Here is a 144,179-nt window from a genome sequence, read left to right on the forward strand (position 1 = left end):
TATGATACTCGTAGGTACTTTCAAAACCTTCAGTGATTTAGGTTTTTCAGATAAAAGACATGGTTTTTACCTTAACTCTACAAGTTGATATGACAATACGATTACAATTACGACTATACAAATATCAAATAGCGTCTATTTGTAAAATCGTGGTGAGATACATACAGGCCAAGAGCTTCCTCGTTGTGGATAAAAAAAAATCTCATTCAACAACAAAAATCATAATCATCAATCATCAACAATCTCATAATCATAAGTGATTAAAATAAGTAGGTACACTGGTACAATAGCCAGCAAAGGAATGTATCACACTTTGAAATTACAATAACTTTTTAAGTAAACTAGATATTATACCTACCTACTTTTGAAAAAAGACTTGAAAGAGGTTTAATTGTTTACTTCAGTTTCAAAGAAAGCTAATAAAAGTTTCTGTAACACGATTTCTATTTTAAATCTCCTACTTCTTTAGTTTTCAACTTCTGAAAATAAAATTTAAAAGTTTAGTACTTAATTTTGCAGGGCAGTATAGTTCTCAATATAAAGTTTTATAAATAACTGTTACTCAGAAGCGTGATGTGAAACATTATACCTATTTAGGCTGAGTTGCACCATCTTGTGATCTTACTTTAACTTTGACAAACGTCCAATATCTGTCAAACTCCATACAAAAAGCACCGGTGAGTTAAAATAAGGTGGTGTAATTCAGCCTTAGACATTCGAGAACTCGATACTAAAATGATTGTGCTAAAACATAATTATTATAAAGTAACTCATCTGATGAGTGCTCGGACAACCAAATAATTGTTTCATAAACGAACACAGCAAACTTTATTTCTCGCCCAATGTCGTCCGATTTCCTCATAAAATGAACCGTAATTTCTTTTGCCACTACTTGGGATCAGGCATGTAATAAGGGGCGTTAGAAAAAGAAAGAAATATTTTTATGGTTTCTGAGTTTCTTACCTACTTACTTACTTCTTTCTTACTTAGGTGGACCGACGTAGCAAGAAGGCGCTGGATGCAGGCCGCTACCAACCGTGCGATGTGGAAGTCATTGGGGGAGGTCTATGTTCAGCAGTGGACGTCCTATGGCTGAAATGATGATGATGATGATGAGTTTCTTACGCCCATATTCACAAACTATGATTGCATAAGTGAAGTAGAAAATCGAACTCACAGCGTTGAATAGAGCTCTGTGATTGGTTCGTTTGTCACCCTGTGTGTCCACGCGCACTGTGAGACTTCATAGTTTGTGAATACGGGCGTTATTTTATTAATTTACGTTAGGTAGGTATTCATAAAAAACAAAGATAACATTATTAGATTACGAGAAAATTAAGTTATAAATAAGTCTAACCTAATTAATTTGTATAACAGTTGAACAATTTAATTAGATACTTTTGTGATTAATCTATACTAATATTATAAATGCGAAAGTAACTCTGTCTGTCGGTCTGTCCGTCTGTCTCGCTTTCACGCCTAAACCACTGAACCGATTTTGATGAAATTTGGCATAGATGTAGTTTGAGCCCCGGGAAAGGACAAAGGACAGTTTTTATCTCGGTTTTTGAAACAGGGACGCCGAACAGTTTTTCTGTGACAGACAAAATTCCACGCAGGCGAAGCCGCGGGCGGAAAGCTAGTATATTATAGGTACTTCTATTATGTTTTTCTTTGTTTGGATTGCTATCCTTTGCTACTTTTCATTTGAGTGTTGTCAATAGCTATTTACAATTTTATTGCGACTCTTTATTTTTCTTTTTATTTTCTCAGCCATTTTTTCGTAGTTGATTGGACCCAATACTAATGTACCAAATACGGCCCTGTCCAAAATGGAAGTGAAGACTTCCCATAGGGCTTTTGGGACCCAACAATGAAATTAATTTCTTTACAGCAACAAAAGTTTCTGATGGACCGAATGAAAAGTGCTCTTACAGAAACTGGGTCACCAGTTTTTTCTCATCGAGGACGTGGGAATAGGTGTAACGATGGTACTCGTAGTTTTTGTGCTTCTCCAAAAAGTTTCGAGTAGGTACCGGGACAATCTATCGTTCTTTCGTTTCAGCCGAATGACGTCCACTGCTGGACAAAGGCCTCCCCCAAAGGTGTTTTCTACAACGACCGGTCCTGTGATGCTTGCGTCTAGTTGCTTCCCGCGACTTTCGCTAGATCGTCGGTCCACCTACTTCTTCCGGTTCCGTGCAACATTTAGGCTGAGTTGCACCATCTTACTTTAACTTTGACAAACGTCAAAAATCTGTCAAACTCCATACAAAAAGCACCGGTTATTGTTATTGTTACGGTTAAAATAAGGTGGTGCAACTCGACCTTATTGTAGTGAATTCGCGCAAATTACCTACATGCTTCTTAAAATATTGGGTGTTATTTACGTAACACTTTGTACTTAAACATTAAATTATTATCCAATTTAATTGGCCTCATTTTATTAAGAGCATTTGCTTTTGCTAAGAATTCATTTGCACGAACATTTAGCAATATTTAAGCATTTTCAAACTAAACGCGCGGTAGGAGGATTAAAATATTTTGGTTTCACGGAATTGTACACCGAAGCACGTATCCGAAGTCTTGTAGCTTTTGCTAGTAATATTAAATTCTTACAAGCAAGAATCTTCTAGGAAATATTTTTAATAACTTCCAATTTCGAAAACCGCTCGTTTACGTGTTAGACTCTCTATATCTATAAAAGTGAAAGGTCACTGATTGATTGACTCACTCATCACGAAATCTCAAAAACTACAAGTCTCAAATTTTGCATGGGGGTTCCTTTTAGAACGTAGGTGCTCCTAAGACGTGATTTTGCAAAATTCAACCCCTAAGGGGGTAAAACAGGATTCACGCGTACTAAGTCGCGGGTAATATACCTACCACTCACTGATTAATCACGAAATCTCGGATTTTTTTAAACAAAAACTTTAAATTTGGTAGCTAGGTTTCTTAAAGGGTGTAAACATCCACTAAGAACGGAATTTACGAAACTCCACCCTTAAGGGGGTAAAACGGGATGAACTCGTACGAAGTCGCGGGCGTTTGCTAGTATATACTATTACAATTACTAACAATGCCACAGTATTTAGTTTGATGTGTTGCTAATTACCCCACTGACAGGCCTCGATCTGACCCTGAAAGTTAAATTTGCTCGGACAATACATTAGGGACCTTCAATCTAAAGATAGTTCTAGGCCCCTAAACTATTTAATGTTAAACTAGCGACCGGCCCCGGCTTCGCACGGGTGCTAAGTATACATATAAACCTTCCTCTTGAATCGCTCCATCTATTTAAAAAAACCGCATTTAAATCCGTTGCGTAGCTTTAAAGATGTAAAGCATAGATAGGGACAGACAGACAGGAAAGCGACTTTGTTTTATACTATGTAGTGATAGTGATAGTGATGGGGCAAAACCGTTCCGTACCATTCACTTTTTAAGAATAATCCAACCCTTCTCACTAAAAATAGTTCTGGAACCCCTAAACTATTCTACGTTAAAAGTAGGTGGGTAAGACCGTTATACCCATTCACAAATCAGTCACTCGTTTAAAAATAGCCGAGCCTCAAAAAGCCTAACCCCGCAGGGAATTTGCCCACTTAAATGGGGCATTTCCAAATACATTAAGCGGTATAAGTACGTTAAGTACCCACCACATCCACGCTTCGGAATGAGACGTCTCACAAATTAGCTAAAGGGTTTCATTCTCTGATTAAAAGTTCGCGTTTATTTCAATTAGGTTGAAAGGAGAAACCTGAAATTAGGCTCATTCCGTTTAATTAATGCGGAAGGTCGGGCTTTGGGGTTCCGTCGCAAAAACAAAATCCTCAAAACATCTTGTGTGTTGATCTGTTTGTTTGTACATTACAGACGTAATTGTTAGCATAGCATAGCATAGCATAATTTTAATTAAATACTACAATTATTATTATCATAATATCTTTTTCTTGTCGTGTCGACAACAAACCTATACAATGTCAGCAAAACTCCGCTACAAGAGTGGCGTTGTCAGTAGCATTCGTTAAATCTTTCTGCGTGCAGATGTCATAATATTACCTACAATTTACAATAACAAAATTTACAATTACATATTTTTTATTTGTAAATATATTGTAGTCTATGTAGGTTCATCCTATTTAATAACAAATGCCTCGTTAAAAGATACAGAACAAGGTAATTCGATAGAACTAAAAGGACATAGGGTAAACCGACAGTCATTGGACGCTGCCAGTCATTGGACAAAACAACCCTTGAATTTTCTTAAAATGAATATTCCTTCAAATACAATGAATATTCCTTAAAAAAACGCCCTTTTTCTCCATCAGTCGGAATCTCTCAGTTGTTGAAATAGAAATACTATTTTTAATTTAGTAAATAACTGTCCAATAACTTTCTTAAGTGTCCAATGACTGGCAGTTTACCCTAGTCCAAAAATATAGCAAACTGAAGTGGTACTGGGCAGTAACGCGACCTCAAGTAGAGACAACGGCCCGACAAATGAAGTGCACGCCCGTGCTAGCTCTGTGATATAATGATAGTTCATCAGACTACACACTTCTGTCGCAAGATTGGTCATATTACAAGGATATTAGTTACCACATTGTTTATCCTGACGTATCATCACATCATATTGTGTACACGACGATTTCCAGAATGTATTCAGCTAGTGGCTGAATTAAATAAGTACTCCTTTGAGTGATATATTTAATTTTAGAATCCACATCCACAAAATATAATGTTTATTACTTATGTAAGTTTTACCCGTGACTATGGCATCAAATCCAAAGCTTTACTTCGTTTGGGACTAAAAAGAAATGTTTGACAAAAAATCCAAAGACATTTGTTATAATTTATTCACTCATAACTAAATAGACTGTATCGTGGAAGAAAGTCTTCATAATTACATCACATTTAACATCTACGGAACTCCCAAATTACTGCATTAAATTCGCACTTGGTAGGTTTTTTAAAAAGCCCCCGGCGCCTCGACTGCGGAAGATTTAATGTATAATTCGTCGGAGGATCTCAGGTGTGAATTTTGTTTATGAATTCGCGAGTGGCGAATTTTTTCGTGTGAATTATGACTGGCTTGTTTTAAGGAAAAGCGGCTTTTTTGATAAACAAAGACGCTGTGTATCTGCCTCCTTTTTTGCTACTCAAGGTGGCAAAGGAATTTTAAGATGTAGTGAGAATCACGGAACAAATGAGGTGTTCTCTCATTTCTCATTTAAATAAGAATATTCATATTTCCGGGACAAAAAGCAACTGTATTTTTTGGAATGGTGGGTCTTATTTGATGAATTTATTAGAACAAGCTTTTGTAAGGCCAAAATAAAATGTTGTATGAGTGAGAGTTCATCATCATCTCAGCCATAGGACGTCCACTGCAGAACATAGGCCTCCCCCAATGCTTTCCATGTTGCCCGGTTGGTAGCGGCCTGCGTCCAGCGACTTCTTGATACCTTTATGATGACGTCGGTCCACCTTGTGGGTTGTGGGTTGTGAGTGAGAGTTGTTTACACAATTTTATTAAAATCAAACGATTAGATAGCTAGTAGAAATTACGACCAAAGTTCGTTCAATCTTCGGCCTGATCATCACATTCCATCGGTGAGATACAGGCAACTTTCCTCGTATTATAAAAAAATAACATCCACATACTACTCTCATACCTAAGTATCAGTGTTGTAACCGGCCTAGTTAGCTTATCACACCATTTCACAGACCAACAAACGTGTGGTTTCTGTGTCCAAATGTCACCCTAACGTGTGTGTCATCCGACTTAACATGACTCATCCGACTCGTAGTAGTCGTAGCCCGTAGCACGATTGCCGTAGCTCGTAGCTACGAACAGCTACGAACTACGTCGTAACACACTTAACAGAGCAATTTGAAATATCACGTGAAAAACCAGTGTTGGGTCGTGGTCCCTACTTAGTTCACCTGGGTGGACCACGGGCACTTTTTTTTGTCGGTGGTCCAACTACAGTATGTGTACTAGGTAAATCAAAAATAGTTCACCTGTATTTTTTTTTACAATTACCATTTCTTTTACAAAAAAATCCACACAGGTGCAGACTAAGCAGGTGGACCACACACTGATACTTAAATCTTCGAAAATGTTATTACTTTTTTAGTCATTTGTCTCCAGTTTTACAATGGAATCAATTCAATACTACCCTTCCTTTTATACACTTCAGATTAAATTCGCTGGGGGTTCCAAGACAGTCTAATATCCCCTGGGATAATTCAACCTTCACAGGATGGGTTTCATTGGCAGTCAAGCTGTAAATTCGAGCTATACAGGAAACGTGGCGGTGGAAACGAGAGGGAATTGTCCCATTTGGCTATTTTAGCAGGAGCTCTGTACACCTGAAGTGTAGTTGGAAATAATAAAATATAAAGACATTTACAAATTTTAAAACTTACGAAACCTTGATATTCACAGTCAGTTAATCTGATCAGGTAAGTTGACGTATCTACGAGTATATCCAAAAACTTGACAGTCGTCAAATTTTAGATGTACGTCAGTTGAACTCATCAGTTTAACTGACCGTGAGTGTCCAGATTAATACGGATTACCCGCAGCAGTATTCAATAATTTACAACCTCAGTTAATGACGTATCTTCATAAAATATATCACAGACTGAAATATTGACACAGACAGACTGAGTTGTGTTCTTTTGCGACAACTGGGACTACCTATGTGAGCCTTAATGAGTCTTCCTCGGCTTCAGATGCCTAAATGTACTCTCTAAATCACATAATCTATTATAATTTTTGGACAAATGCAGAAACTGACTTTGCATCTACTTGTGAACCGAACCCAGAAACTCCGAGTCAACATTGTCTCTCTCTAACTACTGGACCACGTTGGCGGATACGCTATTCTTAGGCTGGGTTGCACCATCTTACTTTAACTTTGACAAACGTCAAAAATATGTCAAAATCCATACAAAAACACCGGTTATCGTCAAACTTACGGTCAAAGTTAGGTAGTGCAACTCAGCCTTATACTTTATTTGTATGTAAGATAATAAACTCATCAAAACTCGTGGTTAACACGGGTTCGCCATCCAACAAAAACTTAGAACAACCATCATCGGAATTCAAAACTATCCCAAACTGGAAACTACCCCCAAAATCTAACGTAACAAGACAAACATACCCTCGGATATTTTCTGGGGATTTTTCCTTATACCTTCGATTTACCATCCCTCACCTGTCCTTTTAGGCGAAAACCGCTAATTTTATCAGCGTATTGATCCTTCCTCTGGGATTCACCGGTTCCCATTTACGCCCAGGGACGTGCTTGAATATCGATAGATATGCAAAACTATCTGTCCTTCTATCTTAAATATATTTTATATTACTCAAAGGTGACTGACTGACTGACTGACTGTCATAGTGATCTATCAACGCACAGCCCAAACCACTTGACGAATCGGGCTGAAATTTGGCATGCAGGTAGATGTTATGACGTAGGCATCCGCTAAGAAAGGATTTTACGAAACTCCACCCCTAAGGGGGTAAAACGGGATCCACGCGTACGAAGTCGCGGGCGGCCGCTAGTTCTCATATAAGGTTCAAATTCACCAATTTATTCCAAGACATAATGGTTATGAAATATATTACATTGCACTGGCCCATTTATTGTCCCGAAGCAGAGGTAAGATTAATATTGGGACGTGTAAAAGTGCTTTTTAAAATCCTATTTGCAAAAATAAATGAGTTTTATGAGTTTTTATTACTTCGTTAGTATCAATATCATAACCCGATCAACCTTATTAAGTTTGATTGGATTGTAAAATTATATTTAAGTGGCCTTGACATCAATCGATTTACTTGTTTACGTAAGATCGAGTTTTCGTATGACCTTAATCACACTTGATGACAATAACTATGAGGTCTAGTGAAAAATGTTATATCTAAAAAGAGTAAAAAATGATAATTTTTATTATTTTATACTTGCCAATGTATTATTATTAATCCTTCAAGCTCCGCGAATCTAGACACAAATAGATAATCAATTGTTATGACATTAATTAATGCCGTCTGGGACTTAATCGGTTAAAGGCCGGTAGATCTATTCTCATAAATAAAACACTGAATACTCAACTTTCACATTATATTGCCATAATTTCTAATACAATTCAACACTTAGCACAAAAGCGCGGGGAGTCGTCCCCGCGTGTCCCTTTTCTAACGTTTGATCCTAGTGTGACATTGACGTATTGTCATTACACTATGACAACAGCAGCTCATTGGCCACAACGATACCGTTATTTTAACGTTTTAGATTATTCACAATTAACAGTATAAATCGGCTGAACCATTTAAGAACCTAGTAAGAGCAGCGGAGTAAATTTTACAGGAGCGCGAAAAAACACATTTTCGTTTACCATACTGGTATACTCAAACTTTTGAAAACTTTTTGATGTTTATTTTGAAGCTTAATAATTTAACTATATATTTTACAATAAATTAATTAATTAACTTTTAAATAGCAAGTTTTATGGCCCTTACTAACACTCAAATGGTTTTCTTTTTTTTTTTACTTCGAAAAAACCAGAATCCAAACCTAGTATGAGCGTACTTACTAGGTTTTAAAATGGTTATTGGGGTCAGGGTCCATTTCAATCTTACCATAGGTCGGTCAAAACAGGAAGTGATCACCGAATGGTAAGAGGCACATTGAATATCAGACCCAAGCTGGAGAGGCGTCGACTGATGAAGTCTACGCTCCACCCAGCGCCCATCCAACTCCAAAACCCCGAAACCTTTCAGCTCGAGTTGCAAAATTGTTTCGAATGCCTAGGAGACTGTGAAAATGTGGACGGATACAATGACGGGTTTGTGGAAATTGTCCAAACGACTGGGTTTAAGTTCTTTAAAACCCGTCGTTCAAAAGGAACCAAAAAGATCTCTGACCTCACCAATAAAGTTATGGAAGAGAGACGGAACTTGGTTCTGCAGTCCTCTGAAGATGCTGCTCAGTATCGGCATCTTAACAGACAGATCTCCAAGTCTTTGACTCACGACCTACGCCAATTTAATACAGATCGTATTAAAGAGGCGATTGAGCGTACCAAATTACCAGGCTCTAAAGTGTTCGCAAGGGATCTGTCTGTTGGCCAAAGCCAACTGACCAAGCTGAAGACCGAGGATGGCAGAGACATCTCGTTGTGGCCTGAGTTATTGGAAGAGGTTGAGAAGTTCTACGGACAACTACGAGTGTATGTACACCTGTCATAAATCTAGCCGGAGAGCCAAGAGCTAGATTGACCCGACACTACATCGAAGATATCCCGGACGTCAGTCTGTACGAGATTAGAATGGCTCTCAAATAGCTGAAAAACAACAAGGCACCGGGTGATGATGGAATCACGGCTGAGCTTCTGAAAGCAGACAGAACGCCGGTAAAAGGATAGAGCTCGAGGGAAAAACGCCTATGGCATGGCACAGAAGTGTGGATCACCACACAAGAGTATCAACTCTTCTTCAAAAAAGACGACAAAATCTTGTTAAAAACTATCTCACTTCTGAGCCATGTCTACGTCCGAAACTATTCACCACCGCCCTGGAAGATGTTTTCAAGCTTCTGGACTGGAGCGGATTCAGCATAAATATCACCCACCTTCGTTTCGAAGTCATGGCTGAGACCGTAGAGGATCTAAGCACAATGCTCGATGGCCTCAGTAGAGCCTCTCAACAAGTGGGTCTTAAAATGAACATGGACTAGATAAAAATCATGTCAAATGCCCGTGTTGTACCCACTCCTCTGAAGGTTGGAGACACTATACTCGAAGTTGTTGACAATTATGTATAGCTGGCACAAACAGTCCGGTTAGGTAGGTCCAACTTCAAGAAAGAGGTCAATCGTCGAATCCAACTCGGCTGGGCAGCGTTCGGGAAGCTTCGCGATATTCTCACGTCCGAAATACCGCAGTGTCTCAAGACAAAAGTCTTTGATCAGTGTGTGTTGCCAGTGATGCTAGGTTTGTGATGGTCGGTAGGGGGGTGGACACGTATTTTCATTTCCCAGTAAGGCACATTGACCATTATAAAACCTAGTATGTTCATGCACTTACTAGGTTTCGAAATGGTTTATGTTACTTACTGGTTTTTTAAAATGGTCAAATTGGGTTTGTGGTGTAGTTACTAGGTTTGGAGTCCCTTGCCTTTTAGGCTTCTAGTTGTTTGATCGCAATTTCTGTCTTTGTATTCGGTAGGTACCTTAATATTATGTAGCTTTATGATAAAAAACGAAAATCTAAAAACATGTCCCTTACTAGGTTCTTAAATGGTTCAGCCGAAATGATCCCAAGTGCAAGAAAGGATTTTTTCCTGGCGGCTTGGTGACTGGAATTGAACCGCCACCGGTGCAGACTGAGAAGATGGTAAATTGTCTGCACGTGAAAAAGAGGTTGTCCGGCTTGCAGGAATTTATAAAAGAGTTACCGTTCCTTGTATGAAATTAAAGAATGTAAATAAAACAGCTCCCTCTCAATTGACACAATTTATTTTGTCTCGTAAGCTCGTATACAGTTGACAATTACGATATTATAACTACTGTAATAGATAGTGCCAATCTCAAGGGTTTCAGGGTCGTTAATTAGGTTCGGTTTGGTGAATATTATTGCCACTACAAATTTCTTAAAACTCAGCCTAAATATTAAAAGACTCTACTAGTTAAGATAACTGCGCGATGTCAGGTCGGAAAGACTCCTACTTGAAGGATGGAAAAGTGGGTACCTTGGAAGCCATGCGGTTATAAGCCGTTACCCTGAACGTTCCTCTCTTCTTCCGGGGTCCAACGGGTCTCGCACACTTTTAGGCTACAAGCAGCGTCCTCCACGGCCTCAAGCGCGCAGTGCCAGATGAAGCTCTTGATGAAGCATCTCCTCGACAGGAAAGCGTTCAAACTCTTGCAGAGACAGAGGTGTGATGACAAGGAGGAAATGCGAAGAGATCAGCAGTTTAGAAAGGAGAAATAATTTATACGAAATGATAAGAAATCAATATGAAATATTGAAATATCTAAAATATGAAATGTCTATAAAATGTAAAATATTTGAACTATAAAATTGTAAAATGTAAAAATCGTAAAATGTAAAATATTAAATTGTAAAATCCCGCATCTGAAACGAAAAATACGAGTGTCAGCATCACATGTGGAACGTGGCATTAGGTTATGAAAAAACCCGCAATGGGAAACAAATACTTACGAAGACTGCTCGCTAATTTGAACTTCACTCGCAGTCTTCAGCATCCCAACCCTCATCTGAATAGGATTCAGGGAATTCCTGAAAGAAAAGATCACATGAAATACCACGTACTGGAATACGAAAAATATCAATCACGAAAAAATAAATAAATTCTCCGACGGGAACTTACCTCATGTGTGTTATTTTCTTTTATTTATCAAGAAATTATCGTCGATGCATTTTGCATCACCCGATTTGAAATACAGGGAATTACATTCCCGAAAATAATAAAATTGCGGTTGCGCACGATCGACCAAAATTCCTAAGTCATTTGACAGCTCAACTGACAGCCGCGATTCCATTGACATCGCGAAACGTTTCGTTTCGCCGCTTGAAAAAGTAAATACTAATAAAAACCATGATGAAAACAATTTCCAGAACACTGAAAATATTCCATTAAAAAAATAGAATAATCAAAATAAAAACATTAGGAAATGTTTCAATAAAATATATTTGAATTGACTGAGCAAAAAGCACCATCTATTGCAAACCACTTCTAAAGCACGCCAATAGATGTCGCTAGTGGTATCCTAAATCCAAATATCGAGAAGAAAATCAATTTGTGAAAAACAACTGAAAAACGCAACGTTACACAAGCCCCAAGCTATCAATTAGATAGTTTATCCATATTCCATTCAAATGAAGAATTTTGAAAATTATGTAGTCTCTAAAAAGGTACAAAACCAGCTGTGAAAAATTTAAAGGTATCCAAGAGTTTATTTATTTATTTTGAGCTGTACCAATTTGTTAGCGCCATATTATAAGCAGCCTTTGTTCACTGCACTAAATGATCACATAAAATTTTACCGTCAAAGACGTTTACGATAAAATCTTGTTCAGATTATTATTATTACCTAGTTTTAGATTATACGAGTATTCACGGTGTACAGACGTAGATTTCAAACTTTAATCGAATTGAGCCCAGACGGCGTTATTGTGTTTCACAACTACACTCAACTTTTAACCTTATTTGTTTATCTATACTTATAATAAATCTGTAGAGAGGTCAATTCTGTACATGAAATATATTTTCAAAATAACTATCAGGGGGTGATTAGTGATCGATACTGATGCCAAAAATGCAATCAGTAAAATTTTTGTCTGTCTGTCTGTCTGTCTGTCTGTCTGTCTGTCTGTCTGTCTGTATGTTCCTTATAGAAACAAAAACTACTCTACGGATTTTAACGAAACTTGGTACAATTATTCTTCATACTCCTGGGCAGGTTCTAGGATACTTAGGAATTCCCACGGGAACGGGCATTAGCGGGAAAATCCTTTTGTTTGAAAAATCTAAACCGCTTAAGTTAGACGCTTGAAATTTGGCAAGCAGGTACCTTAGTAAACTTAAAGCTTAGTTATAACAGGATATTGCAAAATTCTTACGGGAACGGGAATTAGCGAGAAAAAACATTTGTATGAAAAAATCTAAGCCACGTAAGATAGACGCTTGAAATTTGGCATGCAGGTACCTTAGTAAATTTAAAGCTTAGTTACAACAGGATATTGCAAAATTCTCACGGGAACGGGAGTTAGCGGGAAAAAACATTTGTATGAAAAAATCTAAGCCACGTAAGATAGACGCTTGAAATTTGGCATGCAGGTACCTTAGTAAATTTAAAGCTTAGTTACAACAGGATATTGCAAAATTCTCACGGGAACGGGAGTTAGCGGGAAAAAACATTTGTATGAAAAAATCTAAACCGCGTAAGTTAGACGCTTAAAATTTGGCATGCAGGTACCTTAGTAAACTTGAAGCTTAGTTACAACAGGATATTGCAAAATTCCCACGGGAACTGGAATTAGCGGGAAATTCCTTTTGTATGACTGACTCACTGACATACCCACTAGGGTGGAGCGAAAAATTTTTTTTTACATTTGCGTTTGTGAATACCTCTTAAAAGTTGCATCTTGTTGCAACGGTTACGAGAAAAATAAATAAAAAAATATTGCGACCAATTTTTAGCCCTCTACTGGCTTTTGAATATTTCATAAAAATGAAAAAAAAAAAAACTTTATTGCAAAAATCATAAATTACCTTAGAATAGGTTTTATTTGATAAATAATATATTTTTGTAACTTTAAATATAATATACATCGTAAAAAATATTTATAAATCATTATAACCTTGGCATAAACTTAAAACAATACATTATTAAAAGCGCCGATTATTATAAGCAAAACTCACAGTCAGCGCGTAACTTTGCAACTTGAACTGTTGACATCAGAATTAGTCCAGTTACCTATTTTCTTCTTTCTATCTTTGTCTTATGTCTTTATCTTTAGTTGACTGATATGAATCAAGTAGATAGTTCGTAATTGCGTTGTGTAATTTTATTCATCCAAAGTCAAAATAAAATCGAAATTAATCACTCGTAGGGACCTATTTTAGGATTTCCTTATTTGTTTTGTACCTCAATCAGTGTTACCACTCACACCTGTTTTTTTTTAAATTAGATAGAGTGATTCAAGAGGAAGATTTTTAAGTATAATACATTACGTTGTACCTACCTATGCGAAGCAGGGGCGGGTCGCTAATCGGAAATAATAAAAAAAGGTAAACAGCCCGTTGTATTTCTCAAATTTTAGTCGAAACTAATAGGAAAACTTCTTAGCCTGTTGTTATGTTACGATACAACGAATAAAACAATTGTTAAAGTGTTGTTCTAATAAGTATTCACATTTCATTCGCTTTCCATAACCAAAACAATCAGATAACTTCAACGCTAAACTACAGCAATGTAAAAATGCATACAAGAACTATTAGATAGTTTTCTTATAAATCTAGTAATTTGAGCACTTGTAATTGTCCAAAAGATGAGAAATAACATTATTAGAAAGAGCATTTTCACTAGATCAGAAAAATTTAGAAAAATAGCAAAGTTTAAATCAGATCAAGCAAAGCAAGACTGAAATTGATTACATTATTAAAGTCTTTGTAATCAAATGTTAAGAAAATTACTTTAATTAATTAAACGAGTTATTCAAAGAGTCACGTTTTTTGCACACCCTAAGCATCTTTTGTTAGCTTTGATGTACTATGAAAAACAATTATGTATATCAGAGAGCTTGAGACAAATAATGGCAACAAGAAAAGACAACAAAGTACCAGGAGTATTAGAGCATTCAAAAATCGGAAGTTAACCTTTCATTGATATGAATTAATTTTAAAATAGTGAATGTTTCTAAAGCAAAAGATGGATTTGGAAACAACTGAACTAGCAATATAATGGCATCTTTCAATACCAATTGAATTGCAATGTTCTAAATAAAAATTAAGAAAAATCTAAATTTTGCGATTTTTCCATATATTTTTTAATTATTTCTAATAGTGTTTTTTCGAATAAAACATTTTAATTCACAAAATTTATTTTTTATTTACAAAACACATTTAAATTAATTCTATTTTCATTGTTTTGTTTAATAATAGGCAGATTTTAGAAAAATGCCATACAATAAAAAATAATTAAATTAAAACGACGGTAGAGGGCTAAAAAATACATTTTAAAAATAAAATAAAAATATCCTTGTTATTATCTTGCTCTCATGCAACTTTTAGCAGGTATTCAAGTTCGTTTACGTAACTTTTTTTTTTAACCATACAATGACGCTCCACCCTAATACCCACGCACAGCCTAAACGGCTAAACGTAGGCACTTGAAATTTATAACGGACGTAGCTTAGGTACCGTAAAGGTGTACTAAGAAAGGAATTCCCGAAATTCCCACAGGAACAGGAATTACCGGGAAAATCCTTTTGTATGAAAAATCTAAACCGCTTAAGTTAGACGCTTTAAATTTGGCATGCAGGTCCCTTAGTAAACTTGAAGCTTAGTTACAACAGGATATTGCGAAATTCCAACGGGAACGGGAGTTAGCGGGAAAAAACATTTGTATGAAAAAATCTAAACCGCGTAAGATAGATTGATAGGGGTAAAACGGGATCCACGCGTACGAAGTCGCGGGCGGCCGCTAGTACAAAGTAAAGTAATACTTCGATTTAAGTAAAGTTACCATAAAACTCGATCAATCATAGAACGAAAGTTTGTGTAAAATCTTGCTTAAAATTCAATTACTTCATACTCAATGTCATCATTAGTTAGAGTTTGTTTGGACTCAGTAATCTTATTTGAATATTTTAATTGATTAAATGTAAAAATATAGATGTGACTTACCTTACCTTACCTTATGTACCTTCACTTAGTGAGCAAATAAATGAATATGAATGAATATCGACATTATTTATCGATACTTTTTCGGCTCTATTTACACCCGCGTCATAAATTCTCGCCCATTCCGTTCGGCTTTCAACCACCGAGACATACCTTTCGATCACAATGACTTAAGCATAATGCGTGAATTTACGATAGGCATAAAGTTTATTAATTGGAAAATCGCTGATTTGCGAATTTTTTTTCGTGGCGTTGTCGTAGATGAAAATAATTTATTTGACTCTTTATTGTATGAACCCAAAAAGTTTAGTAAAATGTGGCTGGCATTTCAAAAAGCGGCACGGCTTAATCACTTTGGATTAGAAGATTACATTGATATATCGCACAATTTTGATCGGAATCAATAAATATCAGTGACCTGAAAGAAGAAGCTTTATTCTTGGACGAATCTCTATTATATTCCTGTATGACAAATGATAGAGCGACATAATAGGCTATAAAACTGAAACTGTTCATTTTCTAAAACTTCACAGCTATAATTTGTATTTATCTCATTTATAAATTGTACGAATTGTAAAATTGATAAACGAAAACGTACCCTGCCAGTTACAGGTAATATGAAAACATTATCGAAAGCATGGCACAGTTTCGGCCATCTGCCACACGCATTAATTCGGCGCATTACTAAACGTGGTGCACGTCACTAATTCGCTAACTCGCCCGGGGCGGTGTGACATCGGCCTAATGTATCGGCGTGATTACTGCAATCATGTTAAAAGCCTTTGCAATGCTTGTTTACCTTTCTATTAAATAGTACTATAATGTACTATAAATATGTAATTTACAGTTTACAGCGCATCATACGGATTATCATCATCCTTCGGACGCAGACTGGCCGTAGTAACGACAATCTGGTCAGGTGGAGATTCTTGGATGGCTCAAACATGGAGTGCAGGTGCGGTTTTGTTCCCCAGTCGATGAAGCACATGATGTCGTGCCCTGCGTGCCCGAACAACTGCACTTAGGAGGATTTAAGGAATGCTGCTGACAAGGCTACTCTTGTAGCGGAGTTTTGGGCTGACACTGTGTAGGTTTGTTGTAGACACGATAAGAAGAAGAAGCGCATCTGGCTCCAAAACGTATAAGTTTAGTTTGACATAATGTTATCTGTAGTATCCCATATCTATACTTATAATAAATCTGTAGAGAGGTCAATTCTGTACATTAAATATATTTTCAAAATAACTATCAGGGGGTGATTAGTGATCGATACTGATGCCAAAAATGCAATCAGTAAAATTTTTGTCTGTCTGTCTGTCTGTCTGTCTGTCTGTCTGTCTGTCTGTCTGTCTGTCTGTATGTTCCTTATAGAAACAAAAACTACTAGACGGATTTTAACGAAACTTGGTACAATTATTCTTCATACTCCTGGGCAGGTTATAGGATACCTAGGAATTCCCACGGGAATGGGAATTAGCGAGAAAATCGTTTTGTATGAAAAATCTGAACCGCTTAAGTTAGACGCTTGAAATTCGGCATGCAGGTACTTTAGTAAACTTAAAGCTTAGTTACAACAGGATATTGCAAAATTCCCACGGGAACGGGAGTTAGCGGGAAAAAACATTTGTATGAAAAATCTAAACCGCTTAAGTTAGACGCTTGAAATTTGGCATGCAGGTACCTTAGTAAACTTGAAGCTTAGTTACAACAGGATATTGCAAAATTCCCACGGGAACGGGAGTTAGCGGAAAAAAACATTTGTATGAAAAAATCTAAACCGCGTAAGATAGATGAAGGGGGTAAAACGGGATCCACGCGTACGAAGTCGCGGGCGGCCGCTAGTTACTTATAATTAAAATGGTCAGTAGTAGGTAATTGTCTTTCGTACATGGTCAAATGAAAAAGCTTGAATAAGCTTTGCAGAAAAAAACATGGGTATGAATTTGATCCAAATATAAATAATACATATTGGCCAAGCGTGTAGTTCGCTGCGTTTTGTGAAGACGATGAGATTCAAATTCGTAAACGATGGATCTTAGTACTTCACACATTTATATTTTTCAATTTAATAAAGTGAATATGGAGGTCACTTGTTTCAACTAAAATATCATCTTCGTTAAAATTGTGAATGCAAAAACTAACATTTAAGTGTAAAGAAGCTTTTGATCACAGAAATAAAAAGCCGATTTTTATTTTAACCCACGTTCTTGTCTACAAAGGCACAACGACCCAAGTTTCAGTTTCGATTTCATTATTTTGATTGTTTGCCCTTACAATACAAATGGGATAATGTATTTCGTGGAATGGAACGTTTGCTCCTTAACAAATGCACTGTACTAAAGGCAGAGTTTATCTCGATTTTCTATAGCTCCTCTATTGTTATTTTACTTTATTCTGGAAGAGAGGACCGAATTGTAATAGGATGAAGGTCTCAGACAAGTTTTGTTTTAGTTCTGCTAAATTTATTTTAAAATTGCAAGTCTTGTCTTCATTCCAAATGCTTGGCAAGGGCACGCTTCAGTTTTTTTTTCTGTTTAGTAAATAGTACGTCCGCCATATGAGACTGAACATACTGACTGTTACAGACCACTATCCATGCAAAATAAGAGTTTCATTTATAACTGCTTTACTACAAGTAGTACCTATAGTAAGTAATGTACAGACGATAGATATCACATCACCTAAACATGGTAGCATCTTATAGGACTTCCTTTACCTTTCTAAGCACATCACAAGATCTTAAAGATCTTTTAATGAGTAACTAAAGGATCTTCCAAAAAGTAACGTTACGCAATAGGCAATGACAATGGGCCAACATCCACTGTAACTGTTCTCGAATGAAGACCACGTACAGACATAACGTAAGTCAGTCCTGCCCACCCAATTAAGGAACAACCCGGCCATAGTTAACCACAGGATAGCATAGAGAGGTGTCAAGTGGGGCATCGATTTCACAATGAATTTTTCAGATTAAAACACTAATGTAAGATTCAAAGAACGTGAAGCTAGTCAAAGTAACAATAATATTATTTTTGTAGCTGACCCAAAGCCTTATTCAGAAGCCAAACCAATTGTTTTTCGGGTTGTGTTAACCGCCGTTATTTGTAGTGCGGTTTGGCACTTCGGCATCGATACAAAGCCGATCGATGCCGCAGTCGGACTTGAACAAACCCGTGTGTAATCCCACCGCTTCGTTCATCCACGTAAATCAAAGGCTCGGAATTTCGAGCGCTTTCGAGCACTTTGATATGGGTTGTAAACATTTCAAGATTAAAAACTAGTAACTTCCACCTAACACTTGATTGTTGGTAGCAAACTCGGTCATCTGCAAACAGTACCTTTGAACAGCAGGACAGAGTCCTTCAGAAGTTAAACTTGAATGCAAAGTTATTATAGGTAAAAACGAAAGACATTCTAACACAGAATGCACATAGTTTTCTCACCTAGCAAAGTCATTGTCAAGATCCAAATTACACGATCTTTTTTTAAAAGAGTTCCATTTCCCCTGCGATCAGGCCATAAGCGCCACCATATTTATTTATGCGCCTGATATTATAAAGGTAATCCCTACATGGTAAAATATGATTTTTTTAAAGTAGATTAAATCGGTTCCCGATCTTTCATCGGTTCATCTTTTCACTGCAGCAAAATCTGTAAGCATATTCCGAAGATCATTAATATTTAATTATCCAGCCAAACCACCATGGACCTTCTAGGCCGTTGTCCTAACAGGCGGCACAAAGTCTGTCGGGCCACGGACAGAGCGGCGGTTGGATTACGCAAACATCGCCCGACCCTGTTAATGGGCCGAATCGGACTCCTGTTGGATAGTGACGTCACCGATAATCTGGCATTATCGATACCTGGAAAGCCCCAAATTAGTGCTTCGATTGACAGTCATATTAAAACTTCGATAGTTGAAAATAACGCTCAAAATTCGAAAGTTTTGAAGGCTTTTTCAGAGCACTCATAACCGTCCCAAAATAACTGCCCTATTGTAAACTCGATTCAGTCGCAGTAATTCTGTCCTTCATCATCATCATCATCATTTCAGCCATAGGACGTCCACTGCTGAACATAGGCCTCCCCCAATGCTTTCCATGTTGATCGATTGGTAGCAACCTGCGTCCAGCACTTCCCTGCTACCTTTACGATGTCGTCGGTCCACCTTGTAGGTGGACGTCCCACGCTGCGTTTTCCGGTACGCGGCCTCCATTCCAGAACCTTGACTGCTGATATAGCCCGACGGATTAGCAAGCTGTAGTGGTAATGGGCAGGGCACATAGTACGCAGAACTGACGGCCGATGGGGCAGCAAGGTTCTGGGATCTGTCCTTGGCTTGGTCCAAATATTCAAAAACCAATCAAAAGCTTTAATTTTTGTAAGCTTCGTTCAATTTTTACGTACCTGACTCTCATTTATGGTTAAATACCTATTCCGAAAAATAAGAGTAATTAAGTCAAAGGCTTTTTAGATTCCTATATTCTCTAATACACTGTGAAATGTAAGGACAGTAAACCTGAAAAACAATCCAAAGAATTCCATACTGAGAATCCAATCGTCAACCAATAAAGCATAAAAGTATAAAAAAATACTTTGAATTGCACTTTCAAAAGGCTATATTCTCAGAAAATAGGTAAACACAGTGAACATCACTAGAGGCACGCATTGATCGCTCTTTGATTTTCCACCGGCTAGAGGTGTTGGGTGCCCGCATAATATGTGAGCCTACAAAGTTATTACATTCACCTTGCTAACAATGGAGTAATACCAGTAATACTAAGCTTATAGTAAACTACTTTTAGTCTAGAATTAGTATACTTTGAAGCAAGTAAACGAATGTCTAAGACAAGATAATTCGCGGCTTCGTTTCATTGGGCTCCGGTGGAAATGTCGGGTTTTAGTGGAAAGAACACAATTAGGCAGGGAGTCTCATATTCACAAACATTACTATGAGGTCTCACAGTGCGCGTGGTTGCACAGGGTCCCAAAAACCTATTCATAGACAATATTTGAGTGGCGCAGTGACACACACGACTCAATCACGGAGCTCTATTCAATGCTGTGCGTTCGACTTCACATAGCGTTGCTGCTTCACTTTAAGAAAGCATCGTTTGTGAATACGAGTGTCATTTTAACTCGCAGCGAAGTATTTCCCGGCGTCAAAAAATGGTATGCTTTAGGCACTTATTGATTTATTAATTTAAAATACTGCACCGAATAAACAGATTTTTTCTTTTTAATGGTACTCGTACGAATATCATATCACAGATTTGCATCAAAAGATTCACATGTATTCCTGGAAAATTTCTGATTTTTTTTTTCACACTTTGTCGAGGTAATTTAATTAGAATAATGCAATGAAGCGTGTATTTTTGATCAAAACGAAAATCATGCTGCCCTGTTGCGTTAAAATAATTACATAGTGGCAAAAGGCATTATTTTTAATAAAAATGAATTCTTTACGTTGTATGTAATTACTACATATTGCAATGTACTACTCGTAAAATGCTTTTCGAGGCTCAGAGTTGCTCGCAGTAGCTTTCTAATAAGGGCGATCGTTTTAGCACTTACGGTTGGTACCACAGTGATGCCAACTAGTGAGGACTGAAATAGTAGGGGGGACTATCACATTTACATTTTAAACTAACTAGGAAGGCGCCACTGTAGTGTAAGGTGCTAAAAAATTATAGCCCCCATTGCAACACTTTCTCAACCCATTTCTTAACACACCCATTAAAATACACAAATTCTACAGGCTGTTTGGAAAATATCGCTTTATAGTGATCGCGTTTGTGTATGTCTTTCTTTTTGTTTTCTTTTTTTTTTCTTTTCCTTTCTTTGCTTTTTTTTCTTTTCTTTGTCTTGTGTGGTGCAGTACCTTCATACAATAAAGCGTGTCCTATCTATCTATCTACTACACCTTAGCACGTACCCCAGCGATTCTGTTCAAAGTGGATCAATACTCCGTTAGGTGTTTCCAACAGTAGATAATAACTTTTGCTCCATCAATTACTGCCGCGTATCAATGAACTTCAGTCCCCTCAGAATCTAATCACCATCAAGCAAGATATAATCGATTTATCGTATCTCTTGCAAACTATGATAACGATTGTAGAGCCGAGTGTCTTTCGAGTGGGCTAGCCCTGCCTCTATAGGCAAAGTAACATAGGTAATTAAAAGTGACTTTTAATTCCGAAATCGCTTCGTTCTGGCGATTATTTTTATATGGTTATTTCACCCCTTCTAGCGATTATGATCTGTGTTGAGGCTGGTGTCAGACTCCATGACAGTTGTTTGACATGCCTTTATTCATCAGATGTATTGCTAACATACATCAAGGACAATTAATTAGGGCAAGGAAAAGTAATGCCCTAAATAATTTTCAAATCTCCTGTGTTTATGAATTTTCCACAAAAATACTCCGAAATTGTATCCATCATCATCAGGTCTTGATGAACCTAAGCATGTCTTATATCTTGTAAAGATAAAAAGTTAGGAAAAATCACAAGATGAAAAGCAAACCACCTCTGTGGTTCAGTGGTAAGACTACCAGACGCAGATGTCCCGGGTTCGATTCCCAGTGGGAGCAGATTTTTCTGTTCGGTTTGGTTGGTGGTAGGGCTTGTTCTAAGTTCTAGTAGCTATCACCATCTTACCTAAGTCTGTCGCCATAACAACAATGTTAACAGCATTGTTGTGTTCCGGCAGTTAGAGGTAAGATAGCCAGTTCCTCCGTGGTTGAGGATTCCGGGTGAAGCTCGCTTCCACCTTCGGCCTGATCATCACTTACTATCAGGTGAGATACAGGCCAAGAGCTTCCTCGTTGTGGATAAAAAAACTTTGTTACGGTTTATTGCACATCAAACTATACATTATTGTTGCAAAATAGCCTGTAATACAACGAGATGTTACTAATTAACGAGATATTACGGACTGCTTACGTCCTTGCTTCTTGTATCTGATATTGATACCAGAACTTGAGAACAAACATATTGACAGGGACGTATCGTGGTTAATTACGTGTTTGGATAGCAGTACGCGTAACATGAAGAATCCAGTTTATTTCGGTCATTTTTGTTTTACTTACTCGTACATGAAGAGTCAAGTTATTTTCGGTCATTTTGTTTAGCGGTTGGTAATTGATATTGTTAGGCTTTGATACTGTTATGTAATTTTATAGGATTGGTTCCGAGAAAATTTAATGTGCGTATAATTACAAGTTTATTTACTGTAACATTTAATTTTAACATTGACATTTAAATTACAGCTAAAACCCAATAACTCAGAATACGGAACAAACCAGAAACCGTCAACGGGCGTAAATATGTATTCATATAAATTACTCCGAATCGCAGTAATTTGACTTTAGAGCAATTAGTCAATGGCCGGCGCGCGCATTGTTTACATATCCGTCAGATTGACACTTTATAATTAAATTATGCCGTCTTGTGCCGTTCCAACATATAAGAATGCTACTGGAATTACGAAGAAAGTGCATGGGATCATGTTTTATCCGTAACACATACACACACAGCACATTTCCAATTCATTTTAATTAAATAATCATTTTCAAAAAAAATCACGGTTGTATTTTGTAAGTGTTGCCACAGGTCAACGGAATATTTTACCCTACTTTTTTATATTGAATTACATTTGTCTATAAAAAATTCACGCGTTAATTTTGTTAGCGTTACCACAGAATAATGGAATATTTTCCCCATCCTTTTTGTTTTAATTAGTTTTTAGTGTAATTTCATCCATGACATGACAACCTGATTAATTAAATTATAAGTGCCACTTGTGGTCTAAACTGAATAAATATTTTTGATTTTGATTTGATTTTAATATATTGAATTAATTTATAATATTACTCCCTAAATAATGAGGAGATAATAAATTACTATCGTGAATTTCATACTTCCCCATTTATTCAAAAGTAAGGCATTGGTATCAACAGATCAGCAGCAGCAATATTTGTATATTTAATAATAATTTTAAGTAATTAATTATTGCTTACATACTTACTCTGATTTTCTTTCAGGATACACAGCCAGTGTTGCCTCGCAAGCAAATTCAAGTATTGGTGATGTTTTTGATTTGGATTCTGTTTTTGACTCCAAGAAAAGTTAAACTAAAAGCACTACTGCGCCGTAAACAAATGTTTTGTTGTCGATATTTTTACATAATAAAGAACCTTAAGTTTCTTTTTTGTTTTACTTGGCATTCTAAAATTTATATTCGACTTTTGTAATTGACTTTTAAATAACATATTATACCTACATGTAGTATATTACACTATTTAATAGAAATAAATAATCATCTACACTTAGTTACTTCGGAGTAAAAATTAAATTCATAGGTAGGTAGGTACTATCTATGCCTATGGCCAGTCATGTCGTCTCGTTCTATCGCAAAGAATCACCATTTGATGAGAGCGAGAGCAAAAACGGAAATGGATAGTTAACACTGTGGCCGTGTGTACTTATTTCACTTACTTATTTTTTACTTGTTTAACATCTCTTTAAAAAATTACATAATTTTACCCCAAAAATGGGGGTGTCACACGGCGCCAGTAACACTAAAGGGGGTAGAGGGGCGCGGGAGGGGAAGTATTTTGGACACAAGTTGCCGCGTAGAAATGTTATCGAACACTCCTTCTGGTTTGTTCTGTATTCTGAGCCCAATAAGTATCAGTGTTTGTTTTCCTTCGATCAAAGTAAGCTCAATGACTTTAACCTTCAAGCGGGCGCGCGGTCTTTTGTAACGGCAGCGGTCGCGCGTAAACGAAAAGACCTACAGGGTCTAGTAAAAAAACAAAGCACTTATTTTCCAATAATCATTTATTATTTTGTACGCAGATATATTATGATTGTATTTAAGTCTTAAGTAATTTGAATTAAGTTAAAGAAACAATTATTAAATCAGTTAACATAACAAAAATATTATTTGGATCAAAAACTAATTTTTGTACACAAAATCTTTTAAATTACCTCAGAATAGTTCATATACCTGGTAAAAACGATGAAAATGGCAAAATAATGATAAAACATAATTTTATAATTTTGGCTTTGTTTAGCTTGGTCTCTGAGCTCCGATTCACTCTCTTTTTCATCTTTTCGTAATAATGTCTCTGTTATTTCACTTTGTACTAGCAGTGTTCGACTTATTTAATAAGAAAAAACAGAATTGCAAACTTAATTCAATAATATTGGGTGATAGCCGAAGAAATGTTATACCGCATAGAGAGTCGCGCGTAACCTTTTCGACGACAGGCGCGCAGCGTGCTTTCGACGCCGGCGCCGCGTCTAAAACAATGGCAAGCCATGGGGTGGGAAAAGCGCGGAGAGCTGAAGTAAGCTCTTTATTTCACTCACAATGAGCAAGCGACAGGCTACTAAAAATGAGAAATATGTGTAACAAGTAAAAAAAAAGTTATGAACGAAAATGTGTTAGGCGCGGTCGATTCGACGCCGCGCGCCCGCTTGAAGGTTAAAGGCATTTTTTATTCAAATCGCCGATTTAAACTTAGACCTCCCGGGACGATCCAAACTGGCAACACATAAAGCGAATCCTTATAAATGCGCCTTGTTCGCATCCGCTAAGCAGCCAATTCACAACTGACAAACTTCCTGACGCAACTAAAATAAAATTTTACTGCGAATAAAATTTCCTTTGTTATCCGAACACCTAATAAAACATTTATAGGCCGAATAAAAAGAAGTTAAATAAAAGAGTTGACTAAAGTGCCAGCGAGTTGTATCAACTCTTTAAGAGAATGTTCCGCTTGTCTCCCAAGATTAAACCCTCGACAAAAGCTGTCAGCGCCCAACATCATTTGTCAATTCTTCTCAAGCCATTGTCGCCTTTATTCTGAGAATGTAATACCGACTATTATTGCATAAAAACGAGGGAAGAACCAAGAGATAGAAACAATTGAAGGAAGCAATAAACACACATTGTTTTTCATCTTAAAATGTAAATTGTGACGGTTTTTCTCATTTAATGTTTTATTGCGTATTATAAGTTTTGACCCAGTTCTAGTGACGGGAAATTTTCATCGCGACATTGTCTTTTACTGTTTGTTAGAAGAGAGCATTGTTTCAATTGAAAATGTTAAGCTACATAGTTCACCCCGCAATAAAATACAAGCAGGTTTTTCTTATCAACTAAAAGTAAGATTTTTCTATTATTTGTAATATTGAGACCAAAGTTGAATAACTAAGTATTCTAGACATCAAAAAATATCAAATTTACTTAACAATACCAGTTACACAATGTATTCATGGACCATACTAAGTAATGTCGCTTCTTAAAACAAGAAAAATAGTAAGAGAGTATTTCGCACGTTGAAATATTTATATTCACCGCCGTTTCAGGAGAAAATTTCAATAAAAGACTAAGAAAAACATAATGTGCGACGGCTCGTAGAAAAACCACAAGTCACAGGTAACCAGCCAGCTATCGTTTATTTTTAGAATACACAAATATTTATTTATCAGTGCAAAAAAAATTACACGTTCACTAAATAGTGTGTAAACTTAAGGTATTAAGTGTGGAAAAGAACACAAAATAAGCTCAATTGCATTTCCCATTCGTCACGTGGTTGCCGTAGAAGTTACTAAGGCAGAAATATGCGAATATCCCCAATCTGTCTGGCTAGCGTGAAGAGTGTAAGCCAAATCCCCCATTGCCTCTGGTAAATTACTTAGTCGTCGCCAGTAGTGGACCCCCTTAAAGCTAAAATGTTTGTGTTACGAGTGGGTGACAATAATACTCGAGCGGAGGCGGGGATCGAACCTAAGTTCCCCCGATCACGAGTCGGCCAGTCCGACACATTCACCTTCACGGCTATCGTCGCTTCAAATTCAATCTAAAAAAATATTTAGTTCAAAACCTTTGTAGCAGTTCGCTATCTAGTGTGACGTAAGCTATTTCAAATCCTGGCTTTTCTCGTCAGGCTACAAACGGGTCGAGTCCCGTAGAAATTACTGTGATTATGCAAAGCTGGCGCTGCACGGCTCGCTCATGCGTGCTTTCACAAATACCTTCAGATTTTTCACATTTCATCTCCTATTCGTATTGATGTCGCAAAGGAAAAAGTGCTTTAGAAATGCGAGAAGCGTATTCGTGCCGTTTTTGTGACACGATGTACAAAGTTTGCAGTGTCACAATGCAGATGTAAAATTAAATGTGTTTAAGTAGTGCTGCAATTAATTTTAAGCAAGTTTCTTTCTCGTTTTATACCAAATTTATTATTCTGTCTGTCTTTAAATGTCAGACACTCTCTTGATAAAGTTTACATTTAACTGTTGCACCCCATTAAATATTATTATAGCTGTGACTCAAACATTGTATGGAAAACAGCACTTGAAACTAAAAATTATAGCATCTTTTATAGTTGCAATTAGTTTTATTTTGCAACTTGTACAGTCTGATAGTCTACTGTAACCAGCGTCAAATATAAAAACACCAATACAACCCTATTCCAGTAACAAAGACGTGTTGCGAACTTTTTGGCTACTTTGGGTTCGTTCATTCGTTCGTTTCAGCCGAAAGACGTCCACTGCTGGATAAAGACCTCCCTCAAGGATTTCCACAAAGATCGGTCCTGCGCCGCTCGCATCCAGGTACCTCCTGCGACCTTCACCAGATCGTCGGTCCATCTAGTGGGAGGCCTGCCCACTTTGTATATCACTATCTAATTTACGCTGAGGAAATCAATGCCAGCAATTTCATTTTGAATGATGGAATATTTTTTTAATATTTCTTCCTAACGTTGAATAAAAACAAAAAGCAACGTATAATATAAGCCTAAAGAGCTGACTCTGCAAATTGATATCATTTTATTCAGCTGTCCACCTCTATTATTCACCATGACCGAGGATTTTGGGTGAGCCGATACATTTTGTGGAACACCCCTGAATGCCTAATCAGATTATCGGATAGAATCGCTGTCATTGATTTGATTTTCAACGTGGGATCACTGTATGTGGGTACACACCCAGATTAATAATATAAATGAGGAAATTACGCTACATTTCACGCCCGAACTGTTGATCTAATTTGAATGAATTTTAGAATGCGACCTAGGAAAAGGGAATTAAATTTTATTTGACGGAACCAGTGAAGATTTCAGAATAGTTTCATATTTGAGAAGACGTTTTGACTGAGCAAATAAACTTACGCTACGGGCAGAAATAATTTAAGAATTTAGTAAAGCGTATGCCTTCTGTTTTTATAAACAAATAAGCATTCAAAGTCAATTAAAATCCGATTTATACCCTATAAAGCTGCAAACTCTTCAAAATTTTATATCGTTTACACTCAAAGAACTAGGTAAAATGAGAATTAGCAAAAAAATTGCGATTCGCAATTTTACTTCACATTACCTTTCCGTTAACTCGATAAGTCATTATTCAAATCAGACAGTAACATTCACACCCAATAAATATTCCGAATATCCCGAAATTACCAACATTGGAGCAAATCCGAGCACCAAGTGGCGCGGACCGTTCTAGATGTCTTAAGAAGGGATTTAACGAACCGATGGCTCGGATTGAAACACAAGTTTGTTTCCGGGATTAAGGGATGGCATAACACTTGTTTTGTTGTGTTAAAACGACTTAGATTCCGCGAGAATCTTTGGACGAGTTTACTGGAAATAATATGAAGTTTACTTCAACTGAAGAAGAAAATAGAAATTGTAACAATTTCTTTGTAAATGACTGAGTATTGTGATGAAAATCTTGTCATTTACTAACAATTTGTCATCTTATTTAACATTTTTAAAACTACTTTTTAGTCGTATTATTAAAAAATATAAAGAAAACGATCATTCTCAAGGATCAAGTTTTGCTCGAGGATATCTAGGACTCCAATAACTTAGAAATATTAGAAAATATGTATTATCATTGTGCATCAAACTGAATTAATTAAAAAAATCAGTTTCAGCCTAGCAGGACTTACAAATTTAACAAAAGAACATCAAGAAAAGTAAGAAAAAAGTCAAACAGAATGCAAGATAAATGGCAAAGAAAACAAATAAGAACATTCCAGACTCTCACTCCTTCGGTGCCTCACGTGTTACTCCACCCTGTATACTAAACCATGGCGGTTAGTACCTGATAAATGTATTGGGCTGCGGTCCAACTGAATTGTTAGAGTTAATCAACTGGCCATAATTCTGGCCGCATCCACTGGGCCATTGCGGCTACATTCCACCTTGCTAGAGACGTTGTGCGAAATACCACCAATATCCAGTTACTTCGCACTATTGGATTAATACAATATTCTAAGAATCGATAGGTCAAATATCTGTGCAATATCAAGATAGGTTTTCCAAGAAAGGTCTTGAAATGGTAAAGTAACTTAAATTGTTTGAAAAAATATACCTAAAACCACGATAATATTTAACTGTTTCAGCATAATTAGACATGAAAATACCCCATCATTGTTTTAATTATGCAAAAAAACTTTGCCTTCATTTAAAAGAGTATTATTATTTCATTTGAAAAGGAAGCACCATCGGACCGTAGCAGAAAATTACACAAACACTTCGTCAGTGTTACGATACGGAACCAGTCGGCCATTTTGTTATCCGCCGCCATTCCGTGGAGTCCGTTACAAGTTTATTCAGCCCTTGTCAAATCCGTTCGAACAAATTCAAATTATCAGTGGCATTACTCGAAAATAAACCGGGCGTATATTTCCACATAAAAGGAAACCTCGACTTACATTACAAAACTTGTCTTAAATGCTAATAAAAGAGATCGGGGGTGCCACGAGCCTTCCTATGAATATTTCATGATGGTCTATTGACCAGATTGAGAGAACCTCGCGACCCGTGCTCTCATTCACATTCCCCACCTAAAATGCGGGTTGCATGTATAAATGGGGGTCCCGATAAATTGGTCGGCTGTCTATACCATCGTCAGATGCTGTGCGTTTATTTTCTCATTAATTTTTCATCACCCAGCTCGGTCTGATTCTTTAACTGTACTTTGATAGCGCGGTTGTGTTTTTAGCGACTATGTTCAAAATGGATCAGCGACTTTATGGTCTTTAATAGTCCTGATTGCATCCTTCAAATTACTTTAAAACACGATTTTCTTATTCTCATCTTGAAAAGTATACAATGTATAACCTCATTTTTTACCGCTATGTTACACACGCTGAAAATTCTTTTGTCTTATTATTCAGATGTGGTTCAGTAACATTCCTGTACTTATTAATAATAAAATTATGAAAGCCTCAATAAACAGAATTAATCTCGCTTTGATTATCTTACCACTTACACATAAATAATTTATTTATGGAGTATACCTATTTTTCTGACAATTTTTATTGCAAAGTAAATAAATAAATAAATAAATATCCTTGGATATCCAAGGATTATACACATTTCGTTTCGTTTTGATTTACACTGCGCTTCTAGTCCCAAACTAAGCAAAGCTTGTACTATGGGTACTAGACAACGGATATAAACATACTAAAAATACTTTTTTTTTGTAAATACATACTTATTATACATAGAAAACATCCAGTCCAATACAAACAAATATGTTCATGCACACAAATGTTTGTACTGTGCGGGAATCGAACCCGCTACCTCCCTACACCAAACGGCCGAGTAACATCTATTACAACCCCTTCAGAGACCACAATGTTTATCTAAATATGATTCATCTATACTAAAAAGGCCTTTGTCCAGCAGTGGACGTCTTTCGGCTGAAACGAAACGAATACTAAAATGCCTCACTTTGTTATTAAGTTACTATCGCTGTAATAAAGTTGAATATTGCTCGGTGCGTGTCCTCAATATTGAGGTTAACATTTCTTACACGCGAATATTGACTTTTATTACGCAATACCTATCTAGACTCTAGCCTAGCACTACGTGGCAAATAAAGCTAAATTGTCTATTAAAACGATGAAGTCTTGTAGGGTGACAATAAGTTATGAACAGAATGAGACTATGAGGAGATAATAAGGGTCATAACTTACACAAAAATGGTAATCAGAATCATTACGAAAAGGTTAAAGGCTTAGTCCAGCTGTGGACTAACAGGAATCAGGACTAAATTAAAATTTTAATTATCGATCTTAAAAGGGTAGGGACAAGTTTTTGGTTTCATGAACTTTGCTGCGGTTTTTCAAAAAATGTACCTACAGATCACGTATGTAAAACCAGAATAATGACTGGATTCTATTTAAAATTATGATAGAGGAAAAAGTTCTAAAATTTGTAACGAATAAAATGTAAGTATATGAATAAACGTAAAAATGGGAAAGCCTTTGTCCAGCAGTTGACGTCATTTGGCTGAAACGAACAAACGAAATAAATAATTAAAGGTCCTAGTTGTATTATCATTTATGGTGACCCTTATTTATACACTGTTTCGTTATTGCCTCCACTGGCACCGAAATAAATGATTTATTTAGTCGCAGAGGTGATAGCCTGAAGGTGTATATTGACAAACTATAATTACGTGTCTGAAGCACAAATTAGAGTCATTGCCTTCAACTGCTTAAGGACAATTGGGCCTTTAGGATTATCACATCTCTGTAATAAGACTGATAAAATAAATATACAATACATTCGTATGAAACGAATGTGGCTTGATTATTATACGATCTATTACGCCTTTGGTTCGTGCTGCAATTTTGCCTCGATAATATAAAAACAATCTTAGTACTCGCATTACAATGTCTACCCTAATTAATTATGGTACTATACTATGTAACACAGGTTTATGAACAGTGGTATTCCATTTAAATATTCAAATCAAAAGATATCTTAAAGCGCTTTTCTGCCGTACAAAAACAAATGACGCGCGCGCACCAATTCAGTACCTACCTTACACGGGAAACTTCTTGCTCGGTGCTCAACTCTTGATATCGCTGGTGAAGCACCAATAGGCACACAGAATTGTTATTTAATAACCAACTTTAATGAACACAAACAAAACACAAATCCGTTGTACGAAGTACGAACAGCATAGCACATTTAAAACATACGCAGCGGTTGCGTATTACGCGCGCGAGTAGAACGACAAGACGCGCGATCGCTTTTGCGTCGTGGCGAGTACTGGGTTGAAGAGGGGACTGGGGAGCGAGGGGAGGCGGCGCGGGCGCACGCGGCGCGAGCGCGGCATCGGTAGCATCGGTGTCGGTTCATTGTGACGGCGTCGTTCATTTGTCAGTTGCCATGGTTACAGCGATATTTGGATGTTTGATGACTATGTTACGGACGTTTTATATGCATTGGTTTACGTGCACGTTACTTACCTACATTTTTCGGATGAGATATTTTTGTTGAAAAATGTTACCTGTAAGAATATTTTTTCATCGGTTTTGGACATTGTTTAAGATAATAAATTACTTGAAAGATAAATAAATAGTACTTTAAGAACACTCATTCACCTGGTAGGTACTAGTGAACTTGGAACACATTTTTTTCAAATTATTTCCACCTGAAATTGAATTTGAGACCTAACATATTCAAAGCGATTTTCTTTATCATGCCTCTGCAAAATCGGCTTATCCTATGTAATCCAATGAAATCAAATCGACACTCATATAAAAAACAAAATACATAAATAAGGATCTCCTTTTCACAACATGATTAGGCACAATAAAAGCTGTATTGTCGGTGTCCTCAGCTCACGCTAATGAATCGAATAAATAAAGGGAATGTTAATGGAAAACAGGCTGATTAAATTATATCTAAATTAACCTTTTTTCGGCTTTCGCCCGTTCGTTGTTCAGGTGTCCCGACAACGAACGAACGTTTCGTTCAATAACGAAATTACTTGCAGACAATTAGCTTGCTATTCAGACTTTTTCTAGTGGTTCTGAGAAATACTAAATGTATTTAGTTAGTTAAAAGAAAAAGAATCTTGTAAGAAATATTTGCACTTTTTTTTCAGTCAATAATAAAATTGACGATATTTTTGGCAAGCACACACTATTTAATAGGTACTAGCGGCCGCCCGCAACTTCGTTCGCGTGGATCCCGTTTTACCTTCTTAGGGGTGGAGTTTCGTAAATTCCGTTCTTAGTGAGCACCTACGTTCTAAAAGGAACATGGCAAAATTTGAGACATGTAGTTTCCAAGATTTTGTGATTGAGTCAGTCAGTCAATGAAATCAGTGACCTAAATAAGTAGGTAAGACCTTACATAACTTTAAAATGGTTCATACATTTAGCTATTTTCAATGGCATTAACCTCAGTGATACAGAATGCAGGCTACATGAAATAGATCGATTTGTAATTTCCATACACCTGCTTACGATTTACCTAACTTTAGTGAATGGAATAGGAGCTTTGAACGTAGATTACTGTCTGTATGCATGCGTATTTCACTGCGATGTTAGTATGAGAGCTTACATGAGCTTACGGCGAACATCAGCTTTGCCTACCCTACAACGGGCCGGCTCAGTGTCACCACTGCTGAACCATTTAGACGATGATTTGTTACCAATTCAAAACAGAATGGATTGGTGAAGCAGTTAAACATCTTTATCATCATCATCGTCATCAGCACGAGTCTTTAACAGTCTACTGCTGGACATAGGACTCCGTCTATATGCGCTGTTTACCCTATTTTTGAATTGTCGCATCCAAATCTGCCTTGAATATTCGAAAGATGCCATTCCACCTCCAGCTAGCTGGAGGGCCTCCACTCAAGAATTTTTTTACCCTAGTGGCTGTCAGTTCTTCAACCCTTAAGGTCAGTCCACTGCCACTTCAGCTTGCTAATCCAGTTGCTATGTTGATTTCTGTTCTTGTGGAATTTTGTATTTTCAAAAATCTCCGAGTACAGCACGTTCTATGGCCTTTAGGAGCATAACGCCCGTATTCACAAACGATGCTTGCTTAAGTAAATCAGCAAATTGAACGCACAGCGTTGAATAGAGCTCTGTGATTGGTTTGTGTGTGATCCTGTGCGTCCACGCGCACTGTGAGACCTTATAGGCTTATAGTAATGTTTGTGAATACGGGCGTAAGATCAAAAGCGCAAAATTTCAGTCGTTGCGCTAGTTTAAAATGGTGTACCAATCGTATTGTGTCTTCAACTCAGTAGCATAGCCTAATACCTAGTAAAATGTAAGTGATACAAAAAAGTAGCAAGGTAATCTTCCCATGTCAATCTTGATTAACTAAACTGGATCACAATCCGAGTCTTTAGTGCGACGGTCCCTTATTGATCTGTTCCCGGCAGCGTCATTATTGGGTATTATTTATTAGCGAGCCCGCTCAGGGCCTAGTCTAAATGGAATATCCGATAGCTTTGCCAAGGCAAACATCGTTCAGGTAAGATTTAGGCTTGCGACTGCTAAATCGCTGTAATTAGTAACGATTCAGTATTCCTGTTTAGTGTAATAGATAAAAGTTGATAACTTAATACCTACAGGCTTATCCAAATGCATATCTTTTATATTCGACTTGTCATATCTAGCTATTCAATTGCTGACATAAGTTTATCGTACACAGCATTCAATAAAGCCGTTTAAGCTGAACTGTACTTGAAATAAAACTCGTAACTTGCTTCTAAATTATATTATTTTACAATATGGCGGACGCAGGCTGATTGGAGAGAATGAATTTTTAAAATAAATGGAGAAAGTATAGTTTCCCTAATAAATAAATTATGAATCTGTCGTTAACAATACCTATGTGATACTTACAATATTAATTTATTAACACAGCTTCTTCTTCTATTTACATTTCAAGTAAATACCACACTTTTTCTTCAAGTCCTTTTCTGTTATCTAAATATTTATAAGAGAAATTGTATTTTTGGGAATCCCCATCGACCATCATGACATATAACAGATTAATAAAATAAATAGATGATAGAATGATGGAAGACGGAAAAATAGGCTTATCAAATCAATCACTATTTACACAAACATTACAGGGGAATAGTCTTGTCGTATTTCCCTGAGGGTGCCATCAGAACACCTGCGGACTGTTTGACATCCGATTTATTTGCTGCGGCAATTCGTATTAGGATTGTGGCAGACTTGCTCAAGTTTAGACTCAACTCGGCGAATTCAAATTAAAGGTCATACTTATCAACCCGGTATCGGGACTATTCCCACCTCTTGTTCCCACCACTGCAACTCCTGTGTAGCCAGGATCTACAGCTTGACCACCACAAAAACCCAACCAATGAAGGTCAAGTTTGTCCCGGGGGAAAGTTAAACTGTCATTGGACCCGCAACGAAATTGATCAGAAGAACATAGGAGGAGTTCGAAATTAAGGTTATCAACCCGGTAAGGGATCAAAATCGTATTGCCTTTCGCCGCGCTGTCAACCGCGAGGCGAGGCGTTTACGTTAAGGTTAGACCAGACCAACGCGTGCAGCCGGCGTGCACGATGACGATGGCGATGGCGACCAGACAGCGTGTATGAATTTGTAGCGATGTGTTCACATCAACGCGTCCTGTCATTGGTCGCGGCGATCTATGCAGCGTCTGCACGCAGCGATCAGCGATCATCGCGACATTTGTCACAGTGACGTTTCTGTTTTTTTAAATCGATGTAATAAATAGTAAGTAGGATCTGTTAAAAAGTTTTTACACAATTAAAAATGAATTAATCATAACATACCAATAGTCTGACCTACTTGAATAATAAAAAAGGTTTTAGAATAAAGTATCAATATCAGAATTTATTTTTACGTAATAAACAAATTATTGGGGCTGGAAGAAGTAGCGTGGGCAGGCCTCCTACTAGGTGGACCGACGATCTGGTAAAGGTCGCGGGAAGAGCCTGGATGCGGGCAGCGCAGGACCGTTCATTGTGGAAAACCTTGGGGGAGGCCTTTGTCCAGCAGTGGACGTCATTTGGCTGAAACGATCGAACGAACGAAACAAATTATTCTAGTTTTCTCGAGAACCTGCTTCTTCAACTTCATAAATAAAATTGGCATATCGATACCTCTGGGCTCAAAGGTCGTAAAGGACAAAATACCGAAAATGAGTTATTTATACAGTTTTACTCAGAATTTCATTCTCTATCGATCTGTATATTTAGTTTGTCGAAAATCCCAAAAAAAGTGCCTTTACGACCCATCATTTTTGATAAGCTAAACAGAATTCATCGTGAAAATTGGGATGTAAATAACATTTGATTTTTTAGTACAGTTACTATGGTAGTAAAGAACAAGTAAACACACATTTTTGGGCGTATAACCTAACATTTTCATACCAAAGTCTAAATAATTTGTCCTTTACGCCCTTAGATTATCTAAACAAATATTTTAAAAATCTACAAAGAGAGGATATTAAAATAACTGAAAAGGTAAATTTATTAGATGTTTCTTATTGTATTTAAGTATGTGCGTTTGGAACAAACGAAAGAAATAAAAAATCATCAAAAATATGTAATAAAACTATTTTAGAGTGTAACATTTATGTGATTTGTACATATAAAATGATGACATCTACCCACATCGGGTAAAGTAATGTTGCTTTTTATTATTTCTCATATTTGAAGAAACTAGGTATTTGTCAGGGAAAAAGATAATTTTAAAAGATGATTTAAGAAAATGAAAACATGCTTTAAATAACGTATTACCTAATTAAGGTAGGATAGTCATCATAAAAATTGAAAAAATGAAAAAGTTACATTTGTTAAGAATATTATGAAAAAAAAAGTCACCTTACTGTAGTACCTCAACGGCTCACGCATGTCTCCGTTTTACTGTTTCGTTTTTTTTTCGTCAAGTACAATAACATAAAACGGAACAGTAAAACGGAGACATGTGTGAACCGGCCGTAAGGTGTCATTATTTTGTATGCACAAATCACAAAAATGCTACATTTTACAATTGTATTTAATGATTTCCTAGTAATTTTGACTAACGTCGTCGGTCAAAACAACTTTTGAGTTTTGACTGTGATAATTATAATAAATAAGTATAGTTTATTTGGATCAGCTACTTGTAATCTTACTTACCAAACCTTTCTACTTTTGTACCAAGTACAATAACATAATTTCTAGCTACTATGAATAATAATGTTTAATCTATTTAGAATTTAGAATAACTAGTTTGGTTTTCCTTTGTCCTTAATAATTCTAATTTTGGCTTACGGTCCAGTATGTAATTAACACTTTTTCTTTACGATCAAGCCCAGACTGTAAACTGTTTGTATACCTATTACAAATAAACAAATAAATAAATAAAATTCTATCCTATCTGCATTATCATAAGGTCAACTGGTTAACAGACTGCCCTATGGAATTAAGTCCGCCATTTGTAGTTTTTCGAAAAATTAATAATGATGAAATAAATAAATAAAATCAAATTGGTTTCGGCTTTTCGTAAAAAGTAGACATTTAAGAAATTTTATTTAAAAGCGTCGTAATATTTATTTTCTAAATTCGCTCTTATATGGGAAATGGTATCTTCTAGTTCGAAGATATCAAAACTTCTGCTTAAATAGTTTCTAAAATTGTGTGTATTAAATTATGAAGCTACGAAAAATCATTTTATTTCATTAAAAACAAACATAATTCATTTAAATATGTGAAGAAATGGTATATTCCATATCAAATACCATAAAACATTAACCCCCTTACTAATAAAACTTACACGCTCGTTGAACAGAGTTTTAAAGTGACGTTTAGTATGGAAATGTCACTTTAAAACAGTGTTCAACAACTGTGTAACTTTTTATTAGTAAGGGGGTTAATATTTAAGCTAAATTATAAATTTTTCCTTGCATAATACCTTACCTGGATGTTCCGTTTACGACCTATGAAAACCTATAAAACTATGTAAATTGTCATTTATTACCTTGGTTTTGTAGTTTTGTAAAATAAAAATAGACTTACGTCCTGAGCAACTTGCCTAGGACGAATATTTGAGGGGCGTAAAGGTCTTTTTAATGTAATTTTGAGGGCGTAAAGGAAATCTATCTCAGTAAATACAGCTCTAGTCCAATTTTTCAATACCTCTTCGGAAAATGCTGTGAATTCTAAGCACTTTCTTCTTAGGTCATATTTTAATAGCTCGAAAAACAAAAAAGTTACTGTCGAATAAAAAAATAAAAAATCGTTTTTTGCTTCTCCTGAAAAGTCGTACTTTGTCCTTTACGACCTTTGAGCCCAGAGGTATCGATATTATCTGCAGAACATAATAATTGAGAATGTACATGTCTGCAGCTTTCTCAAAGGCCCTAGAGCAATTCTAAGTATGCCATAAATAAAAACCTAATTAGAGTCATCAAACGTCTCAGTCATTAATTTAGAGCCACTAGAAATACCTAGTTGACCAAAACTGATGTCTTTTTGTATTTTTGATTTATTATTAAAGACAAAAAAGATATTTGGACTATTATGTACTCTGTGGTTTGGATGCATAATGTAATTCCTTTGCCTTAAAAAAAGTAAATGTCAAGATGACTGTTGCACCAAAAATGAAAATGAAAATTGATTTTGATATAGTTCCAAAATACTGGACTGTCCTGTCGATGACATTGACAGTGGGGCGCCACCGTCAATACCGGATCGCTGGTTCAGATTTTTGCCATGTTGGAAACCATACAGTTGAACGATGGTAGCGCCCCCCTGTCATTGAGTTTGGTGGGACAGTTCAGCGTGGGTCATCTATAGATGTTTTGTTGAGTTCTGTGTAGTTTTGTGCAATTTAACGATCAGAACGACAATGGTAAAAGGTAATGGGGGCAAATTTTTCCCTCAAGGAAAAAGATGAATTGGTTATAATCTTACTTGCCCACAAGGATACTGTACGAGCACGTCAGCATCGACCGCGACTAGCCGACTGGCCCATGAACACTGAACGAACGTGCACCGTAGGCACTCTACACCGACGGCACATTGGACTGGACACATTGAATTGTGTACAATTATGTAAATCTTGTATATAGCAATAGCATAACAGTAATAAACCAGATATCAACCGTCCGCGTTGTGTTTCATTTCCCCCACTGAGGCCAAGAAAGCCTTAGTGCAGTCCTCCTTCCTATCAAACCTTTCTTTAAATCTAACTAGCTGACCCGGCGAACTTTTTTCCGCCTTAATGGCAATAAATAAGCAGACTTTTTTTTTAATTTCGAACGGGATAAAAAGTATCCTATGTCCTTCTCCTGGCTCTAAACTACCTCCCTGACAATTTTCAGCTAAATCAGTTCAGCCGTTCTTGTGTTATAAGTGGTGTAACTAACACGACTTTCTTTTATATAGATAGACTAGCGGCCGCCCGCGACTTCGTACGCGTGGACCTCGTTTTACTCCATTAGGGGTGGAGTTTCGTAAAATCCGCTCTTAGCACCTATAGCGCATACATTTTAAATTTCAACTCTCTTACTTTAAACACATAGGACTTTCATAATATAAACTTCCAACCCTCCTTTTATCTCCTTAGGCCCAGTAGTTGATTTCTAATGATACATTTTCAGTATACATATGTACCACCACCACCACCATCATTTCAGCCATAGGACGTCCACTGCTGAAAATAGGCCTCCCCCAATGCTTTCTATGTTGATCGATTGGAAGCGGCCTGCGTCCAGCGCTTCCCTGCTACCTTTACGATGTCGTCGGTCCACCTTGTAGGTGGAAGTTCCACGCTACGTTTTCCGGTACGCGGCCTCCATTCCAGAACCATTCTGCCCCATCGGCCATCAGTTCTGCGTACTATGTGCCCTGCCCATTGCCACTTCAGCTTGCTAATCCGTCGCTATGTCAGCGACTTTGGTTCGTTTACGGATCTCCTCATTTCTGATTCGATCTCGCAAAGAAACACCAAGCATAGCCCTTTCCATAGCACGCTGTGGAACTGAGCTTCTGTATAAGGCCTATAGTGAGAGGCCACGTTTCCGAGCCATAAGTTATCACTGGTAACACACATTGGTTATACACTCTAGTCTTCAGGCATTGAGGTATTTTGGACGATAAGATGTTGCGTAGTTTCCCGAACGCTGCCCAGTCGAGTTGGATTCGACGATTGACCTCCTTCTCGAAATTGGACCTACCTAGCTGGATCGTTTGTCCGAGGTAGACATACCTACTTGTCGACAATCTCGAGAATTGAGCTTCCAACTGAAACTGGTTAGGGCGCAACATGGACATTCGACATAAGCTTCGTTTTGTCCATGTTCATCCTCAGGCCTACCTGTTGGGAAAATCGATTAAAGTCTTCGAGCATTGTGCCAAGATCTTCCAACGATTCTGCCATGACCACAATATCGTCGGCAAACCGATATGTACACAGCACCACGATGTACCGAACATTTAAACTTTCAAGTCTCTTACTTTAAAAACCGAGGACTGCAATACAAACTTCTAACCCCCTTTTTAACTCCCATAAGGTTTGAATTTTGCAAAATTTCGTTTTAGTGACTACCTACGTTCTACAGCGACAATTTAGTGTCCTTTGAATTCATTCTGTGCCTTTGATCACCCACGGATACGATGTCCTAGGTGAGCCAAGTGGACTCTAGTTAAATTATTATTTTAGTGTCCTTTGATCATCTACAAACAAATCACACCTCCTCTGAATAGTCACATGTCCAATTGTTGTACTACATATTATTTTGTTTTGTAACATTTTTGATATTTTCTAAAAACCGCAATAAACAAATTGGACATGTATGTGACAATTCAGAGGTATAATTAAGAATCAAACGAACTTACCTGTGATGTTTGATATCTAATTATACGAGTGTCTTGACCGAAGATGATTATGTTTTACATGCAGCAGTACCTGGGATGATGCCGTCCTTATCACACTTTTAGAGAATATTTATTTAAAAATATAAGTTTTAAATATAATAAAGTACGTGTTTTGACTCCTCAGCACCATAGTACATTCCGCGGTCCGCCATATTTCTTGTCATTATTTTAGAGCAAATTTTTTCGATCGGTTAAGGGTAATTATTCTCGGGTGAGGTGGGACTGTAATCATCTTCGGTCAAGACACTCGTATAATTAGATATCAAACATCACAGGTAAGTTCGTTTGATTCTTAATTATACTTCGTATCTCTCCCGAAGATGATTATGTTTTACATGCAGATGTTTAGAGCATCGAAAAAATTACAACCGTAGAAACTATTAACTTGTTCAAGGTATTTTAGTAAATAAACAAAACATTGTTTACTTTCGTAATTATTAATGATGGTTTTGAAACGAACAGTTAACAAAATCACAATCGCACAAAAAGTTAAATTAAGTAAGTTTCTAGTCTAATATTTAAGAAATGCCTACTTGACAAGATTCGGTCCACCAGCTTGCAAGCCTTACGAATGACTTACAAATTTTAAATTATTATTAATAAATTAACGCCAGCCCGGTGGACGCAGACGTAGCCCGTATGGCGGGTATTATGAGCGCTATAAAAATCGATATTATCAAATTTGAAGTTCCACTGAGTTACCACTTTTTAAGTGGTTTTTGGTAACTGACAAAAAGATTATCATCTGTGCGTATACCAATAGTCCTGTCAATGTAAGATTTAAGTGTTGAGGCTGGGCATAGTACGAGGTTGTCCATAATGTACGGTAATATATAGGTACAATAATAAATGGTTGATAAAATTAATCGAGTCCGGTTTTCATGTTTTCATCAATTTCATCTACCTACTTTAATTTATATTTAGTCTGGACACAATAAAATATTATTAGTAATATTATTAGATAAACTCGGAGTATTCATTATCTGTGCAGAAACCAGAACTAGAAGAGGTATACACTTAACTGTAAATTTTTTCAGGGAAATGATAATTTAATACCAAGTAGTGTCATATTTAGGCGGTCTGAGGCGAAACACGCTTTTGAGAAAACGTTTAATACAGTCATTAGTAGTAATATCCTGATATAACAGTATAGATAAAGTCAAACGGTAACCATTGAGAGTACTGTACTGTAACTAACACGAATAATTTAATTTGTCCGTTGAGTATTCCAATAAATGAGCTGAATTGGATTTACAACCATGATTTTAGACCTGAAGTATATTGTATAATATTAGTATGTACTATGTGAGAAAGATGTCATTAACATATCCAGAGAATTAGTAGGTGCGCCTCGCCTCAACTGCGATTGCCTGATAAGATGCCGACCATCAGGGTTAAATCCGCATGGAGAGGATGATCAACTCTGAAGGGCGAACACAACAGATTTTTGTTAGGTTCGAAACGTATGACTTTTGAAACGAGGAGCTTTGACCACAATAGGTACCACGGTAGTAGGTCAGAATGGTACTACTACTATGCCCTTAGCGCCATTCTTTTTTTTTTTTTTTTTTTTTTTTTTTTTTTTTTTTTTTTTTTTTTTTTTTTTGTAAGGTACTTGATACAAATAAGGCCTACGTTCTAATAAGGCCTATACATCAGAAAACACAGATAAACAAATCCAACCGGGATAATACTTCAAGGACACGTACTCATATGCCCTACAACCCGGTAGAGTGCAAGAGCGTCCCGATCCACGATCCCAGCACCAATTGGCACGCGTTCTTCTAAGGTGGTGGGTGATTTCGTGCTCTCTTATAAAAATCTGGCGATTTCATCTTAAATTTTCGGTAAAATAACGCTGTTTTAGATTAAGCTTTTCTTAGTAATCGTTTCTAAATATTTCTTACTAGCTAATAATTACCTTAATTTGTACTACTGGCTATAGATGCATTATTTGTAAATTTTTAAAGACAACAAGAGCGAAATATCTAATAAGGCCTAGGCCTAATTTCAGCATGGTAGGCCATATTGGATACTTATGTCAACACCTGATTACGAACAAATTCATTAAACTAAATGAGTCAAAGAGTAACTAAATATTTGTTTAATAAGAATGTTACTAACAGCACAGAAAATAAAAAGAAAACAGAGTAAAAAAAAATTACTAAACCTGTAAAAAAAGAAACAAAATACAAAACCAATAAAAAATAAGAAAAAAAAGCCGTATGTATAATTCTAAAGGATTAAAGCTGATATTATCATGCCTGTCTCGAAGACAATGTAGCAGATATGCTACCATAAAGGACTGCTTTTGGTGGTATCATAAAGATTGTGTAGGAGTTCGTAAAGATGATTCAGAAGCCTTTTTATGCCCTGGTTCTAACAAAAATTGAGATCTCATTTTGTTTACAAAAAATCAATACTAAATGATGTTCCTAAATTGATTTATTTAAAAGGTTTTATGTGTAGGCCTTATTCGAACACGGTGTTTTAATAAGCCCTATACAAAAAAATTATATTGTTTCTTTTTGATATTTCTTTTGATAATTTAAGTAAGGAATCATCACTTTGTTACTATGAATATTTAATTTTATCTATAATTTATGTATTATTCTTAATAAGTGGAATTTAAGTTTATCTAGAGATATACAGTATATTTCTGTTTACTTGGTATGTAAAATTTTGATAACGCAAACAAATCGACGTGTTTAATGTTATAAGACCGCATTTTGTTTAATACAACCTCAATTTTAAGGTCTCCAGGCATTTGAATCATATAGGCCTTATTCCGTGTAGGTGATTTAATAAAGCCAAAATCAGTGGTTTCGTAATTTGCTTATTTTGAATAGATTTAGTTAAAAATTGTGTTATTTTTTGTAATATTGCTTAAATTAAAGGATGGAAGAAGTTAATTAACCTTGTTTTTGTTGACTGGCGTTAATATTTATTGAAATATAAGCATTTAAAGTTAGGTAGGCCTTATTTGTATCAAGTACCTTATAAAACTTTAGAAAGTTACGTTAAATGTGAAAGTATCAATAACTTCGGAAATGGGTCTAACTCCCAAGATGCATTCGTAGAACATTGGTGATTTTAAATAGTAAATGTACTTGCAAATAAGACGAATTCTGGAATACCAAAAGGTAATGTAATTTCTGTAAATGCGTAGTCTGCTAAATTCATAGTACGTGTCTGTCTATATTTGATTGACGGGATTCGAAATCTGTGACCGCGTTTTCACACCCAACCACACCAATTCCATAACTCTCGAACAGTATTATTTAAAGTGTGCTGTATACTACCCCGTTTTTTTATTAGGCAATAACCGTTGTATTGTCTATTCTTAATAAGTAGGTGAGATGCAAATGTTTCAAGATCATAGAGTGCAGCGAGCAATTCCAGGGTATTTAAATGTAAAAGTAACTGTAACTGGGACCAATTTCCGATGGCTGTTACACGATGCGCGATTGCGGTTGAGGTTGACCAGTGGTTGAGGCATCGAAACAAATAATTTGATTTCAGGGTAGGTACATGATGTGCTGTGTCAATGTAATCTCTCCAGTCTCCACTATGCTAAATTATGTTTTAAATACTTGGCAGATGCATTATAATGTTTATTGTAGTTATTTGAGTAATTGAGTGCCAAGATGTTTTTCCCGGTAACTTCGTGTACATCCAGCCGTAATTTTAACGGCGGGGCACGCTGAGGTCAATAACCCCAAGAATGAAGCAAATTACTGGAATGATATTTTTCGTAGTTTTTAGCATTACTAGTGTCTTGCACTTTTGTTAAGTTAAATTAATTTCTATCGTATTAAATGTAAATTTTAGAAATGTAAGTAACATTATTATTTTGATTAGATAAAAAATCTTTTGTCCTCCTACCCTAGTTGCTCTTATAAATCTCCCGTTGTTTGAATATTATTCCAGCATTCTGACCGTTCCAATACATAAAAATTGGTACAGGTATTGGTACAGATAGATGGCCGAGTGATTGCAAAAAGTGTAAAACTGCTTTTAATAATTTTGTAAAGACAAAAGGCACCGTGCGGATGTAAGACAAAAACGATCGATCACGAAGAAATTCAAACAACTGAATATTAAAGTGCTTGGAGTTCCATGACAAACGAAGCCAAATTCATCCATTTTCAGCAATTGGTAATAAAAGATAGGAGTCTTTCAAATCTAAGGTTTTCACATAATAAAATGTATTGTTATATGTATAATTAATTATGTAAAGTCAGTGGTAGTATTGCATTTTAAAATAGTTCATATTAATGAATTTATTTAATTCCTTTAAATTTAGAATAAATCTATGTCTACAATTTGGCTTTTGTACAGTTGTCGAATATACCTACTACTCCCCTCAGGTGTAGTATGTGACCTACATTGGGGTACTCCAACTTGGCATGGTTAAGTTTAAAATGGAATTTCATAACCCTGATCCAGGACATAATAGTAGTATCATTTAATTTTGTTATGTTATGTAAGCCATGTATTTTAGTAGTATTTAAGTCTACCAGTTACTAGCACCTTGGTGCCTATCTGCTGAATAAAATTATCATCTCCGATTCGGTTGATGATAGTTGGGTCTCGGGTTAACCGGAGACGGCCCCGCGGCGCAGGCGGCGGCGGCGGAGCCGGCGGCTGCTGGGCTGGCCGGGGTTTACTCACTGCTCAGCGGCTGCCGCTCACAATGCCCCCCTTGCGTTTAAAGTCTGATGAGTTGTAGACGTGCTGGGCTGGTATTACTGAATTATATTAGTCATAGATGATTTCGAGTGGTCTGATAAATCTGAACCAAACAAGAGATTCGTTTTGATAAATCTTTTATGATATCTCTTTTTTTTTGCTTGCTAATGGAATTTGTGATAGCGTATCTTCTTGACAGTGATTCTCTAATGAGTGTCACAAAGTAACCGCCAGCATCGCTCAAGGTTTTCATAATTCCTTACGGAATATTATTCCATTTGTGACATAACTAGGTCATCAAATCATATTGAAGGCTCGATGAAATCAGTTGCAATAAGGATGCGTACAGCAAACAGAAGCAGAATCAGATGTTCAGTTGTATTGCTGCCTTTGTTGAAGTAATTATTATGCGCAATTTTTAGCAAGTAAATAATGTTTCATCAAGTCTTTTTTTATTTGTAGGTAGGTAATCCATTAATCAATATTTTCCAACCTGTTGCTAGATCCTTGTGAAAGTCTTTGAAAGGCTTTGTCTTGAAAAATACCCGGTATTTTCGTCTGATGTAGGTAATTATTGTATGCTATTTTAGTAATACTTCACAATAAAGATTTTTGTATTTGATAGGGTAACAAATTATAAATACCCCATGTATATTGTATATTATTATATTTATAATTATGTTATACTATTTTACGACGTGTTGATACGTCTACCCACGTTATATGATAATACGTTAGGAAAATAATCAAAGCAAAATGCAATCAGTTTAAAAATGTCTTATCCACACACGATATATGCCGGGATAATTAATACGCTCAAAGGCAATAAAGCATCCACACACGATATACGTCGGAATGTTTATGTATTTTGTAAAACACGATTTTTGTACGTGTAGTTTAGTATCCACACACGATATACCTACGCCGGGATAAGCAATAAATCATCCACACACGATTTACGTCGGGATGTTTATGTATTTTGTATAACACGATTTTTGTACGTGTAGTTTAGTATCCACACACGATATACGCCGGGATAAGCAATAAAGCATCCACACACGATTTACGTCGGGATGTTTATGTATTTTGTATAACACGATTTTTGTACGTGTAGTTTAGTATCCACACACGATATACGCCGGGATAAGCAATAAATCATCCACACACGATTTACGTCGGGATGTTTATGTATTTTGTATAACACGATTTTTGTACGTGTAGTTTAGTATCCACACACGATTAAGTCGGGACACAAAGTATTACCACGGAGGGTAGTTGAAAATATTCATTTTTAATACAAAAAATAGAAATTATTCACATTATTTCATAACAATTTCAAAATACACGATTCACAACTTACCAGAATGTTTTAAATATGTATGTATGTATGTCTGCAAATCTGCAGTGACTGCACGATGGAGACAACGATGTTTTTTCTGGTTCATCATCATCAGATAAAACTATAATTTGTCGTTGTCTATGTACATACGAGGTTTCTTAACAAACTTTTCACCATATCACTATTATCACCATTACCTACTTGATCGTTTCCTTTTACCCATTTTTACGCTAAGTTATTTTTATTGAAAAAGTACGTGTGAGTCGGACGAACACCAACACAAGTAATGACAAGAAATATGGCGGACCGCGGAATGTACTATGGTGCTGAGGAGTCAAAACACGTACTTTATTATATTTAAAACTTATATTTTTAAATAAATATTCTCTAAAAGTGTGATAAGGACGGCATCATCCCAGGTACTGCTGCATGTAAAACATAATCATCTTCGGGAGAGATACGAAGTATAATTTATTTATAGGTGATCAAAGAACACTAAAAAAATAATTTAACTGGAGTCCATTTTGATCATCTTGGTGATCAAAGCCAGGTGATCAAAGTGGTATAGACCATTAACCCCTATGAGAACTCTTTTGAGACTTGTAGTTTCTGAGACTTCGTAATGAGTGAGTCACTTAGTCATTCAATGACCTTTCTTTCTACTAAAATTATACGTACCTATAGTAATTATCATGAAAATCAAATAAGTTAGTACCTACCAACCTAAGTAATTAAAATAAAGACCCTACCAAAAAATTAACAAATTACATCCCAACTAATATTATAAATGCGAAAGTAACTCTGTCTGTCTGTCTGTCTGTCTGTTACGCTTTCCCGCTTAAACCTCGAAACCGATTTTGATGAAAGGATGATGGGCACAAATGTATGGAAAGTGGTACCCGCTCCAATAGCCATAACCAATATATATTTTAAAAGGCCTTTAGATGTAGGAAAATGTCTGCTATGGGGCCAGTTCTAATTCACGTTTTGAAAGCAGTAATTCCACTAAGTATTATAATGAAAGTATAACACAATCATCCATGTATACGAGTATGTATTATGACTACATTCTATACTACTACATTCTATACTAAAAGAAGCATTGAAAAGGAAAGGATTATACCTACGATGAACTACCCAAGCTATTAGCCCTTTATTCGCTTTCATCATCATCATCATGATCATTTTAGCCATAGGACGTCCAGTTGAACATAGGCCTCCCCCAATGATTTCCACAATGGCCGGTTGGTGGCGGCCTGCATCCAGCGCCTTCCCGCTACCATTATGAGGTCGTCGGTCCATCTTGTGGGTGGACTTATTGGGTCTTGTGGGTTTATTCGCTTTAGCAACCCATAATAAAACCCTTAAGAAGTAATAAAACTTTAACCCCTTTATTAATAACAGTTACACTCTAGTTGAACTCTGGCTTAAATAGTCATTTGGTATGGAAATGTCATTTTAATCCAAGGCTCTTCCTAGGTGTAACTTTTTATTAATAAGGGGGTAGTACTTCTTTAAATAAAAATATTTATTTCACAATTATCCCCATCAATAATTATAGAGTTAAGGAAGGAAGCTGGAGCAGTAAACCCTTCCTGCCTCGCATAACCTAAGTACCATACGATGGACACGTATGATACTTCTTCTTCTTCTTCCTCGGTCCCTCACTGATAAGGATCGCGACCATAGATAGTGTTCCTCCACAGACTGCGGTCATAAGCTGTGTGGACCACACGATGCAAACTCCCGCCCACCGTCTTCCTCACCGCGTCCGACCATCTCGTCGGTGCCCTGCCCCGAGCGCGTCCCCCTTCATACTGTATGATACTTAGGTTACACAAAAAGTATCTTTATCTTCGAATGCAATCAGATCTGAGGCTGGTGGCCATAGTAAATGTTGTTCGTCTTGGTAAGACCTTTCAAATGACACTACAAACATAACTATTGGAGCCGGGTACCATTCTGCAAAAAAGTATGTATATCTTCGTACACAACCAGATCTGAGGCTGGTGGTCATAGTAAAAGTTGTTCATCTTGGTAAGACCTTTCAAACGATACTAGACACATATCTATTGGAGCCGGGTACCATTTTGCCCATTGTCCTTTGGCATAGAGATAGTTTGAGTCCCGGGAAAGAACATAGGATAGTTTTTATCCCGGTTTTTGAAACAGGGACGCGCGCGATAAAGTTTTTCTGTGACAGACAAAATTCCACGCGGGCGAAGCCGCGGGCGGAAAGCTAGTACAGAAAATAAAAACGAAGTAATTCTTATCCTATTCAACTACAATCGCCCACGCGCCCATCCCGTTTGTCCGCCGCTGAACCGTACCCTAATATTCATCTCGGTAGATGGCGGCACATAGTAAGAATTTGCAAGGAAGTTTGTAAAAGTCACTAATTAACACTTTGATTTGCTCGTTTAAACACAGTGAATGATTCAAATAGGTGGTACATACAGTGAATGGTTTAATTACATAAAATATCTTTATTTCTTAAATTTTCAAAATTAGGTATTTACGAACAGCGCTATTCATAGCATGTAATATTTAGTTACTAATTTACTAATGATGTCGATAGATGGCGTTTGACAGCTTTGCCTTCATGAATATTTACGTACCTCAGAAATGTTTGTCAGGCGCAAGAAGATTTTAACCAATGACGATAGATGGCGCTTTTCCACGTCTTATGAAAATCCCAAATATTTTACGGGACCCTATTTTTTTCCAAAATAAAATTAGGCCTATGTTACTCGTGAGTTATGTAGCTTTCGAATGGTGAAAGAATTTTTAAAATCGGTCCAGTAGTTTTTGAGCCTATCCATTACAACTAAACAAACAAACAAACAAACAAACAAACAAACAAAGTTTTCCTCTTTATAATATTAGTGTAGATTATGCCGTCTTGTGCCGTTCCAACATGTAAGAATGCTACTGGAATTACGAAGAAAGTGCATGGGATCATGTTTTATCCGTAAGTAGCACATTTCCAATTCATTTTAATTAAATAATAATTTTCAAAAAAAATCACGGTTGTATTTTGTAAGTGTTGCCACAGGTCAACGGAATATTTTACCCTACTTTTTTATATTGAATTACATTTGTCTACTTATAAAAAATTCACGCGTTAATTTTGTTAGCGTTACCACAGAATAATGGAATATTTTCCCCATCCTTTTTGTTTTAATTAGTTTTTAGTGTAATTTCATCCATGACATGACAACCTGATTAATTAAATTATAAGTGCCACTTGTGGTCTAAACTGAATAAATATTTTTGATTTTGATTTGATTTCAATATATTGAATTAATTTATAATATTACTCCCTAATAATGAGGAGATAATAAATTACTATCGTGAATTTCATACTTTCCCATTTATTCAAAAGTAAGGCATTGGTATCAACAGATCAGCAGCAGCAATATTTGTATATTTAATAATAATTTTAAGTAATTAATTATTGCTTACATACTTACTCTGATTTTTTTTCAGGATACACAGCCAGAGTTGCCTCGCAATCAAATTTAAGTATTGGTGATGTTTTTGATTTGGATTCTGTTTTTGACTCCAAGAAAAGTTAAACTAAAAGCACTACTGCGGCTGCGCCGTAAACAAATGTTTTGTTGTCGATATGTTTACATAATAAAGAACCTTAAGTTTCTTTTTTGTTTTACTTGGCATTCTAAAATTTATATTCGACTTTTGTAATTGACTTTTAAATAACATATTATACCTACATAAAATATAGTACATATATTACACTATTTAATAGAAATAAATAATCATCTTACACTTAGTTACTTCGGAGTAAAAATTAAATTCATAGGTAGGTAGGTACTATCTATGCCTATGGCCAGTCATGTCGTCTCGTTCTATCGCAAAGAATCACCATTTGATAAGAGCGAGAGCAAAAACGGAAATGGATAGTTAACACTGGCCGTGTGTACTTATTTCACTTACTTATTTTTTACTTGTTTAACATCTCTTTAAAAAATTACATAATTTTACCCCAAAAATGGGGGTGTCACACGGCGCTAGTAACACTAAAGGGGGTAGAGGGGCGCGGGAGGGGAAGTATTTTGGACACAAGTTGCCGCGTAGAAATGTTATCGAACACTCCTTCTGGTTTGTTCTGTATTCTGAGATTATAACCAATTCATCTTTTTCCTTGAGGGAAAAAAATTGCCCCCATTACCTTTTACCATTGTCGTTCTTATCGTTAAATCGCGCAAAACCACACAGAACTCAACAAAACATTTATCAAAATCAATTTTCATTTTCATTTTTGGTGCAACAGTCATCTTGACATTTACTTTTTTTAAGGCAAAGGAATTACATTATGCACCCAAACCACAGAGTACATAATAGTCCAAATATCTTTTTTGTCTTAAATAATATCTCAAAAATACAAAAAGACATCAGTTTTGGTCAACTAGGTATTTCTAGTGGCACTAAATTCGCACCCTTCCTGGAATAAGTACGCAAGTGAAAAATGCCAACTTTTCAGGAGCGTAAAAAAACTGTCCTAAAAATTTATTATCATTATTAAAAATATGTGTTATACATCAAAAGATAGCTAAAAATGTCTGTGAGGGGCCTATGTATTTATATTTAAAATACGCTTAATAGGTTTTGAGAAAAACTTAAAAAAGAGCGTTGCGTACTTATTCCGCGAAACATATTTAACACCTTGTTGTTGTAATTATGAATATTGCATTGTTGACATGTAAAGGAATACATGCTGTTTGGTATTATTGCAGATAACCACTTATTGGCGTTCAGATTTAGTCGTGCATTCAACGTGTAAGTGTAGTTTACGTAGTTTTTCCTCGAACTATTCGTATTGAAATAAATTCGTAAAAAGGATAACGTACTTTTACCTTGTGAAAAATTACATTACTTATGGTAGTATTTAAAATTATAGCTTTATTCAAAATCAAAAAGTTACAATAATTTTGCATAACTATTTATAATTTTCGGAAATTGCATTTTTAGGGAGAGACGAGCTATCAAAAGGACTAATGCCCGTTTTCACCATCAATCCCTAATTTTTAAGTGACCTCTATGGTGATACATAACAGGAATTTTGTTTTTATAGGGGTCACTTAAAAATTTGGGATTAATGGTGAAAACTCATTTATTTTTGCAAGAAGGCTTTTATAAAGCACTTTTATAGTTTTACACTCCCCAGTATTAACCCAACCACTGCTTCAGGACATTTTTTTTTACGGAAGCGGTAGATAGATATTTTGTAAAGTTACCATTTAAAACAGAAAATCCACAATCACCATTTGCAGACACCTTTTGCAGTATTTGCGGACCAATACGACCTAAAACCTTTAAGAGCAGACTCTAATACTTTAAAGACAATCAACGCACCTGTAACTCACCGAGGAGCGGGTGTCTATGGGCGGCGGGTAAACACTTACCATCAGGTGATTCGTCTGCTCGTTTGCCTCCTTTCCCTTAAAAAACCCAGAAACATAACCACTCACAGGTCCGTTCAATTAGAAAGGAAGCTACAGAAATCACTAGACCTGAAAAAATATTAACGAACACACAGATTTTTTTTATTAAAAGAGATACCTACCTGAAAAACCAAAAGAAACAAGACTGACAGTATACTTACCTCATCATGCGGTCGTCTGGAATAATACGGAGACAACTCGCGCACGATTATATTTGATGCTTTGTGTTAAGGTTCGATTTATATTTCACTGAATAATGAACTGCTTGTAGGTTCCCAGCTGCAAGAAAACCCGAGAAATATTATAATGAGATGAAACGTGTTTGCTTCATAGATGACATTATGAAGATGATCTTCAGATTTATGTGACAAAAAATGATTCGGATTACCGGAGTACCGATTTTTATAAAATAATAAAACAATACTTTTATATCAACGACCTTTTATCAGGAGTGGACTGGTCAATTGAAGCTATAATGCTATAATTTAATGAGAACTTACAGAGCAGATAATAATACATCTGATGTGACCATCCACCAGGTTACACTTCAGAGAATGTGCGAAGGAATTACACGACCTAATTCCACCAGCCCCCTTCCATCATCAGACGCTGGTTAACGTATCATTCCTACATTGTCGACATTCCACCAGCTTGCACTAAGCGTTTCGATAAACTCTTTTATAATGCGAACAGGTCGCTGCCTGCTGCTGTCTCTCCTGAGCACTATACCGGACCTTATAGGCACTTACAGGTAGATATCTATCATCTTATACTGCATCTCACTTAACATCACATGCAATTGCGGTCAAATACCTTTTGCTACCTAGTTCTGCGTTGAGTTTATGAAGTCAATAGAAGACAACAAAATATAAGCTAGTGCTAAAGTAGTTTTATGAACCTTGATGGAACAGTCCAAGCATTGGGTATTGAATGGAATTTGAGCACAGATTTCAATACAATGTGAATATACCACAAATTGCAAAACCAACCATGAAACGTAACATTTTATCTGATACATCTGATCAAACTTTTTGATCCCCTTGGCTGTTAGCTGTTAGCGTTAAGTACAGTCATGGCTAAGGTTCTAATGGAAATAGAATAGAAAGTGTTTATTTGTTTCAAAAAAAAAAACTTTGGCTGATAAAAAACTAGTAATAGATGGAAAGATAAGTAACTCATTAGAAAAAGATTGGATTAAGATACGGCAGGATTTGATTCACATTGACAAAATACAGATATAGGTTGGTATACTATCTATAGATAGAGAGAAAAAATACATCATCATCATTTCAGCCACAGGACGTCCACTGCTGAACATAGGCCTCCCCCAATGACTTCCACATCGCGCGGTTGGAAGCACATAGTACTTACGCAGAACTGACGGCCGATGGGGCAGGCAAGGTTATGGAGCGGACACCACGTACCGGAAAACGCAGCGTTAGGACATCCATCCACAAGGTGGTCCGACGACCTGATAAAGGTAGCGGGAAGGCGTTGAATGCAGGCCGAGTAAAAATACAATACAATGAATTTAGCGATGCCTCTGTGAGTGCAATAAACTGCAGCCGTTCACTATCAACTAGATGACTATTTAAAACGATATTAATTGCTAAAAAACTCAAGTGCTCTCAAAAAACTATTTATTTTATCACGTCTTGAGCTATGTGGTGCTTTGAGTAAACTGGATGAAGCAAATGAGAAGAAGTAATGTGAAGAATACCAACCTCACAGATGTTCGAACACTGTGAACAGGTTTTTCTATTGTGATCGCCTAGCTGTCTGGAGAGACGATTAGGTGGAAATCTATTGTTGCAAACCGCGTCGTGGAGAAATTCAAAAACGTTTATAATAATTAATACTATAATTCATAAGAAAGCTGATACAGCTCCACATTTTGGATTATCAAGGCGAAACCATTGGCGAGAAAATACGTGCACAGATGTTTCAATTGTGCTAAATTGAATGCTACTACCAAAGTACAAATAATGGTAGATTTACCAGAACAGCAAGTATCTCAATCTCAATCTAGACAATTCATGAACAAGGGAGACGATTTTGAAGGACCCTTTTAAATTTTGATGTCCAAGGGAACAAAACTATAGAAGCCTATAATATAGTGATATTTATTGTCTGCATGACTACAAAAGCTACCCACATTGAACTCGTTGGTGACATCACTTCCAAATCCTATAAGGTTCACACTCGATCAACCGGCGCGCAGCAATGGCGACCAGACCTAAATGCATTGTTCGCCATCGCTGCACGCCGGTTGATCGCGTTGGTTTGGCCGAATCTTAAGTCTAATCGCTATCACTGCACGCCGGCTGATCGCTTGAGATTGCGTTGGTTTGGCTGAACCTATAAAGAAAAAAGAACAGTTTTTATTTGGTCCAAAACTTATAGGTGCTTTTATACGCTTTGTTGAAGAGTGGCCGGACCTGTGAAGCAACCAGGATAGGAACTTTGTCTGAGCCAGGAGTTTCATAAGGCCTGGAAATAACTGCAATTTACTGGACAAATAGCGTCAACACTAGGATAGGCACTACATTCCAGTGGCAAGTACAATCCGTGGAGGTCTGCGGAAGGTCGATCAAGTACCACCTGAAAAGAATACAGTCAGTATTCGCTCATCGTACCTACATACGAAAAGATGGCAACAGTTTTGTATCAGGTTGTTGCATTTTTAAACGTCTGACCATTACGAGTATGTCATTTTGATAACAATAATCCTTAAAATACATATAAACTTGTGTCATTCTATAATTGGGGACACACCGATTGTTGCTTACTGCTCCAAAAGACGTATAGATACATACCTTGTCACGCTGACAATACACGCATAAGCTGATAAATGAACACATGCGGCTCTGGAAAGATGAAAATTTATCACGATAACTACGATAACGATTCACTGAAGAGAGAGACAGAATTTAAAATGGATCTTGTACTCATAAAGACCGATAATTTTACCACGTGGTAAGTAATCATTGGGACGAATTTTTGATAAACACACAGTCTTAGGTACAGGGGTATTTAGTGCAAAAAGGAGTGGATTGGATACTTAAATGACTGAAACTAAGTTAATTTGTGCTTTGTTAATAACTTAATTACATCTAAATAAATGTATCAATATCGGTTTAAAATACAACATCGCCAAAAGCTTCGCAAAATATTAGCAACTAGACTTGCACAAAGATATCTACGTAGAAAATAACGTATCAATTGTTATATATTATAACGCGAATAAAAGCTTCGTGGAAGAATTAGGCATCTAGACATGCACAAAATTACCAGCATAATGTGCACAAAAGTTTCGTGGAAAAACTACGCAACTGAACTTGCACTACGATACCCACCAAATAATATCCTAAAATAAGTATGCAACAATAGATACGCGAAAATGTTTTTTAAAGTCTTCGTGGAAGATGTACGTAACTATTAATATGCTATTATTCATACGGAACTTTATTAAACAATTAAGTGCAAATGTATTTACTTCGTTTTTGCTATGGAAATTTAGATATTTTAATGTTGCAATATTTTACATATTTGTACATAATTTCTTCATTTTTAAGAGAAAAATTATGAAAAAAATTGACAATATGTATTACCTCCTCCTCGATTTTTTAGTGCAATAAAAAAAATATCGCACAAGTGGACTTGCATACTTCTTCCAGGGGGGGTGCGAATTAATGACTGAGACGTTTGATGGCTCTAATTAGGTTTTTATTTATGGCATAGGTACTTAAAATTGCTCTAGGGCCTTTGAAAAAGCTGCAGACATGTACATTCTCAATTATTTTGTTCTGCAGATAATATCCCAATTTTATTTATGAAGTTGAAGAAGCAGGTTCTCGAGAAAACTAGAATAATTTGTTTATTACATAAAAATAAATTCTGATATTGATACTTTATTCTAAAACTTTTTTTATTATTCAAGTAGGTCAGACTAGTAGAGATGGGTAGTGGGTAAAAACCCATTTCACCCGATTGGGTTAAAACTGGATGATTTGGGTAAAAACCCGGTTTTTACCCATTATCACCCATTCTGGTAGGTGAAAACAAAAATAGCGTTTTTTTTAAAGAGAGAAGTGGTATTTGTTGCTAAGGGGGCGTTCTAGTGCTACGTAATGCAATCTGGGGGGAGAGGAGGTCTTGAAAAACGTTACAATGCATTACAGTGGCGGAAGGGCGGTTCGATTTCAAGTTTTTAAGCAGAAGTACTTTGTAGTTGGTGTTGTTATTTGTAACTTTATACCGTAATGTCATCAAAGAGAGAGTTTGGCATCTTTGGAATTCCCCCCCCCCCCTCTCCATGTCCTTGCCATGATCACAAATTATTGTGTTCCTACTAAATTTCTTCTAAATCGGTTCAACGATTCTTGAAATAACACCATTTTATAAAATAATTGGTCACATCATCATAACGTGATCAATTTTACGATTTGGCCACGATATAAATGCATGTTAGTGTTAAATTTGACTTATTACTTATTAATCAATAAACTTAAATGAGAAAAATTCAATAAAAATAAAGAAAAGATACCAATTGAAATAATTATAAAATTATTTGTTTTCACCCGGTGTAAACACCCACGGGTGGAATGAAACGGGTTTTTATTGGGTTTTTACCCTCATGTGGGTTTTTACCCGGGTGGAAACCCATCTCTACAGACTAGTGGTATCATTTTTAATGGTGTTGAAACTTTTTAACAGATCCTACTTACTATTTATTACATCGATTTTAAAAAACAGAAACGCCACAGTGACAAATGTCGCGATGATCGCTGATCGCTGCGTGCAGACGCTGCATAGATCGCCGCGACCAATGACAGGACGCGTTGATGTGAACTCATCGCTACAAATTCATACACGCTGTCTGGTCGCCATCGCCATCGTCATCGTGCACGCCGGCTGCACGCGTTGGTCTGGTCTAACCTTTACGGTGCGGATGGTGTACGTTGCAGTACGAAGATTTATATTTAATGAATACTGACCACCTCGAGTTGATACGGTTACGATCCGTTTCCGGGTTGATTAGCGTGCTTCGTCCTTAAGATTCAGCTAATCACAGGCCTAAATATAAACTTGTTTTCTGTGAACCAAGGATTACTAAGTTCGTTGCCACGTCTTCTCATTACCATCTCTTGGTTGGTAGATGGTTTATTAAGATCATTTATTCGCTGTACCGAAATGGCGGTAGAGCATAAAATATTACGAGTTCATAGGTACTTTAAATACCAATTTTGCGCTTAATTGGCTTAGTAACAACGCGTTCAATTGCATAAAAGTAGTTTATTGAAGAGTTCTCTTATGTGAGCGATGGAATGTCAGTCGATGCATCAGTTGATAATTGTCATATCCTTGATGTCAAAAGAAGCATGTCCGTTGGGTCCTTTAGCGCAAATGGGCTGAAATTAATACGATTTGCAATTATGACGCATTACGATACACGTGGACGTGTATTTAGAATATTAAATCAGAGCTCGTCTCTTGGTAAAGGTTTGACAAAATTAATAATTGGAAACTTAGGCTGTGGCTTAGGTTAGAACGTATTTTTTAAATTACATAATTTTACTATTTAAATCTCTATAATCATTAATCATTACTTTCTTTATGCAATATTGTGCCCATTACCCATTTTACTGGTAATCACGGAACACATTATCTCAATTTCATAAGTTTTTTTTTTATTTGATCGAAGACCAAACACAAAATATGTATTCGAAGTTAGATGCAACTAACTTATTCAAAGTCGATTAGAGATTAGAGTTACTAATGACTAAAAACTCATCATTAGTTTTCACCAAAAACCGTTCTAAAGCTTAATTTCAAAGGAAAAACGGCAAAAAATTCGTGATAAAGCCACCGTCACCTTCGTCATTAAACCGTCCAGTAGCTTAGACTTCAGGGATATCAATTTGCATAGAATTCATAAACCTCCAATTTGCTTTCGCCTCCGTTCCGTTGCGTAGAAATTTTCCTTTATTCAGATTTAATATTTTTTCACAGTTGACGATAAATATTAGAAAATATTCGAATTTTGAAGAAAGGAATTGGGGGGTTGAGGAAAATTGGCGGTTACGTCATAAATAAAAAGAAAATTTATTGGAAAAGCAGCACAAAAATCTTTAAAAAGAAACTAACATAAAACGAGAATGCAATAAAGAAGCGTTAGGCTTACTAGTAAGATTTTTAAGTCCATAATAGGATTTGATGTGAGATTTCAATACTTTTTATTTCCTTTAAATCAAATTATTTAATAATTAATTAATAAAATGACTCGATAGAGTTCCTGTTTCTATAAAGATTATCGATATCTTCCTCTATTTGTTTCACTCGCCATAATAGGGCCCTGAGTAAAACGTATTAAACCAGAATAACCAAAATGTTGTCCTTTAAGTCCTCGGAATGAAAAAAAATTCCAAACTATGATCAGTTCACGCATCAAAAAGTCTACTTCGAAAACCAACACAATCTGATTGCTATTTATAGCACCATGTTACATCATATTTATAGGAAATATCAATTCGGAGAATATGACAATGATACAGTAATATTATTTCGATACGAATCGCAAAAATACCTGTCAGTTAGTACAATTGATTCGTAGAAACATCAACATTGTATACGATATAAGTAATTATAAATTGAAATTACACATTTACAGAACATGCTTATAAAAAATCTTACACTTGTAGAAGTATTCTATAAAAAAAGTTCTTTTATGTTAGTAACTTATGCAGCGGGTTATGGTGGGACATTCACCCACAAGGTGGACCGACGACCTGATAAAGGTAGCAGGATGGCGCTGCATGCAGGCCGCTACCAACCGTGCGATGTGGAAGTCATTGGGGGAGGCCTATGTTCAGCAGTGGACGTTCTGTAGCTGAAATGATGATGATGAAGTTATGCAGCTCATTTAGATCGTCCACTGCTGGACAAAGAACTCTAACATGGATTTCTACAAAGACCGGTCCTGCGCTGCCCTTATCCAGCTGCTTCCCGAAACTTTACCATAGATTATTTCTGAGTCTTATGGGTTGTATCAGCTACACCTATTTAGCTTAGACCCCAGCACCAGACTATAAATATAAGTATTTAAATATTATTAAGTTAAGATTACTTATTATTGATGATTCTAGCACACATTATCGTCATTAAAATTCATTAGCGAATTGAGTCGCTTCTCAAACTAAATTTTAAATAAACAACTTGAAAAAATCGAACGCCCGCCTTAGGCAGTTTGATTTTTTCAAGTTGTTTATTTAAAACACATTATCGTCGTTACCAACCTCCGAAGCTTATAAAGATTTTATCCCGTTTTTTTAACTTGTTTACTTTGTTCCAATTATAATTTGGATATTCCAAAACTAAACTGTTGAAACTCGTCTCCGTATTTTACTGCACACTGGCAAGTATTACCTAGCGCCTCAATTAACAAGTTAGAGTCCAAATTTGCCTGAAATTTACTACTAAACTACTGTAGGCAAAATTCCCCAGTTATTTACAACGCGCAAACAATCTCACCTATATAATATTCCCTGAATTCCATTATTTCAATGCCCGTGACAGCTAGTGAGAAATGTGCCGTATTCTGTATTCAATTTTGAATTGTATGCCCCTGTTTTAGGGGCTATACGGTAAGTACATCTGGTATCGAGGCCACAGGTGTTGGCTGAAGCAAAAATTGAAGCGTAATATTCCGTACGAATCCGAATGCGGAACCCGCTTTATTCGAACAACGGTCTAATGAATAAAAGGACTATATCTACTCACTTTGTTGACTCTTCAGGGTGGACGTTTCCTTATGCTTCCTTCTTTTGAAAGGAAGTGTACTATAATCATATTAAAATTACCGCCTTGTCTGGTATACGTATATCATTTTAAAAATGTACTAATTTTATTTTAAGGTATGTACATAATACTGTTTTTTTTTTTATAGTTTTGGCTGGATGATGCAGTTTTTCCAAGAATATTATCATTAAATGGAATTGTTATTATCATCTGAGTACTTACGGATGATATAATCTTCGATAGTTTCGACTTAATCAATACCAAATTCCGCAGAAATCGTTATTTATAATAGAAGCGGCCTACATCTATTGCTCGTCTATTCCGCGTCTATTCTTCGAAAATGCTTAAAAGTAGACTATACTACCTACTTGCTTTAATATTATACACATTTCTAGATCCACTAAATAATTTCAGAAAGGTATTGCCATCTCCACAGCTGAATTTTCATAATAATACAATCTTCCCTGTGTAGTTGACATTTCAATTAATCGCTTAGTACAAAGATTCTAGACGAAATTACTTAGCTCAAAATTCAAAAACAGAGTCGTGGCTAGACTGCTTCAAGTTTCAATCTGAATACGCTGATTTTCTGTTTATTTGTTTCATTAGGTCGTGTAATAAGAAATTAAGTGAAAGCTTCTAAACGATCGCATTTGAAGAATCCTTACCTCACCGTAGTCCAAGTTCCCAGCGAAATTCCCTCTTTCTTCTTACTTCTTTGTCAAGAAACTTATGAAGGATCCTTGCTTTTGTTGAGAAAGGTACCAAAATATCATTAGACAATAGCTTTCTTGGCTAACAATCGATACAACAATCCCAGTATCCCAGTGCTTCCCTTTAATTTTCTGATTGCAACCAGTGATGTTAATTGATCAATTTAGAGTAAATTAGTATCGATGTTACCAACTCATTTTTTATTCAAAATAATCATTAAATTGCGAAAAACATCTGATGCTCGCTTGGTGCTTTGATGTTATCTTGTGCTCTACTTAATATAAGATACGAAAGTTACGATTAGATCACCATAGAATCAAATCCCTATGTTGGGTCGCTTAGTCGCTTTCTACTACTGTTCTTGGTGAAGGTACCAAATAAGTAGGTAGGTACATTTTTCACATTTGCATGGCTACGTCACATACTCGTAATATCAAACAAAAACGTCACTTAACTTCATTAGGAATTTAAAACAGCGTGCTTATCATTTTTCCGTCGACAAAACTTTATGGATATGGAACACCTCCACAACACTAATTTCGATTCCACAAAGACTTTATTGTCTTGTTCAGGAAATGAGGCGGCTATTCTCATAATAAAAACGATTTAACGACTACAACCGTAAATATGAAATTTCAACTTTTCCTTTTGGACAGTTCTCGCAAGATTAACGCCTCCGAGGAAGTTTATTTCAGTTGTACAGATGCTTAATGAGATTTTATGACGTAATTCTATTATGGCCGCTTTGTTGACATTCTTCCTGGAACGTTGATAGACGGATATAAGAGGCAGAAAAATTTTACGCGAGAAAAATTGCGATAATAAGACGGAATCTACGAGTAACTACAAACTAAATAACCTACTTATAAAATAACTAAATACTTGGTTGCTATGAAATATCTACCAATATATTTGTATTGAACATAATACACAATCAATAATTTTGATTTTGAATTTGAATAGTAGTAGTACTAGAGTCGTACAAGCAATCTTCAAGATTCATACTGTAATGTATTGTTTCCAGCGCCAGCGCCTTCCCACGAGATGGACCGACGACTAGAAGTAATTAATTAAGCTCACAAAGGATTTTAATTTGAAACGCTTTTCAGGTAAATTATTGTTTATTTTGTTAGTATAATAATATAAGTAACATTTACAATTAAAAATTTAAAAATGATTTTATTGCCATTATTATAAAAATACATTATACTTTTATACATGCAACTAAATCAACATAAATTCTTTGTAACGTAAAATTAATGATAGAAACAAAACAACAAAATTGAAATGAAACAGTAATTATTTCAATACCAAATAATTCAAGCGTTACACTCCAGTAACAATTAATTATATTTGCATTTACTGAATGTACTATTTATGTTTTGTTTGATTAAATGGTTTGCATAGGGCCCACTTAGCTAAAACCATTTTGACAAACGACTCTCCTGTCTCAGGCTTTGATAACATTTGTCACTATCTCTCTCGTTCTTGCAAACTGAAGTTACAGTATTTTAAAATAGACCCCTATGATTTGAAATTATTCAAAGTAAATGCAACTTGTATCAGAAGAATTAAATTGTTAATATCTTTGGTAGAGAGCTAAAACTAATAAAAAGTTATTTTATACCACCATTCGACTGGAAACTTAATATTACAATAATTGCTATTTATAAATACATAATACTGATCTCGTGAACTAAGTTTTTTATTGATTACTTACAAAAGAACAAAATATTAGACAGGCATTTTTTAGTAATTGATATTTGCAAAAATGCTTGGCTAAAATGGTGGAAGAAAAAGTAACGTTAGTAGTTATGATTTTAAAGTAAGAGTCTTGCTTAAACTATAATAGTGACTCTATATTTTGTAGAATGCTTAATCAGAGACTTGAGCTTACTTTTTTCAAGCAGCAGAATCACCTATAAAAAAATCATTCACGAAATGCAACCTTAATATTACCTTTACAAGATTCATAATTATGACGTTGGTCCCGACCCCAAGGTTCAGGATAAGTTACAAAACAATTTTGCATTACATAATATCTGTATAATTTTCCCCGGGGATACAGACACCCAAAGGTTTGCCTTTATTTCGTCGAAATTGTGTTAAATTCCAGTTGGAAATAAAGGGCCAATTGTAGAAAACTCGATTAGGGCAATTCCCAGTTAATTTCGTCGTCGTATTTTTCGGTCTCCTTCAGGGATTCGAAGATGGGCAGCTTAGATAGTAAACCTGGAAATAAAAATGCGTTTAACTTGGTAGTAAAGAAAGAAAGAAAGAAGAAAGAAACATTTATTGCCATGGACATCACAAAAGACAAAAGAGGTAAGTAAAAAAAAGCAAATAAGACAGAGGTGACACATAAAACATAGGTACAATGGCAGAGAAAGTAAACTGAGCAGTGCCACCCTGTCGCACAGCGATGCCCATCGCAATGGGACCCCACTCAGCATATGCCGTGGCCCCCGGTGAGGAAGGCCACGACCCTGGTAGTGAAGTAAGTACATTTCCTTAAAATTAGGACGCCCACGAAGTCATTGAAACTCAGAAGATATACTTATGTTAATAAATTATAGACTGCTTGATAATTAATTATATTAATTCATCGTTATCAGTCAGTAATCAGTAGATTAGCAAAAAGTATTTCTCAGTAATAAGTAATTATGACAAGCATTTTTAATAACTCGCAAATAAATGATTTCGATTATGATTAAACAAAAGAATACAAAGAAACCTAAGTCTTAGTGACGCAGCAGTCCAAAAATAATATTTCTTAAGCGGCAATGTGGCTAACCTTCTGGGAACCATCTAGACCTCTATCAAATATTTATTTATAAGAATTTTCTTTTTAAAAGAATTGAGACATAATACTCAATTAACTTCTATTATTATTAGATAAGAAACACTTTATAACAGCACAGCTGATTATTCATTCCCCCTTATTACAAAAAAAAATTAAACTTGCGAGGACTATGCTCGGTGTTTCTTTACGAAATTGAATCAGAAATGAGGAGATCCGTAAACGAACTAAAGTCGCTGACATAGCCCGACGGATTAGCAAGCTGAAGTGGCAATGGGCAGGGCATATAGTACGCAGAACTGACGGCCGATGGGGCAGCAAGGTTCTGGAGTGGAGGCCGCGTACCGAAAAACGCAGCGTGGTCGTCGGTCCACCCACAACATCATAAAGGTAGCAGGTAAGCGCTAAACGCAGGCCGCTGCCAACCGGGCAACATGGAAAGCATTGGGGGAGGCCTATGTTTAGCAGTGGACGTCCTATGGCTGAGATGATGATGATGATGAAACTCTCGTTGATCACTAGTTTAAATTGTCATTTAGCATGAAAATGCCATTTTAAACCAGAGTTCATTGCGCGTTCAACTTTTTCTTAATAAGGCACATAATGTTTCTAGTTCATAATTAAATAGACTCGCAACACAACAACAGAAGATAAATGTTTAACAAATAACGTGTAGACGTATTAATGGATAGGACAAAAGCGAGCATTAAACGTTTCAACGTAACAGCATTCCTCTGAGATGTCGGAAAACAGACATAATTTAATTACCCCCAATTTAATTAGAAATTCCGACACGTGTTAAATATTATCTTCTAAGGTTAAACCACTTAACGTCTGCCAACTAAGGAGGTCTAGAGATACTTGAATCGAATTTCAGGTTTAAAATATTTTGTAGCCATTTTTATTTACGTATCTATCATTATTTTTGAAGCCACGATAGCCGAACGGTGAAGGGGTCGGACTGGCCGACTCGTGATTCGGGGAACGCGGGTTCGGTCCCCGCCGCCGCTCGACTTTTGTGGTGAGCTCACTCGTGATACAAGCATATTTAGCTTAGTACGAGGGCTACGAGGCTAAAAAAAATTGAAAATCACGTCCACTGCTGGACAAAGGCGTCCCGCAAGGATTTCCACAACCACCGGTCCTGCGCTGCCCCCATCCAGGTGCTTCCCGCGATCTTCACCATAAATCATCGAGCCATCTAGTGGAAGATCCATTATTTGTTAATAAATCAAAAATATCCAAAACTCTACAAGAACAGTTTCATTGCAAATTAAATTGTTACTTTCTGTCAAATATTAAATTCGCTGTGGTAAAAAGAGACAAAGGCAGTATTGTAAGATCATTTAAGTTTTCAGAAACAAGGTGTCAGTTTAAGAAGTCCGTAATAGAAGCTAAGAGCTATCACAAATTGTTTTCTTACATTTTAATACTTTGTCAGCCGAAAATAGACTGTTTTCCTTCCTCGATATTAAGTTGGAAAGGTTCAAAGTAGATACTGAAGTAGATAAAATTACTAAGCTTAAAGTACATTATACTTAGGTTCAAAGTACATTGGCCGCGTGATCCTTTCGCCGTGTTTACCAAATTATTTCCTCTATTTTATGTTAAGTGGGTTTTAAATGAAATAGATGAGTAATAATTACGTAAAGTCTTAAGGCCTCGAGGGATGAGAACCACCGAATCGAAAAGTCACTCGATTGTACGTTCAAGGAAATATTAGAGAAAGTATTTAAATAAGGCTTATTTTTTTCATTGTCGACATTTTATGCAGAACAAGACAGGTATTTGACCGTAATCAAACCAAATGTTAAAGGTTTTGCCACACTGCATGCGTTCTACGGTCTGCGGAACAACATTTATCGGTCTCTATACACGTACATTTTGTACTAGCTTTCCGCCCGCGGCTTTGCCCGCTAGAAATTTTGTCTGTCACAGAAAAACTATATCGCGCGCCTCCCTGTGTAAAAAACCGGGATAAAAACTATCCTATGTCCTTTCTCGGTAGGCGTCAAAGTGACACTGACAGACAGACAGAGTTACTTTCGCATTTACAATATCTATCTATATAAATAAAAATGAATTGATGTTCGTTAGTCTGATTAAAACTCGAGAACGGCTGGGCCGATTGAGCTGATTTTGGTTTTAAAATGTTTGTCGTAGTCCAGGGTAGGTCTAAACGGTGAGCAAATACGCGCGCGATATTGTTTTTCTGTGACAGACAAAATTCCACGCGGGCGAAGCCGCGGGCGGAAAGCTAGGTAGTAAGTAATAGATGCGATAAGACCGCGCGCGGGAAGAAACAAAATGTTTGCAATCTGATAACTGCGGCTGCGTTTACTTTGACCTTTTTATGGGAGAAGTAGTTTAAAAAGTTAAATACCCACTTACCCAGTAAATACTATTCACCCTCACCTTGAGGAGGCCCGGATAGTCTACTTTCTGTTTCATAAGTCACTTAACATTATAATTACTTACGTAGTTTCTGATATTAAGTCTAGGTCAGTCTGAGGTCGTAGTTTGATAAACTATTCCTATTACAATATTCTGGGTATTAGACTCATGGTTTCTCACTCATGCCTTTGAAAACCACATTTGAAACTCGATTCTAACTTTAAACTAGTTTCAAGAGATGGTATGATTTCATATTATTTATTTTATATCAGGTATATTATGTACAAGACATTTGATACGCTAAAACTATCTTGTTTTTCTCTTCCATGAATTACAATTGCAGTTATGAGACATCAATGTAAGTTATTATTTTTAGCCAAAAAAGATAATGATTTTTCTACAATTTTATGCAAATACTGAAAAATACGTTAATTAATTAAACAAAACAGTTCTTTCATAGAGTTCCTTACACATTTAAAAAAGCGAAATCTCTCTGTCTGTTGGCTTGGTAACAAGCTTTTTCCTCAGAAACTACTCATCAAGTACAAACTCTAAATTCGATACAAGATGAAGATTGATGACCCAAAAAGGTTCGTGCTGTGTAAACAATTAACATTAATTAAGGAAGTTAATTAAGTGATCAGTTAGCAACTAGAAAGAAATTCGAAAAGAGGTTGTTTTAGATGTCAAGTGAAACTGGTTGGGTACCTACCGAATGCTTACCAAATTTTCTGATTTCGTTTTCTATGAAAGAACTCTTTGCATGCGAGTAAGTTGGACGCATAAGGCTCACTTATCAGTTTTTTCTTTCCATTCTAATTTCCCCTTATAAGACCTAGGGTACCGAGTCCATGGCTAAGTACTTATTAACCTACATTTAGACTCCCTAGAGCTATAAATAAGGGGTTCGAGTTGCAAAAATGTAATGCCACAAGGGGGGCTCCATTCTAGATAAAAATAACTACGAGTCAGCACCCGACTCTTTCAGACAACAGGATTGCTGTGTGAATGAATAAGATGAGATGAATAGAGACAATAAATACATTATATTAATCGTCTCGCATCATAGCGGTTACATTCTGCAACATGATGACGCAATTTAGATTCTATCTATCACTCTCTCACATGACACCATCTCAGCGTGAGCAAGCGAGATAAGCGGTCCAGAATCCCGTAGACTATCGCAAAGGCATTCCAATGATTTTACCGGCGCAGGCTAATCATATTTTCCTGATATTAACACTTTAACCAGGCCTGTTCATCTCCGCGAGTTTACATCGAAAACAAAACACGCACGATGGCCCACCTACAGGATACTAATCGACAAGGCCTCACATACGAGCGAACATTGACTCACGCACGCGTATTTTTGTGTATGATGGAAGAAAATAAAGAAAATGGTGTACTAAATACTGTGCAGTATTTAACTGCCTAAATAATGATAAAAACATAGAATGTACTTTTTGCCTCAAGACGCTGAGAGGTAAATAAGTAGTTAATATTATTCATGATAATTCATGCCAAATCATGTATTTCCTCCGCCATTTTCCGCAGTTTGGCACCTCACGTCACATCATTTTACCGAAGTCAGCCCTATAGCTTCGGCGCAGTGCCGATCACTGACGTTTGTCAACAAAATGGTGCTTGACTCTTGAGACAGGCTAAATTACACCATATTGTTAATGACATTGAGCATACATTTTTTTAAAAATACCTTCGCGAAGTAAAACTTCTGTACGTAGTACTTATTATTATTCTGTGCTTTAACTGCCACGTTTTTTGGCAACCTTCTCTTTCGGCCACAAAACGCTCTCTTTCGGCCACAAAACCCTCTCTTTCGGCCACAAAGCGCTCGCGTGTACCAGGCCTAAATGTTTGAAATACTCTGCTAAAGGATCTTTCGTTGTCAAGGATTTATTTACCCAGCTATTACGAGTATTTAATCAAAGCTCGAGCGGTAATATTCTGAATAATGCTACGCTAAGGTAATGTAAACGTTGATGTACGCGCCCAATTAGTTAATCCGCTGGTTTGTTGGTTTCGTTAAAACTTTGCATTATGTAATCATCTGAAATTAATAATATCACTTTTTGGACAAAGAATTTTTCATTGCTACTTGGTTGGAAGGTTATTGTTTTTTGAACTGAATGAGATTTTTATTCGCTTTCTTCATAAATTCGTGGGGATTCATTATTGTTTATTTAGGCTCGAAAATATATTATGAAGGGGCTCTTTTCAAGATAATTTTAGACAAAAACGAGGTGGAATTCACTTGAAAATACCTACAGGTTTCTAATCTCTCCAATGTTCAAGAGTTAGAACAGTCAAATGGCAATAAAAAGATCGTAAATTCAAGTCCCATCTGAGAAAAATTATACTTATACGTGAAAAATAATGCACATAAAACTGTTCGCATGCTTTGTTTGTAGTTTATACATATAGCTAGGTCTTCTTGTACGATATTTCATTTAAAGTTCACTGCCCTATGGACGGCTCATACAGAACTATTCCTATAATCTCCGTTACCGACCATAAAGATCCTTTACATCTGACGACGCTGACATTGTATTAGAGACACTAGCGGCCGCCCGCGACTTCGTACGCGTGGATCTCGTTTCACACCCTTAGGGGTTGAATTTTGCAAAATCTGTCTTAATGAGCACCTACATTTGAAAAGCCCTATGCAAAATTGAGACTTCTAGCACATGTAGTTTCTGAGATTTCGTGATGAGTGAGTCAGTCAATCAGTGACCTAGTAAAATGAGGAATATTATTTAGGTGAAAAGGAATGCGGCAAAGCGGGAGGAATGCGGAGGAATACAGCTGAGATACAGTATTTAGTGTTTGTTCAGACGATACCTCATATCGTCACAAATTATTTTTCTAAAAGTCGTCCATTGTAAACGACCGAAGAATCCTAGAGCCACGGGCACACCGTCGGCAAGACGTCCAAACGCATCGGTCAGCAATATACATGCCTGCGCCGGACGCCTCGCGAGGAATGCGGCATTGCGGACCTCCACCTTTGTGCTCACATCTTAATAGCAATAATCTATGATTTGTTGAGGATTTCTGTGCTATTGGATAGTGAATTGATATGACAGCTTAACAGGTATGTACAGGCGATTATATATTCTCGCGTCATGCTAATCGTGGTCCCTACGTAGAAACCCTATGTTAAAATTGTAAGCCAATATTATGAAGTACTATCTAAATTAACATAAATATTGTTAGCTTTAAGGGCAAGAGTGGTCTGGTTAATCATTCACCTTGCCGTGAGCCAAAGTAGGGTCAGTATTGACAATGATCTTTTATTAATTCTTGCATCTAGATTTAATTCCGATTTGATCTCGTAGACACAGTAATTTGGTGTATATTTTTGTTAAAATTAACTAAATTAAAATAGTTTACAAACCTGTCAAAAATCCAGAAACTAGAGACAGCACGAACGTTACAGCTAGAGCGATGAATTGGTACAAAGCTTGGTTTGAAGCCGTCCTTCCACCCTGTCAAATTTCAAGAATATTATTTAATAACTAATGCTTTCGTAACACATCAAAATTACCTATCAAAAAACATTCTAGTGGCTTGATGAGAAAGAATAGTAAGTAAAAAAGTTGGTCATACCTCATCCATAGCCCCAAAAACAGAGACCAGCTCAGGAGCCCCATAAGCATCTTTGGTGGCCAGTGCAGCGAAGAGAACAGACAGCAACCCTGAATACAGCCCTGGCATACCGTGGAGGTTGTTGACTCCACAGGTGTCCAGGATACCAAGCTTGGTCAGTTTTGGCTGAAACAAAAATATAGTTTAACCCCTCAATGGAATTTGGATTAAAGTTAATTCAAAATATTCAGACACTCTCTTGTGTATGCTTAACTTTATGCATGGCCATCTACTATGCCTTTAATAAATGACAGTCAGTCATTCGTATTCTTTAAAAATATTAAACTTGTTTAGCGAGTTCTTAAAAAGCTAAAAACAATTGACGATCTATAGAAAATGAGCCAGCAATATTTATATTTATTCGATTCCACGCTAATGTTGTTTTGTTTTACGACATTCGACTGTCTGATATCTTTTGATTGATATGATTCTCTTTTGTTTTCCATTCCAATCTGATTGTTGTACACAACCACATTATTGTACGGTCATACACCAAATAATCTTTTTTTTTTCTTCAAAATGTTTTCAGAAGTGAAAGAAAGAAAAAAGTGATAAAATTATTGAAAAAAACTGGTTTATTGAAACTTACCGTCAAGAACCGGTACCCCACCACACTCAGGAGACCAGCTCCAATGCCTACAGCGATGGCACCTCCCGGCCCGATGTGCATATTGCACACCGACCCGACCGCCACTCCACCGGCTAACGTGGAGTTCTGAATGTGCACCATGTCGAACCGACCCTGGTGCTTGCTCACTGCTGAAGAGATTATGAAGGTGGTCACCTGTGGGGGACAGAAGAAAGATAAAGTTCATATCAGGTGTTTACGTTTGTTAGTCGTATACCTCGAAATCAAAAAATCCTTGTAGCTTTTCACCTATTCACATTTCGCCGCGATATCAAAATTTCTGAATAGATTTTTATTCTTGTAGTATAATAAATTTTTGATCGCTAATTACAATTGTCTAAAAAATTCATAGTAGATTTACTTTCCTGCCTGTCTTCACTGTAAATAGGCTATTGATAATACATGCTACATCAAAATGTGCTACTGTTGTAAAAATCTGTTAAAAATATATGCTAGTAACAAAATATACTACCGATATTACACGCTACAACAAAAAACGCTATCACGGTGAAATGCGAATAGGTGAAAAGCTACAAGAATTTTTTGATTTCGAGGTAATACGACTAACAAACGGGTGTTTACATGTTGAAGGTTTCTTTTGAATAAGGTTCGCCCTCGGCGACTTTTTGTAGTGATGCTGTCGCGCTGCTATAGCGCGTTGCAAATGCGACTAGCTCGCCGTACAGTGATTTAGAATAGCTTATCGAGTCTCGAATAGGCAGTTCGATGCCGACACCGATCAGACTTTTATTTTATGACCTCAAAAAAAAATTTATTCATTTCAAACCAATGCCTACTATTCGCGCAGGTATTCGAATTTTTTGACTAGAACGTCAAATAAAGATCAGTTTCACATAAGTTCCTATAATAGCTACCACCTAATTTTAACATTTAAGCTGCATGTATCAAACAAGGCTGTATGTTCCTTTAATAAAGATAAATAAATAACATCAGGGCTTGGTAATATCAAGTGGTGAAACAGTCCAAAGTAGATTTCAGGGTTCTATATTGGCTCACATAAAATTCTAAATCCTATTCTTTGTCTTACTACCGATTTGTGTTCATAATAATCTCTCTTCATAATTTTATTTTTCATACTTTTTTTATTCATACATTTTTATTACTACCATCGGAGCTCATAACAGTTAGTGATCATAATTTTTTTATCAATACTGTTACTACCAAGAACCATTTAAAATACATAATTTTTATTTTCAGATCTTTTTTCTTCATAACATTCATTGATCATATTGTTTTAATTAATAATGTTGTTACTAAGAACATACTTCAACTCATAATGTTGTTGTTCAGAATAATTTACTTTATAACAGACATACTCGTATCTTTAAAAAAATCATATATAATTTAATAGAGTAGATAAGCATGCAGAGCATGCAGCATGAAAGAAGGCATGCAGCATGCATTGTTATCTCCTCGTCTCCGGCGCTGCGGGATGTGCAGCCCTTCCGCCCTTGCGTAACGAGGCTCAGGCACCCACGCTTGCTTCCGCAGCTTCGGCTTTTTGGATCGCCATCGGCGCCTTCGGCGCCTCGGCGACCAGCCTCAGCCGCTCCAGCTCACCCGGGCGCCCGAGCCTCGTTACAGCGGGCGAGGGCTGCCCTCCCTCCGCGCCTCCGGCTTTTAAATTACACTCTAGGGGTAGGGCAGACAAGACTACGTGGAGTCGGTTTTGCAGCGATTCGTTTCTGTCACGTTAGTTTTGTGGCACAAAATATTGCCTGTTTTGGACCATTTCAAATTAATTTAATGTTAAAATACGGTTTAATACGAATATAAACATCATGATTTTCAATAATATGGACAAATACACTTATGAGTAATAAATTTATGAAAACAAATATACTCAACATCAAATAAACCGCACCTTCCGCGACGCGAACTTTAGCGATTTTCTTCTGACACAATCATGGTGCCCCAACAATATTGGTGTTATTTGAAAGCCCAATAAATATCCTTAAAGAAAAACTCATTTAATTTCTTAATAAATGATTAACATATACCATAAATGTGACTTGAAAAAATACCTCACTTTGGGCCCACCTATGGGATCAATTAGACCAATTTTTATGGTTGTAAAACCAAATAATGATCTCACGTGTCCTCTTTAACAGATGGATAGCGATTAATCCCAGCTTAACAGTTTTATAGCCATAAAAGTTGGCTCTAGCGTAACTACCTATTTTTTGAAGAAGTGACTCTGGATCCTTCTAAAGACACATTTTTGGGGTAAAAACCTTTCCTTTAATGAAATGAAGGTTAGAACTAGGCTTTCAAATGGTGCCAATATTGGTGGGAAGTGGGGAAGCATACGTTTGAAAATGCTTGTCGCGGGAGGTGCGATTTATTTGATGTCGAGTGTATTAGGATACATCACATTTATGAATATTATAGTTATTTATTCGAATGATTATGAGTTTCGATCATTAGTATAGAAAAATGTATGAAAACAAATATTAGTAAAAACTAAGTGTATGATTAGTGATATTATGAATATCAATGATTATGTTTTTAAATATGTAGGTTTTAAATTTTTTATGAAGAATGATTATGGTATCAAATTGTATGAGAAATATTTTCGGACCTCCAATGATAGGAATTGAAAAGTTATGTAAGAAAATGCGCTACCAGATTTCAGATAAATAATAATTTCTAGAATATGATTGTTTTATGCATATTTTAATAACACTACATATTTATCTTAAACGTTTATGAGAAGGTTGCATTATTTTAATTTTTCTTTAGTTTGGGTAATAACGTATTAACTGCGCATTTTCTTTTCAGGAGTCAAGACAGCGATATTCGTCTTAAATACTTTTTAATCTATTTTACAGGCCTTACAGTTAGTTTGTGAATACGTGATCACCTGAAAAGGTAACGAACTTGTCATAAACTAAGTTATTTAATTTAAATGTGTCACAAATTGTGTTTCTTAGTTCGTTAACACCGTTAAAATTTTGAAGTTAATGACCGGAGACAATAAGTCAGGATCTCTCAAAGGGATCAAACAAGTGCTTACTTTTATCATAGTAAAAAGGAATACTAAAAAGTCTTCATAGCAATCATTTCGAATCTATTTAAGACACATTAGAAGAAGTTTCTTTGAAGGTGTAGTAGCAAATATTTTGATAGAGTACATGAATTCTTAAAAAATAACGGCTATGTATTCTAGTGGTTAGATAGTAGGTACCATTATTTTCAACTGGGTGATCCCGGGTTTGCTTCCTCTATCGGATAAGCAATTTGTTCTCAGTTTGGTTGATAAATAACTCAAGCTTGCAAGTCTCAAGCAAATATAATATTATTATGGTTGCGTCAACTACGCCGTGGGAATACGCGTAGTTGCTACGAAAGGTACTACGAGAGGTACTACGAATGGCAATACTACTACGGATGATACTACAAATTGGTACTACGGATGTGGCTAAAAACGGTACGGAATGATGTTACTACGAACCGTAACACGCTACGAAATTACGATAGTACTATTACGGATGATTTACTACAGTTGAATTAGGCTGGGTTGCACCACCCAACTTTGACCGTAACTTTGACGATAACCGGTGCTTTTTGTATGGATTTTGACAGATTTTTGACGTTTGTCAAAGTTAAAGTAAGATGGTGCAACCCAGCCTTAATATTATGTTACTACGAATGGTAATCCCTACTATACTATACTATAAGTTAACAGTATCGGGATTCCAGTACGCTGTTGTATTACTGTTCTCTTTTACTATGCCCCAGCTCGCTGTAGCACAGAATAATAATAAGTACTACGTACAGAAGTTTTACTTCGCAAAGGTATTTAAAAAAATGTATGCTCAATGTCATTAACAATATGGTGTAATTTAGCTTGTCTCAAGAGTCAAGCAAGTTTGTCAGAAGTTTTGTTGACAAACGTCAGTGATCGGTACTGCGCCGAAGCTATAGGGCTGACTTCGGTAAAATGATGTGACGTGAGGTGCCAATCTGCAGAAAATGGCAGAGGAAATACATGATTTAGCATGAATTATCATGAATAATATTAACTACTTATTTACCTCTCAGTGTCTTGAGGCAACTTAAAAAAGTACATTCTGTGTTTTTATTATTATTTAGGCAGTTAAATACTGCACAGTATTTAGTACACCATTTTCTTTATTTTTTTCCGTCATACACAAGAATACGCGTGCGTGAGTCAATGTTCGCTCGTATGTGAGGCCTTGTTGAATAGTACTCTTGTAGGGGGCAATCGTGCGTGTTTTGTTTTCGATGTAAACTCGCGGAGATGAACAGGCCTGGCTGTAGGCTGTATTTGATTAAATTAATTTACAAGCTTCTGATTAATTCAGACTGTAATCGCCCACACTGGCAAACAGCCTCGTTTCTGTGTGAAGTATCACACCCACGTACCTATTAATCGTTTGGGAGATCGAGTATACGGTTTGAAAACTATTTAATCTTACTTCCAAATGAATAGTGACTTGAGAGCATTGTAAACAAAACCTATTAATACCAAAATGTGCATAGATTAATGAGATTTTATTTCAAATGCCAATAGTTCGTTGCAGAAATTAATTATAAACATTAAATATCACAAACCAACTGCAAAAATTGTTCGTTCGTTCGTTTCAGCCAAATGACGTCCACTGCTGGACAAAGGCCTCCCCTAAGGTTTTCCACAGGACCGTTCAGTCCTGCGCTGCCCTCATCCAGAAAAATTGTATAATCTTAAAAATTACTAAAAACGTTTTCCATGTTTATCCATTTTGAAATCTCGCTTATTTAATATCCGGATCGCTTTGCGAGTAGTTGTTATTAGATAGTAATAAACAAATACGTGGAATATCTTGATATCTATCAGTGACAAAATTGTCTCTAGCTTGGTAATTTCTTGAAGGGGAAGTTATCGGAATCACTCGTTTGAAAAAGCTATCCAGTTTCTATGAGATTATAATTTTGTGTTCCAAGAACGCCTTTTTATGAGTCACTATATTTATAAGCCAAAGATGGCTTGAAGATCGCAGAAGGGTTCGAAAATTTTGGTATACATTATCGACCCACACGCTAATCAAACTGTTCATAAAATTTAGGAAGTTCTCGTTAATTCCAAACAAGTATATGCAGAACGTGTAACAAAATGTTGTAGCGAACTGTAACCGCAAATTAATTATGTTTACTACGAAGAAATTGTTCGCGTATGCCAGAATAACTCGCTAAGTAAACATGCTGGAACATAACAACCGCAGTGCAGACTAAGTTTATATCTCTTCAGAACTCGACTATATTAATTTCGACAACGATGTGTTCTGGTAGTTAAAATTATTTTACGTAACAAGCGCGTTTTGTTGCAAAGTTTTATGTTTTTTCCTCTTTTCTTTTTAAATTTTCATACGATAATATCTAATTTCGATGATGACTTGTGGCTCGGAAACGTTGCCTCTCAATTTGGCCTTATACAGAAGCTCAAAGTTTCACAGTGTGCTATGGAGAGGGCTATGCTCGGTGTGTTAGAAATGAGGAGATCCGTAAACGAACTAAAGTCGCTGACATAGCCCGACGGATTAGCAAGCTGAAGTGGCAATGGGCAAGGCACACAGTACGCAGAACTGACGGCCGATGGGGCAGCAAGGTTCTGGAATGGAGGCCGCGTACCGGAAAACGCAGCGTGAGACGTCCACCCACAAGGTGGACCGACGACATCAAAAAGGAAGCAGGGAAGCGACTATACTGCTTATACATATAAATACTTTACTGCTCTGTCCCTTGTTAGCTGTAGGGTGATGCTGACGATATAGCCTAAAGTCTTCCTCAATTAATAGGCTATCCAACACAAAAATATTTTTTCAAATCGGACCAGTAGTTGCTGAGATTAGCGAGTTCAAACAAACACGAAAACTTTCCAGTCACGTCATAAATGTACGCAGTATATCGAAAGGGCAAAATATGTTCCTGAAAGAATGTTCCGGTGCTTGGTTCCATGCATACCGGATGATGCAGCGTAACCGGTCGTGCGTGAAAATCGAGCGTTAACAATCTCAGCATAATACATACTTACCTAATGCTGTAACTTTTTAAGCCGGGGGAAGTTTAAGTGAGCCCTACCAAGATAAGGCTTAGGAAAGCTTTGGGTTTCATCTTTTACAGTTTCGGAGAATTTAACACTGAGATAAAAGTAATTTTATAATAGTCATTAATACCACAGGGAATTTCTTTTTTTTTAATTCAATCGTCTTTATCATCTTTCGTTTCAGCCTAATGACGTCCACTGCAGGACAAAGGCCTCCTCAAGGATTTCCATACCGAACGGTCCTACGCTGCCCGCATCCAGGTACTTCCCGCAACCTACACCAGATCGTCGGTCCACCTAGTGGTGGGCCTGCCCACACTAAGTCTTCCAGTTGTTTTTTTTTTATAAAATGCGTAATTTAATTTTTTTTTATGTGGACAGCACTTACTGTAGCAGCAGCCAGGGACAAGTAAGTGTTAATAACAGCCCGTTGGTACTCCGCGTCGGTATTGGTCAAGCCCGAGTTGAAAGATGGCCAGTAGATCCACAGGAAAATAGAGCCTGCAACATAATTTCAGCAGTTATTACCCCGTGGTGGCTGGATAGTGTAATTGAACTCTATCTAGACGACATAAACACACAAAAAAATCTCTGTTAAAAAGTTAAGACCACGCTAAGCAAGTCTAAGTCCTCCTATGTTCTTCTGATTAATTTCGTTGCGGGTCCAATGACAGTTTAACTTTCCCCCGGGACAAACTTGACCTTCATTGGTTGGGTTTTTGTGGCGGTCAAGCTGTAGATCCTGGCTACACAGGAGTTGCAGTGGTGGGAACAAGAGGTGGGAATAGTCCCGTAAACAAGTCTAAGACCACTTCGTTCGTTCGTTTCAGCCAAATGACGTCCACTGCTGGACAAAAGCCTCTCCAAAGATTTCCATAAGACCACATCTAGTAAAAATGACATTTAAGGTCACAGCACACTTATCAACCCGGAAAGGGATCAACACCGTATTAATTTCCTTTCGCGCGCTGTCAACCTCGAGGCGAGGCGTTTACTTTACGATGCGGATAAGTGTGCGTTACAGGAGTTTCATACAAAGAATACTTACTGCCCGCCTCAGTTTATACAGTAACGATTCGTTCCCAGGTTGATAAGTTTGCCTCGTCCTTGAAATGGCTCTTATAGATCCTTACAACTTTGCGCCTCTTATACTCGAAATAATTAAGCCAGGTGAAAAGCTCATTTATTGAAACATATTTCTATACGATAGAAAGAGGAAATAACTTTTAAAAAAAATAAAACCGACTTCAAATGCGTGAACACAAAAAAAACTAAAAATTAAAAATATTGCGTATAAAAAAGTTCATCCCCAATTTTCCACCCTTGGGGGTGAAATATTTTCTTCAAATTCGCATGAAACCACCCTTTTGATAATACCTATTCAACAAAAAAATAATCGTTCAAATTGATTTATAATCGGCGGAGATATTGCGTATAAAAAAGTTCATCCCCAATTTTCCACCCTTGGGGGTTGTTTTTTCTATTATTAAATTTAAATGGGACCACCCTTGAGGTATTACCTATACGCCGAAAAAAGATTTGTTCAAATCGGTTCATAATTGGCGGAGTTATCGCGTAACAAACATAGAAAAAAAAAAAAAACATACGGGTCGAATTGAGAACCTCCTCCTTTTTTGAAGTCGGTTGAAAAGAAGTTCAAGGATACAATATTTATTAAATGATATTATCATTTAATAAGGATTAATAATTCCACGTGCCTGAAGCCCGAAATTATATTTATAGCCTACAATCCACTTGGGAAAAAATATGCTAATCAAGTTTTCAATTTATATAAAGCCAGAAATAAATAACTTTGAAATGGATCCTACAACTTTGTAACCACTAGACAAATGGAGGGATTATTAAGCTAAAAATAGGCACAAACACGCGAAAAGGTGTTCTTGACCAAAGCTGGACCAATCATTGTGGTAAACAGCACAGCTAGGGACTGGAATTCGCTGCCTGCTGCTGTCTTTCCTGAATACCATAATCCGGGCCGATTAAGCATATTAAGAAAGGGCGAGAGTGAATAAGCATTTCAGACTGCATCTCGCTTAACACCAGGTGCGATTGCGGTCAAATACCTGCCTTGTCATGCATAAAAAAACTGCGGATCCTTTATTCAACAGTGGACGGGGTTTAACGGGACTATTCCCACCTCTCGTTTCCACCACTGCAACTCCTATTTAGGCAGGAACTACAGCTTGACCGCCATAAAAACCCAACGAATGAAGGTCAAGTTTGTCCCGGGGGAAAGTTAAACTGCCATTGGACCCGCAACGAAATTAATCAGAAGAACATAGGAGGAGTTCGAAATTAAAGTTCGACTTCACTCCATTGCAAAGCGGATGACAGGTGACAAACAAAGGTTTAATAACCTTTAAGAAAAGATATGCACCACGGACAGTAAATTAATATCAATTAATTCCTATCTAGCACTTAACTACCTGTCAATAATATTTTTCACAAAATCGCTTAAAAGGACGGAAACCCGAACCCGTTTAGCTATATTATCGTGATAATTAATACCATACCAATACCAATCCCATCACTATTATCTTAAATCCAGTAGCGATTAAATAAAATACCCAGACTGTCCCAAACAGTTGTGTATCGGGAAACACTTAGCAACCGATTGAGTAATAAAGATTTATGTCCCAATACGGACAACCTGTGTCTGAACCCGACTCGGGATGAAAACGATAGTATAACTTATCGATACTTCACTCGATTTAATGTATGGGCTATAAATTATAACACCTATTCGGTATTTATTGAAGAACTATTTAGGTACTAGTGTTAGCACAGAATAGATTAAAATGATATGAGTACTATTAGCCGATTTTTGTGGAGATAAAGTTATATAAATTAATTGTGCCACTACCAGTCTTCGGAAGAAATAATTTTGGAAATATCAAAAGTAAAATAAATAAATAAAATATACCTATGGACACACTTGTTTCCTTAGGGGTAAATGTCAGTCTAGAATTTATTAAAATTGTACGGTTCAAGGATCAGTTTTTTTACTGTCGGATCCATTTACAGAATCATTCTTGCGTAGAATTGTCCAACACACCAACCAGTTCGTTAAAATTTAAAGATCGTCTTGGATAAGAATGAACAATATTAAGATTTTTTTCTAGAAATTATTCCAAATTAACTTCATTTCATTTTGTCTCTACAACTTACCAATCATAGCAGTGACGTCAGAGATATAGGTCGGCCCATTCAAGTCGACCGTTGGGACTGCGTTGCCGTTCGTGGCTGGAGCCTCAGGGCTTGGCTTTGGCTTCAAGGCAAGACTGACTCCAAGACCGAAGTAAGCACCGAACGTGTGGATGGCTATGGAACCACCAACATCGGCCGCCTGTAGAATAAATGGTATACTAAACAAGAATTTTTATCTTTATAATATTAGATGTGTTCAAAGAAAGCGGGCTCCACTTTTAAAAACTCTTATGTTTAATTTCGCAACATTTTATTTATTTAGAGAATAGCAAAACTATGAATGTTTCTGTCTCTACATTTGAAATAAGCTTCTTTAAAGCAATGAGCTTTAAAATTATTTCATTTCATGAACTGTAGAGTTAAGTTGTTAAAAATTAAAAGCAGGTTAGTACGAGTATTATTGAATAAGAAATGATATTTGAAATTTTTAGAAATAAACACAATATTCGTACCTATAAAAAACGGACATCAGAAAAAGTTTGACTTCTTATTTCAACCCTTCAAGAAGATTTTTCAATCAATTGATAACTTTTATCCAATAAACATTTTGTATTCAAAATCTATCAAAGTGCCAAACTTATTCATCACTCAAAATTTTACAAAATCCCAACTAAAAGTGATATTAAGTATTGCCTAGGCGCAGACCACCGATTTTTCGTTGGCCGATAGTTTAGTCGGGCAGTTAATCAGTATGGGCATTTATGGCAGTGCGCACATTATGCTGATTTGATGCCGATTATTCATACAAATTAAAATCGGGCCTAACTATCGGCCAACTAAAATTCGGTGGTCTGCACCTAGGCTAAGAGTGATATTAAAATGAAAAATAATGAACCTTAAAGATATCTGCCACGAGCCACAGGTTCAGGCAAGCGACTGCGGTCTCCACGATGGCAATGAAGAGCAGCTGGACTCCGCTGGTCACCCCGAGGAGCGCTCCGAAGGTGATCAGCACTGTCGCCGACATGATGTCCGCCTCTGTAGAAAGTACAAGATATACTCGTGATTCACATTAAATTTCTTAGCTCATCATTATCATCATTTCCCTTCCCTTTTCACCTATTCTATATTGGCCTCAAAGAATGAAAGTAGATATTGTATAAAAATTCTTAAATTATTTACTATCATTTTAATACATCTACACCAAAATAATATGAAAATTCTTAAATTATTTTTACTTTCATTTTAAAAATCAGTTCATTAACTCCTGACGTCAAATCACATCACAACATTGATTTCCAGCCAGCGCCGACGGAAATAAACAAAATGTAATTTAAAAGTAAATAATCAACGCGTATTAAAATTAACAATTTCGTAGTAGTAAGAGTTCGAATAATTTCTTGTTTATTTACTTACCGCAGCGATTATATTAATGATACCTAAGTACTACCCCTGACAATTGCTTCAAAAATTAAACAAACGCGTTCTAAGCACACATTCATAACACGTACAAAACATTATTACGGAGTACCCATTATTATACTTTGGTACCACAGAAGGGGGCACCATGGTTCTGGAGCGGAGGCCGTGTACCAGCGCGAAAACGCAGCGTGGGACGTCCACCCACAAGGTGGACCGACGATATGACGCAGGCCGCTACCAACCGGTCAACATGAAAATCATTGGGGGAGGCTTGTGTTCAGCAGTGGACGTCCAATGGCTGAAGATGATGACTGAGAACTACATGCATAGCGTGTAACTGAGTAGATATCATTGGTTCCCGCTAAAAACCAGCTTCTCGACATGACGTTTGTGTCATGTCGCGATTTTTGCTGAGCGGGCGCTTGTTAAGCATATTTTTATTTTAAGCTAATCATGCCGACTCTTGCCTTGTCCACCGTATTGTACTGAATAAAGACTTTCTTATTCTGATTCTTATTATATCTACGGTTAGTACGGTAGTAGGGCTAAGCTTGGAACTCAAGTCACAGTGGTCTCGAGTTATGTTCTCCGAAGTAGGTACGAGTATAATACGACTGTTACATAACACGGTAAATAACACTGTAACAACACTATAATGTGTCACAGAAACTAAGCTTTGTTTGAAATGGATTACACAACATTGTTTAATCATTCTGATTCTACATCAATATCAATTTAGCGTCAACATATCCGATATTGGATATTTTTGTTTACATGAACTAAATAGAATTGTAAATGCTTTTGGAACGAGATGTTACTGTAATATTTGCACGGAAAAAATGTACTACTTCATTATTCGTTTCGGTTTCTAAAAGTGAGTAAGTTTTTTGAGTGTGGAGATGAATATCCAAAACTTTAATCAACTGAAACATCAAAGGGAAAATACAGATATTATTTTACTAACGAAAAATGTTTGTCTATACGAGTATATATAAAAGTAAGTCGTGTTAGTTACACCACTTATAACTCAAGAACGGTTGAACCGATTTAGCTGAAAATTGTCAGGGAGGTAGTTTAGAGCCAGGAGAAGGACATAGGATACTTTTTATCCCGTTCGAAATAAAAAAAAAGTCTGCTTATTTATTGCCATTAAGGCGGAACAAAGTTCGCCGGGTCAGCTAGTTTATTAATAAAGATCAATTTGACTCCTCCCCTAATGATTTCTAGTTTGATTGGTAGCGGCCTGCTTCTAGCGCCTTCCTGCAACCTTTTTAAGTCATCTGTCCACCTTTTGGCTGCTTGACGCTTGTATCTTTTCTTAGAAGTGTATTAACCAACAAAATAGTAACTAGTTATTAACCACGATATTACGTGGGATATAAATTAAATACTCCTGAAATTAAATTCATTAACCCTGTAAAGTTAATCCTACTAAAATATGAGGGTAAGCTTTCCAGCTTAGCGGCTGAAAGTTGAACAATACTATATTTATTCATTTTGTTGTTTCCTACGAATGTATGGCGGTACTAGTTTTATCCTCCACAATTTTAACAGTATTTTAAAGCTGTGTGGAAAGTTCAGAAAACTAGTGTTTTAGTTTTTTATTTTAATTACTATTAACTTTATTTATCATGCGAGTAAATTTTATTTATTTTTATGAATAAATAACATCAAAGTATCGGCCACTGTTTTTAACTAAAAAGATAAAACACACGTTGCACTAAGCCTAGAATCTATGCTTACGATTGAATCAAGTCTCGATCTTGAGCATCATCTACAATACAGACCACAAAGATGCCACTTAGCAAGTAAAGATTTCTTGATGACCCTGATAATATTATCCTCCATGTGGTAGAAGGACTGGAAAAGCAGTGACCATTGGATGACCAGGGCAGCCAGCAGCCAGTTCAATCCAAGGGCACTGTAGTAGTACTTTAAACTCAAGAACTCTAGCCTTAAAGACGAAAATGGAACTTACCAAGTAAGGCATTCTTAGTGACCCTGATGATATTATCTTCCATATGGTAGAAGTACTGGCACAGCAACGCCTATTGGAAGTACCGGGGCAGCCATCAGCCAGTGAAATCCAAGGGCACTGTAGCACTACTTTAAATTCAAGAACACTGGCCTTAAAGACGAAAATGGAACTTACCAAGTAAGGATTTCTTAGTGACCCTGATGATATTATCTTCCATATGATAGAAAGATTGACACAGCAGTGCCCATTGGATGACCAGGGCAGCCAGCAGCCAGTTGAAGCCAAGGGCACTGTAGCAGTACTTTTTGAGGAAGGTCATTAGAAACCCGAAACCGATGAAGATCATCACGTGGGTGTCTTCGAAACCTGGAAAGAAAAATAGGTTTTATTCTGGAACTTCTGTGACATCAGAAAAGATTAGATTCCTTTGCACTTTCCATAAAAACTGATGTATAGCGATGTTTGTGAATTTTACATTGTTCGATTCTGATCAAATACCTGCCTTGTCTTGCATAAAAAAGAACATCTGGTTAACTTTTTTGAGTAAATGAGTGTGTTCATGATTGCACTTAGAGTTAATAAAAATTATTGTATCTTCAAAATAATTTTAGAAAGTGCCCATTTTCTTGCCTAAATTCAAATAAAACATTTCTATTTCACACATAAAATACATAAATAAATAAGTGAGAGTAATTAGCAAATTTAATCCTACTTTTCAAACACAGCAATAATACCTTTAGACAACGAATACAAAATTAATTACCTTGATGTTACCACTGAATGTAGGCCGTACATTGAGACTATATTCTTCATGTCAAGTGTAAAATAATAATCCCTACAAAATACAGGTTACCATATCGGCAACCTAAAAAGACCTTAAACCGTCAGCCCACCTTAAAAACATGAAAGAATACAACTGTTGGTCTATTTGTACCTATAATATTTAAAGAATTATCCTCCAACTCCTAAGCGTTAAGGAGTTGTACGTACCATGACCAGTTCATCATGATGAGATGATGACTATCTGATGCAAACACTTGAATAACTTTAGAAACTATACTTATGTATAAAATTAAAAGAATCATCCTCCAACTCCTAAGCATTAAGGAGTTTTACTTCTATCATCAGCTCATCAATATGAGATGATGATTTTCAGAAGCAAATACTTGAATAACTTAATAAAACGTTTGAAAAACGATATAAAATTTGAGGGTTGCCCTCGATTTCCCTAGGATCCCATCATCAGATCCTGACTTGGTGACAATGGGACTACCTCAGAAGTGTACCCTATCGAACAAAAAAAGAATTTTGAAAATCGGTCCACAATTGACGGAGTAATCGGTGAACATACATAGAAAAAAAAACATACGTACAGTCGAACATATAACCTCCTCCTTTTTTGAGTCGGTTAATAAATTAACTAATACTTTACTCAAAATATTCCAAAAAGCTCAACGTTCTTAGAACCCGCCACAAAAATATGAATATTACACAGATATGAGTTGTGAATTTTGTACAGCACTTAAAAAATAAACTTCAATATGAATAATTAATTAAACCGCACTCGAGTTTAGAATTCATTACTGAAAACTTTTTAAGTCGTTAATCTCCAAAAATTTTTCAACAAAAAATACAATTTATTCTTCAAACTAGCGACCGCCCGCGACTTCGTACTCGTGGATCCCGTTTTACCCCCTTCATCTATCTTACGCGGTTTAGATTTTTTCATACAAATGTTTTTTCCCGCTAACTCCTGTTCCCGTGGGAATTTTGCAATATCCTGTTGTAACTAAGCTTTAAGTTTACTAAGGTACCTGCATGCCAAATTTCAAGCGTCTAACTTAAGCGGTTTAGATTTTTCTAAATTGTACCAAGTTTCGTTAAAATCCATCGAGTAGATTTTGTTTCTATAAGGAACATAGGTACAGACGGACAGACAGACAGACAGACAGACAAAAATTTTACTGATTGCATTTTTGGCATCAGTATCGATCACAAATCACCCCCTGATAGTTATTTTGAAAATACATAAATTTCATGTACAGAATTGACTTCTCTACAGATTTATTATAAGTATAGATAATAATAAAAATTCCTGTTCACTTTCTGCTGCCTTTGTTCAGTTTTTTGACAAAATTATGCTTTTATAATAACGTAAATGTAAAGACATTATAATCCACGCAAACAATTTTGTAAATATTATGACAAAAAGTCTACTTTGATAGATCGTACTTATCACGGTATCCGTTTCTTTGACTTTTCAATGAAAAGTAGATTTATTCAAATTACAAGATACACAGCTTGATATGAATGTTATTTGGCTGTGTTTATTTAAAAAAATGACAGTTTCTAAGACGGAATGAAGTAAAGTTCCAAGAACAGTAACTTAGTATTCTTAAAACATTTCTCTAAAATCCCGCTTCTTTGACTGTTCTCTTCATACATAGTGACATCAATTTAGAAAGAGCTCTTTATTACATAACCCCGAACACACATACATTATGAATATTACAATCCAGCAGGATAATTGAGTGATATTATTCATCATATTGGATTGCCATAATGGCTGTTTTTTCAGGATGTCAAACGAAATGCCGAAAAGGTCATTGTTTTTCCTCCAAACGGCACTCGAGAGTGTAATTCAAATGAAAACATCGTTCTGTTTTCATATATGTGTTGAGTACGCTATTAGAATTTTCTACGCAGAAATAAACGGTAAATATTTTTATTAAATTTGAGGTCCGAAATGATGGGCCCGAAGCCTACGAGTTTCGTGAATTATGTATTTACCTGGGATAGATAGGTAAGAATAATAGCGTATGTCAGAACACTTGGGCTTGGCCCAATCGTTTATCGAAATTTTATCAATAACGCCGGGGCAACACACATCGCGATAGCATTCGGTCGAAGTCCTTGTGACTGTACAAAAAAGCACTAAGTTATACGCGAATACTTGGCTACGCTCATCGCAATAGCGCGAATCTTTGGTTTTTCGCGATGTGTGTGGTCTAAGCCTAGGCGCAGACCACCGATTTTTAGTTGGCCGATAGCTTAGATTAATAAAACCTAGATAGATAGTCAGTGCATGAAAGGTGAGGCAGTTTTTAGGGAGCCGGCACGGCTCACCCGTAAACGTCACGTCATGAACTGTCAAAGTGAAAAATTGGTAAAAACGTCCGACGAATTTTAATTAATTAAAACGGTTTGTGCTGTGAAAGGGTGTCTAAAATACATTAGAAAAACGAAAGAAAGTGACCAGTGTTACATTTCATAAGTAAGTACTACAATTCGACGCGTATTTTGCTTGAATTTGGCTTTCAAAAATTAAATACGGGAATGATACCAGTAACAAGAAAATTTATTTCCCAATTGTTCGCCGTACAAATACACTTCCTTTTTTATGAAATCGAGACTTTTAAGTCGATTTATCTTATTGTTATTAGGTAGGTACTTTGAATTCAATAAATAAGTAAAATCGCCTTCACTGTCTACACTCCCCAACAAAATTGACACTAATGACATAAGATTTTTGCCTCACTCTTGACGAAGCGTTTGTATGAAGACTATCCATCTAGGTTTTATTAATCTAAGGCCGATAGTTGTATCGGGCTGTTAATCAGTATGGAGATGTATGAAAGTGCGCTCATTACACCGATTTGCTATCGGCCGATTCTTCATACAAATTAAAATTGGGCCCAACTATTGGCCACCTAAAATTTAGTTGGCCAATAATTGGGCCCAATTTATAAACCCTTAACCTAGACGCAGAAACTATTTCTATCGGACTAATGTGAAAGGCGTTTCTTAACTTGGTAGAGGTGCACTGACTTCGATAATATCAATCAATCAATCAATTTATAAAATACATGAGAAATAACGAAATGATTTTTCTACTTTTTAGTGGCCTTTTTTAAATTTTCTTTTATATTTGAACATGGGAAAATGCACGTATTTTTACAGGAATTCAAAGCGCTGACCTACAAAAGAATTATAAAGCACTTTTATAGCTCCCTAAACCATCAACCCGATCCAGGCAGTCACCGCACACGTTCGGAAGGTATTATTTCATTGTTTGCTCGCTTTGGATTCAGTTCGATTGCTTGGAAGCATAGACTTAAATATTTTCGAAGTAGACATTTCAACTTCGAAAATGTTCTCATTAAAATCAAAATCAATCAAAATCAAAAATATTTATTCAGTTTAGACCACAAGTGGCACTTATGAAAAATAAGATTTATTAGGTGTTTGTTTGCTTTTCATATTACTTAAGAACAATCTTTACATACAAGGTGGACCGACGACATCATAAAAGTAGCAGGAAGACGCTGGACGCAGGCCGTTACCAACCGGGCAACATGGAAAGCATTGGGGGAGGCCTATGTTCAGCAGTGGACGTCCTATGGCTGTGATGATGATGATGATGATCTTTACATAGCATAAAACAAAGTCGCTCTATCTGTACGCTTAGACCTTTTAAACTTACGCAAAATAGTTTAATCCAGTGTTTATCAAGTCAATTCGTTAAGGTTCTGTATGAATTGGTAAAAATATTAACATAAAGCCATAATAGGTTCACATACTGCAAAAAGACAGTGAACTAAACTATAGAATGGGAGTTCTAAAATCCACCTACGTCTATGGCAGAAAGCAGTGCGATTCCAATACTTCCAATATTTCTCGAACTGCTGTAAAATCAATGTTCTCCGTTCCATTATCGTTATATTTCGTTTGTGGATATTTATTTTGTCTTTAACCGCTTTGTGATAGTCATCTGGTTTATGGGATAGTTTAGTTAGTTTTGCTGTAAAATAGCACTTATTGCTAGCTAAATAAGATACTACAATTTATCTTTATGTGCTGTCATCCGTACAAAGCCGGCGGTTGCGGGTTTGAACCCTGGGCTTTAATTTAAGCCGACGGTTTTATAAGACTTAGGTCTACGATTATCCTGACTGATGTATGAAAACAAAGCTCATAACTACTGAGACTAGAAAGCAGAGGTATTACACAATATTATAAGACAAAATTTATTAGTAACTAGAGAATCTTATATATAAAACTCATAAAACTAATTTATTTTTGCAAATAGGCTTTTAAAAAGCACTTTTACACGTCCCAATATTAACCCTACCATGGCACTAACACCCGTATTCACAAACGATGCTTGCTTAAGTGAAGCAGCAAATCGAACGCACAGCGTTGAATAGAGCTCTGTGATTGATTCGTGTCTTACCCTGTGCGTCCACGCGCACTGTCAGACCTCATAGTAATGTTTGTGTAGCATAGTTCACTTTATTATTTTTCTTGTGCAAGCTTCTTTTTTCATTATTTATTTCAACGTATAGTCTTTTCAAGGCACGAACAGGCGAACTTGATGTCATAAGACATTCTCTAGTAATTTCCTTTACTTTACATTTAAGGTAAACTTCTCTCAGTTATATTGATAACACTCAATACAAAAATTAAAAGGATTTTATACTTCCTTCTCTGAAGAGCTTAAAGGTAAAATATTTTAGCCATACACGTTCAGAGTATGTGAGTGAAACGAACCTAATCCACAAATGTGTACCTAAGTATTTTCCTGGGTAATCTTTTTCCTATGTTCCCTGAGTGATTGATTCTCGAGTTTTTCCCGCCCAGATGCGGAAAATTTGTCAAGCGTCACAAGTCAAGTGACTTGGCCGTATATGGTTTTGACGCTATATTATTTAACAACACTTTTAGGCTGGGTTGCACCATCTTACTTCAACTTTGACCTGTACGTCAAAAATCTGTCAAACTCTATACAAAAAACACCGGTTATCGTTATAGTTACCGTCAAAGTTAGGTGGTGCAACCCAGCCTTACTATGCCGTAGGGATTATAAAGCTTTTCTAGATAAGCAAAGCAAGGTCATTTGGACAACTGTAAATAAAAATAAGAACATTTACAACATAATACAGTGTTCGGTAGCCGCTAAGATTTTGCTTTTTTATAATATTAGCAATTTGTCAATACAAATTACTAATAAGTAATCCCGCTAACCCCTCCTGGTAAGCTAAATATGCTTGTTATGATTAGGTTGACCATAATAGTCGAGTCGTGGGGATTGCATTCATACATATCTAAAAAAATGATTTATACACATATTTTATAACAAAAACATAAAATTATAATTACTCGTTTATTACATTACAACAGCTTACTTAGATTTTTTTATCCACCTCGAGGAAGCTCTTGGCCTGTATCTTACCTGATGGTAAGTGATGATCAGGCCGAAGGTGGAAGCGAGCTACACCCGGAATCCTCAACCACGGTGGAACTGGCTATCTTACCTCTAACTGCCGGAACGCAACAATGCTGTTAACATTGTTGTTATGGTAACAGACTTAGGTAAGATGGTGGTAGCTAGCCAGGCGGACTTAGAACAAGCCCTACGAACAACCAAACCGAACAGAAAAATCTGCCCCCACTGGGAATCGAACCCGGGACCTCTGCGTCTGAAGCAGGTGGTCTTACCACTAGACCACAGATATCTGTATTAAAATTGGAAACTTCACACAAACAATTAAAAATACTTCCACTATAAGTTTCTTAAATTTTTCACAAAAACTGGCACTTATGAATTCCATAATTAATTATCTCCGCCAGAATACTTAAAATTAATAACGCCGTTCAATACTCTCAGAAAAATGTCTAGCAAGTTTGGAAGTAATTAAGAAGTACAGTATTAGTTCGCGTTTGACTTTCTATTCGTTAAGACCGTGGATTTACTGATACACGCGATATTAAATTGTTTAGGTGAATTTGAACTCAAAGAACTCTATTAGGTAAAGTCAAAGTTCGTATTGTACAAATAAAAAATTCTTATTCTCTCTCTCCCCTTGCTAGAGATTACTTTATTGGAGACTAGCGCACAGTCTTTTATTTTGGCTTAGAAGCGGACATCCCTGTTTTATTAATTCAATCGGTAGATATTACTATTATCTATGTATAAAATGGATGAAGGAACTAGTAGTTGTATTTGCTTAGTTTCGAAGAAATATTCAATATTGTGATTTTATAAAAAAAAAAAAAAAGTTTTAGAAGCATATTTTCTAAAAAAAATACATTAAGTCAGAATTTTGTAAATAAATTTACCTATCACTATAACGTCTACCTTTATGCAAAAATAAATGGTTATTGCTGCAGTAATTTAGGAGTTATTTAATAATTAATGATTTTCAGAAAACATTTTTTTCTCCGTTGTCCTAGAAAATTGGCAGTTATATTTACTTTATATTGATGCATGATATGATGCTTCTAAAACTGTTTTTTTTATAAAATCACAAAATCGAATATTTCTTCGAAACTAAACAAATACAACTACTAGTTCCTTCATCAATTTTATACATAATACTTAGTAATATCTAACGATTGAATTAATAAAACAGGGATGTCCGCTTCTAAGCCAAAATAAAACACTGTGTAGCGGCCGCCCGCGACTTCGTACGCGTGGACCTCGTTTTACCCCAGTTAGATAATCATGTTGATAGATGGCGTTTCACGGCTTATTTATGAACGTCAAAAACAGTAGTTTGTCCAGCGCTGTAGATTTTAACCAATGACGATAGATGTCGCTTTTTAGACACGTCTTATTTATTTATTGAAATTTATTTGTCACATATCGTCATAAATTATAGCCTGTATGTTAATCTGGGTTATAAACAATAATACTGTAAAGTTTCAACAAAATCCTTACAGTAGTTTTTGCGTGAAAGAGTAACAAACATCCAGACATCCAGACATCCAAACTTTTGCCTTTATAATATAATAATAAGGGCAGCTTTGTGGCGAGCTGTTGGTGAGTAGCGACACCACGGGGCCAGTTGTTAATCCGAGTGCTCCCGAGAGTCGGTCAAGACCTTCGTCTTCGGCTTGCCGAAGTGGAATCCGAGAGGGTCTGCAGGACTCTCACCTCTGGCTTGCCTTAACCGGCCGGCCAGAGTGGAGTCGCTAGAGCTATATGCTCCAGGGGTGGAAGTGTTAAAGGGCATAACGCCGCGAGTAACCTCGGAGAAAGCGCAGCACACCTCTCTACACCCCTGAGCTGGCAGACGCCAATGTTGCCCCTCAGTCCGGTCTATACGACCCATGACGCCAGGTGGGGCCCATTTAGTCGCTGGCTAGTCACCGCCTGCCATTTTTTCAGTCAGAGACTATGAACCAGGCAGGTGTCCCGTAGTCTCCATCCATAGCCCAGTAACCAGTCCCTCCATCCTTCATCCATAACCCTAGTCCATTCTCCAATAACTGCAATAGCACCTGTGCACAAGCTGGGGATGGTCTCTGGCTACATCCCATGATATAGTCAGAGACTAGATCCAGCATGTGCACCACTTTCACTTTTGTCGATTATTTTGCGCTTAAAACGGCCTCTACGTGTTGGATCTGTATCCCCACGCAAGCCTTATAAAGGACCGGGCCACTTTTGACCCGTGAGCTCCAAAGCGTACAAACATAATAATAATAATAATAATAAATCTTTGGACAATTTCACACAGCGCCAGCTAGCCCCAAAGTAAGCAACTTAATGCTTGTGTTATGGGTGCTAGCTTAACGGATTAGTATTAGTAGGATTAGTAGGAAGTAGGATTACTTCATACCTGTACTACTTCATTCATGATGACAGTAAAAAAGCTGACTTCATTCATCTTTTCTTTGTCTCTTCTATGTTAAAACATACATAATTAACTTCCGAACTTTAAATCTCTAACTATGTAAAGACATATTTTTAACACATTGTCCATTTCTTTTTTGTTCAGCGTAATTTTTTCATTAACGATATTGTATTTTATTGTATTTTAATAATGTCACTGTATTTACTAAGCATCGATTCACATGATTAATCAACTGATGAAATTTGATTCCAAACGCCCACTCATATTAGATACCTAGAAAAGATCTACAAAAGAAGGCATTAGTATTATTTTCATATGTACTGAGCCCAATCATGCGTAGTCCCATCATTTCTAATATGCCGACTCCTTATCCGACATCTTTTCTTATTAAGATTATACTAATGCACGGAGTTGTGGTTAATTCGACTGTACTGATCAGAAATATCTGTAATCGGATCATTATTTCGTTCATTTAATAATGTGGATTGATGAAATTACTTTGTGTGATCAAAAGAGATATATCCTGTAATAATGGCGATTGTTCTGGGTAAGCCTGGTAAAGAGCAATGAGAACAGCCACGACAAATCAATCAAATGGAATATACGAAATTATCAGCTGCATGCAGTCCGTGAGATTTGATGTATATTTTGTATTTTATTGTAGTTTTGAACGTGATTGTCTGAAGAAAGTTTGTAACAAGAATTGTAATAACCGACTTTATTAAAATCAGGCTATCAATTGGACTCGTACCATTTAAAAAATAATAATAAGTTAAATTGAATGAAAAAATGAAAATGAAAATATTTATTGCCAGATCAAGTAGTACAAATTAAAAAGACAGACCTCCACACTAGGCATTGCCTGTCCTGTGGAGGAAGGAATCACGATTTACAAGTAGTATTAGTACGGCTAAGCAGAAGTGCAATATAAGGATAAATCAAAAGATAGGAAAGGGCATTAGGAATGAGTTTTGAGTGTGTGCATATAATGTGTTTGTGTGTAAAAGTGTAGATGTGTTGTGTGTGAGGTAAATTAGTTCTGCAAATAATTTTCCTTAAACAGGACTCTTGTTTGTGACTTGAATTTTATAACACCTTTGTATAACAACAAGGTGCAATAATTTAATAAGAGTAGTACTAGCTCCTAACTAATTTTATACCTATTCCTCTTAATCCTATGATGATGATGCACCTGATGTCATGCCCTGAGTGCCCAAGCAACTGCACTCAGGAGGATTTGATGAGTGCTACTGACAACGCCACTCTTGTGGCGGAGTTTTGGGCTGACACTGTGTAGGTTTGTTGTCGACACGAAAAGAAGAAGAATCCTATGATGCCATGGTTTTGCCATGGTATTTTAGTAATGGCATGGCTGTTATATTTGGGCAGTGGCTTGAGCCTCGATAACAATGAAGCTCAATATGTCTGGCTTCCCCAGTGCATGGGTATTTATTCCTAAGGTACATGTCTTTGTTTCGGTTATTATCTCTGCGCTTTGATCCCTTTGTTGTGAAATCAAACGTTTTTAGTGCATATTGGATTGACTTGGCTCGATAAGCATTTTTAACTGAGCCTGTTTGATGATTGGGTTATCAGGAAATACATTGAGTACAAATGAGTGCTTGCGACTTTATAACTGAGTGTATAAATAATCGTTTAGGATTTATTTTGAGCTTTTCGTTCGTTAGTTCGTTTCAGCCGAATGACGTCCACAGCAGCTGGACAACGCGCCTCCCCCCAAGAATTTCCACAAAGACCGTTCCTGCACCGCCCGCATCCAGGCACCTCCCACGACCTTCACCAGATCGTTGGTCCACCTAGTTTTTGAGCTGTATCCTTTCATTTTCAATTAACTCAATGTAGCACGTAAAGAAGTATTCTATATTTGAATTGTTTGTCAAGACCTACAATCAATATTTTTTGAAGCATATGAACTTTAACATTTGATCTACCAACCTTCGGCAGATCCGGAACGACAGTCCAGCACCTACACCATTGGATTATATCGATTTAAAACTCAGATGATAATCCGATCAAAATTTAGGTCAACCATACTTGGTGAAACTATTAACGTTATGTACGGTGAAACTATCTAATGATATGAATTAACGGCGATGCAGGTCACTAACAAATTTAGCAATTAATGCGACTTCGCCTGACCCATTTAATCATCCACCAGGACCGTGTTATGCTGGACTAAAATGAATTTTGGTTCTAAGTTAACATTTCTGTATGAGTACCTAAATACGTAACTCACTAATACTTATTTCTGCTTATGGCACGGCATAGACCGACGACCTCATAAAGGTTGGTGATCATGATTCTTTAAATTTACTTGATAAGAGTAAAATTCACATGAGAAACCTTGTGGAATTCCCTACACAAACTTTCATCCTATATTTCAAGAGAAGAGAAAAATAAATAAAAAATCAAAGAGTTGTTAGTACCGGTAGATCAAGCTATCTAATTTAACTCTATACCAAAATTGCCCAAAATTAGTTCAGTTGGCTTGTAACACAAAAACTCATCAAGGAAAACAAACAGAATTACTGTCGCAGTTATTTGTATAGGTTATTTGGTAAACTAGTTCACGGTCCAATGCTTTTTCGATACCAAGAAAATTCGCGAAGTAGTGACTAGCAAATGAGAGTGCAGCCATAAAGAGGGCTCAACCGAGTTCCATTTTACGGCAAAGGGTCGCGAAACTTGGCCCCTTTTTATATGAAAAGTTTTTAAGGCGATTTTATTGTGATAGTGGCGGAGTACAGTCGCTAGCGAGCAGTAGAGTCACCCTACAATTAAATGACAGGAAGACTTTGAACCTTATACCACAGGCTTAAAGTGTACAATTCATTGGGCTTATTTGCCAGTTCTGCTCAAGTTTACATAAGCGTAAGTTTAGAATACTGGAGTTTAACATTCCCAGAAAGATGTTTTCTAATGGTGCGACGTTATGTAAATGTCATTTTCATTGTTTTTAGTGTTCTACTCCCAAATAAAACCGACTATATCAATCTGTCTAATGTCTTGGTGATCCAGTGCTAAGACAACTGTACCTACTGTCAAAGACCATCAGATTATAGCACACCTGACATTTATGACATAACAGCCCATAATATCTTGACGTGCTTTCATCCGTTACCAAATAGCAAAGCCACTTTTACTGGGAAAATATTATATAAAAGAATTTTATTAATATAAAAGAGTACTTGCGGCCTACACGGAATTCTATTCTTAGCCTGTAAAGATTTGGTTATTCACAAACTTCCTCCTAAAACTTCTGAATTAATCCCGAACTTACAATCATTCAGTACCAATTGACATTTCACTACCAAAATATAATATTCCATTAACCAATTATTGCAAAAACTTAATAAAGAAGACTCAAATATAAATTCCTATAGCAATCGACATAGAAGGGTTTCAGCCACGAATTAGATTAAAATAAAAAAATTCTGAAAAGCTTCTTTATTTCAACTACATATTTAGAGTTGGTCACTTCATTCTTAGATGTAAGTCTTCCAAAAAGTGGCACCTTTTCCCCTCTATATTATATGGTATAATTGAAGTCGTCGGTCCATCGAGCTGGAAAGTTTCCTAGGAGACATTTCACTCTAAGCCTGATTTCCTCCAACTATAATTCCTGCATTCTTGGACTATATCTGTCACAGTAAAATTGTGAATTCTATCAGATTATAATCTGACGTAGTTACATTAGAAACTTAACATAAGCCTCTGTTAGTTTTACAGTCTCACGCGTTTTATCATAAACGACGAGGTTCACAATTTCACTTTGACATTTATCCATTACTTTATTCCTCTGCCGAATGCTCTCATCCATTTAGATAGAAAGAAGATAGAAAAACTTTATCGACACAGACAACATTTGATACCATTACTGCTTTAACTTCAAAAAATCCATACACAACGCTGAACATTAATTTAGGTTAGTAATAATTCGAGTTTCCGTACCGCAACGTTATTACAACGTCCAACAAGAAAGTTGGTCTAATCCGGGCCGTGAATCGGGAGCTAGTTAAATAACTCCCGAGCCCTTTGTGATAAAAGGCACTGAAATTTTTCCCGCGAGACGCGTGTATTACCATACTGAGCAGTCAAACCAAGGTTTAGATTAGCTTGGAAATTACGTTACAGAAATAAAACGGAGGGAGAAGGTCTGCTAAGCTTTTTAAAAGTCCGGTTAACCCTGCCAGCTTAGCCAATACTAGTTTTCTTGTGTTAGGAGTAGGTTCACCACAATAGTCCAGTAAGGACGACGGATTTTCAGCTACCGACCCTCAATATTCATATTATTTATGTCCACTATGTGACATTGTCATTGGTTTGCCACAGAAAGTAGGTATTATAACAAATAAAATAAAAATTGTAACATGAAATTTTATATCTCCAATCGAATAATTTTATGATAAAAGTCATCATTTATTTTGACGACTACATTATTCGAAAAAAGCGCGTGGTTACTATTATAGTTTAGCTTTAGTAATACTTTAATAGCGCTTTAAAAAAATAGAACGAACCCACTGTTTAACCCATGGTCACATTGTCTTTGAAATAAACTTATTTTAGGTGAAAGGTCAGGCTAGTTTGTCTTGTTTATTAGACCGTTTAGGTGAAAGTGTGGACGTCATTATTAACGTACCTAACGTGCAAAAGGCTTGACTGAAACTTTCTGTGAATTTTATCATTTTGATCATTGAATACTATGGGACCGATTGGCAAATGATAATCCTACTTCAATATTAATAATAATATTAACATCAGTAGTAAATTAACTGATTTGAAATAATTTTTGACGTATTGGTTGGTCTCGTATTTATTTTATCTCCAAAATATTTTATCCAGTTATTTTACTTCAATACAATGATCGCAAATACACTGGAATCAGAAATATTAACTTAACATAAATACACAAAATATAATATTTCTAATAAGCTCCAATGAATACTTTTCATGTGAATTGTCTCTCAATAATTAAATTATTTAAAGTAAAGTATTTTTGGCTTTCTTTTTAAATATAATTATGACCTTGCGTGGCTTCTAAATAATTCTTGTATTTGAGGTGGAATATACTCTTTCATTTTCATTCACTCTGAGATGTCTGACATCGCTCAACTGTATTTTTATGCTCTTACGGAGAATTGTAGCTTGAAAGGTTTCTATTCTCTAACAACTCGTCAAAATTAAAACCAGTGTACCTACCATGAGTTTACGTTAGGTGTGCTCGCTAGCGAGTACGTCAAAAATCTCTATGAATATTTTGTTTCTTGAAAGTAGCCGCTAGGGGCGCTGCACAATATGTCATACAATTAATGTCATTTTTTTACGCAGTCGCTAGCGAGCACACCTAACGTAAACTCATGGTAGGCACACTGTAGTGCACAAACAAATTATTGAAAAATACAATAAACAAATTAAATTCGGGCGCTATACAGTGTTGTTCAGTTGTTTTTGTTTTCCATTTTTAACTGATGATTGATAGATTTGTTTACAGAGCAACTTCGGTTATTGTTTAAAAATCTAACAGTGGGTGTAAAATGGCGATAATGTATTTTCATATCTGGTTCATAATAATGACAGAAAAAAATATCATCCAGATCAATCAGTCTCCATTTTTTAGTCACTTAATTACTGTAGGAGGACAAACCTCTCTTATTTACTAAAGACAAAAAGGATGGCTTGGCATACATTCTCCACGCTGGGCAAACGAGTTCGTTCGTTCTTTCGATCGTTTCAGCCAAATGTAGTCCACTGCTGGACAAAGGCCTCCTCCAAGGTTTTCCACAATGAACGGTCCTGCACTGCCCGCGTCCAGGCTCTTCCCGCGACAAGGCAACGCGAGGGCAAACAAATTAAAGAGACCTAATATCTAGATATTGTATGTTTCATAAAGATGTAAGTATACCGGGAATTCCAAAACTTTGAAGCCTCTCCTCATAATCATACATTCGTGCCTATTTTAATTAAGATAAAAGTTCTGCATCCTCCTTAATTTCTGGCTCAGTTAATAAAACAGTTACTGCACGTAGTATTTATCTGCATTCCACACACTCCACTCTCAACGCTCTTCAATGAGTGTCAATTAAAACAACACAGCTTAAATAACGATTAAGAAATTATGTCACTCATATTGTGCTTGTGGTTGTGGCAATTTATGGACATTAAGATCCTTAATCCCACGTTCATAATTGTTGCGAATATTATAACTGTTTTGACCAGTGAAAACCTGTTGAATGATATTGCTTGTATAAAACAAAACGAAGCCTAATTGGACTAACTTCATGGCAAGATGTTATTTAAATTCGTTACAGGACAGGGCTATAATTTTTAGCGTAGCTATTCATCTATTGAACACCCATGAGTGTCTTTCAAGTTAACGTTATTATAATAAATACCAAAATAATCGTCTAAAGGTCGGACAAACCAACGCGATCACACGCGATCAGCCGGCGTGCAGCGATGGCGATCAATGCATTTAAGTCTGGTCGCCATCGCTGCACGCCGGCTGATCGCGTGTGATCGCGTTGGTTTGGCCGGCCCTTAAGTCTGGTCGCCATCGCTGCACGCCGGCTGATCGCGTGTGATCGCGTTAGTTTGGCCGAACCTTAACACGGCAGTACTTATTCACTTAATTTTTCAGTTTCTTTATTCTAAATGAAGGTCGCGTGGGCAGGCCTTCCACTAGGTGGACCGACGATCTGGTGAAGGTCGCGGGAAGAGCCTGGATGCGGGCAGCGCAGGACCGGTCGTTGGGGAGATCTTTGGGGAGGCCTTTGTCCAGCAGTGGACGTCTTTTGGTTGAAACGAACCAATCAATCTAAGATTTTTCATTATCGACGAATTCCATCACATCTACAGTTACAGTTTCTGCAATTCTGCAGTAGTAATTATATAAGGCTACGTTAATCCGAGCGCCAGTGGACACATCGAACGCAATTCCATTTCGTATTGCCCTGTCAGGCGCACGTCTTAGGTGTCGGGTTCGGCACCGATGACGCGCCAGGGGTGGCCCGGTGAGATTTCAGTTTGTTAATCTAGCTATATACCAGTAGAGCAGAATGTTTGAATTATAATACACCTTCTAACTGTGTAGCAGAGTTGAATATGAACACTATTCATTGAACAGATCCTCTCTTTTCGTGGATTAATGTAAAAGATGACTAAGGGACAAATATTCAACATTGTGGGGAGTGTACGTCAAATTTTCCATTTGCCTCTAATAAATAATATTAGAAAGGGTCGTGCTTCTACATTGAACTAAATGATCTGATAACCTTTTAGTATTTTGCCTTGACTTTACGTTTTGGCGTTTCATACTCCAAGAGTCGTTCTCCAAATATTGCCAGATTTTTCTTGTTCTAAAAAAGGCTAAAGGCATGGAATAATGAACTTTAACTCATTTTTGTTTACTTTTTAGTATTATCTCAAAGTAAGTAAGTTTTAGGCTGAGTTGCACTACCTAACTATGACCGTAACACGATTTTCGGTGTTTTTGTACAGTGTGGCAGATTTTTGGCGTTTATCAAAGTTAAATTAAGATGGTGCAAACCCAGCCTTAATAGCTTAGGACAGTAGTCTTCCAATAGATAATCAACAAAGATGTGTGCTGTTCAAACCAATGATAAGTAGGTCCTCAACATTACTCCTGTTTCGTTAATGAGTGTTTAGTCTGTGCCAAGTGGCGTGTTTGGATTCGCGAGCTGATGTTAGCAATCCATTGACACAATGTTTACTGTTGGATTGTCGTGGGACATCGTACAGTCAACAGCATGTCAAACTAACAGGTTAAAATGTAAAGTAGTTAACAACTCAGATGATTGGTCCCCATAGCACGTGAATAAAGTTTTTTTAATGTATAACAAGGCAGGCACACACGGCCACACTGTTAACTATCCATTTCCGTTTTTGCTCTCGCTCTAATCAAATGGTGATTCTTTGCGATAGAACGAGACGACATGACATGACAGGCAATGGATAGTTAACACTGTGGCCGATGGTACTTATTTGACCCCAATCGCACCTGGTGTTAAGTGAAATGTTTTTACTCTTGTGCCCATAGCAAATCCTTACTGTCCGTCCGTAGTGTATTTATTTTATTAAAGGTCACATTTATTAATTATGTTTGTCACTGTCATCTGCTTTGCCCTGGAGAGAAGTCGATCCTAAAACATAGACTCCTCCTTACTCTTCTGATTAGATTTGTCTCCTATCTTACACCCGTATTCACATACGATGCTTGCTTGTGAAAGTAGCAAATCGAACGCACAGCGTTGAATAGAGCTCTGTGGTTGGTTAATGTTTGACCCTGTGCGTCCACGCGCACTGTGAGACCTCATAGCTATGTTTGTTAATACGGGCGTTATTCTTCTGATTAATATTGTTGCGGGTGCAATGAGATGAGATTCTAACTTTCCCCGGACAGAATTGGCCTTGGCCACGGATTGGGACTTGGCGGTGAAACTGTTGAGTCTGGCTACACAGGAGTTGCAGGAACATAAGGTGGAAAATAGTCCTATTTTAATACATTTTTGTAGCAAAATAACATATATTTTTTTCTTGATGTGCTGTCTGTATATTACAAAGAAATGTATCACAATATTGACCACTATCACGTCTTGTACTGTGTAATATGAGATTAAGGCCCAGTTTTTTATCTGTATTTAAAATAACCAAAGAAATGTCAAATTTTGATACTAATGGTTGAATATTAACAAAATTTATATATTGAAGAAGTAAGTCTGGATCCTTCTAAAGACACATTTTCGGAGTAAAAACCTTTCCTTTAATGAAATTAAGTTTAGAATTAAGCTTTTAAATGGTGCCAATATTGGTAGGAAGTGCTTGTCGCGGGTGATGCAATTTATTTGATGTCGAGTGTAGTTAAAAATTTGGAAAAAGTTCAGCTAACCCTCGTTCGAAAAACGCATTTTGCTGATACTTAACCACTTGTCATAATTTAGTACTTAAATTTGACTCTTGGTTATTTTAAATAAGGATCAAGAAACTGGGCCTAAGCAAATAACCAAGTAATGGATCACGTGTTAAGCCTTCCGAGATTTCCTCAATCTCCTGGAACTATCAAAATGAATAATTTTACTCACTTTATACAATTTGGAATCCGGGAATTCGCTGAAAAAGGGTCATTCGTTGAACTTGGGTTGATACTCGTTGAAAATTAATATTCAACGAAATTTAAAAAACAATTTTATATTCTACATTAAAAGAGGGCTCTTTGTTTACGTGTTTAAGATTGTTTTTAAAGAAATTCCTAATCCTTAGTATTTCATTTGTTTGTCAATCATCTGTCATTGGGTCATGATAATAATATGCATGCAGAAATCTATTGACAGAGACGTGAGACGATGTTGTCTAAAACGCTTCAATTTTCTGAACCATCCCTATAATACAATCAAATTAAAATTAAAATCAACTACTCGCTACAAATAGAGTTTTCCATTTAAGGCCTCCGTAAAGTAAGGTTTAATTACCATCATCATTATGTCATTAGGTCCACTGCAGGAACTCGACCCTTCTAATATACTAGAGCATATAGAGGACTTAGCCTACTTTATCGACGCTGACCAGACGGGTTGGGATATTTACTACATAACCATTATTTCGTGGAGTTATTAAAAGCTCTAATCATTGAACGGTAGGTATAATAATATCTACTTACAGTCGTGATTTACATACGAGACACAACATCGTATGTACATCTAACAATTTTATGCAGTACTAGATATCTATATTTATAAAAGCGAAAGGTCACTCACTCATCACGAAATCTCAGAAACTGCAAGTGCTAGGAGTCTCAAATTTTGCATGAGTGTTCCTTTTAGAACGTAGGTGCTCACTAAGAACGGATTTTACGAAACTCTACCTCTAAGGGGGTAAAACGGGATCCACGCGTACGAAGTCGCGAGCGACCGCTAGTTTATTATATCGACGGCAGAAAGCGATTTTGTCGTATCTCAAAAAGTCCGATTTTACACCAGAGCAAAAAAACTATTTCAAAAATTCATAAATCTTAAATTAAGAAAGTTAGAAAGCTGAAATTTTACATGTTTTTTCTACTAATTAAACTTTATTTAATAAAGGTGATTTGAATATTCTAGAGTTACTACTTCATTGACTTTTGACTAGTTACAGCAATTGATTTTTTAATATCGAGCTGCAGAAATGTTGTATCAGGAAGGTAAAATGTATGGCTTATTTAAGTTGACTTCAGTTCCCAGGCAGCGGATCTGCTGTATCTCAAAGAAACGATAAACTCTACAGGGCTATTTAGCTGTATGGACCTTTTAATGAAATAACTTTCTACATTTGAAATGTTTTATATACAATAAGAGTCAGAGATGTGAAAACAATAAAATACTGTATCTTTTTCTTAACTGTTTTATTTAAATTTTAAGAATGTAATGGCACAAAAAAATCAGTCTGTTTTTTAATTATAATAATCAGTCCGACAAAAATATTCTTCTTTATTAGTTTATCTCTCTTCTTCATTAATTTTAAGAAGCATACACTTTCTCTTTAAAAGTTTAACAATCAGCCTGCCATAGTTTTTCTTCTTCATTAGTTTCAACAATCAATCTGCTAAATTCAGTATTAGTTTTTAAACTAAATAAAAATAATCATCATGTTACTTTTCCTTCTTTGTTCATTAGTTACATAAATCAGTCTGCTATACTCTCTCTTTATTGCTTGCAACAATCACTTACTTATACTTTGTCCTGAGGTTTGCCACTTATTATTTTTAAACACGTAAACAACAAGTGCCGTGTGGGGGGACGGCCATAAAAAATACTCTTCCCCACCGCCAACAGGAGGCGTGTCGTAATAGGCGACAAAATCCCTGCAGCACCGGACGGGCAGCAGCGTCTGCGTGCGAAATCTCACAAAAAAAAACTGCGATCGCTAACCCGCCTGCCAAGCGTGGCGATTAAGGCAAAATCCCCTCATGAAGAGACACAAAAAAACACGGCCCCTAGTCCCCGGCGGCCCCACTATCCCGGGCCACGGTAGCGGTCACGGTAACGGTGGGGCGAGAGGTGCTAAGAATCACCGGGTACCGACAGGCTACCAACCCCGACGACCTCTGGCCCTGGCAACATCTAACACTCACACGCTGCGGACTGACGTGAGGCTCACCGAACTCGAGGAAGAACTGAGCAGGTTGCGGTGGGATATCGTAGGATTATGCGAAGTCCAAAGAGAGGGGGAGGACACCATAATCCTGAAATCCGGAAACCTGCTCTATTTCCGGGAGGGCGACCAACAGTCCCAGAGTGGTGTCGGGTTTATCGTCCACAAGTCCCTTGTCAACAACGTGGTCCAGATCGAGAGTATTTCGGCGAGGGTAGTGTACCTTATACTCAGAATCACCAAACGGTATTCGCTGAAGGTCATACAGGTATACGCACCGACCACGGAACACCCCGACGACGAAGTGGAGACTATATGTACTCGTATATGAGGATATTTCCAGAGCCATACATAGCTCCCGGTCCCATTTTACCGTTGTGAAGCTCGAGAGGCGTCGACTGATGAAGTCTACGCTTCGCCCAGCGCCCATCCAACTCCAAAACCCCGAAACCTTTCAGCTCGAGTTGCAAAATCGTTTCGAATGCCTGGGAGACTGCGAAATTGTGGACGAATACAATGACAGGTTCGTGGAAATTGTCCACACGACTGGGTCTAAGTTCTTTAAAACCCGTCGTTCAAAAGAAACCAAAAAGATCTCTGACCTCACCAATAAACTTATAGAAGAGAGACGAAACTTGGTTCTGCAGTCCTCTGAAGATGCTGCTCAGTATCGGCGTCTTAACAAACAGATCTCCAAGTCTTTGACGCGCGACCTACGCCAATTTAATACAGATCGTAAAAGAGGCGATTGAGTGTAACAAAGGCTCTAAAGTGTTCGCAAGGGATCTGTCTGTTGGCCAAAGTCAACTGACCAAGCTGAAGATCGAGGATGGCAGAGACATCTCGTCGGGGCCTGAGTTATTGGAAGAAATTGAGAAGTTCTACGGACAATAAAATTATACACGAGTGTACTTTCCAAATCTAGCTGAAGACCCAAAAGCTAGATTGACCCGACACTACATCGAAGATATCCCGGACGTCAGTCTGTACGAGATTAGAAAGGCTCTCAAACTGCTGAAAAACAACAAGGCACCGGGTGATGATGGAATCGCGGCTGAGCTTCTGAAAGCAGGCGGAACGCCGGTACTAAAGGCTCTTCAGAGGCTGTTCGATTCCGTCATACTTGAGGGAAAAACGCCTACGGCATGGCACAGAAGTGTGGTGAAAACCTTGTTGAAAAATTTATAGACCCATCTCACTTCTGAGCCATGTCTACAAGCTGTTTTCGAGAGTCATCACGAATCGTCTCGCACGCAGGCTCGACGACTTCCAGCCTCCCGAACAAGCCGGTTTCCGAAAAGGCTTTAGTACCAGATACCACATACATACGCTACGGCAGATTATAATCAGCCACTTAGGCGTTTGTGGACTATGAAAAAGCCTTCGACTGACCTGGGCAGTGCTACAGTCTCTCCAACGGTGCCAAATTGACTATAGATACATCGAAGTGCTGAAGGGCTTGTACGAAAACGCCACAATGTCGGTCCGCCTCCAGGATCAGAACTCGAAACTTATCCAGTTGCAGCGAGGAGTGAGACAGGGAGATGTCATATCTCCGAAACTGTTCACCACCGCCCTGGAAGATGTTTTCAAGCTTCTGGACTGGAGCGGATTCGGCATAAATATCAACGGCGAGTATATCACCCACCTTCGTTTCGCGGACGATATCGTAGTCATAGCTGAGACCGTGGAGGACCTAAACACAATGCTCGATGGCCTCAGTAGAGCCTCTCAACAAGTGGGTCTTAAAATGAACATGGACAAGACAAAAATCATTTCAAATGCCCGTGTTGTACCCACTCCTCTGAAGGTTGGAGACACTACACTCGAAGTTGTTGACAATTATGTATAACTGGGACAAACAGTCCAGTTAGGTAGAGCCAACTTCGAGAAAGAGGTCAATCGTCGAATCCAACTCGGCTGGGCAGCGCGGCAACGTTCGGGAAGCTTCGCGAAATTCTCTCGTCCGAAACACCGCAGTTTCTCAAGTCAAAAGTATTTGACCAATGTGTGCTGCCACTAGTTGCCAGTGATGGTATACGGATCTGAGACGTGGTCGCTTACTATGGGCTTCATAAGAAGGCTCAAAGTCACCCATAGAGCGATGGAGCGTGCTATGCTTGGAGTTTCCCTGCGTGATCGAATCAGAAATGAGGAGATCCGTAGGAGAACCAGAGTGACTGACATAGCCCGCAGAATCGCTAAAATGAAGTGGCAGTGTGCGGGGCACATAGCTCGAAGAGCTGATGGCCGCTGGGGCAGGAAAGTTCTGGAGTGGCGACCACGAGCCGGAAGACGTGGCGTGGGCAGGCCTCCCACTAGGTGGACCGACGATCTGATGCGAGCGGCGCAGGACCGGTCTTTGTGGAAATCCTTGGGGGAGGCCTTTGTCCAGCAGTGGACGTCTTTCGGCTGAAACGAAACAACAAATAAAAATGAAAAATAATATTTATTTTAAGAATTTACAATTCTGCGTTCTCACTATCGGCGCTAACGCACAACTGACGCGCGATCAGAATGGCGTATGACGCAGCGGGTGGAGGGGGTTTGTTTTGCTAGAGTGATGTATTACTTGCTGTACACAAAACAAGACTCTATTCTAATGATGTTAGTAAGATTTTCGCTATTAGATGATACGTTTGAAATGCAGTAACTATTTTATAAGTACTCACGTCAGTTCGGCGCATTTGCTGTATGTTCGACATCGTAAGATTTTAGGACGGCTGAAATGCTGTATCTCCTTTAAAATCAATGTTCGACTCAGGAAAAGAGTGCTGTAACTGTTTAACATACTAGTAGTGTGGTCGTATCTATTTTATTTTCGAAAGTTGCGATTTTTTGACTAGTTACAGCAATTGGTCAAGTAAATTGTAAAAAAACTGTAAAAAATTCTATGACGTATCTATATTTTTTTTCATCCTAGAAAGACGATACATACACCATTCGACGCGGCTTTTTTTTCTTAATACAATACAATTAAAAGTCATTTTAGCCAATTTTTGAGATACGACATTTCCGCTTTCTGCCGTCGATATAAATAGTCCATAACCCTCACTCGGCATGGGGCTAAAAACCAGCGTCCTAGCCTTCGTCACCGTGGGCTACGGTATAATTTTATGCTGAGTGGGGTCCCGTTGCAGTGGGCCTCATTATTGCGAGTAGGTGGCACTGCTCAGTTCACTCTTGTTTTTGTTTTTCTTTCTTATTATTACCTATGTGCCACTATAATGTTTAAATATGTAATTGTCTGTATTTGTGTGATATCCATTGTAATAAATGTTTCTTTCTTTCAACAGTAACTCTTTACTGGATAGTCTAAGTGTATACGAGTACAGAAGCCGGTCCTCTTTAGCTGGGCACAATTTATGGGCACTTTAGGTAAGAATGGATAATAGAATTACTTTAGGTGACTTAGATATTGTGAGACGGTGCTAGACCTAAATAAATTACGAACCTTTCCTTCTAGCACATAAGGTCTTATTTCTTTCAGTATACATATAGGTAATCGCTGCTCCCCTCACTAATATAGCTCCAGAAGGATTGACATGAAGGTTGACAATTAGATTATCTGTGGAAGACGGAACTTGATTTCCTGACAAGTTTATAAGCATATCGTGTTTGAACTTATTTTTATTGCCTTCAATAATTTACCCTTGTCTTAAACAAGCTTTATCATCATCATCATCATTTCAGCCATAGGACGTCCACTGCTGAACATAGGCCTCTCCCAATGATTTCCATAAAGACTGGTTGGTAAGCTTACTAAAAAATAATAATGCATTTCTATCCTACTTGTTTAATAGATAGGTAATTAATATTACGATCAAAATTGTATCCTACTAACTAGAATTATTAACTGTAAAATTGTTTGAAATAAACGTCATTATTATTATTAGTATTATTTTTTGACAGTTATAAAAAATCTGCGTTTAAAAAAAATGTTGATCGAAAGTAAAGGCAGAATTCAACACTTGACAAAAATCTCATGATTTTTTTCATTGACCAAGGGTCCTAAAAATAAACGGCCCAGTATCAGTACGTTATAAAAAGCTAATAGGAGCTACTTTTGAATTTATTTATGCCGTAGCCCCACGACTCGATTACAGCAGTTGATTGGCTCGTTCGATTAATCGAGGGAGACGAGTGACGAGCGACCCGGGAGCGGGAACCCTGTCAGTTCCTGCTTGTCGCTTGCAAATATTGATGGGTTAATGTAATTTATTTGTGTGAGAGATTATATCTGCGACTAATTATATTATGTGGAAGGAACTACTATCATTTAGTACGTCTATGTGGTGTAGTGCCTCTTAATCTACGTAGAGATTAAAAGAAGAGTCCATGTGGATTTTTGTAAACTCTAGTTCAACATGCTATTAAAAATTGTAGGTATGGGACCGCTGGTCCCTACTACTGCAACTCCTATTTGCCAGGTTGTCTGATAATAAAAACGCAACAAGTGAGATCAAAGATTGTACTAATACTGGTAGCAAAATAAGTTATAATTTATTTACACCAGAAAAGCGATCTGAGTAATCACCAGCCAAGAACAATATCTGGTAGCAATTCAAAGACATGAGGGACCCATTATGCGCCATTTAACGTTGTCATTGGATTGTCACATCCAGTCTTTTAAATAACATGACTCTTACTAGCAAAGTTTTCAATACTATTTAGTTTAGTTTGAGAAGCGACTCAATTCGCAAATAAATTTTAATAACTCAATAGTTTATTGTTATATTAGCACATTCACATTAGGTCCTACAATTTAAGCATTTATACAATGTAGACCCAGTTAGCCAGTTAGCAGTACCCAGGGTACAGCAACATTTTTACCTGAGTTGCTGCTAAAGGGTCTACTACGAACGGAATCAGTCGCTATTCGCTAACTACTGCCACTAGAGTAGCCCTCCGGATCCCGTCAGCAGTTGATTGGATAGTCACAGATTAGCCGTGGGAGAGGAGTGTCGCGATGCGGGACTCTCGGCTCTCACGCCAAGTTAGAGCTCAACCAAACTTTTTTAATTAATGCCGATTAATAAGTAGTTACTAATGCTTCAGGCGCGAGTAGAAACTCTATGTTACTAAGCCACCTCAGGCTCATGGGCCGACATAAGCCAAAGTGACCGACATAGCTCGCAGAATAGCTAAAATGCGACGTACAGTGCAGACAATGTACCCAACCTTCATTCAGTGCTTTTGTGCTTCATTTGGCCTTGTGCTTCACGTGACGGGGGGGGTGCAATTAGTGTTATTGCTCACGAGTGCGTACGGCAGTCAAATAAAACGCCGGACAGGCCGGACAAGGCAATATTTGGCCTGACAAGACCGTAAAAAGCCAAACATGTCCGGCTCTAGTCCCGTCGCCGTCGCATTAAAACGAAGCGAAAAGTGCAATGTGACAGACATGAAATCTAGAAGCATTGATCTTTGTAACGCACATCAGTCGTCATTCGACTTACTGTAGTCAATATCACCCCGCGGAGTCTCGTTGTGATTGGATGGTCGCCCAGATTAACCGTGGGAGCCGACGCCGACGCGGGAACATCCCATGCCGTGTTCGGCCCATCAACAAACTTTCTTCATTAAACTCGATTACACGTGACCCAATGTTTCGGGCGTTTGTGTTGCCAGCCCGCAAATCTTCTTGATAAGCAGACAGTATTTTGTGGTTAATTAACGTTAATCGGGATGTTACGTTATTAGAACGGCTACATGTAAGGCGCGTGTATTCCTGCGTGGTTCGTTCGAACAAACCCCTGACAGGTCGTGTAGGTGGGCCTACAAAACATGCGTGTTATGTTAGGTAATAGTCCAGTCAATGAATGCCTTAACGACGGTGTAGAGAGAAATCCGTGGAACACAATTTCTGACCTCGGGACTTTATTTAGCCTAGTTAGGTGGTGAATATAGCAAAAGTCCCCGCCCTTAGCCCTTGAGCCAGCGGGGAGAGGGGGTTTTAAAGGTACCACTTTTCGGTTTTTCGCTTAATCCTCGGAAACTATGCGTTCTAGTGACATGACTACTATGAACCAAAAAAAGCTTATTCAATTTGCTACAGGTGAGACCGTCAAGTTTTGCTATATCTTGTATAGTTTTTGCGGCATCTGCTCTAGAAGGTCTGTAAAATTGGAAGTTTTATTGTTGTCTTACATGTTCATTTCAGGAGAAAATCGACTAAATCAACATTGAGCAAACACTATAGACATGCGGGAGCATGATAAGCCTAGTTCCATGGAGGGGACTGCACCGTGCGTATATTTAGACGAACCAATTAGAGCCACTTTTGACTCCTCATCATTAAAAAACTACTGTGGATTAACACTTCAAATTTGGCTCATGTATTGAGACTTGCAAGATATACATCAGCTTCAAACTTCATAAATATACCTCAAACGGTTATTTAGGTATTGACGTTGAAAAATCGATATTTAGAGCACTAAAATCTATCAATCACATGTGAAATGTTAAAATTTACTGGTTTTTTATTTGTTCCTTTTTATTTACATAACTACCTTTCTGGATGCCAAATTTGAACCTTCGAGGTCATCTGGAAGTGGTTAGAATTTGGTCTACAGGTCAGACATGTAGATTTTTGGACGTCAATATCTAAAGACAACAAAACTCATTGGATTTGTCTTATATCTAGGGAGTGTGTACTGTGTCATGGATAGTCTTATTTAAAAAAAATGCCAATGATAACACTTTCACCCTGTATGTATATCTTACACGTATATTTCATCATTAACCCAGACAATAGAAAATCAAATTACATCTGCCTTCGGTCGCTGTGGCGTCAAACTTCGTAGTTTTGGTTATACAACCAAAGTTGTTTATTAAATACCTCCCACATATTCCACAAAGACTAATACTCGTGTAAGTACTAACTAATCAAAGTTTAAATTAACCCTAATTGATTATGAAATCGATAGCTTTACGCTAAAATTAATCTGTAGGTAGCGATTAATAACGTGATCTCAGTGAAACTAAATTAATACTTAATGTGATCAAAAACGTATGTTTTATTGAGGGTGGATTCGACCAAACTAGAATAAATATTAATCTCAGAATAAATCCGACATCTATACTAATCTATATTTCTATACTAATACTCGTATTATAAATGCGAAAGTAACTCTGTTTGTCTTGCTTTTAAACCACTGAACCGATTTTGATGAAATTTGGCATAAAGATAGTTTGAGTCCCGGGAAAGGACATAGGATAGTTTTTGTCCCAGTTTTTGAAACAGGGACGCGTGCGATAGAGGTTTTCTGTGACAGACAAAATTCCACGCGGGCGAAGCCGCGGACGGAAAGCTAGTTCTGACATATTTCCCATACTAAAACTGTCAATGTGCTAGTAATACCAGGAGTTATTCTCGGATAAAAGTTTGGTCGAATCAGGCCTAAACAGTTTATTTTATTTAGAGGATTTTTTAATAAATAAAAGACTTCAGACATTTTTCCTTCAGAAAAAAATTCTAAGTTCGCATTCCTGGATTTTAAGGTATTTTCGTGCTAGCTATTGGAAATATTCTTGAGTCTGGTCATGAAACTTTTTAGACCAATAAAGTATGGAATGTTTTCAGCTGAAAATATCTCGAATATCTTTTTTACGTGGGGAGGTTCTTATGTGGAGAAATACCTACAATTCTCCTAGAAGGAGACGGTGATCACGTATTCGCTTTGGATGCTCTACCTGTGGTTTCGCTGATAAGAAAAATAGATAGCATATGAGCTGTATTGTATTTGAAATTAAAAAAAATGAATCAGAGGAAAAAAAGCCTTGACTCTTATTGCTAAGTGTATTCCGTGTAAATATCTGTGTTGTACGCTTCGCCTAACAGTAAGGAAATAATTGTTAACAAAATTTGAAGTGATAACCACTGTGACTTGTACTGCAACCGGAGAAGTATTGCTGTGTCATAGCAGTGCCTCTTGCCCTTCGTGTATCCACGGAAGACCAGTGCACAGTGTGTTATGGGACTGTATAATCGGTCATTCTCATTTATTTGATGAAACGTATAGAGCTCAGTTATACAAACATGATAGTAAAACTCCCGTTTGAAACCACGTAGTTTTCGCGGTATAAAAATTCAAAGTTACCTATTTTTTACTTCAAAATTATGCAAAAATATTCTCACTCGTTAACTAATAACATTTAATTCAGAATTGTTATAATACTTCATAGAGCTCTTAAAACTACACGTAATAAGCGTATTAAGTGCTTCGTAAACGCATTCAGTTAATTAGGAAAAAAGATTTTAGTGATTTTTGTTTTCATTGTTTTTTTCTCAATTATACCTTAATATATGCAAACATTTTAATTGCAAGATATAGTAAATGTAATTTGCGCACTTCCATACATGCCCATACTAATCAACTGCCCGACTAAACTATCGACCGACCAAAAATCGATGGTCTGCACCTAGGCTTAGTTTTGTTAAAATTTTCTTGATGTTGTTTTGTGTCGCTGAATAAAACATTTCATTTTCATTTTATATCTGTTACCAATTTGGTTACAGGTTTTTTAAGCTGTAACCACTGTAACTAAAAGCACCAAACTTTATTAAGAGCATTTAAGTAGGTAAAGAATGAACATGCTGTCTGTGCTTCTCGTACTGAAACAGTACCTAAGAACTGAACTACATTCTAGGCCAGGAATAGGCATTACCATATCTTCTAACTAATCTGTCCTTGTCATGTTCGCACTGGATTAATGAAGAATTTCAAGTAAATTAATTTCAATTTGCTGAAGCTCTTGGGGCATTTTATTAATTGATATCGCTCTAATGGTTACAATTGTTTGAGGCGAAACTTGATCCTGTTATTTATTTTGTTGTCCCGTCACCGGGACAATTCGGCGCGATGTAATTTGAATGTGAAACGGGACAATTAAATGTTGAAAAATTAGGTGACTTACGTTTAAGGGTAAATGCTAGTTGATTTATAACGTTTAGTAATACATATTGTTATTTTAGAGGACGTTTTTAAGGTGAAAATAACCCATGGCATTGGACTGCTTTCTAGGGTTTGGTAGTACGGTGGCCATCGAACGTTGGACTGATGCCCGTTTTCACCATCCATCCCTAATTTTTAAGTGATCCCTATTGTAACACATAACAGTAATTTCGTTTTCATATGGGTCACTTAAAAATTAGGGATTGATGGTGGAAACGGGCATAAGCCCACTACTAATTAAAGCATAGTATAGTAAGTTGGTTATTGGGTACTTTACTTTATTTTTAATTGGTAGTCAATACCTTTTGGACGAGAAGTTTAAGAACAATGTTTCTTAACAATATACCAGTTGATTTTGATTCCATCGTAGATAATACTTCGAAGTCTCTAAGTTCAATTCAAAACAAGCTTAAAATACAAGTTAATCGATTTCAATCTATAAATAAATACGAATTTCACATTGTTTGGAGATACTGAATTCCCAATGACACCAAGACAGGACTAAGTTTGCTCTATTATTAGTTAGTTAATGCCAATTTAAATATAGACGTTAATCCATTATACGAGTAGTGTTTATAAATCTTTCAAATTATCTTGCTGCTTGATTTCTCGCGTTGTTGATTTTCTTTTAAGTCAGCTATAATCTATACTAACTAAAGAGAAATTTCCATGCTATATTTTTATATGCATATTTATTCGCCCGTATTCACAAACGATGCTTGCTTAAGTGAAGCAGGAAATCGAACGCACAGCATAATAGAGCTCTGTGATTGGTTCAGTTGCTACCCTATGCGTCCACACGCACTGTGAGACCTCATAGTAATGTTTGTGAATACGGGCGATTATCTCTAAAACAGACAAAGACCTTCCAAAATATGTGACGCGTAATCTGAGGTGAATATATGTATAGCTTCCCTCTCGTGGCCCGGTGTGACGTCACGTCACGCTGCGTGATATTAAATCACGTCACTGTCACGTATCATCGTGCGAGGTACTTTATCAGTACGTCACGGTATTAATATCATCGTAGAGGCACTCTTATTCAGCATTGTTGAACGGCAACTATCTCAGGGCCGATTTTTCAATAATACTTGATAGTTTTTGTATAATAAATAATTGTTTATGAAAAAGTTAAGTTGGCCATTAAAAAGATAGCCTTTCTTGACAAAAATTATTCCAGTCTTACTGATAAGTAATTTAGGTCTTCAGTGCTTTTTGTATGGAGTTTGACATAATATTTTTGACGTTTCTCAAAGTTAAAGTAGGATGGTGCAACTCAGCCTTAGATAAAGAGAGATTTGAAACCCCCATTTTCGTGAGCTCAATTCTATTCGTGTTCCAATAAAAGTATATTAATACCAGCCCTATTACAGGGACCAAGAATGTTAAGGATCCCGCATGGAGGCAGAATAAGGCACTCAACATGCAAATTGCTAAACAGAGCCTTCCATGAAATAGACTGGAAGTAGCATGTTTTTATTTCGCTTAAAAAGCTCCCGTAGAAACTCCTGTGGAAGCTTCCGTGACCCGTAGGTGTTGCGAAATGATTTGTGGAAAATTCCAATTTTTCCGGCAGTTATAATTAAAAACTGGACGAGGCTTCCCTACCTAAATTATATTTTCCCTATTGGAAGAAACGTTTTGAAAATCAACGTGGAATTTTTCGGCTTTGATTGGTATGTGTGGGCAAAAGTAATATAGGATGTATGTGGAGCAGATGATGGATTAATGGACCATCTATACAATAAAAGACTTAAGTAAAAGTATCACCATTTCAGAGATACGATTTTTTTATGTTTTTTCAAAATCCCCAATTTGGACGCCCATCTCTGTTTTATTATTATTCTTCTTCTTATTCGTCCTGGAAATTACTTATTTTTACCCAAATCATCTCCCTAAATTTGGCACGCTCTTTTTGGGACACTCTGTATATGTATAATCGATATTTTATTTGAGGGCTTTAAATAGAAACGTACCTTTGACTCCAGCGTCTTTGCCATCGCCGTATCTGACGAATATGAAGTATAACACCATAAGCACCAGCTGGAAGACCAGCAATGGTGCGTACTTCACCCTGGACATCTTCAGCACCATCTTGATGATGTCACTGTTTCTGTGGACAACAAAAATACATTTAGGCTGAGTTGCACCTCCTAACTTTGACCGAAACTATAAGCGCTATAAGGCGCGGCGGCGGCGCGGCAGCGGGCTTCACGCGGCGCGTATAAACAATGCAAAGGCGCGGCGTCGGCGCGGCGGCGGCGCGGTGACGGCGTCGTGTGCAGGAGCGCTAACGTTACCCGATGTTTTTGACAGATGTTTGACGTTTGTCAAAGTTAAAGTAAGATGGTGCAATCTTATCATCATTACATAAAGTTTCCGTAACATGTACACATTTACACGACCCTCTCTAATTTACCAGAAGCAAATAGTGGATTAAGCTTACTCTCTCCATGATATCCTATTTACTATTTACCTACCTCTTCATTGCCTTTTACGATAGGGGAAGTGGTTCTATTTTATTTTGCCTAAACCACACAGCTCTAGTTAAGATGCGAAATATAAATCAAGTAGCAGTAAGTAGACCATATCGCTTATAGAGCTGACAACTGTTGGGAGCAAAAGGTGGCAACCACATACTGGAATAGGTACGCAGCATGAGTAGAGCTAACACTTGATGGACCGATGACCTTGCCGATCTTGCCGGGAACAGGCAAAAACGACTTTTGTTAGAGTTGCTATTTATGGTAGAGTACCACATCCAGAACTGGACTCATTTATTTTTATTTTTTTACTAGCTGTGCCCGCGACTTCGTCCGCGTGGAATAATGACTTTGGGTAGGCACTTTTAATAATTTAGTCTAATTATTTTACAAATAGCTTTTGCCCGCGACTTCGTCCGCGGAGAAGTCGAAAACGTTCTCATACGATTTTTAAATGTATTTAACGTTATTATCTAAATGTTTGAATACTTATAAAATATAAAAATCTTAAAGGTTAAATAAACATGAAAATATTTTTTTCTTATATTTTATGAATATGCAGCTCGGCCTTTGATCCGGTGAAAGTTACTCGGTGGTATTATCTTTTTACAACGAAATCGAAAACTACACCTACCGCAGTATTATTGGTAAACTTTTTTTTTATTTTCCTACGGGTGCTAGAATCACCAAGCTTCTAGCATGCCACTGGCCAAGCAGGTGCCCGCGGCATGACCGTCATGCATTACTATGCATTGTTAGGCGAGCGCACGCAGCGGGCACCCACTCCGAGGTTAAGTGGAGGCCCCTAGAGTATGATAGTCTGTAACATGACATGATTGTAAAAAACATGCACTAATGAGTAGGTAATTAATATCAACTTTGAAGCAAATCACCACTAAAATAACTTTCTACCCCTTTTTAACATAGTTAGGGGGTGCATTTCACTAAAATACGAAACACATCTTCCATTAATTCTGTTATAGAATGCTTATGCGAAATTTGAAGTAATTGAACGAAGGAATCTCGTTATCCCATACAAACTTTGCCACCCCTTTTTACCTCCTTAGGGGTAGAATTTTGGAAAATCCTTTCTTATCAGATGCTTACGTCTTACAAAGAACACACCGTCCAAGTTTCAGGTCTCTACGATCAGCGATTTAGACTGTGCATTGATCCATCAGTGGCGCGCGCAGTACTTGATCATTATTTTGCTGCGATGATATTTTAAAACTGCGATATCTCCTAAGATATTTATTGAAATCGAATGGTGTAAGGGCCAAGTATGTTTAAAATTAAATACTTGTGATGAATAACTTATTTATTTGGATAAGGATTAATATCATGTTTATGAAAAAACCTCCGCAAATAATGCATTAATATAAAACAGATTTCTTTTTGCATAAAAAGGGTTACTATGAGCCAACCTTAAAAGATAGACATATACTATCGCGGACTTTTTTTTTGAACTTTTAAAGGGGAACAATCAAACAAACAAACAAACTCTTCAGCTTTATAATATTAGTATAGATGCAGTACAAGGCAGGTATTTGACCGCAATCCTACCTGGTGTTAAGAAGAGTCTAATCTAATCTTCTTAACACCAAATATGGTACAAATAAAAGTTGATGATAATTATGAAGATGTATAACAACGTTCAACATACTCGATTATCGTCATATTAAAAAGTAAAGACAGTTAACAGGAACCCACACACCCTACTTAATATTTCTCTAAATTAATGAAGAGCGCTGTCTCGAGTAATAATTGCGCTGTCTTGAGTCACAACAATGAACAGTACTGTAGCTGAATTAATTCTTAACACAGATTTAAATAACATACTAATCTTAATAAACTTTATAAAATGCATTATCTAAGAAAACTTTATATTATCACTATCCAAAGATGTGTCTGCCAAATTATTATTTGCGTTGTTTAGCTGATGATAAAACCCATTTACTTATCTGGTACATCATTTTATTTCTCTCGTTATCTATGTAGATTGCCCCTTGTAGATTTTGCATAATTTATTTCGTCAGTCATCTAATTCAGGTCGTAAACGAAAACAAAGCAAAGAAAACCATAATTTACCTCTGTAGGTAAATTCTTCGGTCGAATAGAAACACTAAGGCTGGGTTGCACCATAATACTTTATCTTTGACAAACGTCAAAAATCTGTCAAATTCCATACAAAAAGCACAGGTTATCGTCATAGTTACCGTTTAAGTTAGATGGTGCAACTCATCCTAAAAGTTTTCGAGTACTAACTACTAACTATTAGTTTATTAAGTATTTGAATACACGGCTTAGTGTAGTCTCTCAAGTTTCAAGGAAACGTATTAAGTAGATTCTTACATACTTCTTAAAACTACTAAACTCATATATCATACTAGCGGCCGCCCGCGACTTCGTACGCGTGGATCCCGTTTTACCCCCTTAGGGGTGGAGTTTCGTAAAATCCTTTGTTAGCGGATGCCTACGTCATTACATCTACCTGGATGCCAAATTTCAGTCCGATCCGTCCAGTGGTTTGGGCTGTGCGTTGATACACATAGACACATAGATTAATCTCTATATCTTTAACCGACTTCAACAAAAGGAGGAGGTTCTCAATTCGGTTAGGTATTTTTTTAATGTTAGACTCGTATTGTGCAATTGTGCATACCTGTCAATTACGAAAACACAAAAATTCAACCTTCTATTAGACATTGAAATAAAAATAATATTAAAACTCATCGAACTGCTACCTACAATTTGCTATACAAATTAGTTCGCTTGGACGTAATATAATATTCCTTTACCTTAATCATTAAGGTAGACCTTAGAGTAGTTTAGGTCTGAAATGTACACAGAAATTTCAATCTATTGAAGTACTAGTGCCAACCTCAGCAAACCTTATCTACGACTAATTCCATTTAGTACTAAACGTTATTACAATCTGTTACGATAGATTTAGCCAGATAATGAAAGGCTGGAAATGGGTCTAGAATTTTTAAACAAAGGCAAATTATTAGGTCGGCGCGAGAGAAAATTTCCAGTTCTTTTTAGGGAATTTTGCGTTTGGTTATCTCGATAGAGTTTCGGTTTTTAAGTAAATTTTATTTTATTTATAAATAGAAAATATATTCAGACAGTTATACAGTACAGTTTATAAATACAAGGCTTAAATCCATGCTAGAGCTTGAATTGAATTTTGATTAACAATATTAATAATGATTCTAGCCCTTGCAACAGTTATCTTCCTAGCCCCAAGCTAAGCAGAGCTCTTAGGTAAACATTAATTTAGTAGGTTAAATAAACAATACTTATACTAAATCCGTCTCACTTTTCGTTTGTCACTCGCGGGACTCGAATAGAAAACCTTACGCCAGCTAAATTGTACGTAGCGATTCCATTATAGGACTCTATACGCAAGCCAACACTCTAGCTAACATTCTTTTACATTCACACAAGTGATCGCACGACAAACTATACGCTGCGGTATCTTATACAATTGTAATAAATGCTATTTTTCAACAATACGAGTATGTATACTCTCATGTGCTGTCAACTATACTACTAGCGATATCAGTATTGCGCCTTGTATTGTTTTCGAATGCCATAGTATTAGCGGTCTTTAAACAAAATATTGGCATAGTACGAGTACACCTGAACGTGACCTTCAGTTCACGGGACGACTAATGACCGATTGTCTATAAAAACACCTAAAGAATGCCAGAAAAAAGTTTTGCAGATACAAAAATAATTATTTTGTTTGAAAACTTTACAGTCGTATGTTTCGCTATTACTGGAATTACGATAGATTGATTTGAAAGTTACTATTAGGTATAAATGTACATTAACAAAAATAGTCGAGTATGCCCTTTCATCATCATCATCATCTCAGCAATAGGACGGCCACTGCTGAACATAGGCCTCCCCCAATTCTTTCCATGTATGCCTTTTCCCAAAATAAATGTTTGTCAGTTAACTCGATTTCAAATCATTCGTAAAATTAAATATCCAAAATTCCACTGAAAAAGTGATTATGGCAGTAAATCTAGAGATAAATATTTTCCAAGCAACTCACCTTCCAAATTGCGAATTCGCTTCTCGATTCAAAGATTGTTCATTCGACTACACGCAACATTGAACAGCGATTAAAATTCAAATATTCGAAAAGTTCGATTCGCTATCGGACAAATTACCGGTGATCAGATAGTTGCGACTTTAGAACGAATTCGGGCGATTCGAACTCGAACGGGTGTCGTTATGCAAGCGCGTGCTACTTGTAGAGAATTTTAAGTTTTCCTTTTTAGGTGAATTTTCTTGGAAATATTCATATCAGTTTTGATAAAAATATGCTTCACTGAAATAAGCCGATTCCTTGTCTTTCAAATCTGATTCTATTTTTTTTACAAAACACTAAAATCCTCTTTAGCTAAACGTTTTTAATATAATTAAATACCTTATAAGCAAAAAAACTTCTTTTTTTTTAAATAAGCTAAACAGTCGTTTTAAGCAAACAAAAACAAAAAAGTTGTAACTTCTTAACGATCAATACGAGGCACTTCGTAAACACTGTAAAAGATTGAAAATAAAATGAAAATAAAACGCACCTTCACTCGTCTGAAAGCCAATGTGTCAACTGGCACATCGTCACTCGCCCGGAGTGTAACAAAACTAACAAACATTGTGTTACAGTCATAATGCGGAATTGGACGTTTGATGTAATGGCTAAATACGCTTGAGTAGGGGAACAATTAAAACAATTAATGTGTGTTATGCAGTGTAATCAATTGAGAGGACTATCAGAAGGAGAGATGGAATAACATTTGATAAAGTTTTTCTTCATAATTACTGGAAAAACTACACATATTGATATAAATTAATTAACTATATCCGGATACTGTGTAATTGAATTTCGCCTTATATTCATTTTGTCGAAAATACAGTGGATTTAATATAAATTTATTTATTTTCATGCAAATATTTAATCATTTCCATCCGATTACATACGAATAACAATACTTAATCCTGTACAAGATTAATACTGACATAATAATCAAAGGATATTATTTTCAATGGAACTCGGGCATTCACCAAACAAATATAGAATCAACATTTACAATTATTATAAGTCGCTTTTCCGCTTCAATTAACATTTTCATTTTTTCCGCTATTTTGGTAATTACTTTATTGAATTTATTAATGCCTACTTGTGATAACAAGTTTCCGTTACTCTTTAATGTACCTAATTAAAATGTTAACACAAACACATGCAGGTCATCGTTTAGGTAAAACAACGTTTACAGTTCTTTTCATACAAAATAAACTTATTTATTTTCTTTCCTAGGAAACAGCCAACAAAACGCTAGACAAAAATACAAAAATAAAAATAAACTCATAATAACTGTACACGTGAATGGGGCTCTCTGGACAAGGACTCTCATCTCCACACACTAACAACGAGAGACGTTCACCGGCTTTTTGAAAACAAAGTCAAGTTTTGTTGAAACTGCAGCAAAATAAACTCAGTTGAGCACTGAGATAATTTTTATGGGCCCTGCCGCACAGTTATAGAACAGTTTAGGAGTTTCTAACTATGATTAAGATGAAGAAAGACGACGATAGCTTAAAATAAAATTTACATACATTTCAGCTTTTTAAAATCATAATAATATATGAATTTAAATTGAAAAATCCCTGCCATCCCGGATTTACAAAACATAATATATTGGAGTATATTTATTAACTGTTTCGTAACAAATCCAATAAATTACATAGACCTCCATGACAATTTAAAATAAGTATACAGTAGAACATAGAACCTACTCCTTTTTTGAAGTCGATAAGAAGAAACAAGAAACGCGTTACGTTACGTTTTATGTAGCTACATCTTACTGTCTTATTAAATTGTGTTTGCCAGTTAAAACAGATTATAGATAACTTAGTAAGCTACTATTTAAAAAGTCTAATTTTTCAAAGTGTCTGAAGCACCAGTTTTCTACCACGCGAATCAACGGTGGACGTCACAGGGGACAAACGCCACTTATCATTGGTTAGCGTATTGAACGCCCTTGCACTCAAACAGTCTCATGTATAATTCACTGGCTCACTGAAAAGTTGTTTTTACAGCATTAACTTGGAAACCTTAATCTCACCGTTAACTTCTTACCATAGATTATTCAGGTGCTGTGTTTGTTAAAACTGAACCCTTTTTCGGGGTTTTTTCGTCCTATAATCAAAGCTTGCCAGTTCGAAACCCGATCAATGGCCTAATTCACGTATTTTGACACAGTCAAAATCTCGTTGGCTTTTAGAAGTCGTCCTATTGAAAAACAGTTCGAAATCCGTATTCACGTGTCATTTCGATAGAACGATTACTCGATAGGATCGCAACTCAGCGATTTGTCATTTGACGTTGTTTTTTATCCACAACGAGGAAGCTCTTGGCCTGTATCTCACCTGATAGTAAGTGACGATCAGGCCGAAGGTGGAAGCGAGCTTCACCCGGAATCCTCAACCACGGAGGAACTGGCTATTTTACCTCTAACTGCCGGAACACAACAACGCTGTTAACATTGTTGTTATGGCGACAGACTTAGGTAAGATGGTGGTAGCTAGCCAGGCGAACTTAGAACAAGCCCTACGACCAACCAATTAATCACTTGAATCAAACTTCAAAATAGGTAATGGGTGAATACCGCGGAGGCTACGATTGAATACGCGAAATCGAAACAAAATCGGGCGATTAATTATTTGAGTAACACGTGAAGACGAAAAGTGTCTCCAGCGATCAAATCGCTTGCATGTCTTTGAAGTTTTGTTACGTGAATGATGATCAAAATCAGGAAGCTTAACGTTTTGCACCACCATAACAGGAACTATGTGAGCTGAGCTAGGCATGTTATCTTCTTCTTCTTATTCGTAACGCTCTTGGCAAAGCGGTCGTGGTCACGTTGAGGCGTTGTTCACAATTCAGCTGTAGAGGCGGATACAACTCTCCGCACGATCTCCCTCCATCTCTCTCTATTGGCAGACTGTCTGGCGCAGTCACATACGCCGTAGGCATGTTTTGCGAGGAAGTTATTTAAGTGGGTATTACAGGATTTACAATACTGCACCACTGATTTAGATTAATAAATTACAGTATTTTATAGTGAGGTAGGTACTACTGTATCTGTATGCTCTGCTAGAGCCCTGAGCTAGACTAACTATGAATATTATAACTTGATCAGTTACATTAATTATAAAATGCAAAATCCAAATAACATAATCATGCTTAAATGGACTTCAAAAGTACTTAAATAAATCGTCCCAACATACTTTTCTTAGCAAATCAATTTTTAAGTTTTAGTACATTTCGAGTAATACGTTCTGTTTTCTGGTAATTCCTAACCTAAATGTCTTCCAGTGAAATATTGTCAAGGGAGACAGACTTAAGTAGCCGGTTAGCGTATCGAGCGCCCTTGCACTTAAACTTCCATCATTTATTCACAATAAATGGCATTCGGTTTGTTTGTTTGACCATCCTGTATTACATTCGAGCGGAACTTAAAACGGTCGGTTGAATTTAATATTTTACCTGCGACATACGAGTGGAGTAAATCTTATAGTGGAATATATTATTATCAGTTGTATTTTACTCTGAGGACAAAATGATTTACATTTATATGGTCCACGGTTTTTCCTTCCTGTTTTTAGAATAGTTTGTTTACTTAATTACAATATAAATATAATCATAAATTAATATAAAAATCATAGTATTTCTTTATTTTCAGTACTTAACTTAACTTCAGCATTACCTCTACCACTGCTTCGGGACCATATGCATAGGTCAGTGCTAAGAAGAAGGTATCCGCGCAAGAAACTCTTGTCATTATAATCAGATTTTTTTTCGAAATTTTACTGGATAATGTTTGCTATGTATATAGATTCAATTCCTCACATTTTTATCTATTTAATAACCATCCTTAATAGGAAAAATCATATCTTGAGAACAGTCCCAAAGCATTATCTCCACTTTTCATTCAGTCTATTTTAAAACTAGCAGATTTCGTGTCTTCAATTCAATATTAAGGATAAAATCCCTAACACAAAGTCGGTCCTTAACTAAGTAATAACTTGCTAATAAAATATCTGAAAATAGAACTTTATAGCTAACACAAAGTTATTAGAAAACAATAATCTTGTTGAAAACGATAACTTATTGAATATCAAGACAAAGAAGCTCAGACAAGCTTACAAATAATGCCTCAGGAAAGATACGACCGTTTAAGTGGAAAGTTATTAACACTGATAAATCAGTCAAGTGCGAGTCGTATTCTCGCATAGATTCCATGCTCTTTTTACCCAACTGCGCCCGAAGGAGGGTTATGTTTCATCTCTTACCTTCATTTTATACATCCTTGATAGTTTTTATGTATCACAACACACATACAAAAGGTAAGTAAAACTCTCATCGATAGGTACACGCCACCGGAATTATTTAACCCTAAAAAAATAATGATAGAGCGCAAGAAAGGTCGTTGTGGAAAACCTTGGGGAGGCCTTTTCCAGCAGGATAACTACGTCTTTTGGTTGTTTTTTTATTTTATAGAATTCAATGTTCTTTATGTTGGTACTTACTGAATAATTGACATCTCATTACATAGCACAACTTACGTAATATGCCAAGCCTTTGACACCAAACGTGCCTTCGCGTCTGCTTCGTGACAGCGAACTTAGCATCCACTCAAAATAAACTAGGTATTTACTAGGATGTCATGTAAATTAGAGGATTTATTTGGTATCAATTTGTTGATTGTCAACTGATGATCATAATCATTGGTGATGGACAAATCACGACGTTTCAATTTTGTTTTGAAACGGTTTCTTTGGAACGTATGAACTTCTTTGATATACATATTTATTACTAAGCAGTTGGTCCTTCTTTAAGCAGGTTAAGAAAACAGAAGAAAAATAGGTAGGTGTTATAATTATGGCCAACATTCGTGGTCTAATGTGTAGCAAACTTGATGCAATTTGTGTGGTAATTTATGCAAGATACGTTTTCTGGGAAATCGTTATATTTCTACTGTACCTTTTCGCTGCACTTCTGAAATAATTTGCGTCATACCTAGGCAGTACTAGGAATTGGGAATGGTACATTATGTGAAATATCGTGTCTTTTAAAGTCGGCAGTAGTCCATATGACGTACCTAGGTTTAAAAAAAATGTAAATATGTATCATCGAGAGGTAAATAAGTTTGGTCTCTAGGGTACCTAGTAATTTATCTAGGAAAGAACTAGCAAATTGTGATAACTTCGTTCGTTAATTTCAACTGAATCCCCACTGGACAAAGACCTGCCCACGGATGGAAAGTTGTGGAAACAACAACCAGGTTCTCCGTTGTCCGCATCCAGGTGCTTCCTGCGACCTTTTAGAGCGCTTTCACATTAGGGCGACTGCAGCGCGGCAGCGGCGTTTTCATAATGTGAAGGCATGCATCCGCTGTCACATAGTATGAAATTTTTGGAAGCGCGTTTGTCGCGCTGCTAAATCGCCTAGATGTGAAAGCGCTCTAACTAAATCATCGGTACATCGAGTGGGATGATACGCTTACTATTTCAGAATCACATAAGAGCTGGGGTCTAGCTAAGAGTCATAAATAAGACGCGCTACATTAAAATTCTGAACGATAAAGTTCTATGAATGCGGCAGCGTTAATAAAACATTTCGGCCAATTAACAGTTTTGAAAAACCCACTGCGCTTCAATAAAAAGCGAGGAAGCCGTAATTAAGAACATTTTACATTGGATTAATCCGACGCGAACACAAACAAAGCTGCATTCTGGAATCTTTTGCATAATTTCTGCATTCGTTTTAATTAAATCGCCACCAAAGGGAGTATTCTGCGCTATTTTATTCTGTTGCAGCAATGTGTTGATAGTAAAAATTAAATGGTTCCATCAAAGTTTCCAAGATAAGCGGAGATTTCACATTTTCTTATCGTCTACGAGCTGCCAGTATACAAACGCTTTGACTTTGAGATAATTTTAAAGTAGGTACGTCGAGTATTTTAGTTATTTTAAACCTTTTCGCCGAAAAAGTGTTTTTAACTTTTTAGTTTCTTTAAAAAAGCAAAATGCTTATTGCAAGCGACTGGAGATGAAACTCAACGTTGCACGTTACCTGTATAATATAACCTCCGATAACATGAGCATGTAGCAAATTCAAAACAAGGGAATAAGATTATAAATATGGTAAGAGCTATGTAAGTATATTCCAAACTGCCTTATTAAGGGTTGATACTCCTTTTGATGTCTGTCTCCGGCATTGTGCTGACGTTATATCGAAACTAAACTTCGTCTCCTGTTTAAATTCGATTAATCTATCGCTCAGTTAACCCTAGGAATTTTCTTTACTGGCTATACTAGAGTTAGTAGCGACGAGACCCGTTAGTGTTTCTTTTTAATTAACTGTCCTTTTACCTACTTGGAAAGCAACCTAGTAAAGTAAGTAAAAGCAAAAAAGTATTTATCACTAAAAGATGTCATATGTACAATTTTATTCTGGCGGTCTCTGCACTAAGCAAGAGAGCTTGTATCGCAGCGGCCAATACGAACAATTACCTTAAGACATCGGTCTCGATAGGATGGACGTGTTAAAAACTACACTGGTCATCACAAAAATCGACCCTCCCGCGACAAGCACTTTCAAACGTATGCATCCCCACTTTCCACTAGTTCCCACCAATATTGGCACTATTTAAAAGCTTAGTTCTAAACTTCATTTCATTAAAGGAAAGGTTTTTACCCCAAAAATGTGTCTGTAGACGAATCCAAAGTCACTTCTTCAAAAAATAGGTAGTTACGCTTGAGCCAATTTTTATGGCTATAAAACTGTTAAGTTGGGATTAATCGCTATTCATCTGTTAAAGAGGACACGTGAGATCATTATTTGGTTTTATAACCATAAAAATGTGTCTAATTGATCCCAGAAGTGAGCCCAAAGTGAGGTCTTTTTTCAAGTCACATTTATTGTATATGTTAATTGTTTATAATCGTTTCTTAAGAAATTAAATGTGTTTTTCTTTAAGGATATTTATTGGGCTTTCAAATAATACATATGTGATAAAACGTAGGTGGGCCGATTTTTGTGATGACCAGTATAGTTAGGCTTATACATTTGCCTAAACAGTAAGTATTGTTATTCGAAGCGTCTGATGATCGCGTGCTGAACTGTAACGCTGGTTGCAGATTTAAATCCTGTTGTGGAGAAATTTTATTCAGTGGTAATCAACGAATATTCGTTGATTTATCCTTGGTTCAATTCATTCGATCAACTCTTCTCGAGTATCATATAGAAGATGACTAAGCAATAAATTTTCTAACATCAGGGCTCCCCAACCCGTCTGGCAAGCATGGAGAGTTGGAGCCTTGTAAATAGAAGATCATGATCAAGTTGAGACTAAATGACCTGATGATGAAGCCATGACGCTGTTTGATAACTCATTCAGTCAGACTCCAACGCAACCTGTGATAAAAATACCAGATACAATAATTAATTAACTCAAGGATGAATATCAACTAAATAAAATCAGGAAAACGAAACAACCCAGTAAACTTTTGAAATATAACTATGTTAATTTGACTAACATAAACCATTTTGTTATTAGAAAAGTTAGACTTTACAATTCTAACTAATTTACAACTTTAATTTTCAACCTAGTTGCCTGCAGTCTAGAAAAGCCAGCCATTTTAACTAACTGATATTTGTTTTTGGTCGTAAAATTTCCATATTAGATGAAAATGGAAATTGAATAAATGAATTGCGATAAGGCGTGCATGATAGAAGATAAAGCTGTTTCAACTTTATTGCACCTCTCAATTTTATGGGTGGATACGAGTGTAATGGGTAGATAAGTCGTTCTTATAAATCAAAACTAAATATAAATCCAATGACTCTCAGTAACTAAGAGTAGGCGCACACCGTTGATTTTTCGTCGGCCGATAGTTTAGTCGGGCAGTTGATCAGTATGGGCATGTATGGGAGAGCGCACACTACGCCGATTCGATTTAGCCGATTCTTCATACAAATTAAAATCGGGCACAACTGTCGGCCAACTAAAAATCAACGGTGTGCGCCTACTCTAAGGACCGAAAACTTTATTATTGTTTCTAATAAGCAGAAAAGTGTCTACACTATTATTGTAGTTATTCCAAGTTATTCATAACAATAAATATAATTATTTTAAAATAATGAACGATTCTGAAAATTACAGTCGTGAAAACAATTATGTATTTGTCTCCAGAGTTTCCAAAGGATAACGAAAATCTCAGTATTTCTTTGAAAATTAAGATTCATGAGACAAAAGATAAATAAAACACAATTTATAATCATAAAATTATCAAACCTATTTCATTTAATAACCCACCGGGGTCTAAACGATAAAATTATCGCAAAGCTAAAAAACAGATAAAAAGTTATTTATAGGTAGTCTAAGTCTTAATGGTATAAAGACGAGGAGAATATTCATTGTCCAAATCTTAATACTTTTACTTGTTTATTAGTAGTACTTTGTTCATAATGTTGCCCGAAGTTATTAATCGACCGTATTTACGTATCTCTCAATAATATCCCATCAAAAACAATACTTGTCAAAAAAACCAAGTCTCGCAACTCAGTTGTTCTACGGTAAAAAGTTGTGAGATCCATGTAATACCAAGTCCAGGCCAGGAAATCTTTAACGTTTTACATAAATTATTGACTTGGCCATCGCACTAAATAATTTAATTTACACGTGTTTTCATGCGATGGCCAAGTCAATATATTTGTTGCGTATGAGTTGCGAGACTTGGTTTTTTTGACAAGTATTGTTTTTGATGGGATCTCATTTCTTTTTGTATTTTGTAGACAGCAGTTATGTATCTAGAAAACTGGACCGAAATTGAAAAATTTTACTCGACTTGGCGGTTGCACTACCGTGCCCCCAAATATCATTTCTTTTTGTATTTTGTAGACAGCAGTTATGTATCTAGAAAACTGGACCGAAATTGAAAAAATTTACTCGACTTGGCGGTTGCACTACCGTGCCCCCAAATATTTTAGTTTTTCCTTGATTCATACACCAAACACTACTTATATTCCAAATTTGAAGCTTCTAGGTCTGCTAGAAGTGCCTTAGAGTTTTGATGATCGGTGAGTCAGTGAGTCAGTGAGTCAGTCAGTGAGTGACAAAATTAAGTAACTTTGACCCGTTATAATTCTTAAACTACTGGTTCAAATTGAATGAAATTTTAAATATACCGTGTCTTTACAATGCCTGCATAGCTAATGAAAATTCAGCCTTCTAGTTTTATCCACAACGAAGTTACAGGCGGTCGAAAATGGCCTGAATTGCTTCGAGAAAAGGATGGTACGGCCGTGCCACTTTTTTGCTCGACTTGGTGGGGGCACTGCCGTGCCCCCAGATAGTTCACAGCACTTGCTTGTCAAAATTAATAATAACCTTAGGCTCAGTTGCACCACCTAACTTTAACGGTAACTATGACGATAACCGGTGATTTTTGTATGGAATTTGCTAGATTTTTGACGTTTGTCAAAGCTAAAGTAAGATGGTGCAACCCAGCCTTAGAAAACCTACGTGTAATGATGTTGTTACCAGCATTGACTTATGGTGACAATATATTTCGTATAAATAAACCATCATTGTTAACATCTTTACATGAGCAATAAATTCTTCTTCTTCTTGTCAACAACAAACCTATACAGTGTCAGCCCAAACCTCTGCTACAAGAGTGGCGTTGTGAGTAGCATTCATTAAATCTTCCTGCGTGCAGTTGTTTGGGGACACAGTGCACGAACAACATCATGTGTTTTATCGACTGGAGAACAAATTAAAACCGCATTTGCACTCCAAGTGTGTGCTAAATAAATTGATTTCATTTTTATGATTTTGTCAACGCGACATTCGTTCGATTCACAATCGACTACAATTCTTGATAGCTTATAACCTATGATCTGAGCTTATAACCTTTCCTCCCGATCCTCTTCTTCTTCTTTTGTTTAGGACCATGTTTCTCATTCCTCAATGCACATTACTTGATGGCAATATAACTGACATTTGCCTCGAATTTACATAACAAACAATGTGTAAATATTAACACAAACATCATTCCTCCAATGTTCTCCTTCAATGTCGGCAAGACCATTCAAATAAAAAATGAGGAGTTAATACTTCGTTGCAACATTTCCCATATACAAACATCACATCAAGCCAAACTATAACCTTATGCAGTTCCAATAAGTGCTATTTTGCCAGAAAAATGTATAGTATGATGTGCTGTACAAGTAATATGAAGCCGGGACCCTCATCGTGGCAGAGGTGCGCTTGACAGCTGAAGCGGACGTAAATAAACAGCTGCGTTTATGTAACTCCAGAGTGGTCAGATGGAAAATATCCTAAAAATGTTCTAAGATGACACTATATTTCTTAATGTAGTCTCTGAAATCAGGAAAGTAATGTTATGCTTGGTTCAATTCAGAAAATATGGAACCTTTGTGCAAGGTGGCGATTTTTCCACGCAAATTACTGGATGTTAACCACTCACGTCGTAGGTCTCTTAAAAGTACTGTACTGTACTGTAGTTTACTCGTAATTATCGCATTCTTAGAATGATTAGTACAAATACAGTCATCGGTCTCCCTTCAGTACATGTTATTTTTCAAACTTCTCTTTATATTCTGACTGAATTCGTTCCACGTTCCAAAACCGTAAGCTTTCTCCTTGGATTACTCAACTTTCACCATTTAGGTTTGTTAATAAACTGGTTGCCACCAAAAAGACGTAAATATTAACCAAAAAACAATTATAGGCATAAAAATCGATAACAGCTTAAAGATATTTAGTTTGAATAATCCTTGCAACATTTCCCTTGTAAGCTTAATAGCTCGAAGGAGCGAAGTGCACTCGACAGCTACGCCCGGACGTAAATAAACGATACTACGTTCGCGTAAGTCCTGCCGGTCAGATGGAAAGCGTCTTTAGAATATTCTAGGAAATCTAATCTGTAAAACCTGAATTATGATAGCTGAATAGTAATTTAATAATAGGACAAAAAATCCATCGCCAGACTCCGAAAAATTTAAAATCAATAATTTCAGGGACACTTAAGAAGAGTTTTATTTTATCCTTGTCTTAAAGTTACGTAACACGTATTTACAACCGAATGAAATAAATGACTCAATATATAGGGGTATTTTTTACTCTGGAATCCTTACAAAACTAAAATTTGTATACCAACCGTTATACAACAAACAAAGGTTTATACCAACTTAATTTCTTGTAATTATTAATTTTCTCACTTCTACAATTTTCCACTTTAAATTGAAACGTAATGAAAGACTATAATACAGTCGTGTAAAATGTATGAAGGTTGCATGTTAACAAACCTGTGATTATGCAATCACTGTTTTCACCACACCTACAAAACTACAATCGACAAACGAAAAAATCTTAGAAGGGGCTATTCAAACGAAATATTTTATTCTTCTCCTTGTCGTATCTACAACAACCTATACAGTATCAGCCCAAAATTCCGCTACAAGAGTGGCGTCTAGCATTCATTAAATCTTTCTGCGTGGAGTTGTTTTATTTGTAGACAAACACCATAAAATATTGTTTATTGAAAACCAAAGTAACATGCATTGAAACATAGAATACGAGATCACTTACATGAGTGAGTAGTCAATGACGAGTCGTAAATGTACACTATGTTTAACAGAGGGCTGCGATAGAACAAAGTGCGCTATAGAAGTAACCACATCAACATCTTATTTTGCATATTTTGATGCCATTGTTACATAATACGGCCCTTTCGCTCGCTCAAAAACTCGAATCAAATTAAAAGGTCCAAATCAGTGATAGATTACATTTTATAGTAATCACACTTTTTTATATTTGTGTTAATTTTTTGGAAAGATGCATCTATGATTTTCTTTCACCGGTAACAAAATGATACGTTATCGTATTGTTAAAGATTCTTTGGAAATTCCAAATGGCTCTATTACATACAGCTTGAAAATACTAGATCATTCTTGATTGAAGAGCCGAATCCATTGTTTGTTCGAGTATTTTCTATTTTGACTGTTTTAGATGGTTTAACATACAATATTTTACAATGAAGGGCTTAGAAGCGTACCCCGAAGAATTTGCAAATTCTTTAAAACTATCTTTGGAGTACTATAAACGTGTCAACATATCATTTTTCGATTCCAAGTCCAGGTTTTGGGATAAGTATTGGCATTTCTTTGTATTACTACCACCTTTTGCTTTCTTCCACTATACCTTGACAATGTACATGGTAAAACTTGTGACTGAAGGCTTAGACCCGTTCGCGAAGCCGGTTATGATCGCTTTGTGGCTTGTATCAAACCAAGGTTTGTATTTCTTGTTGTCGTGTCGTTTAAAAGACGGAATGCACGGGATTTCTGTGAATCAGTAGTAGCGTTTCAACCTTGAATAATTTGTGTAATCGCTAGAGGATCCTAGAGGATCAGCAAGATGAAGCACAGAATAAATAAGCTGATCTGGCAATAGACTGATCATGTCTACTGTAATAAAACTCCGTTGGAGAAAAATTCCTAGCAGTTTAGAACGCCTTCTAGCTGGTAGCGACTTGAATAAAATAGCTGTGGAACGGTCGAATTAAGGCCTATTTGGGAAAGCCTATGATCAATACTGGATTTATTTGGACCACATGAAACACGAAAGGCAAGATACAAAATCTGACAATATGCCTGAGAGTAATAATCCCAAGGGTTTCATACTTGCTATCGAACGTCGAAGTATCTATTGTCTAGATATCGACAACTATGCATCAACGGGTCGCTACATCTACGGTACTCCATATTAAAAGTCATGAATTCAATCGGTTGTTTAATCAGTGTCATGACATCAAAAGTCGCGGTGGGTAAATAACGAACTTCTCAGGGTGGGTAAGTAGTATTTTCCTACCAAATTTTGTACAAATTTGTATGGGTGGAATCTTGCAAGCTGAATTAAGACCCACTTCCGGACAACCGATTAAGCTGAAATTTCGCATACACATGTAATTTGGATGACCATGCAATATTATGATGACATGGAGCTAATCTGATGATGAAGCTGGAAGGTGGCCATAGGAACTCCATTATAAAACGACTTAACTCCATCGAGTTTGGGCTCGTTCGTTTTGTATTGACGAGTACTTCAATTCTATAAAGTAATAACTTTTGCTTTTTGACCCAGGAAACATCCCTATTATTATGGAGTACTGTAGATGTAGCGACCCGTTGATGCATAGTTGTTGATATCTAGACAATAAATACATCGACATTCGATAACAAAACATTCATTGTAACGTACTAATTAATATAGAGTACCGTAGATGTAGCGACCCGTTGATGCATAGTTGTCGATATCTAGACAATAGATACTTCGACGTTCGATAGCAAGTATGAAACCCTTCCAAATCATTTTATGGAAATATGGACATTTTACTATTAAAATATTGTTTGCGCTGTGTCATTTCTTAGTTTATTTATGTTTGTGCAGATTAATATCAATATTCATATCCAATAGACAGAATTGTGTTCGTGTAATAGGCAAGATGGACCAAAGTGACATATCCCTGAATACTTCGAATCGGCTGCTATCTGTTATTATCAGTGATAATGAGCTGGCGATGCAAGAGAAAGAGACGAGGAGGAAGGGATGCTTGTGGAACATCACCTTTGTTGAATACAACACCGGAATAATGTGTTACGTCAACCTCATCAACTGACAGATTATGATACTACGCGCACGCCCACCACCACCACCGCCTCGGGCCCTGTCCTCGTCATCGTCCTCGTGCTCCTCATCGGGAGAGGAGTTCGTAACTCCCCCCGCCACGGGCGCGTCGAGCGGCGAGGACGGGCCAGCGACGCCGCCGCCGCCACCACGACCTGCGCGACGGGGACGTCCGCCGCTGCCGGCACGCTTGGGGTCAGCGAGGCAACCTGCCTCGCGCACGGCCCCCGCTACCGGTGGTGTAGTGCGCCGCATGCGATGGACTCAAACCATGAATGAGAACTGCATGCGCGCCTATTATGGGGCTACAGAAGGGGGAATCGTCCTGACTGCGTATCGTGATCGGATCCTACCTTTGTTTCAGAACCTTGAGCCGACCATCACCGTTTCTGCCCAACGATTATCGGATCAAGTGCGGGCTATTCAACGGTGCAGGCTGTTGGACCAGTCTGTACTTGATCGACTCCGCCTGGAGGCGATGCCTGCTCGGACAACCCCCCTCTTAATGTCGGAGCCCCCTGCCCCGGCGTCGCCTACGGTGTCGCCATCGACACCACAAGCGGCGGGGGTAGCCTCTGGTGTTGATGAGGGGGATTTGCCGAGTAGTGTAAGTAACCAGGTGAGTGAGCGATTGAGGAGGGCTTTGGAGGACGCTATTGGTCAGTATCGGTTCACGACAGATTCAAGGCCTCGACTACCGCGTTTGCCCACTCATAGACGTAATTTGGCGTTAATGGGAGCTCTGAATGCATTGTTAATCCCGTATATGCAGACTAGCGCAAATTTATTTGATACCCACTCGATCCTATATTGTGGTGCCATTGCGGTTTGTCGTGTTGCTGGTGTCCAGTTCCCGGACTCGGACAGAGCAGCGCGTCCTGGCGGGATGACACCCGCGTGGCAAATACGGATCGAGCGGCGTATTAATGCATTCAGAACTCTCATTGCAAAGCTAATTTGTTTTAGACGGGGCAATAATCGCCCCCGAGTCATGCGTTTTGTGGCACAAGCCTTTGCTGGGACTGGCGTTCTACCTCAGGACTACATGGCATGTGTCACAGAACGCATTGACTACCTAAAGCAAAAAGTCTATGCATGGGCAAACCGTATTCGTCGCTATAAAGAACGCGTGAACAGATACTGGCAAAATCGCGTCTTCCAAAGTGACCAGAGGAGGGTGTACCGGAGATGGGAGGGATCTGATCAACGTGTGAGCGACGGGCAGCTGCCAGATGTCAATACCATGATTGATTTCTGGCGTGGCATTTGGTCGATGCCCGTTGAACATACGGAGGGTGATTGGATGCGTGTAATTGAGCGTGAATGTGAGTCCATCGAATCTATGGGGTCTATTGTTATAGACCCCGAAGACGTTAGTAGTGCAATCAGTACGGCCCAGAACTGGAAGAGCCCTGGACCGGACGGATTGCACAACTTTTGGATTAAATGGATTCGATGCTCACATGACCGCTTAGCAACACAATTTCAAGAAGCCCTCGAGCTCGGGTCCCTTCCAGCCTTCATGACTACCGGTGTCACCACCTTGCTCTACAAATCTGGTAGTACCATGGACCCAAAAAATTACAGACCAATCACATGCTTGCCTACCATCTACAAGCTCCTTACATCTATTCTGACCACAAAAATTAACACACATATTGTCGCGAACAATATTTGGGCCCCTGCTCAGAATGGATGTAAGGTTGGGTCTCGTGGTACTAAAGAGCTCCTCCTCATAGACATGACCATTAGCCAACAAGTTCGGTGGAGCAGGAAAGCTCTCTCTGCTGCCTGGATTGACTATAAGAAGGCCTATGATTCGGTGCCTCATTCATGGCTGGAGAGGATTTTAGAGTTGTATAAGGTTGATGCAACTCTGAGATCCTTTTTACGCTCATGCATGGGGCAGTGGACTACAGTCCTTCGGCAGCCAGGTGGTGGTGAGAGGTCTCCTGATCCATTGAACTTCATAAGGATTGAGCGAGGCATTTTCCAGGGTGACAGTTTGAGTCCCTTATGGTTCTGCCTAGCACTGAATCCTCTTAGCACTCTGTTAAAGGATTCAGGACTTGGTTATCGGCTTCGAAGAGGGGGTGAGGTCATTAGTCACCTGCTCTACATGGATGATCTCAAGTTGTTCGCACCAAAACGACAAGACCTGGTGAAGTTGCTAAAAACCACACAGGTATTTAGCAACGCCATCAGGATGGAGTTCGGTGTAGACAAGTGTGCGGTCTTACATGTAGAGCGGGGAAAAGTTGTGAATTCTCCGAATTTACAACTTTCTGAGACAATGACGCTCAAATCTCTCTCCGAAACTGAGACCTATAAGTATCTTGGTATGTCAGAATCGTTAGGTATATCGGTAGAAGACATCAAAAAATCGGTGAAAGAACGCTTTTGTAGCCGACTGACAAAAGTTCTTAATAGCCTTTTGTCTGGCGGCAACAAAGCAAGAGCTTTCAACGGTTGGGTGATGCCTCTACTAATATACTCCTTCGGCATACTAAGATGGACTCAGACCGAGCTTGAAGCCCTGGATAGGAAGGTACGTCAGCAGCTTACACAACATCGCATGTTACATCCGCGCTCATCTGTAATGAGACTTTACATTCCACGGAAGTGGGGAGGTCGAGGCTTTCTAAATGCCAAGAACCTCCACAACCGTGAAGTGTGCAGTCTCAGGGATTATTTCCTTACAAATGAGTGCGGAATGCATCGCGATGTTGTGGCAGTTGACAAAGGCCTCACGCCGCTCTCCTTGGCGAACGAGAACTGGCGCGAGCCAAAGGTACTGAGCGTCGCGGATCGGAAGGACGTATGGAGGAGCAAGGAGCTGCACGGGAGGTTCTATCGGGCCCTAACAGGTCCCGATGTGGACCTCCTCGCCTCGGTGAACTGGCTACGCTTCGGTGACCTCTTCGGGGAAACCGAGGGTTTTGCTTGTGCAATTGCTGACGAGGTAATGATGACGAACAACTACCGAAAATATACGTCCCGGAGAGTCACTCAGGCATATAATTTCTGGTTGTTCGCATCTTGCTAACGGTGAGTATTTGCACAGGCATAACCTAGTAGCCAGAATCATCCATCAGCAACTTGCTCTTCAGTACGGCCTTCTTGAATCTGAGTCGCCATATTACCAGTACCAGCCGGTGCCAGTTCTTGAAAATGGTCATGCATTGCTCTATTGGGATCGGTCTATCATCACAGACAGGACTATTGTCTGTAATAAACCTGATATTGTGGTGGTTGACCGATCCCAACGTCGGGCAGTGCTCGTTGACATCACCATCCCGCATGACGAAAACCTCGTGAAGGCCGAGAAGAAAAAACAAAGCAAATACCTTGACTTGGCCCACGAGGTGACCGCCATGTGGGATGTTGACTCGACGATCATTGTCCCGATAGTTGTCTCGGCAAACGGGCTAATAGCGAAGATCTTCGACCAACATCTAAAGAAGCTCTCGCTAGATGGTTGGCTCAAGGGTCGGATTCAAAAGGCGGTGATCCTCAGCACGGCACGCATTGTCCGGAGGTTCCTCAGCCTGTGACCCTGACCACCGGTAGCTTGGGCCCTGCTCCGCTGCCAGCGGGTTAACTATTTTTTAAGATTTTTGTTTTTATAATGTATTTTTATTTTTTGATAATTAGGTACATTGTAAAAAGAAAAAATTAAAAATAAGAAAGAAAATTGAATAAAGAAATAATAATAAAATGGTCATGCATTGCTCTATTGGGATCGGTCTATCATCACAGACAGGACTATTGTCTGTAATAAACCTGATATTGTGGTGGTTGACCGATCCCAACGTCGGGCAGTGCTCGTTGACACCACCATCCCGCATGACGAAAACCTCGTGAAGGCCGAGAAGGAAAAACAAAGCAAATACCTTGACTTGGCCCACGAGGTGACCGCCATGTGGGATGTTGACTCGACGATCATTGTCCCGATAGTTGTCTCGGCAAACGGGCTAATAGCGAAGAGCTTCGACCAACATCTAAAGAAGCTCTCGCTAGATGGTTGGCTCAAGGGTCAGATTCAAAAGGCGGTGATCCTCAGCACGGCACGCATTGTCCGGAGGTTCCTCAGCCTGTGACCCTGACCACCGGTAGCTTGGGCCCTGCTCCGCTGCCAGCGGGTTAACTATTTTTAAGATTTTTGTTTTATAATGTATTTTTATTTTTTGATAATTACATTGTAAAAAGAAAAAATTAAAAATAAGAAAGAAAAATTAATAAAGGAGATAATAATAATAAATAGTATTTATTTTCTCATCACAAACATTACAATGACACAAGTTTTTAAGCACATTACAATTCAAAAACAAAGTTGTTTGGGTGAGACTGATGCCTGTGATAGGTATTTGCATACCTGTAGTACAGGTCATCAGGCTCCCTTCTTCTTCTTCTTCTTCTTAGTCGTTACGCTCTTGGCAGAGCGGTCGTGGTCACGTTGAGGCGTTGTTTACATCGGTTGTAGAGGCGGATACAACTCTCCGCACGATCTCCCTCCATCTCTCTCTATTGGCAGACTTTCTGGTTATAAGGATGGGAGCTCGGGAGCATAAAGTAAACAACTTCTTCTTAGCTATCTCAGTTTATTAATGAATGATTAAATAGGGATAATCGATATTTATACATACTAATACTGTTACATGCTACACACACACTACATGCCCACCGGCAAAAAAAAAAAAAATAATGCATTAAGTATTATTTTTCATAACAATTGATAAAGGTTTATTAGAAATATTATTACATATCTTAATAATTTTTGATATAAGTTAAGAAAGATAAACATTTTCTTAAAACTATTGTCTATATAGTCTAGTCCTATTCTTATGTACTAACATTGGTTTCCCCTTATAATTTATTGTTAGATTTGGTTCACAATCTTCGATAACTCTAAATGGTCCTAAGTACAATGGATCAAGTTTGTTTACACTTTGTTCATTCTTTAGTAGTATCATATCACCAACTTTGTATGTAATAGGGTTAGTATAAAGATCATATCTAATTTTCCTTATTTCTTTACTTTTAATTAAATTTTGACGTGCATCATATTGCGATTTTTGTAGTCTGAATTTAAGTTGTTTAGGGTAATCGTAATGGTTGTATAATGGTTCAATGTCAGAAGTTAAATTACTTGGTAAATTACAAGGTTTTCCGAATACTAATTCGTAAGGTGTATACTTAGACTCTGTGTGCACGGTCGTGTTATAAGCGAAGCACCAATAGGGTAACCACACACTCCAATTATGTGGTTCATTTTCCGTTTGTATTCGTAAGTATGACATTAAGTTTTTGTGACTATTTTCTAAACTGCCAATCGATTGATGATGATATGCTGTTGATGTGGTTTGTTTAATTTTGAGGATTTCACACACTGCTTTCATAACTGTCGAAACAAACTCAGTGCCTCGATCAGAAACAATTTGTCGGGGAATACCATACCGTAATATAAAATTATTTACAAATGCTGTCGCTACTGAGACAGTATCTTTATTTTTTAAGGGGTACGCTTCAACGTATTTACTTAAATCACATTGAAGTGTAAGAATATATGCATTATTATCACTATCCTTAACTAAGGGCCCAACTAAATCTAAATATATCCTATCAAAAGAAGAATGGCCTGTATCAGTAAGAACCATAGGCTCTTTTATATATCTAAAATGTTTATGTCTTAGACATTTGTCACAATGATTCACAAATTCGGCTATATCTTTTTCTAGACCTGGCCAAAAAAATCGTCTTTTTATATTGTTTATCATGCGCCGTATGCCAGCGTGGCCACTCGTCGGCAAAATATGATAGTCGTTTAATATTACGCGTTGAGTATCGCGATCATCTATTCTCATGACACTATTTAAAATATATAAACGTGGTCTCGCATATCGTTTATTAAAGTTTCATAGTTATCGTACGACTCTGATAAGCGTAATTTAGCACTTTCATTCAGACGTGTTTTTAACACAAAATTAATTAACATTTTCTTACCTGCACTTTCGAGTGTGGGGCCATATAGCTCTATGGCGTCAATCAAGGATTTGGTGACAGCCTCCTCACCAGTCATAACCGGCAGTAATGATACCGCAGTTTTAAAATCAAAAGTAGCCATGGTGCTCTGTGTCGCAGTATTTTCAGTATTTACGACAGTGCACTCAGCTTGGGCACAAAAATGTTCTATTTGTTCATAAATCTCTTTAAATAAATCGCAATATGATTGTACTTCTTCGAGAACTTTACCTTTTATGTTACTTAGCTTAATTTCATCTAAAATTACTAACATACATTCGTCAAAATCATTGCGTAATTGACTGGCCTCATTTAATTTTCGTTGTAAATTATCTTTAGTTCTTTTAGCATAACTTAATTTTATAAGGTTATCTTTAATGTTTTTGAGTTTGGCACATATATTCTTTATTTCTTCAGCCATTCGATTACGCAAAATAAATATATTTTAAAAAGATTATTACACATGATTATTGTTAAATACTAGTAAATAATATGTAAAGTTTATTTATTGTTCATTATTTTCACTTTGACGAGCAAAACCACAAAAAAAAAAGTTATTTTAACACTTTATTCACCTGATAATATAATCAATGAAAAGTTGTTTCTTACCGATTCACTTAAACACTTTCACATTTTGTGCACACTGGGTCCTGACGGCGTTGGCAGTTGAAGCACACGCGAGGCTCCCGGGTCGGTCGTCGAAGGGACGGGAGGCGACAGGATCGCCTTAAGTTTTGCTCCAAAATCTCGTTACGGATCCAGCCGTGGTGGCACCTCTTGTATATCAAGTACAGTCCAAATAGTGCAGCAATCGCCAGCATGGTGCATATCAGCGTCAGCACAATACTTATATTGGAAATATGGTAATCTGTAGCATTTGACCCTGAGGAATTTTGGGTCAAAAACACCTCGTCTTTTTCTATATTAGACCGGCACATTTTCACTGAATTTACTTGCTTTACTTCACTTTTCACTAATAATAATCGTTCTTTATGTTTCGCCCGACCGAACTCCGGCAGACCTCCAAAAATGGCAGGGTCGCCATATAAGGATGGGAGCTCGGGAGCATAAAGTAAACAACTTCTTCTTAGCTATCTCAGTTTATTAATGAATGATTAAATAGGGATAATCGATATTTATACATACTAATACTGTTACATGCTACACACACACTACATGGTGCAGTCACATAAGCCGTCTCCTACTGCTGCTTTCACTTGGTCAGTCCAGCGCATTGGTGACCTGCCACGCGATCGGGTTCCTTCGACTTTGCCCTGGACGACCAGTCGTTCTATGGAGTTGTCATCCCGCCTCGAGACATGTCCGAAGTATTGCAGTATGCGCGACTGTACTACGGTTGATAAACGCTGAGTGACACCGAGCTCCTGGAGTATGGACACATTGGTACGGAACTCTGTCCATGATATCCCGAGCATCTTTCTCCAGCACCACATCTCTAGTGCATCTATCTTCCTCTTTTCCAAGTCGCGTACTGTCCATGTCTCTGCTGCGTAAAGAAAGATGGGGAATACAAGCGCTCGCACAAGTCTAACTTTGGTGGCTTTGGTAATGTTGCGATTCCTCCATAACTTCCTTAACTTCTCCATCGCAGTTCTGGTTATGGCCATACGACGATCAGGCTCCCACCACCCCAGATATTGGCACAATTTATTATGTTGTGATAGTGTATCTTGCCTTCTTTTTGAATTTTTGAAATAAGTCGTGTCTTGGTAAAAAAACACTTATTACTTAAAAAAATCATTTTTTCTTGCAGCTATCTTCAAAGATATATTATTTACCAAAAACAAGGAGGCCGTAAGACTGGTCATCGAACATCTGGGTGCAGTTTGGAGGACGACCGATCTGACAAAAGAACAAATAATAATAAAGAATACCTCGCTAAAATTCCTTAAATACGGAATATACAGTAACGTTATTTATAACCATATTTGATTAATTTAATATAATAATCCGAAGCAATTATTTCGAACTTTATAAGGCCCTAGTAGTTAATTTTGATAAATGTAGCAAATGTAAATGATATTAAAACTTCTCAGCCGAGTCGTTCAGTCTCTCTATGAGTCAATATTTTTATTACCCATTTTATATTATACCTATTTCCTTACTCTACTTAAATTCTTCATCTTACCCTTTTACGAGTATGATCACCTTTTTACTAAACTACTAATATACCTAATTTGTCTAGTGTGCTTTTTTCAAATATCTTTTGTTTTTAGTATACAACAAGTCCTGCATGACAGTAGCATGGCAGTACCTTCTATACCCGTTCATCTCGATGCTGTTCAAGTACATCTTTTGGGGCAACGAAATAGAAATGGTTCTGCCGTTCCCTTGCGAGTATCCGTTTGCTATTGACAACTGGCCGGTTTATTTCGCAGTTTATGCATTACAAATATTTGGTGGTAAGTTAAAACTGTTAGTAGAGTAGTATTGGCAGGCCTCCCACTAGGTCCTAGTACTCCTACTAGTGACAAGATGGATCGACGATCGATGAAAGTTATGCGAAATACCTGCATGCGGACCAGTCGTTGTGAAAATACTTGGGAGAGGCCTTTCTCCAGCAGTGGATCACATTTGGCTGATACGAACGAACGTAGTCTATGTCATCAGCAATGTAACACCTTCATAATTATTGCACGAGAAGTCAATACAATAGATGGGCATTTTCTTTGAGTTTTCATTAATGACGTCACATACTCGTACCTTGTTAAAAAGCAAGTTCTCTTTTCAGTATTACAATTGGTTTACCTATACTTGGGTGCAAATTTTCTTCTGACCAATTTGAGCATTCACATCAGCACACAGTTTCGACTCCTGCAAAAGGATCTGATTAATATTAAGCCAACGAACAATAAAAAGGCCAAATATTATTATGACACGGAAATATCTGAGTATCATGAAGGCAAGGAATACACAATCGAAGATTTTGTCAGAAGCCATCAGGATATTTTATTGTAAGTTGGTATTTGAGTTGCTTCGAGAAAAGGTGACACACGGTGCCTTTCTGCTGGACTTGGTAGGCACTCCCGTGTCTCCTGATTCCATGAGGTTAATGGTACATTATAGAGTTCATTATTACGTAACAAATTAAAATTTTTGATTAAAATTCGTCTTTGTTTAAGGTTGACGCGGCAACTGAACGATGCGTTCAACAAAATGGTATTTGTAAACTTGGTGATCGCTACAGTCGTCGTTTGTTTCTTTGCGGTTTCTGTGAAGGTAAGGCCCGCCATATTGTATGGACAGCTTGAAGCCTCTATTATCGACAGCTTCAAGCTGCGACTGTATACCAAACTACATAACAGTATTCTACGTACGCATACATATGTCTACTCGGAACCGCTCAAGCAGTGGGCTGAGTGTGAGTTTACATCAAACGTCCTCACTAGCGCGTTAAAAAAATGTATGAAAATTGAATTGAACGTTTCCGTTAGGGGCGCTGTACAATCCGTCATTCATTTAATGTCATTTTTTGACGCGCTCTCTAGTGAGCGCGTTTGATGTAAACTCACACTAGGCCCTCAGTTGTGACTGCTTCGGGCGGTTGACATCACATGTCATGTAAAGTTATACAATTAATGCGTTAGTTAATTTAATAAGACGATACATATTTTACAGAATAATGGTAAATGATTTTCAGACCACCACAGATACGGCGGACAAGTTAACCAATGGGGCTGCTATAGTTGTGTACATGTCGAATATACTCATTGTTTGCTACTGCAGTGAAATACTGAGTATATCTGTAAGTAGCTTTTTGTATCATCCTCGTTTCAGCCGCACTTCCACAAAGACCGGTCCTGCGCCGCTCGCATCCAGGCACCTCCCGCGACCTTCACCAGATCGTCGGTCCACCTAGTGGGAGGCCTGCCCACGCTACGTCTTTCGGCTCGTGGTCGCCACTCAAGAACTTTCCTGCCCCAGCGGCCATCAGCTCTACGAGCTATGTGCCCCGCCCACTGCCAATTGATTTTAGCGATTCTGCGGGCTATGTCAGTCACTCTGGTTCTCCTACGGATCTCCTCATTTCTCATTCGATCACGCAGGGAAACTCCGAGCATAGCACGCTCCATCGCCCTTTGGGTGACCTTGAGACCACCCAAAGGGCGGGCTCAAGGTCACCGTCAGTCTCAGATCCGTATACCATCATACCGTATACCGTTTTGTATCATCATCATCATCCTATCACCGTCATACATTCATTTGAGTAAACAATAGCCAAACGATGGATTGCCGATTTGAAATCCGAAGAACACATTGTTCGATCTCAGCCGACCACTGGACTATTGTGGTGAAACCATAATACTATATCAACTAATCCATGCTTGTCATTTCAAAGTATCATAATTATCATTTGCTCCTATTTTTTCAACTTTTGATATCCACGATGTTATTTTACCCTCCATTTATTATTCCAGAGCACGGGTATAGCGTTGTCCGCTGCCAAGAACATGTGGTACAACGGGGACCTGCGATACCAGAAGATTATTTGTATTATTATCATGAGGTATTCTATATTATTTGAGACCAGTCTTATTAATATCTTAGACCCACTCTATAAAGATACTCTCATAGATCTATTTGGCATCAGTTTCTTTGATTTACTTTATGGACATAATCCTAGTTGAAGAAAACATATATTAATTCGAAAATAAATAAGATGTAGAGCTTCGTAGAATATTAGCCGTTGGTCCAATTAAGGCATGTTCGAGTATGATAATAATATGACGTGTTTAAGCAATTAAGTAATAGCGAAAATTATCTAAGACGCTATAAAACTTTTAATTGACATGTACTATAAAGTGACAAAAGGCGCTTAAAATGTATTTTCAAATGAAATGAAAACATATTTCCAAATATACGGTCTCTGACGATGCCATAATATTAAAATACGCTCACGTTTACGCTTGAATTTTTTTTTATTTAACATTCACGAAAATTAATTAAATTTTTCAGATCGCAAAAGCCGTGTACTTTACTGGCGTTAAATTATTATTCAATCAGCATGAAAACGTTTAACACGGTATGTATGAAAGTAGGCCCAAACTGTTTGCTATAAAGGACTACCTTAAGTATAATTTGTTATGTTTCAAGGCAAGTGTATATATATTTTTTCTACCCAAGAGACGGCGCCCTTTGAAAAAAAACTGCAATTGAAATCCATCTCATGGAAAAATAAATATTTAGTTTTTCCCAAATTTGAAATGATTCCGGGAAACGTTTCCAATTTATTTGTAAAATAAAAACCTTCCTCGGACTTCAAGGAATATTTGAAAATACTAACATCTGTCTAGCCCATAACAAGCGGCTAGCCGTTTCAAGTTTTAACGTTTAGAAAAACATTTATCGATGAATAAATATACAATTTCAGTAATAAGAACTTTCGAGCACTCATAAATGTAGTAAAACGGTCGAGTTCAACCCCCGTATTCACAAACGATACTTGCTTAAGTGAAGCAGCAAATCAAAGGCACAGCGTTGAATAGAGAGAGCTCTGTGATTGGTTCGTGTGTCACCCTGTACGTCCACGCGCACTGTGAGACCTCATAGTAATGTTTGTGAATACGGGCGTTATTCACTTCAGATTTATTTTAAAAAAGTTGATATTTTACAGTGTTTGAATAATCCTTAAATATTTATTTCAGGCGTTAAAAACGACATATTCGTATTTCTCTTTAGCAAGCCACATTTACGATGCGAGGGATTAAATTAAGATAGAAAAAGAGAGAAAATGCACTAGAAAACTATTTCACAGCACTCAATTAGCTGGCAGTAGGAAAAATATAATAAAATACACAAAATGTAACACAAATATATTCAGTAATAAATAATAAAGTTTATCTATACGTACCTAAGCATAACTTTTTTTATTTATTAAGTACCTACCTGCGTTTTCCGGTACGTGGCCTCCACTCCAGAAAACGCATTTAGGAAAAACACTACATTCCAAAAAACGCAGCGTGGGACCTCCACCCACAAGGTGGACCGATGACCTGATAAAGGTAGCAGGAAGGCGCTGGACGCAGACCGCTACCAACCGTGCAATGTGGAAGTCATTGGGGGAGGCCTATATTCAGCAGTGGACGTCCTGTGGCTGAAAAGATGATGATGATGAAGTACTACCTGATATTTTGAAATTTGTCTATGATTGTACTTCAAATGCTTCAAAAATTAAGTAAGGCAGTAGTGGGAACACACGTAAGAAAAATATTTACTTAGGATTGTTTGGAAAAAATTCTTCACATCATGTATTATTAATTATCGGGCTGGAAAACGTAGCGTGGGCAGGCCTCCTACTAGGTGGACCGACGATCTGGTAAGGGTCGCGGGAAGAGCCTGGATGCGGGCAGCGCAGGACCGTTCATTGTGGAAAACCTTGGGGGAGGCCTTTGTCCAGCAGTGGACGTCATTTGGCTGAAACGAACGAATTATCCAAAAGGCATCGCGTGGACATTATTAAATAACTTCAGACTTGATGAATGAAGTCGTGAGTTGGATACTACGATAATAATTATCACAGGTTAGCGCCGTGTTCGCCTTATTAGCAAGATCTGCAAACTTTGTGACGTAGTTGTTTACTATCAACACAAATGAATATGGAATATTTGTGTCAACAATATGTACCTACTTTGGGACACAGATTTTTTTTTTGCAGATTAGAAGTGTTTCAGTTAATAATGTTACAATTATGGGCAAAATACTGCAGCCTATCTGAATCCGAGAATGTCGGTCCGAAGTAGCCGTATTAGTCACTCTGATAGCGGGCTAGCGCATGGATGCGGTCGGCGCAGGACCGGTCTTTGTGGAAAACCTTG

At 37.1% G+C, this 144,179-nt stretch overlaps 1 protein-coding gene across 2 annotated transcripts; it reads right to left on the minus strand.

Moving 5' to 3' along the window:
- Window positions 1-61,264: 61,264 nt before the first annotated feature.
- LOC135077981 (ammonium transporter Rh type B-B) lies at window positions 61,265-118,214 on the minus strand. 2 transcript variants are annotated; one of them, XM_063972519.1, is made up of 10 exons: window positions 118,123-118,214; window positions 113,021-113,157; window positions 82,460-82,651; window positions 79,781-79,923; window positions 78,907-79,084; window positions 76,106-76,218; window positions 69,612-69,806; window positions 68,984-69,148; window positions 68,772-68,862; window positions 61,265-62,394 (listed from the first exon to the last, which is right to left on the minus strand). In XM_063972519.1, the coding sequence occupies exons 2-10, from the start codon at window positions 113,136-113,138 to the stop codon at window positions 62,312-62,314; spliced, it is 1,278 nt and encodes a 425-aa protein (XP_063828589.1). In that variant the 5' UTR covers window positions 113,139-113,157; window positions 118,123-118,214; the 3' UTR covers window positions 61,265-62,311. The 2 variants fall into 2 exon arrangements, with proteins under 2 accessions (XP_063828589.1, XP_063828590.1); XM_063972520.1 differs by lacking the exon at window positions 118,123-118,214 and adding an exon at window positions 117,594-117,851.
- Window positions 118,215-144,179: the final 25,965 nt, after the last annotated feature.

This window comes from Ostrinia nubilalis, chromosome 14 (genome assembly GCF_963855985.1).
Source record: "Ostrinia nubilalis chromosome 14, ilOstNubi1.1, whole genome shotgun sequence".
Taxonomy (NCBI): domain Eukaryota; kingdom Metazoa; phylum Arthropoda; class Insecta; order Lepidoptera; family Crambidae; genus Ostrinia; species Ostrinia nubilalis.

Coding starts and splice junctions, on each gene's coding strand:
- LOC135077981 (XM_063972519.1), bottom strand. CDS start 113,138: ATGGTGCTGAAGATGTCCAGGGTGAAGTACGCACCATTGCTGGTCTTC. Junction 79,924..82,459: donor CACTAAGAAATCCTTACTTG/GTAAGTTCCATT, acceptor TACTTTCTACAG/AGGCGGACATCATGTCGGCG. Junction 68,863..68,983: donor TTTTTGGGGCTATGGATGAG/GTATGACCAACT, acceptor GAAATTTGACAG/GGTGGAAGGACGGCTTCAAA.